This window comes from Dermacentor andersoni, chromosome 7, assembly GCF_023375885.2.
Source record: "Dermacentor andersoni chromosome 7, qqDerAnde1_hic_scaffold, whole genome shotgun sequence".
Lineage (NCBI taxonomy): Eukaryota > Metazoa > Arthropoda > Arachnida > Ixodida > Ixodidae > Dermacentor > Dermacentor andersoni.
In genome coordinates this window covers 121,004,625-121,148,803 of record NC_092820.1, presented here as the reverse complement: position 1 = coordinate 121,148,803, position 144,179 = coordinate 121,004,625, and the positions used below count along the sequence as shown (strand labels likewise).

Sequence of the window (144,179 nt, the reverse complement as noted above, 5' to 3'; positions counted from 1 at the left end):
AATTAACCATTTGTGTCGCAATTGGAGATAAAAAGTTTATGTAGGCGAAATAAGCCTTGCATCCTGTCCCCAGACTTAAAGCGCATGCAACGGGCCTATTTCCAACGAACCCGGTTTATCCGATGTTCGCTAATTAACTGACACACATGTTGTTTACATAGAACTGAAACCGGTCACTGCACGTCCATTAACTATATGAAACCCCGAGACATGCGCACAGCATCGAAGATGCACATGCCTGAAATCCTGCCGCGAAATGCATTGGTGCGCCTCGATTTCCTTTATCATTCTACTACCAACGCCCCTCTCAGGACAGCTTTAAACCGACTGGACTCGAGACCGTTCTCCGAGTCAAAGGTACTCGGACCGCGGCCACATCCATCACTGGCACCAAAAGCGATTCGTGCACTGGTGCAGTACTTCAAGCACACTGGTTTGAGAGACTGCTTATAGTCCTCCTGCGCATCCAACCACGCGCACTCAATGCTCACTCTCCTCCTCTTTCTGTTCCCAATTTCCCTTGCTCAAGTGTAGGGTAGCAAAGCGCATGCTCGTCTGGTTGACCTCCCTGCCTTTCCTCTCGTTGCTTTCTCTCTCTCTCTTTCTCCCAGTGGGGAAGAAAAGGCTCTTTGGGAAACTGATCCATAGATCGCCAAGGCATTTGGCCGCGAGCTTGCCGAATCCTATATCGAAGGCGGTGATGTATTGCATATCGGCATTCGTACTATTTGGATACGCGGCTGTACTTATTTGTTCTTTTGTCATTGCCCGAATAAACAGCCAATGAAACGAACTTCGGTCCTGCGATTACAACACGTCCGTTACACCATAACTAAATAGTTATCAAGTGAAGCCGTGTCAATTATAAGGAGCTTATTGTTGAGAATATACCTGCCGGCACGATTCCAGACGCCTCTACTGCTGGGGGCAACGCTGTAATTGCCAGATGTTGTGTTCGTGCATATATGCTTTGTGCTCGCGTGCATTTCTCTCTGCGCGTAGCATCGCCGCCTGTATATGAACGGCAGAGTCACTCAGCGACTTCTATGGTTCAATGTGCAAGACTCAACCGTATACGATTCGTCATCATCATCACATTCTATGTCCACTGCAAGACGAAGGCTCCTCCCTGCGACCTCCAATTACCCCTGTCCTGCGCCAACCGATTCCAACTAGCACCCGCAAATTTCCTAATTTCGTCGCACCACCTATAGTCTTCTCCGTCCTCTACTGCGCATCCCTTCTCTTGGTACCCATTCTCTCACCCTAATGATCCAACGGTTATCTAACCTGCGCATTACATGACTTGCCCAGCGCCATTTTTTTCTCTTAATCTCTATTCGAATATCGTCTATACCCGTTCGCTCTCTGATCCAAACTGCTCTCTTTCGGTCTCTAAAAGTTATGCCTAACATTCTTCGTTCAATCGCTCTTTGCGCGGTCCTTATCTTGTTCTCAAGCTTCTTTGTCAGTCCCCAAGTCTCTGCCCCATATGTCAGCACTGGCAAAATACAATTCAGCAATACACAAACGGCCGCGTACGTGTTGGAAAGGGAAGCCGATCGTGATAGACGAGGTTTTTTTTTAAAAAAAAAAAAAATAAAGGGACTGAAGGACTCGTAATTCGTCTCGTGTGCCCGGTGATAGCGTTTTCTTTTTTTTTCTTTTTCCTTTCCGCGAAGCCGCGCTGGTTTTGGAACGCGTCCCGGGTCACATTTACGGAATACGCGCCTGTGGCGGAAAGGCTCGCCGCACGGGGGGCTCAACTCGCGAGGCGCGCCTTGCCAAGAAACGCCGTTTCCACCCACAGGAAGCGCCTAATTGCGATCCGAGTACGCTGGCAGGCGGCGGAGGACGCGATATCCGCCGCCTCTGTGTGTACAGCCGGCCGTGGAGATCCCTTTCGTTTTCTATATACGCAGCCCTGTGTGGGCATCCGGATTCAACGAGGCTGAACGCGAAAAACAGTCTGTCAAACGCGGCCGCGAGCGACCAGGCTTACGCCCCAAAGTTTCCCAGAAAAGTCACCAGAAGGCGCTCTGGCGCTGCGACTGTTCAGCGCTGTATACCGTGGGAATGACGAGTAGAGTATGCACACGGATTCGTTTGACATTCTTGCCTGTTCCTCCAAACGTTCTTCGACGTTCTTTCTAACTTTCCAAGAAATCGCTTTTTCTTTTACTTGTGCGTGGAGACAATAAGTTCCTGCGCCTCATGCATAAATATTGCGAATCGTTGCGTTTATAAGGCTATATTTTTTCAATACTATATCAACTTGAAAAGTCGCGGGGCCGTTGGAAGGACAGAAGGTCGAAGACTGGGCCAGGTTCACGCGCTGTCCACCATTACCACGGTGGCCGAGCATGCAGCTCACGTAGGCACTAGCTGTAGAACCAGCGGGCCTGCAAGTTGAGCTCGTTGGATAGGACTCGTTGCTGCAAGCGAAACACAGCGCAAAGTCGAGGGACCGATAGTGACGTGCACGACACGAGAACTGTCTCACAACTGAAATTTTATTGCGATCTACCCGGAATACACGCACATACAGAAGCAAAATGTAAACGAAAGAGTAAGCAAAATACAACCGCAGATGGCAACAAAAAACAAACCCACAACGCAGCAAAAAGGCAAGTACAATCATCACTATATAGATTCCAATAAAGTTTCACTTGTGAGACAGCGCTCGCCTCCTAGGCTTCTTTCTTCGTCCCCTGTCTTACCGTTGAGTTCTGTTTTCAACCCCGAATTGTATGACCAGGACTCCCTCAAGGATTTCCGTTATATAATTTTTTCTAGGAAGCGCTGTGGTTTACCCACCGCCGTGGTTTTTAGCAGCTCTGGCTGACTGCCGCTCAGCGTGAGGTGGCGGGTTCGATTAACGCCTTGCAGATAGCAGAAGGCCTGTGCGCTCTATACATGTGACGTCATCTAAGGACTAAGGCTTTAAGTACTCGTTGAGAGCCACGCTTTGGACAATGCTAAGCCGAGGCTCGTGCACGTTGAAACCCACACTTCTGATCATGCTAAGCATGACTTCCGCGACCACGCTGGAGACCGTGGTTTCGAGTTTCCGCATCCCAACCATCCGACCTAAAACGATGTCATAGTTCACTCTAAACCGAAACTCCCACCTAAAACAGTGCTTTTGAGCATGCAGAAGGCAATGTTTTCATTGAAAAGCCAAAGCTATAGCCGGAGCCTCGATTTAAAACTGGGCTTCGGACACTGCAAAGCGAGGTGTTATTGAGAAGAGCTATGCGTTTGATGACACTGAAGCACAAGCTCCGACTAAAAATATTTCATCCTGGGTAGCCGAAGCTCCCGTTTAGCACTAAGCATGCCGAAGCCAAACATTTCACTTAAAACCAGAATTTTTATCATTCTAAGCCAGAGCTGATAATGCAAACCATGCTTCGGACTATTCAAAGCCTAAGATCCCCATAGCGGTCAGACCGTGTTTTTGATCATACTTAAGCCGAACTTCCTAGTGAGAAATTTGACCATACTAAACCGCACACCCACCTAAGAACGCGCTTTTGAGCATGCTAGAATGAAAACTATCACTGAAAACCATAATTTTGATCACGATAAACTACCCGCCGCGGTTGCTCAGTGGCTATGGTGTTAGGCTGCTGAGCACGAGGTCGCGGGATCGAATCCCGGCCACTGCGGCCGCATTTCGATGGGGGCGAAATGCGAAAACACCCGTGTACTTAGATTTAGGTGCACGTTAAAGAACCCCAGGTGGTCGAAATTTCCGGAGTCCTCCACTACGGCGTGCCTCATAATCAGAAAGTGGTTTTGGCACGTAAAACCCCATAATTTTTTTTTATCACGATAAACTGGAGCTCCCACCGGAAACAATGCTACGGACCATGCAACGCCGACGCTCCATTGAAAACAACACTTTTGAACATATTTAGGCCAAAGCTCCCACTGCAATATTTGACCATGCTAAGCCGAAGCTCCCTCTGGGACAATCTTGAAGGGCAGAAAAAACTGCAAAGTCAAAGACAAAATGTGCACTCAAGTGCAAAAGAAGATTGATGAAAATTCACATGAGCGTGTACAGTCAAAGATTATGTATACACATCAATACACGATCGCCATTCACAGACACTGCATATGGTAAAGAATGACACGAAGCTTATTCTCGAACGCCCAATGGTTTTGGCCACGGCTGCGCGCGGCCACTCACCGTCTCTTCTATTTCAGACACTTGATGAGCAAGAAAGAGAGAAAACTTTATAATGATACGACAGGCTGAGAAGTCGGCCCGAGACAAACCAAGACATATTCATAGACTGCGAGACATTCTTTTGGTTCAACATTTGTTCATGCATAAGCGACGAAGTGATGACTTTACAAGCAGCAGAGATGTCTAATGTTTCACATTCGAGGTGGCTCTTTCTTTAAAAGCAATTTCCCAGAATTAAAATTTTTCTAGCATAAAAATTTGCTCTTCGCAGGAAGTGACCCTATCACAGAAGTAACTCTTTGCTCACATCTTTAGAGATAACAAGAGAGCATATTCTTTCTCCCTTTGCCCCCTAGAAGTAGAAAGAAAGGAAGTTTGCACAACCTTTTGTTTCGCTAACGGTGCCTTGGACGTCGAAATGCAGAACTGTGCAAACATTTCAATTCGAAACTATGGAGGTGAGCCACGTGACACATGTTTTCAATGTGCGGCGGGGCGCGAGACTTTCGGGGCCTGGATGGAGTTACTGTAACCCCGTTGCACAAATTGCGTCTGTTCAGTCACTGAAGTGTGAACGCGTGCAATCTTTCAGACCCGTAGCTATATCAACAACGTAGTACACTGTAAACGGAAATCACTCCGAGGTGGGAGTATACTGCTTGTCCTCTAGCGACCCCCCGGTTCGGAGTTTATTATGCTCCCTATGATCGGAGTAGAAGTTTTACTCCCTACGAGCGGAATTTTTGCGTGGAATTATGGGAGTATTTTTTCTGTCTTTTCTTTATTTATTGCTTTGCAATTGACGGAGTTTTTTCGAGGTGCAACGGCAGTATAAAAAGAGGCATATATACCGTGAGTTTGCGCGAAGGTCTTTACATAAAGAGACTGCTGGTCAAATTTGGAAATATGCACACGAGACCGTGTCGAATTCGACGAAACAAGTCAATGAAAGCACATATATCATGACATACATAAACATTTCAGAAACGCCCAATGCAGAAATTTGAAAGACATCCCACGTACTTTTTTTTTCTTTATTTCCAGCTTGGCTACAAGCCTCAAAAGTGTTTGTGATCATAGATCACACTCGTTTTATATGTGTCAAAGTATCGAGCATTGACACCACAGCTTCATCACAGTCATTCATCTTGTACACGTCACGTACCTTCACAACCATTTCCACAAAATATTCATAGACATTTCCGCCTTTAACATCACAATGTCTATATGCCAACAGACTACGCCATACTGCGTGCAGTCCTAGTAAAAATATAACATCCATCTGTTCAAAATCGCGTTCAGGGGGTAAAAAACGAATGCCATGTGGATTGAGGGGTAGGTCTATCTTTAACGTTCTTTGTAATATATCCCAAAAGAATATGGCATTATTACAATCAATGAAAACATGTTCAATCGTTTCAGCTTTGTTGCACAGAAAGCATCTGCTTCCCCATGGCACATCAATCCCTCTTTCCTCCAGCCACGTTTTAACAGGCAAGGTTCCCGTGTGAAGCTTGAAGAAGAATGTTTTAACGTTCGCCGGTATACACATATTTTTAACCCTTTTAAGTACGTCTTGCCCAGGCCCTTCTTGAAAAATTAACCGATACATTGGAACAGGGAACACACTTTCAATGAGATCCTTCATAAGACGCTTTCTTTTTACATTGGAGAGGTACTCAAGGGAAAATCTCGCCCTAAGGAAACGATAGGACGTTACAACTTCCCGCAAGAACCTTGAAATTGTGTAGTGAGGGCCAATGGCTGAAGAAACAAAAAAATCTGGCATAGAAACTGTTAACATGGTTTAAAAAAAAACATAGAAACGGGTCTCTTTCGTCCCTTATCAATATGAAACGTGATACAACCTGCTGAAGAAACAAGTGGCACACCGACATACCACCTTTCTTTACTCGACGAAACAAATTTACTCGACGAAACAAATTTGTCCTTGATGTTCGCTCCCACGTAGAACACCAGATAAACGTGGCAAAGATTCGGTGAAATTTTTGAATGTGCTTACGTGTACAATACAGTGCCTGCAGAAGATACATAATTTTCGCAACGAGAAAAACATCCCAAGTACACGTTTTTTTTTTCTTTATTTACATCCCAAGTACACGTGATACTCAAGAAGCAACGGTGCCAGTATATATAGCCACGATACTGTGTGCCTCGAAACCGCCTAGGGAGCAGGAGTGCTGTTTTCAGAATTACGACTCACATGCTCGTTCATACGAGATCTGCCTCTCTGAAATTAACAGAATACCTTAATCAACACAAAACTGTTAATTCAGAATAGTGAGAGAAAAAAGTTAATGGCGTAATTTTTCAAAATTATCATGCCAATCTGTGAGTGCTGAAGCGACTTCGCACACTGCCGGCGTTCGCGACCAAAAAGTAGTGCGTTAGTTACAGTAAGCAAGAAAGATGTAAGTGCGTGTGCTTCATAGCAAAATTAAATTTTTGCAATATAGTGGCAGCGAGCAAAAATTATTACGTGTGAGCATGACCCGCAGCAGCCGACGTAACACCGAAAAATGCGCAGTTATACATTTTATACACCGCACTACTTTCTCTGCGTCCAAGCAATCTGTCTCGGTTGCGAAAAGGAGCTACATCGCTGATCTGTCGAGCGAATCCCTAAACTCGGAGCCAGCAGGCATGCGTCTAAATCAGTGTCTCGGATAGAGCGTAACGTTAATGCAATATCGGAAGCAACGACGTGACCAAAACCTATAGGCGCGATAACAATTCGATTCACATCGCTGAATAAGAAGCTTTATTTTCAGTACGCATACTTATGTCCTACCGTTTTTCTTCGGGCGAGGATATCCGTTCACAGACACATAAAAACAGTTGCTTGCACTCCGGTCTTTCTCACTGGCAACACAGCAACGCAACGAACTTGGGTTACGCCATTCATGCGCGACTAGCACGGATGTCGTCGCTCGAACAGTGGCTGCTGTTGCCATTGCTACGCGGTTCTTTCAAACACTACACTGGACGTTGTCAGCATGTACTCAAAAGGACATAGAAGTCGCATTTCACGTATTGAAGAACACAAGACAGGGTGACGCAGCACGAAAACACAGCCAGAACGTGAGCCGACATCACGAGCCAGTGAGCAGCTTCGAGCTATACCTAAGCCTTTTTCCGCACTTGAAAACGTGGCTCTTGCAATCATCGTTGTCAGCAAAGTGATCACAGCTAATGTACTTGAAGCTGAGATACAGTGAGCTTCAGGCATGCCTATAACACTTTCTTGAAGGAAATACGGGAAACAAATTGACGAAACGCTGTCACGGAACGACACTTCACACACGTAAACAAACCGTCATCCATGAGCACTGCCCGCTCCGCCGAACGCGCCCGGTCGCTGGCGAGGCGCACAGCCTCATGGGAAGCGCCACGTGACCAACCTGTATCGGCGGAGGGGAGTTTTTTAAGACTCCTTGTCGGAGTTTCACGGGAGAACAAGATTTTTAAGCGGAGTAAAATCGTGTCATGTCGCCTTAATACTCCCGCAGCTAGCCAGCGGAGTGAAACGAGGGAATGGCGCTGTTTTGCTCCCATACATCGGAGTAAATATTTGAGGAGGGGAGGCTTTAGGGCACATCACCTCTTAAAAACTCCCAGATGGGTTTATTTTCGTTTACAGTGTACTTTCCTCTCAGTTCAACTTACTAGCTTAGCTACACGAGTGCGTTGAAATTCGAAATGTAGAATGTCGACATGCGTATAGAGGGGCAGAGGAACGTTGTAGCTCTGGGGTTCGGAAGGAAGTTGCCATAGTTACAGAACGGTAGAGATAATCGTTTGCAACTGCATAAACAGCGTTGCTACTATTTTCAATTGAGAGTGAAAGTGTCTGCACGGGTACAATAGTTTAGCGCTGTGTCATCATCCTCGAAAAGAAGGAAGTTACCCTAACGCCCTCTTTCGCCAACGTTTCCCCCTCTTTCAAACACAGAACTAATAACGTGTACTACAATGTAACCTGCGAGTCGTTAGGCAGAGGTCACGTGTGTACAGTTCAGTACACGTTGAAAAAAAAATGGCTTGCGACTCACTGGGCTGAAAAGAACATACCACGACGCTCTTTTAAGCAAACGGTGTCTCTGAATTGAAATGCGGAACTGGCGTGCGTACAAGCATTGAACCTCAAACTGCGGAGATTGTGGCTTTCATAGATAATGAAAAAGGTATTTGACTCAGTAGAGATTCCAGCAGTCATGGAGGCATTGCGTAATCAAGGAGTACAGGAGGGGTGCGGGAGTACCTTGGGAAATATCTACAGAGATTCCACAACTACCTCGGTTCTCCACAAGAAAAATGGAAACCTATAAAGAAAGATGATGTAGCGACGGAGAAGAGATCGACACTCGCGTTGCCCTGATCGAACACTTCTTCCTTTTCTTTTTCCTTTATTTTTTATTCCGTGTTCACGAGCAGCACCACTCGCCTCCCGCTTCGACCTAGTTTTCCCTAGTTGTCTTGTGCGACGTATGGCGTTTCCCGCCACAGCTTTCCCGCGGTAGACTCAACATCCTCCCGGGGCAGCGGCGCGGTCGTTTGCCTCCAAAGGGCACAACGGTTGAGCGGTGGGCCTGATTTGCTGGCTGTTTGGGAAGGCGATATTGAAATATATCTCGATGCCGTCCGCGCCTGGAAACGCCTGGACCGCTCTGCCGAGATTCCACTGCAGCGCCAGCACGTTGTCGTCCATGGCAATCACTAAGTCGCCAACTCTCAGTCCGGACGATGGCTGGCAGAAACGAACGGAGCAGAGGAGAGGCACATTCCTTCTTCCAGCGTTTCCATAATCGATGGAGAGAGAGAGAACTTTATTTGACCAAGGGGTTCGGGCACGTAGGTCCCAGGGTCGAAGCTCATATCTGGACTCCACCCGCCTTCGGAAGCCGTGCGCGGCGGAGCTATAGGCAATCAGCCAGTGGTTCTTGGTGGCAGTCCCGCTATGTGCTTGCCGGTTAAGAAGCGCGACGGCATTAGCGCATTTGCACCATCGGTGTCCTCGCAGAGCTGCGTTAGAGGGCCGCAGTTGACAATCGCTTCTATCGCTGCCAGTGCTGTGAGCAGTTCTTCGGAACTGGGACTGCTTCGTCCAAGGTAGCGCTTCAGCGCATCCTTAATTGTCCGGACGAGGCACTCACCGAAACCGCCCCCCCACCACACGCGGAGATCATTCGGCGATGAACTTCCACATTATACGGTGGGCACTTGGGTGGTCGCGGAAGGTCTCGCCGAGCAGCAACTGCAGTCGTTTGGAACAGCTACGCGAATGTCGTGGCGTTGTCGGAATGAACTGTAGATGGAATGCCACGCCTTGATGTAGAACGACGAAAGGCAAGGATGAGTGCTCGCGCTGTCATGCCCGAGGTTATTTGTAGAGGCGCGCTTATGATTAATGTACCCTCGTTTTCTTCCTGTTTAAATTTCAAAGTATTACGGCAACATTAGGAGAAACAAAGGTGCAAACAATATTACATTCAGAAAGACTACAGGACATATGCTATGTCTGAATAGTTCACAAAGCTTGAACTGCGTAGATAATTTACAACCTTTGGAGAAAATTACTTGTACATGCCTTCTAGAGCTTGACAAGCGTATTTTACGAATCGTGTATAGGGAGTTCGCCCAATGCCTCACTTGAAAGAAAACGTGCCACAGAGTTGACATTGTGAGGGAATAGGGAGCATCTTATGTGTGGTATACGTCGGCAAATTTCAAGAGCGTCAGTTAAATGCGGCATTTGCAATACGTTCACTTAACAAATGCTCGAAAGCGCCACCAAGCGGTTATCCGCAGTGTTTTCCAACGCCCCGGAAAGACTTCAGGGGACACCGAGCTCACATTAAGTAGAAAAGGGGGTCGCGTTAGGGCGCGATTGGTGTTGGAAAGTTCGACGTTCCTTGCTTTCTCATAAGCTTTTGTAAATAATGGCTGAACCCTTCTTTTCTTAGAACGACAGACAGCTGAGCTAGTTGGTAAGGATTTATCATGCATTCTTTTCATTCTTTTCTCTCTTTGTCCATCCGTTATATGCGAGGTTGATATAGTAGCAGTCGCACAATTTGGTATACACGTATACTGCCTCAAAGGCAATATGACCAAAATGCCCTGGCGAATGTACCATACAAATTTTGTTCATGTCCGCATACATAAAAAAGAAACTCGCACTTACTTTTGCTTCTCAGCAACCGTGATGCGACAGCATCATTGCGTGTTCAATCGCTCTGACATATTTATTTAGGCATACTGTCCACTCTCTGCTGAGGTTTTAGCAGTATGACTATAATGGCATTATATGTTGTACAGTTATTTCTTTAAAGTTTGAAAAAGTTTTCTTTACCACCGTGATGCCATATATAGTGGCTTTGGTGTTGCACTGCTAAGCAAGAGGTAGTGGTCTTACCCCCGTGACCCCGTCCCATCATTCTTCTTTTTTTTTTGTGCTGGCCATTCCCAATAGCATAAAGGGCTGTGAACCTGTCAAGCTTCTTAAGCGGCTTCTTTCTTTATTCCACAGACTCCTCTGTCTATATTTCTGTACGGACAGAAAACACAGGTTGGTTTATTGATTGACGAAGATCGATTATCATGATCGGCCCAACCACGCCTCCTCCTGCGTTAAATAAAAATCGTCGGTGTTGCTCTCTAACAACTTTGTGACCTGTCACATACCGCGTGCCTCACAAAATGGAGAAAGCGTGTTCCTTTCGCCCGTTCAGAAGGACAAAACAGCCCACAATGGCTACATAGCGCCTTGCCATTTCCAACTCCAAGTAAAGCATAAATACAGTTGCTGTCTGGCTTTCTTCTTAGCAGGTCCAGTGCGTCGAAGCCATCCGGTCGCCTTTTTTTAAAACTCAAACAGAAAACGGTAGAAAGAAAGAAAGACGTGGCCTGGTCGCCTCGCAGTACATTTCCGCGAGGCCAGTGACCTCCTTGCTGCATGCTTAGATGGGGAATCCCCAGCGCACACCTTCCCACGAGTTAACAGCCGGCGCAGAACGCGGCAAAAGCGTATAAGAAGTGGTTATGGTGCATGCCGCTGCACATATGGCGTGCTTGCCCCTGATCCTCCGAACGGTGCGGCTTTCATTACGGTCTGATCATGGCCTGATTGCGGCTGCCTCGAGAGCTTCCAGGGGCTGGTCACGCGTGCAGTTCTATGGTACGCGACCACTCCCTTATGCGTGGTTTACGGCTGGTTCCAGAGCGCATCGAGGCAGTCAGCTAAAAGCCGACATACGTCTCGAAGCAGACGACAAACAAGCAGTGCTGCGTGAGCGCGTCTTGATGGAGGGAAGATTGTGCGTCCATTTTGTCGGGATCGGCAATGGAACGGCATCGTTCCGCGGACTGCACGCGCAGACGGCTCCCAGCACGTGACCGCGTGACGCAGCTAGGACAATCGCCGGTCCCTCACGCAAGAGTCGGCGCACCACTGCGCATGCGCAACGATGCCTTCATGTTGCAGACTAACGGAAGCAGTAACGGGTGAGATTGTGGTGGGCCGACGCAACAAGTGCGCGAGGAATGTGCCACGCCAAGGGGTAGGATAGCTGCCTCTGGGCTTGAACGATTGCTCTGAACCGTTCGCCTAGTGTACGGTATTTTGAAGTTAACCGAATAAATATTGTTCGCTTGTTTCAAGGCCCTTGTTACCGGCGCTTGCGGTTGGCGAAGCACTGTTCCGGCACCCTAAGCTGAAACAAGGACGCTTCAATTTATACTGACGTTGGACTATATACGGTCGGGCTTGGGCACGTTGCTCAATGTTAGAGTTTAGAGATAACGTTAGAGAGTTCAGGCGCTTTAAAAAATTACAGAGCTTTAGAAATTGCGGACGAGAGCTAGTTAGCGTATACTCATTAAGTAGTATCAGCAACACTGCGCTTGCACAAAACCCAAATTCGGCTCGGGTTCGTTCATACGTTGGGCGTAAAGCAAAGATATATCATTGTGGCCACTATTTTTTGAGCACCAATCGCGGTAGCTCGATTGCTATGAAGTTCTGCTGCTGAGCACGAGGTCGTGGGTTCGATGCCACGTCGTGGCGGGCACATTCTGATGGCGGTCTATGAAGAAACAATCACGGGCCGAACAGTGGGTGCACGTTTTTAAAGTCCACGTAATCTTAATTATCCTGAATTCACTTTGGCAACTCTGCATAGTTCGAGTGTTGCTTTGTAAGAGTGGACTGACTCCTATCTATCTATCTATCTATCTATCTATCTATCTATCTATCTATCTATCTATCTATCTATCTATCTATCTATCTATCTATCTATCTATCTATCTATCTATCTATCTATCTATCTATCTATCTATCTATCTATCTATCTATCTATCTATCTATCTATCTATCTATCTATCTATCTATCTATCTATCTATCTATCTATCTATCTATCTATCTATCTATCTATCTATCTATCTATCTATCTATCTATCTATCTATCTATCTATCTATCTATCAACTAATGCCATTTAATGTGCCCCAAACCAACCACTGACTACGAAAGGCGCTAAAAAGATTTGTCAAGCTCCCGATATATGCAGTGAAAAATTGTGCAAAACTGGTGTCTACGATTCATTGGCTTGACGTATTGCTTGGAAAAACGCCCGTTGACTATAACGAGCGATTTCAAACGCGAACCGCGATATAGCACGATCGAGGTGGGCAGCCTTTTCCATTAGTGTGCCTTAAGTGAGCTGACTACAAGGAGAAGAAAAGTCTGGGTGGTTAGGAGTGTCTGGGCAAGAAGGCCTCATTAACCTCAGTCATATCACATACGACGCCACTGCAGCAGTAAGGAAAAAAAAGTAATCGTTGCCCTATTCGCGGGCGATTTCATAAAAAGAAAATTGAAGGAGTAAGTTCGAATATCTTCTCAGTTGAGTCCTACTCTTGTTGTAAATGTACCAGACGCGGAGGCTTGGCAAGCTCTAAAAGGCATAAGAAATAAAGGAAAGAAAATGACGGGTGGCGACACCACGCTGAACACGTGACGTCACAAAGCACTCAACTGCCTTGCTTAAACCATATTAGAAACAAGGAAAAAAAAGTTTCAGATTAGTTTGTTTCATTTCAGGGCCACTTTAACGGCCGTGTGCCCTTCGGTTTTCTTCTCAAGCATACTACGCAATGAGCGGATACTTAAACAGTGATTTTTTCACCCCTAATGGCGCAAAGGTACACTATTAAAATTTCAGACCTGCAAAGGTGTCATTTTGTCACCCAACAATTAATCGTATTGTTCGTCTTGGTGTCTCATTTCTGTGCAAGCTTAGGAATTGACAACTTTTGGGGTGTGAGTCTGTAGCACAATGATAATCGCGCCACCGAATTTCTCTGCATTATCCTGATTTAACGTCATGCTCCCGGCATACCGTCCTGTCAGTGTCCCCATGTTCTTCTCGGCGTCTCATAGTACATTACTCATAACAATGTAGAAGAGTGCAAAAAAAGGAAAGTGACTGTGCACATCACTGAGGACGCTCCTTGATGTGCGTAACAATAAAAAGCTTTGCCATAAAGGAGGTCGTGGAATTTGTGTCTATGTGTGTGTTACTCTGATTGTCGGGTGCTCTCTTGTCAGGAACGCTATGTACGCGCCTAGATGGAGTTAAGGGATGTACACCCTTTGGGGCGTATATTTGCCACACAACAATAATCGTCATCTGCCTTGCTTGCGTTTCGTTTCTTGAAAATGCTGCCCTCGCTACTTTCCTGTGGAGAATTCTGTCATGCTGATAACGCGCATGCCGTTCGTGACTTGGATATAATGGGCTCGCAGCGTTAAAGAAAGGAAATGCGCACAAGACAGATGACGATTTTTGTGCGGCAAGATACGACCCAAAGGGTGTAATTTTGTTCAAGAGTGTACTTCCATTCACAAGTACCATTTTAAAGGTGTAATCTTGAGGAGTGTAAAGCTGGAGTTACACCCTCCAAAGTTGCATCTTTAACGATGCGTGCTTGGTACTCTCCTGCCAGGAACGCAGTGTGCATCTTATAAAAGCTTTTTATATCGTTCCTGCAGCAGGAAAGTATTCGGCGAAACGCGTTCAAGTATATGAAGGTATCAGAAATGCTATAGAAGAAAGGGTCTGCCGGAGATTAAAGCAATACTGCTTCACAAATTTGCACTAAAAAAGAATGATACGCATTTAGGGCTTATCTTTGTCCCGCAGCAATAATTGTCATTAATCTTCTGTGCACAATATTTTGCACTCTGCTCTCGCGACATTACCGTCGGGAACGCTACGGCACACTGAACCGGGCATGTGTGTCGTTCCCGATCAAAAACTAGCGAGCGCGCAATTTTCTACAAAGGCGATGATTGTAATGGAGGACGGATGAAGAAACGGCACGATGACGTAATACCACTCCGCATGTGGAAAAGCTCTAGCGAATTCACTTCTACGCTTCATATTACAGCGCCCACCACTGTTATCCTCCCACGTGCCCTTTTTCTTCGAGCAGCTATGCACGTAGCTCCGAAATGTCGTTTCTTTAGTTCAAGGCGTTGTCGCCGACGACTGCAGTTTCAGTCCTTCATCAACGACCTCACCAAGTGACGCAGTGATCAAAGCGATATGCCTGCATGCCGCCTCGGGTCACGGCATGCACAGTGTCACAAGCGATCGCGCTCACAGTGCGGCGACCCTGCATTTGTCGAGCACTGCTCGCGACCAACGCGCATATAACCGCGCGAAAAGGGCACGCGCAGCCTATTGCAGTGAAGCTGATGCAACTCCCCAGCATCCTTCCGTCGAAACTTTTGAGTCAGCCTATGTACGGAGAAAAAAAGAGAAAGAATGATGGGGATTCGAACAACGGGTATCCTTCAACACTTCCGTCTCGGGCAGCAGGCAGCAGCACCCTGACTTCGAATTAAAGCAGAAACGCATTACGAGAAACGGAGCTGGCAGAAAAGGGAGGAATGGCGATAGCGATGCCGCCCCCCCCCCTCCATCCATACGCCTTGTATCGCCAGAGTGCAGGAGTCCCAATTAGCAGCGCTCCCAGAAGGCGACGGCAGTGGCGGCTAGGCCTAGCGCTCCGCGATTCGACCCACTTCGATAAGGGCGAAACATCCGCCACACATGCGTCGGCGGTAAATCGGTTGCGGTCCACGCGAGCCACAGAGGGTGCGCGCATGCGCATTGGTGGCACGGTACGTTACACGCGTCCTGCATTACTATCCGCGACACGGCAATCCAAACGCTCTCGAACTATACTCTAACGCTGTGAATCCAAGACAGTTGGTATACTGGCAGCCCCTTTGAAGAAAACAGGGCAAAGACGGGAGAAGCGAGGGCCGCGTGTGTGTTTGTGTGTGTGTGTGTGTGTTTGGGCTTGGCCGCTCGCGTGCCCCGTCCTTTGCGCTGTTTCCTTCGAGGATCTGGCAACGGGTCCAGACGTGGACAAACTATCGATTGCTTTCGACTTTCGTAGGTCCAGCGCGTGCACTATGTACGTGTACGTTCTCCCTTAGTGATGTTGCACCCTCACAGCTTCGCATCCTTCTATATAGCGTGTAGTACTTGTGCAGCACGTCACTTCTCTAAGTGTGTCGGCTATTTTCCAGTCGAGAACGCTATGCGCCTCTAACGAATATAGCCCCCGACACACAGCGTTGGGGAAATGATGCGTCAACGAAATAAATTACGTGCGCTGGTAAATTTACCCACGTTAGGGTGTAATTTCGACACGCAAGGATTATATATATATATATATATATATACATATATATATATATATATATATATATATATATATATATATATATATATATATATATATATATATATATATACGCCAATGCCTTTCTCCGCAAAGTTCGGGAACTTGTATATCGAAACTGATGTCATCTTGAAAATTCGTTCCACGTGGATCCGCCTTGCAAACTCCACGGCTAGAACCTGAAAATTCCAATATGGGCCATAATGTAATTAGATAAAAATTTGATTAGTGAATTTTTAATGAACAGTTGATTTTGAATCTCAATTTTTTGTGCAATTATTGTCCGCCGCTTCGAGTAGACCAGCTCACGAACTAGAGTTGTGACATCGGCCACAGGCAACTGTTATATATTTTTGAAAATGGTCGCTGAAACACCTCGTGTGTATATATATATATATATATATATATATATATATATATATATATATATGAGCGCACTCGCTGAACGAGTGCGCTCATCCGACCCCTGTAATGGCAGATGCAGCGGACCTCACGTCACGTTACTCCAGCCTTGGAGGTGCAGATTGTCCTCCGCTGATAACACGTTTAACGATACTCTTGACTGTTACGCGAACGACGGAAATGACGCGAGCCCCCTTCCGCTGTGCCCGGGAGCCCGTGAGAGTTTATTGAACTGCCCTGTACAACTGAACTGCCTGTCGTACTCTGCTTGGCCGGCTGAACGCAGATCCGGCTCTAGAAACGTCCTGCAGTACTCGCCACATCGATAGGACGCCGTATTCAGTTTCGAAATTGCACCATCGCCCGGTTGCGTTAGCAATCCGACAACGGTTGTCGCCCCTTTTGGTGTTCGCCCTAATCACATTGATAACAACGGCCACCGACATGTCCGTTTCCTGGCCAAAAAGAGAAGAAAAGGAACGCGAAATATTGGTTCAGTCTTGTGAAGAAATGGGACGTTTCCTCGCAGTTGGATAGGAAATGGCGACATTCTTCCACTCATAGGAGGTCAAGGAACGTTGTGGCGAATCTTCTTTTTAGAAAGGAGTCATTGCTTGCTATACACGCATTTGACTCCATGTCGAGATTTTTCATTCACTCCACGACGAGGTATACGCTCAATTGGTGGCTCAGCGGTGTTGCCGTTCTGATGCTCAGCGCGAGGTCGCGGGTGCGATCCCCGGCAGGCAGCGACCAGATCTCGCTGGCGAGGTAGGATTCAAAAAAATAAATTAATAAACGCTTGCGTACTTACTTTTTATGTGCACATTACAAAGCGCCCCGAGTGCTTCGAAATTAATCCGGAGTCCTCCGGTATAGCGTCTATCGTAGCCCCAGTATTGCTTTGGGAGATACCAAAGCCCACGAGTGAGTCAATTCAATTACAATTTTAATAATTTCAACAATTTTCGACTGATTCCGGAGCACCAGTGTTTAGGCGAAGGTCTAATGCAAAGGAAGGCACAGCTTTTGCAGATTTTGGACTGTGCTACACACTCTTAAACAAAATTACACCTTTTGGGTCGTATCTTGCCACACAAAGAAAATCGTCATCCGTCTTGTCCGCATTTCCTTTCTTTAACGCTGCGAGCCCGGTACTTCCAAGTCACGAACGACATGCGCGATAACAGCGTGACAGAGCATTCTCGACAGGAAAGTAGCGAGCGCAGCATTTTAAAGAAATGAAACGCAAGCAAGGCAGATGACGAATATTGTTGTGTGGCAAATATACACCCCAAAGGGTATACATTTGTTTAAGAGCGCACAAGCCAGCAGAATTCTTTACCATGGTTTTAAGCTCCGTCTGGAATACTTCCCGATGGGTGCGTTTACCAGTGCTTTGAGCGAACCTACTTCGTCGAGGGAGATGACGTGTGCGATGAGCGCACTATAACTCTCGAAAAGGAGTCAAAATATGCAGCAAGCAGCTATACTCCCACGAAAAAGGAATTTTTAAGACTCCCTTTGGATTGTTAGAGCCGCAGCGCAACACCGCGAGACTCCTCAAACAGGCGTGGAAAGAATTCACCATATCCAGACGATGTATCATTCGTGGAAACTTCTGGCGAGCGTTCTGGTCGTGCTCATTGAGGTTTGTGAAGAAAACAGTGTTGTACGCTCTAGAAGCAAGAGGACTGCTAGGACACCCTTTGCTTTAAGACTCCTTAACCTATCCTAAGCAGTAAAGTGATGCAGTACACGCTGAGATAAACAATACAATGCTCTGGAAACGCGTTATATTTAGGACCCTTTGTTTCCGGCTTTTTTTTGTTACTTCGGTGGGGGGGGGGGTAAAAATTGGGAGTTGTTTTAAAGAGCAATACCGGTGAGATAGTACCGGGAATTTTGTTCTCTATAAGGAAGACCGGGGAGAAATCGGAGGTTTTGTTGTCTGGCAGTTTAGACTCCGTGATTTTTGCGGTAACAGCTTCGGTGGGAAGGGTCGGCTCACAGCAGACCTTATTACAAGACTAAGCTCATATTACGGATGGGCGCTAAAAACGCAGAAGGGAGACGTGGACGCCACGTACAAGGCAGTGATGGCGACCTACTACCACATCACCTCCACTGACTCTGAATCAAACGACACGTTTTGCCCAACAGGCTCCAACTCGTGGTGCCGTCAAAATGCCGCAGAGGCTAGGGGCGAGCCATCACCAAAGCATCCTCGCAACCTGCCCCCTCATGTTTGCCAGGCCTTGCTGCCCATTTACGAGCGTTTGAGCGACAAGAAGTTGCTTGAGAGGTGCCAGAGGGGAAAGACCCGAAACAGCACCGAGAGCCTCCACCAGGTTATCTGGTCTCTTGCACCAAAAGGCCACCAATAGTTGGGCAGCGTTCATTACTTTTGTTACAGCTGCGTTTATTATTATCCTTGGCGAGACGACAAACGTCACAGAGAAATCGGATTTAGCCTGATCCTTATTCATTTTTTCGGGGTGCAAACTACGAATTATCAGGTTTTCCCCGAAAAAAGGAGGACCAGCCCACACTTCCACGAAAGGGATCGCAAGGATGCGCTTTACCTTAGGCTCCTTAACCTTAGCCTAACGGGATTAGGAAATCAGAACAATACACTCTCAAAAAACAGTAAGGTGTCCTAGAAGCTCCTTTAAGCGAGGGTTAACAACGTATGCCACTCTTAATTTGCGATAGGTCTCAATGTCCCCGATAGTGGGAATTTGCTCTGCACACCGACAGAGTAATCCTACTCCCTCGAGGAGTGATACGAGAACGTTGGCAGTGCACTTTGATGCGTGGAAAAGGAGTTACTAAGGAGTTAGTGCTTCGGAGCAAGAGACAAAGCTGATTTTGAATGGAGTGTGGTGTTTCCAGGCTTTCTCGAATCATACGCAGTGTCAACGAAATCTCCCACTCGGCAGTTACAACAGCTGAATGAAAACGGAGCTGCGAGTGAGTGGCGGAACGAAGGAAGGAAGGAAATGGAAGAAGAAAAAGAAAGCGGGTGGCAGTTGATTACGCATCAAGAGCCACTATGCTGAGAAGGAAAGAATGGGACTCTATGGGTGACGTCACGCGATCACGTGGCACAGGATGTCGTAGACAGATACATTGTTTCTCGAACGACCGCGAGCGGCGTGTAAGAAAGAGAGGGAAGGGGGGAGGGGTTCTTACGACAGCGGCAGGAGGAGAAGGAGATGGGAAGTGGAGGGAGGGGGTGGTTCCCCCGATCCCTTTGAAAACCGATCTTTTCGTCGGCGATTTCGGCGCAGTTCGGACGCGACGATACAGGCGCAAGTTCTTCGCCCGACATCTGTACTGTACATTCGTTCACCTCCTTACCAACGTCTGTCGTATTTATTATTTTTCCTTCGCCCGTTCTGTCAACGAGTATGCCTCGAGTTTTTTCACGCACGTCTCGTCTCCGGACCTAAAGCGACGCATACATCGACGCACCTTCTTCGTTATTTGCTCTCCGACCGACGCAAGCCGACTGGAATTGTGTCAGAATCACACGGTCGTCTTCACCGCACCGCACGGGAGCAGTGCATGGCAGCTTCCAGGGCATATTCGTGAGTTGACACGGCGCTCTTTGTGTGCCTTGAATCTACCCGTTCTATTGCGTATTTGTGTTTATCGAGCATGACTTTCCCACAATGAACCGTCACATGGATTCTCTTTAAACGTCGCCGCCAAATATAAGCGACCATAATGTAGTGCCGTACGTTTATCTGGATCCATTTTTGGCAGCTTTATTATGCTGTTCGTATAGCAACTACTTGAGCGTGAGAGACGCCACATTAGAGAGGTCGCGGGATCGAATGGCGGCCGCATTTCGACGGAAGCGAAATGCAGAAAATAAAACACACACCCGTGTACTTAGATTTAGGTGCACGCTAAGAAATCCCCGGTGGTCAAAATTAATCTGGAGTCCCCCACTACGATATGCTTCATAATGGGATCGTGGTTTTGGAACGTAAAACCCCATAATTTGAATTGGAGAGCTCCGCATTAAAGTTGACCACGCGGTGTTCTTTAACGTGTACCTGAATCTAAGCACAGAAACGTTTATCTCTCTCTTTCTTTTTTGCACTCACAAACTCAGCCGTTATTAAAACTGGAATATTAATCAAGGTAAACTTGATGCGCAACCACTGCAGCTTGTTGACAATAATCAGAAAAGGTGAGGAAGGCCACGCTACATACGTAAACTGAAACCAGGACGTCGACCTCTGGTGTCCCGTTCTACTATGCCTCAACGTCTACACGTAGATATAGCATTAAAAAAAGTTCACTGTGGACAGTCTTGAATGGTTTTGATACGGGGCAATGTGTCATCATTTAACGCTCTAGATGCGCTAGTTAACGCTCGTATTGACGAGTTTACTTCAGTTCGACTTCTCAACCGTGGGTTGGAAGGTATATGTACCTTTATCGACTCATCGCGAAACTCGCGGCCAGATACTTTTCTTTTAGACTATTTGGTCTTATCGCTTCAAAGCAACACACGGGCAAAGAAACTATGCCCCTGTGCAGGGTCCCCGAGTTAACTTTTAATTGCCTGAGCTTCTATACATGCGCATGAATCTGAGTACACGAGCATTCTTACGTTCCGTGCGTCATGGATTCGAACCTGTGACTTCGTTATCAACAACACAGCGCGAAATACCATAAAGCCACCGATGCTAGTTCGAAAACTGCATTTTAGGCGCCCAATGTAAGCTACGGTGCGTCTTTCATTTAGGTTCGCAGCGGCTAAATGCAAAAAACAAAAACAAAGACACACACACAGCAATAATGTGTGCGTTTCTTAGCTTTCTCTCATCGACGCGAGGCGGCGTCAAGTATAGCTAGCAGAAGTCGTCTTCCAAGCGCGTACCATTATTTGAGCTCGAAGCTGTCTTCTTAAAGTCTCAAATTAGTAGGCGGTTTTCAATTCTAACCAGAGTTGGAACGCGTACCCCATGTCGTGATGGCAGAGTTCGGCTGCCACAGCGACTCTAGAGCGTTTATGAACGCAGTTTTTGGCAAAAAAAAAATTGCTCAAAGGGAATTCCTGTACCATAGCGTATACGGGAGCATATAGCATCTATGGCTGCTCAGCCAGCGGTGCTATTATGGACATCATCGAATTCAGCCACAATGCCGAATTCTGTAACGGCGGCATGTGGAGCCAATCGCTGAGGCCGTATAGCAGCCCTCTGGGCTAATCAGAGCTGACAATATGGTGGAATTTGACAACGTCCGAAACTGCGGTCCAGGCTATCGGCCCAGTGAGGGAATGACAGGCAGTGCGTGGATTTGCCTAAATTTCGTCCTTCTGGCTTCGAACGACTTCGTGTCCTTTGCAAATCGATAATTTTCAACAGGATATTGCTCTATAAATACAATGATTACGCAGGCGCGCAGATACTAATTGATCGGTTGTATTTAGAAAACTACGAGTGCTAGGGCACTTAGAAATGTAGAGCCGAATGAATAACCCCACGAGAACGTTTGAAGCCACAAGTACGAATATATGACAAATCCATGTACTGCCAGTAATTTTCATGGTAGCCGAACGATAGTAGCTCCAGAGTTCTCTCGTGTAATATTTTGTAGAAAACTATGGTAAACAGTGCTGTGGTAGACACTCCGTGGGTCTCATGACGTTGCTTTGCGTTGGGACGTCGTCGTTTTCGTCCACGTCATCGTCGACGGCTGACAGTGTCAGTCAGTCATCGACAGTGTCGTCACCCTGCCAAGTATCGCTGTTCCCGGTGGTACTCAAAGCCTTCTTTCGGATGGTCCTCTACACAATGCTTGGGTGACCCCGTGAAAGCCATCCGCAGGAAGTCGTCAACGCGCAGTTTTGGCGAGTTCGTAATGCAAGCTTTTGCAAACCACAGCACGAACTACACGCAGACGGTGATTAAAGTTACGAAACTTGCAAACTGTAACAATTATGCGTAAAACACCTAACATGCAAAGCAAAAGAAATTTAACCGACTTGTAACAACAAACTTATTGCAAAACTGTGCAAGCTTACGCATGCGAATTCTCTCGTGCATAGTGGCTATTAGAAAAGCCTTTCATGTGGGTCTTTTTATTGTGCTGAAGGAGTGGTGAGTTGTCTCTCGCTGTCAGCTAACAGTAGTTCAATCGAACAAGCCAACCGTAGCATAAAGGACAGTTTAGGAGAAAATTGATACAGCGGGGAAAATAAAGAGAAAAGAAACTTCGCCCTACACCGATAAGACGCCTGCTTGTCAACCTTGATAGTTGCAGAAATGTACAAAGCAATAACCGCCCTACGCGAGAGGTTATTGAGGCTGAAGCCTCAGAAGAACTGGGTGAAACGAGTGTGAGCTTTGCATTCATTGCGCTCACGAAGACCGAATTGGCTTTTCTCGAGACGCCAACTCCGCATGTTTGTTGATGTAGAAGAGCATGTCGATTTTTGCTTTGTTTTCATGTGGTTTCACTCTGTGCTGTTATCTCTGGCGGGACCGATGTCTTTTTTCGCATAATAAGTTGTCTCATAGTCACAAATGAAGCACTCGGAGAACATCGCGGTTTGCCTGTCTTTGTCAAAAGTTTACTGGCTATACTCTGCGACTTTGCGTGGCGCTGGGCTGTGTGGTTCATTTCCCGTGGCACCCCCTGGGGCTCCATACCTCTTAATGTTTAATACGAGGGTTCTTTTCGTTGCCCAGGGCGTTGGAACCCTATGCAAAACACAGCAGAAAAAAATGAACCTTGAACAGCCTGTAGTCAATCTGACGGTCGCAGAAAACGAACGAACGAACGAACGAACGAACGAACGACCAACCATGAAGACGAGCGAAAGAGGCAAAAGAAAGCTATTTGCTGTAAAGGTCGGCCCAGCACGTGACCCTGCACTCAGCGGGCTCGGCCCAGTGGGCTTGGTTAAGGTATGCTTTAATCGACGAGCACCCCGTACCGGTGCTCGTCACTGTGCTCATTTTCTCCCTATGTGCTTGCGCAACTTCGGTCGTTTATTGCAATGCGTGCATTTATCGCCCTAGTTACAAAGTGTGAGTGTGGTACCCGCAGGTTGCTGCCGCGCACATTCTCCTTTCAGAAGAGCGTGCGCTCAGCGCGGCGGCTGTAGACACTAAAACCTACGGCGACAAAATCGCTTGCTGGGCAGCACTTTCTTCCTTGCCTTCAATTTCGCTACGTAACGCTCCTTCCCAGTTCTTCCTTTCCTCCGTGGTTGTATGTTTCTCAACCGCTCCAAAAGACGACGTTTGTTTCAGTGTCTTGCTTCAGCGTCTTCAGAGTCTCTCGCGCGCACCGAAAGTAAAATATTCTTTTCTCGAATGCGAAACTGCGTTTCTCTCTGACGGTAATAATCTATGTCGTTATTAATCTCGCTGAAAGCAGGAGAGGGGGGAGGGTACGTTTCTTCTTTGTTTGTTTCAATATCGATGCTTAGTCGGGCGTAAAACTTCAGCCTGTCGAAGTTCAAGGCCGTGCGCGCGTCCAGGACCGTGCTTGTCCAGCGCGGCTTGCGGGCCGAGCCGCAGGCGACTGACAGAATGAGGACATCCGTCACCTCGGACCGGGCGGAATCCAAGCCGCGAGGATTTGGCATGTTGCGGCTTGGCCTCCGCACTTAACATGCTCTCTCGCGAGTTAATCGCCTTCTCGAGCCCTCCGCGACCCCCACCCATCGCGTGTGTCCGCAGAGGACAGGCGCGAAACTGAAGTACGCGTCTGCTCGACCGCGCCGTGAAAGAAAGCCGTACCGGGGATTAGGTCTTTCCTATCTTGTTTAGTTGTTGTTCCTCCGCGTTGTTGCTCGCGTGATGCAATCCGTGAATGCGTATTCACGAAGGCGTTCCTTGTACGTCGTTTCTGTTGGTTGGCGTGCCTCTGTATATATGTGCTTGGAGCGCGCCTCGCTTTGTTGCTTATCGGTTCGGAGCTTTCTCTCGCGCCGTGTTGGTCTAATTCATCGCAACGTATTTGTTTCTGTTCCCACTCGTACCTGGAGCCTGGAGCGTAGGCCCGACAGCAAACAAAGTAACATTGCTCGGCTTGTTCTTCTTGACGCTCCTTGTAGTAGGTTTATTTTCTTGTTCACTTGCATTCTCTTTTGCTGTTTACACCTTGTATGATTTTCTTGATATGTTGTTCTGTGTTTTTGTTCATTTGCTGTTCCCCCCCGCCCCGCAATTTGGGTTGTTTTTAAACTTCTTTCATTGTTCATTTGCAGGAGTTGGGGAGCTGTGCTCCTAGCGGCGTTCCTCTTGCTGCTAGACTCGCCGGCAGATGGCAGGAGACACGTAAGTTGCCGAAGGGCAGCCTCTTGATCTATCTATCTATCTATCTATCTATCTACAACAGATATACGCCTTCAAGCGCATAATTTTTTTAATAAAACAAATAATCCTTGCCCTTCCTTCACGGGGTTCGGCGGGTCGGCTTGGTCGGTTCTTCGGCAAGTAAAATGGTCTGATCCTGGAGACAACTGGGCCGCTGTTTTATAGCGGAGCCTTTCCCGATGCTGATGTCTTATCGGGCTTGGTCATTGGCCAGAGCGTCGCTCCGCCCGCGTTATCAACGGGATCGGCCGGCCATGAGCGGTGCATAATAAGACTGGCATAGAATCGAGCGGTAGGCATCGCAACAAGATAACGGCCCGGGGCTGATACCAGAGAGAGTGGGCCGCTTGGATTTGTCGTCCAGGTCTGCCGGAGACGCTATATATATATATATATATATATATATATATATATATATATATATATATATATATATATATACGCAACTCTGTGGATGAAAGCACTGCCTCGGGCACGGGCAATGTTGGGACTGACAGGCACGGATAGCCGAAGAGGCCTAGTGTAATGCGCAGTCGCGTGAGTCACGTGGTAGGGCCAGTGCGTATAACCAACCGCTTAATAAAGGGAGAATGAGACATACACTCAAACGTAGCTAAGTGCTACAAAGGAAACTCATGCGGGTTCCTCGAAAGAAATTAAAAGCTTCGCCGTCGAAGAAAAGTTCGTCCTGGTCTGGGACTCGAACCCGGGACCACCGCCTTTCCGGGGCAGCCGCTCTACCATCTGAGCTAACCAGGCGGCTAGCAGATGGCAGGCGAAGTCGCACTTATCGACAACTCAGAAGCAAACGCAATAATTTTGACGTAATAGTTCTACGGAAACCCGAAAGGTGGAGAGAAGTAATTAAGAGAAGTAAACAACCATTCTTTTCCAGGCCGTGTGGCTCGCTTGTTCTTGCTACGCCATTTGGGTGGTTTACAGGGTGGGACATAAGTGTTCGCTTTCAAATAAAAAAAACAAACATAATATATGGCTTTGATGTATTGTAGCAAAATGATGTTTATATTGATGTAATGCGTCGTGCTTTACTTACGCAAATCCCCAACTCTACTTTGCCAAACGTCCACATTTTGCGGCAGTGCAAGCCTTGAGTCACTTCGGAAATGCATGGATGACGGCACGGATGTAGTGTTAGTCTCATTCACTCCTTGCTTTCTTTTTTCTAATGTCCGACGACGATCAGCCAAATTGCGGTGAGGAGTAGAGCAGAATGTGCTTTTCTAACAGAAACCACACTGAATAGCCAAGCGGATTTAGATCCGTGCTGTTTAACAACCATTCTGAAGCGGAAATGAAATCAGGGAAGGTTTCTTGTGCACCATTGTTGCATCACTGTTGCACCACCTTTGCCTTGTGAACCGGAGCGGAATCCTGCTGATACGTCCACTGACAGTTCCCAAAGTGTGATTCGGCCCATGACGGGACATCCTTCTTCAGCACACCTAACAGATAACTTGCACTGTTCACGCTGCCTGCCTGTTCTAAGAAAACCAGTGGCGTCTTTCCATCAGAAGTGATTTCCATCAGAAGTGAAGTCTTTCCATCAGAAGTCCTTGCGCTCTGGCGGCGTCCATGGCCCGCTTGACGGCCCAGGGTTGGTCTTCAGGGGCACAGAGAAAGACAAAAAATAAAGAAACAGCGCTGGCTACCGGACTACATAACGGTAGTGCTTCTATACATAACACACACGCCGACAATCAACCAGTTGTGCGCAGGGACTATTGGCGTAGAGCACATGCATAACACATACGGAACATCATGTCTTATGGCAAGCGCAGAGTTTCCTACAGAAATTAGTAGAGCTAACTGTGGCACTATAGTGCCCATACGGGAGCTGCAAACGTAGCGGTTCAGCCAACATGAGGTGCCATTCAGCACATTTTCAAATTCTGCAACGGCAGCTTTTTTAACCAATCATAGAAGCCATGGCAGCCCTGTGGACCAATCAAAACTTGCAAAATGGCGATTTCGACAATATGGCGGAATTTATCAGTGACCAGAACAGCATCTGTGGGTAGCCACACTATAACGTGGAGATGATGGGCAGGGCATGGATTAGCCTCAACTTCGTTCTTCTCGCTTCGAACCGCTTTGTGGCTTTTGAGTTCAATTGACCATTTTCAACACGATATAGCGTTAAATATGCAACGATTGGTAATGATTACGCTGGTAGGCAGAGACTTTAATTGCCTTTTTGTGATTAGAAAACGTATGAGTGCTCGGAAATTTGGAAGGACAAAGCGTGGTAAATAATGCCACAACTATGCTTCAAACCGAGAACACCAAGATCAAACAAATCTATGCGCCAACCATCATTCACATGGTGCCTGAACGATCGCATCGTTACAGTTCCCTTTAGTAATTATTGTATGAAACTGTATGATGGTAGGCCATCACTGAAATAAAAAAAAAGCGGGAATGCCCATTCTTCTCTCTCTTTGTGCAGCTCATTCGCCACGGTCGTCAGCGGCGGCAGCACCAACACCTACACCACTTCCAGCAAAACGTGACGCTGGGTTTAAAGCCGGGGTCGTACCAAGAATCAGGTCCCTGGGGTCCCTGGACTGCTAGCAGTTCCTGCTCGAGGACCTGCGGTGGAGGCGTCGCCTACCAAACGCGAGTCTGTGAGGACTTCAGGTCTGTTGACAGGCTGGGATTTCACGGGAATGATTTTGGAGAGTTTTAGGCAGCCGTTCTTGGCACACTATGATACGTGGAACACCAAAGAGTCAGATCAGCCACCCGGCTGACATTAATATATCAAGACTGCGAGTAAATCGACGGGATGTGCTTGCGTGAGAACTAACTTCGAGAGTTTTAGGCAACATTTTTTCTTAATTCGCATGCTATAAAATTTTGACACATCCTGTGAATGTGGCGCGTAACCTTATGGACCTTATGGAGTGTGAGGAGACTTAAATCTGTCGACAGGGTATGCTTGCACGGGAACAATTTTGGGTAGATTTAGGCAGCCGTTCTTGGCACACACTGATACCTGGAATGCCAAAGAGTAAGATTAGCCACCCGACCGACATTGAAATATGAGGACTGCTAGTACATCGACGGGGATGTGCTTGCATGAGAACTAATTTTGAGAGTTTTAGACAGCATTTTTTTCTTAATTCGCATGCTATAAAATTTTGGCACTTCCTTTGAGTGCGGTGCGTAACCCTATGGACGTGAGTGTGCGGAGACTTAAGTCTGTCGACAAGGTATGCTTGCACGAGAACAATTTTGGGGAGTTTTAGACAACCTTTCCTTGCACGCTATTGAAAGTTGGACCTCCTATATGAGTGGAGTGCGTCGCTTGGTGAGCCTGAGACTGCAAGGAGTTTAACTCTATACTGATTTACTTTATTTCATGTGAAGAGTTTTGGGAGATCGTGAGACAACTGTCCTTGCGCACTATTAAATTTCGCCCTTCTATTGAGCAGGAGTCGTCGCCCTAAAGATGCCAGTCTCAAGTCGCTCAGTTCGCTCTTAGATACAGACTTCACGGGTGCGCTCGAAGCTTACTGGCATTATATTTGAATATCACTGTTCAATTTGCTTTTTTTACTGCATAAAATTTATACAATATTTTTATCAAATCACATATTTTTCGTGGAAGCGTTGTGGAGGTTATATGCAAAGCATTGAGCTGTTCCTCTAGTTACTATTATTTTCACGGATTGAACTGTTAAGCTAACTTGCTCTTGAATGTTCTTTAGGTTTTTCTAATACTTGTAGAATTTAATTACTTCACGTTGTGTTCTTTCCTAGTTGGTATCGTGTTTAGTTTATTCTCGGTGTGTTTTTTGCTCCTATTACATTTGTAAACCGATGTAACCCTCTTACTCAGTGTTCTATATTGGGCGCGTAAACAATAATAATGAAAATAGATATAAAGGTAATACCAGAGCAATAGAAATTATTTAAATTAATTAGATTCTGAGGTCGTGGTGCAAAAATTAAGACCTGATCGTAAGGCACGCCGTATTGGTAGACTGCGGATTAATTTTGACCACCTGCTGTTTTTATAACCTACACCTGTCTTAAAAGCACACTCGTGAGTTCTTGCATTTCGTCCCCACCGAAATGCATGGGGCATCTGAGACCGGGCATCTGAAACAACCTATCGCTCAGCACCGCAACACCATACCTTGTAAGCTACAGTGACGGGTCCCGAACAGAGATCACAGAAGGCGACAATTACTTTCCTCGCATTGACGTAGCTGTCGTTACGTCGTATCATGTGACGATCGAGACGAGTTATACGGGTCGTAGGTATAGAAGGTGATCGCACAGTAGCGTGGGTAAGCACCTCCTACACACTCTCGAGACCGATTTGAGTTTTGAAAAGCCCTTTCTTTTGCGGAGTTGTACGTCTGCATTGCCTATACATAACTGAGCTTTTTATACTCCCCAATGGAGTTCAATGGAGCCACAAGTGGAGTCACATATAGGGCAGGCAGGTGCATCTGCGCCAGTAAAACGGAGTATTGTAAAACGGAGTATAGTTTATAAAGCGTTACACAGTTTGAGCGGGACTGCGTGAAATGTGGCGTTGCCGATTGTTGGAGCCTGCCTTGATGTTGTAGCTGATGCTTTGCCCGCTGTCTCGCCTTCTTTCCCGCCGCACACGCGGAGTTCATGAGACGGAGTGCTATGACTCTAACTTTTTTTTCTTCTTTTCGGAGGAGGCGAGATGCAGAAGCGTCCACGCACTTAAAGAGAGAGAGAGAGAGAGAGAGAGATAATTTATGTGATAGACCGAGGGGTCGGCTTGAGCTAGCATGATTTGACCTGCTACTCTGCATAGGGGAAAAAAGGAAAGGGGGAAAGAAAATGAGTGGTGAAAGATAATGATGAGGACAGGAAGAAGGGATGCATACATACACTAGCGCAGTGCTTTTCTTAAAGCCTTGCCTCTAGTCCAGTGATGTTCAAGTAGTCGAGAGCAGCCCTTGTAGCGATTGTTGCTACCGCACCGTCAGACATTGCGGACAAAAAAAATGGCAGTGGCTTAGCTCGGTTATGCCAGAATATACGTAGCGAAAGCTAAGGTATAGCATGGTTAGCCTTGGTTAATCTTGATTGCAAGTCCAGGTTAGTCTGGTTGTCTAGCTATGTTGCGGCGTTTAGCCACTCGTTCGGCGCGCTGTTCGTCTGTTTCCTGGGCAATTCGTTTCCTCTTCATCTCGTTCCGATGTCGATTCCAGGCCTCCTCCTGCTTATCAGAATTGTCGCCGTCCACACTGCCGCCTCAACTGTGGTTGCGGCACACGCGAGCTCTCCTTTTCAATTCTCCGACATGTTATCAGGCATGCGACGCAGCTGACGAAACTAGCGGAGGCGAGCGCAACGACGAGGAACGAGGTGTGACCTCATACCAAACGGCGGCGGCGGAAAGATGCGGCGTGGCGCAGCGGCGGAACACCTGCGGCTCGGTGCTACTAGTGGCGCATGCGCAGTAGTGACTAGGGAGCGAAAGAGAGAGAAATATCCGCGTTCTGACGTCATGTGCCCCCTCGGAGCACCGCCACGGCGAAATCGCAAGTTCGCGACCAGTAAAGATTTCGCTTTAAAAAAAAAAAAGCTCTTCCAGACAATGTTTGCGTGAGAATGCATGCTAGCGTCGAAGCGCCCTCTCTCCGCTATGATGCGCACAGATGGCAGTCGCAAAACAGTTGGAGAGTCTCAGACGCTTGGCAGCGTTCACAGTTCGGGCTGTCCGCACGGCAGGTAATCAAAATTAATTCGGAATTCGGACGGAGTCCCTCACCTACAGAGTGCCTCATAATCATATCCTGGTTTTGACGCGCAAAAACATTAGAATTTCTTTTTTTAGTTCGTTTCTTTCTGCTTCTTTGTTATCACTTTGTTTTTCGTTGTTTCTTTATTTCCGCTTTCCCATGTGCCTCCACTCGACCTGTTCGTCGCCTTTCTATCACCGTTTCATCGTCCTTATTCAGCATCTTCGGTTTCGTTCACTTTCTTTTAACGCGATACCGTGATTGTCTTGCCCGTACTCGCTTTTGCTTCCTTCTCCTGACTTACGTCCGCATTCTTTCACGTTTAGCTATCTCTACTGGCTCTTTCTCTTGCCTGCGGTACTGAAAGTACGGTTACTATAGCATACGGCGATCTCTCATGTCTTTCTGCTACCTCACTACTGAACTGTTGTCCGCCCCCTCCCCCACTTCCTTCTCTCTCTTTTTCTCTCTTTCTCTCCCTTTTTTATTCATCTCCCTCGCAGCCTTCGTCTACAGTGTTCGTCCAACACCGCGGCTGAAGCGACCATTTATCCGGTGTGACCAGTCACCGCGGTTTTCTTTTCCCATTCCACTTAAGCCTCCCCCACCTCCTCCTTCCAGCGGTATTACCGTACGCAGCATTCGCTTTCCCCCGCCGTCATCTCTCTCGCAGAGTGCGGCCCGTTTCCAGCAGTCGTGACTTCACTGCCACCATTTGCGCTTTCGGCGAGCAACACCGCAAAGGGAAGACGCTCTGCGGTCTCTGTTCAGGCGCAGTCACCGCTGTCGTTTCGTTTCTAAATTATTGTCCTTTTTTTTTACTTCTTGTGCGTGTGTGTGTGTGTGTGTGTTTGTGTGTGCGTGCGTGCGTGCGTGCGTGCGTGCGCGCGCTGGGGGTGGGGAGTAGTACTGCGGGACGCTTCCCTTATCTTATATTCCTGGGCGTTCCCTCGGCACAAGCGTTTGTTGCGGATCCTGCGCATTTGTCCCCCTGTCGTGGCGCCGCTGGCGACCGCATCACTTTCGGTGGGGCACCGCAAAAGCCTGCGAGCAACAGCTCGAACAAGGAATTAAAATCGAAAAAGAAGACACCTTGCGGGAGAAGAGGCGTGCACTTCTGAGTTTTATACGACCGGTGTGTTTCTTTCCCTTTTCTTTTTGTTCTTTCGTTTCATTTTCACTGCTGTCATTCTCCCTGCATTCTTTCGATGGAACCCTAGATGCCTTTGTGTGCCTTTTTTTTTTTTACTATTCTCTTCTGCGGGGCTATGTTCAATACTCTTTCGTACTGTGCTATACTGACTACCTCTGCTCCGTTACGTACTGTAATTGTCTGCTCTAATTGCTTGCTCTGACGAGGTTGACGGGTGCCTCGCCCACTACATTTTCTACGTTTCTACGAGTTGTGCCGGTCATGATAAGTAAAAAAAGTAGAACAAACGTAAACATGAAGCGCAACAATTGGCGCAACCGAGAGCGCCCCCCACCCCCTACTGCCGGAACCTTTGGAAAACACCAAACAATGGAACAGTCTCCTCTGCAGTCATTCGACGCACAAAAAAAAAGTTGATAACAAGCCGATAAACCATAATTCGTAACGCCTCCTTTTGACCTTTGCACCCGTAAATCTCGCCGCTTTGTTGACGTCCTTGTGTGAGGCCATCAATTTGACTGTGCCGTACTGCGCGTTGATATTTTGGAAGCCTTCTAGCGTGGAAAAAAAAGTTTGCCGAATTGTACCGGTATTACTTTGTGATCATATCCGAATGTTTGGAGACCGCCATCTCCTTTTAGCATTCGCCTAACCTCGACTACGGGTCGCTATAATTTATGACCTCAGAACCCTCTGGCGCGAACATCTCTGCCGCCACCTCTCTGCGCGTTTACATATTTTCTCGACATTTATCGAGCGCTCGCGCAACCTACGCAATTAAGAGTGACCTGCTCCTGCTAATAGAAGCGTGCGAACATTGCGTATCTCTCCAACTCTGTAGTTCCTTTAGCGTTCCTTTAACCATCTAAACGTTCAGGCTGAGCGGTCAGTTATCTCGTTTGCGAATTAGCGTTCCTTAATCTACCAGCAGCTAATTAGGCTTAATCACTGTCACTGGTAAAGTGCGCGTGTAAAGGAGAAATATGTTATTCTTGGGTGACCTCTGGAGCTATATTTGAATTCTTTGTTGCATTCAACATGAGCCAAATTATAATGGCTACAGGAAGCAGAGCTCTTATTTACGTCATCTATATGTACGATGACGATGATGAATAAACTTTATTGTTCTGGGCAAGCGAAGTCTTCGGCCAAGGAGGGCGGCTTCCTCACTCCAAGAAGCCACGAGCTCTGGCCGCATATGCATATATTTCTTTTCAGAAAAATTGCATAAACTCATACTGTTTAAGAGAAAAAAATGAAAGGCGCAGTTTGGGACAGCTCTCTGATCTCTGAAAAAAGTAACATGTACGCTGATGGTACCCAAATAACTAAGTTATTTCACGCTTGCGTTCACTTCCATGCACGGGGGATTTATTATGTATAATGAAAGGCTTGTCGTTGTTTTCTTTTCCAGACATGACGGATCGCACGGCTGCACCGGTCCATCCAGGAAGTACTTCTCTTGCAACGTCGAAGTAAGTGGCTGTTACTCGAGCACATACGGGCTGGGATAGCGTTAACGACTCGCTAGTGTCCAAATCCAGCGCCCAGCAACAACTTCCGTGGAGTAATCCAGACTCGAATCTCGAAAGCGATGCCATTGCTTATTTGATGCGCCGGAAGCAATCCCAAAGCCGGAAACTCGTCACAGCTGTCATGTCTTACACATCATCCGTAGGTGGTACGTGTTCAAAACGTGACGTTATGACGTGTTTCCGATTCTGCAATCGCTTTCGCAGATGCATTCAGCAAAAGCATGGCCTTCGAGATTGGCTTCTGCAGTACAGAGAGCCGTTGCTGCATGGCGGCAATTTGGACACCCCCTATTCCGATGTTGTTCCTTTTCACGTTTCGTCAGTGAATTGAGCAGTCCCGCCTATACGTTATAACCGGATCTCGTATTATCAGAAAGCTCTTGCGAAAGAATTGTTCGAAAGAATTGTTCGTAAGAGAAAATTCCATCCAACCCTGATGATGGATACACCAATGGCTAAGAATACTTAATTCGGCTCCAGGATCGCGCGGTATAGTGAGCGTGTCTGAATAGAAAGGAATATAATCCAGCTAAATGAATACTTACATTTACGACGCGAAACTATATTTTACGCCGCGTCTAGGAGCTAGAGACATTCCGAATTTCTCTTGCAAGCAGTCTCCCTGCGAGGTCAGCAGATTGTCTGGTGACAACCTGTGGGCATGTCGTCTGACAGTTGTAGGTTATTGACCATAGATACTCCGCAAACTACCCGTTAGGATGTTTGGATGTTAGGAAGTTGGATGTTGAGCAGTAGTAGACGAGAAACATACACGTTATAACTACTTCTGTCGGTAGACAAGTTTATGAATTTTCTACAGACTAAGCGCAAGTTTTAGGAAGGCAGATAATAGTGTATGAGATCTCTGTGAGAACCTTCAGATTGTGTACATCCATTCTTCATAAGGGTGGAGCAGCATTATACACTTATGAGCAGTTGCCAGCCTGCTGCTTGCATTGATTTCCTTTATTTCAAGCGTATAAATGTTTTCAAACGAAGTAATATTCATAATAAGAATAGCTCGCAACATAATCAGTGTTCCGATGTTGAGTACCCCAGTGTCCGTGCCTATTGTCATCGAGTTTAGTGTATTCGGACAGTTCGAAATTGTTTGGTTTCGAATGAATTTCATTTATTTAAATCGGGCCGTGAACCCTAAATATGTGGAAAGTTCACGTCATCCAATAAAAGAGACTAGTTATAACTGCATTCCGCATGTCTGCTAAATCAATAAGCAGACGACATGTCATGTATGCGCAGATTCTGTCGTTGCTGCAGAACAATACCATATCATGACCGTAATTGACCTATAACACTTTGCGAGCGCTCTTATGCCTGTTTTAACCTATAAGCAACGATGAAACTCCCGTAACTACCGCTGCAACAGTGCAATCGTGTTGCCTATAAGGTCCCGCACTCATACAGCCACGCCTGCCTCGACTTCATGAACTACGTACGAACGCCGCTGTACCATCGGCATACGTGTTGACTTGATCTGCGACTTCCGGGCAGCCTCGCCAATTCAAGTTTTGCAATTGCAATGTACAACGCCAAAGCGTGAACGTAGGCAGCAGGAGCAGAATGGAGCGTGTTATGGAATATGTAAGACGAGGGTGTGACCACCTAGCAGCTTGCCTCGCGTACGTACAACCAGACGGTGTTCGCCTGCCGAGCATCGCGAAACAAACAAATAAACAAACGAGAAAAAGGAGTCGCTCGTCTGCAATGGAAAACAGACGCGCGCGAACGGGAACACGTCTGCATGCGTCAGCCGTGATTGGCAGACGACACGGCACCCACCGCTCACGCGGTGGAAGCCAGTGTGGCTGTTGACGCCGTGGGGCGTCGTCTGCTTCGGTTATTTTTTCCCGCGGGTTCATTGCCACCTGGAAATGCACTCGTAAAGTGCGCTAGAAGTAACACAAGTTTACGGAAGCTGCCACCCTGTCTTTATTGTTCTTATCTTTTATATAATCTTTTTTCGCAGTAACGTCCCTATGAACAAAATAATGTTACGTTGTCTCAGGTGTATCACATCTTATCTTTTGGTATACTTTTGCGTTCCTGAATACGCTGCAGCCGGCATTTTCGCTGTTTACTGAATGCTTTCTGAGAGGTCACTTGTTGGCGCTGCTTGCATTTTGTCGCACTGAAACGAACGCAAAACAGATACCCACGGGAAGCTTGGAGACTTGAAGGGATCAGCCATGGTCGAACAAGGGGTGGCTCAGGCGTTTGTTCAGAGTTGCTGCACCAACGTTTCGGCAAGGGGCCGAAGACAAGTCCCTTTGTCGAGACGTTGGCTACAGCCTTAAGCACTTCTTGTTCAAGTTGTTTTCTTTCTTTCTTTCTTTATTATTATTATTATTATTATTATTATTATTATTATTATTATCTTGTTTCAAGTGGTCCTCTGGGCCACCCATTAGTACTGACTTGTTAGCTTCACAGAAGCAAAACTTTCTCTAAAGCAAGAAAGCCCTTTTATCAAGGTATGTTGTTTATGCTGTTTAGCACACTGGCTTTTCCGGTAATCTTTTGAATCGCAGACGCTGTCTTGTCTAAGGCATCTTAAGCGCTCTTATTCTTCTCGATATATACGCAAGGCCGCCACGACCAGATTTTAAAATGCGAGTTTATATCAAAGGAAAAGAACCGGCGCATATAACTACAAGGACACGAACTCAATCTGTAAGTACTTCCACCAACTACAGAAAAATGTTTATTCACTGAAAATATTCGCTTTCAGGTGTAGCCTACCATCACACTATCAAACGATCATAAATGCAAAATTATATTTGGGGACACCAGCTAAAGGGCACACTATAGCAAGTACGCCACTGTCCAACTCGTATCTAGAGTTTGTATGCATGCGCCAACCAATGACGTTCGATTATTTCAGTGACGTCACGGCGGGGTTCTCAGGAACTATGTTTCGGAGTGCAGAGGCACAGAGAGAAGACGTAATGCGGTTTTGTGAGATTGTACTGAATTCTTAGGTTGTCATTGACTATCGGAACTCGGTATAAGATAAATAGGATACCAATTGTTGTTTATATGACTGTTTGAATGTACGTTCATTTCATCATTCCTATAGTGCCATGTGGTAGTGAACAGATGTGCAGTTCTTTTCTGTTTTATGGGTGATTTATGGGTTTTATGGGTGATTTATGGGTTTTTTCTTTCTGTACGTTATTTAATAACTTCGTGTGCTCAATTTAGCACTTAAAAGGAAGCCTTAATTTAGGAGCTCCTATCTAAATACAAAGAAACGGAGCATTTATTTTGTTCAGAATATTCTGCACCGAATTTGACTAGATTTGTTGTATATTAAAGAAAGGTATCTGAAGAAACGTCCACTGACCGTAGGGAAGAATTTTATTTATGCTATGAATTTCTTTTTGCAAAAGTTGTCCAAAGTTGCAAAATTTAAGAAAACTGAAACATCAATCTCATTATTGTTTAACTCGAGACTAAAAAATAAAGAAGCAAAGCAATAAAGGAAAAGAATCACAATTTTATCAATTGCACCTACCCAGATATCTAAAAAAAATTATCCATATAATCCAATCTGAAATATGTTACTAATAGTGAGTTGGACTTTTTCTGTAAACATTGTAAAAATTTCACGAATTTGCAAAGTCGTACGTCCTATCTTCCCGGTTCAAATACTTTAACAGATGCAGTTAACAAAGCGGCGTTATCTGTTTTCGGTACAGAGCTTAAAAGTTAAATTCTCCACAACCACAATCTGATCATGAAGCACGCCGTAATGGGGCACTCCGGATTAACTTCGACCGCCTGGGTCTTTTTAACGTGCCCCCACTGCACCGTACACGGGAATCGGTACAGAGTTGTGATCCTATAAACATTGTACTTCAGTATTTTTTCTTCTTTTTAATTCTTACCCACCTTGGCAACTTCTCGCAATAAAGAAAGGAGGAAAAGGAAGTAAAGAAATGCCCAAAGTCTAAATTTTGCCTTCTGTTAATTTTGGTATAATTAAGCACCAGATTTCACTCAAATCGCTTCAGCGGTTGTTTAATTAGAGCATTTCTGCATTTCGTGTGCATTTCGATTTACCGTACGACTCCCCCAAATGTCCACCTTGATATGACGAGACAAATATAGCTTAATGAGCTTGTATGCGACGAATCGAGCAAGAAAACAGAATACAGGATTCGTGCCAGCGTTTCCAAGCCGTGTCGCGCACAGCAGCGCAGCGGTGTAAATCCGTTTTGTATAGCGCGCCGTTTTTTTATTGAGCTGGATGAATGGTGCGAGTCTGATCATTGAAACAAGTCAGACAAGTCCAACAAGTCTGTGGTAAAACCAAGTAGCGCCACCTTTTAACGAGTCACAACGCGGCCAAAAATATTGCCAACGTGTTGCTAGCGCCATCTCTGAAGTGGTGAAGCAAGTCCTTTGAAGAGAGTACGTGTTAAGCCTAGTCTATTTGCGGGCTCTCGCTAGTCGCGCATTCTCCATGCGCTCTCTGTTTCCGTCTTCGGCGTGTTTTTCGACAGCGTGTTCGAAACGTGGAACGTTCTCCGCGCCATGTATTCACCCTGCAATGCGTTTAGAACTGTGAGCGACCTTTGCGAACCAACATGAAGCTTGGAGAGCGTTGCACTTGCTTTCAGATCGCGTGGTAACCGCATCGAAGCTCTTTGAAGTTCCCCGTCATCTCACGTGGCCATGGAAGTCACCGGTGATCTCGTGCTCAACCTGAGCACCGAGTTCCAGCCTCGGAAGAAACGTTCGGCACCTCCGACCACTGCTGCGGCAAGCTTTCGCGGAGGCGCCGGGAAACCACCCTCGACTCCTGCGGTCGCCAAGAAGCAGCGGGCGCCAACCCAGGCGTCATCGAAGCCCGCGAAAGTCAAGTTCAAGTTTGGTGCGCACTCTGGTAAGCGAAGTCGCGACGACGAGTCGGGAGCTAACACCGATGGCGATGCAGAGAGGCCCAAAGGTGAGCTGCCGTTTCCGCGGAAAAAGAAGAACTTCACTCACTCGCTGTTTGGCGGACGAGGCTCTCTCGAAGAGCCCGAGCCGACGAGCCAACAGCAGCAGACAGCAGCCGTCGACCCCAAGAACGAGCGCGTCTTTTCGTCATCGCAGTTCGCCGAGTTCAACGTGCACCCGCACCTGGTCGCCTGCCTCCGCGACCGCTTCCAGATCACGACCGCCACCGAAGTGCAGAAGTTGGCCATTCCATCCCTCCTCGACCACCGCGACACCCTGATCAAGTCGGCCACGGGCTCCGGTAAGACGTTGGCCTACGCGCTGCCCATTCTCCAATGTCTGCAAGAGATCCGACCCAAGCTGACTCGCGCCGACGGCGTCCGTGCCGTCGTCGTCGTGCCGACCAGGGAGCTGGCGTTGCAGACGTATGAGAGCTTTGAGAAACTTAGCAAGGCCTGCACGTGGGTAGTGCCGGGGGTCTTGATGGGAGGCGAGAAAAAGAAATCTGAGAAGGCGCGGCTCCGTAAGGGGCTCTCCGTCGTCATCGGCACTCCGGGGAGACTCACGGACCACCTGGAGCACACGGAATCGTTTTCTCTGAGCAAGACATCCTGGCTGGTCATCGACGAGGCCGACAGGATGCTCGAGCTCGGCTTCGAGGAGTCGATATCGAAGATCGTTACACTTTGGAAGGAGCAGAGGCAAGTGGAAGGGACCTCCGTGCTCCTGTCGGCAACGTTGACCAAAGGTGTAGAGCGGCTGGCAGGCCTCACGCTGGAGGATCCGGCAACTGTGGACGTAGCGGTTGAAGCGGGAGCTAACGAACTCGAAGAATTTGTCCTGCCCCCTGGCCTGAGCCAATACTACCTCCAGGCTCCCGTCAAGCTGTCGCAGATGGCCCTGTGCTGCCTGCTCCTCGAAGCGTGCGTCGAGTCAGAGCGTGGCAAAGTCATTGTGTTCTTGGCTACTCAGGACTCTGTCGACTTTGAACATGCCCTCTTCTCTTCGGTCTTGGGCATCATGCTCGAAGACACGGAGAAGCGAATAGACTTTGTTAAGCTCCACGGTGAAATGACCCAGCATGACCGTGCTGAAGTTTTTAACCGATTTCGAGAAGCAGCATCTGGTGTTCTCTTCACGACCGACGTGGCATCGAGAGGTATAGACGTTCCTCAGGTTGACCTCATTGTACAGTGTTGCGTGCCGCTGCGACCTGAAGAGTATGTCCATCGTGCCGGGAGGACCGCGCGGATCGGTGCCAAAGGAAAGGTTGTTCTCCTGCTGTTTCCCTCGGAGGTTGGCTTCCTAGATGTCCTTGCGCAAAGAAACATTCATCTGGACCAAATGGAACTCAAGGGTGTCCTGTCTAAGGTTTTCACCATCAAGTCTCACATCCTTGAGGCCAAGACTGATCCAGGACAGAAGCTGAAAACGATGGAGGACTTTGTGACAGCACTCCAGCTCATCTTCGAAAGTGAGGTCTACAAGGAGACTGCTCTGCAGGAAATGGCAAAGAAAGGGTTCCTGAGTCACATTCGTTCATATGCGTCTTATCCTCGTGCCATGAGACACGTGGTGTCATTCAAGGCCTTGCATCTGGGGCACCTCGCCAAGGCATACTGCCTGCGAGAAACTCCAAGCAGCCTTGGAGCACAGTGGGCCTCACAGCCACAGGACACTTCAGGGCGTCGTTTCGGGCACAAGAATGCCCGTTTCAGATCGACTGACAAGCACGGAAAATATCCGAAGCCACCTGTCAAAAGGATGAAAATTTCAGAGTATGACAGCGGCCTTGTGGAATCAAAGAAAAAGAGAAGAAAACATGTTCACAATAACTGAACACATCTGTGAGGACAGTGTTGTTTTTTAGTATGTGTGGTGCTCTGGCAACATTTGCTTGCACTGTAAACATGTTGGTGGTGACTTATCATTCAGTGAAATCTTGACCCTATGCAGAAATTTTGGTGCCACAGACATTTCAGTACATGCCTTGATTGCTTTTTTGGGCAGTGACAAAGCAGTTTGTGTGTTTGAAGAAAACCCTGCTCATTGCTCACAGCCGTTTTCTGGCACCCTGAAATTGTCACGGTTGCCAAATTTCTGATTCATGTGCTGCTGTCACAAATTTCCTGTCATTAATTATGTCATGTGCTATGTACAAGAACACAGCTACAGGGATCATATGGGGATAACAATTGTTCGGTCCATGCGTCTTCAATAGTACGCTTTTAGTGCTTCCCATAATGTCATGGCATGGCAGATGCACTGATCACGTGGGAGGATATGTACCCGGACCCACTCTCTACTGTTGTATTTCAAGTGTGCATTACCAGATTCTAAGTCATCAAATAAATGCTCACAGACATGCTATCTGGCTTGTTGAGTTTGTCTGTTACTCTACCCTTTGTCATTGCCAACCCAGGGCCAATTTATGGGCTGTATTTAGGACCTTGGTTAACAGACACTTTAAAGGATTTATTTATATAGTATGCTGTGTTGATATGGAGTACTGGTAATGTTAAAGGGACTGGCAACCAATTTTCATGGTACCTATATTTTTTAATGCAATGGAAAGCTTACAGGTCAGAGTGTCCAATCATGAAGTGGCAATGCAGAAAACGCCGTGGTGCATATTTATCAGAATTTTTTTATTTGCAGTGAGGATGTAGTTAATCACTGGAATCATGCTCAAAATGGTGATAGGTGAGCGCAATAGTGACTGTACGCAGGCATTAGTGGGAGGCAGACGACAAGTGTGGCCGTAACTGTGAGAAAGTATTATTTTGTTTGTCAAATCGATGTTTCTGCAATTCATGTTTTCCAAAGTGTTAAAATATTTCTGCGATAATGGCTACGTGTTTTCGTGGTTTCCTGTCCAACTGCGTTGGTATTTACCCAGTCAAAATGAAACCGTGCTTTCACACGTAATACGCAGTTCAGCGTGTTGCCGTAACCGTGTATGCATGTTTGATTTCTGAAGCATACAATAAAGCGCAAGTGTCTAATAATATAGCAACTGAAATTTTAAGCAATTAAGCCGACTTGCATAGAGTAATCTGATAGACCACATACGAAGTACCAAGATTTCACCGCCAGGCCTCTCCACTTACTGGATTTTGAGACTTACCAATTTTAAATTATGATTCCTACTTATATTGCGAACAGCGTGCTGGATTCTATCTCTATAAATCATGGTCATTTAATTTCCATCAACGTCTCACAACACATTCTCGCGAGTTGTCAGTCCCTTTAAATGCAAAGCCATAAAAAAGTGTTGTGGATAATTGTAGAATATGGGAATACAGGATACAAGAGTAGGTGGCATGAGTATATGTGCTTTGCAGTGCTGTGTCACCTGCTCTTGCTTGTTGCCTCGCTGTACAATTAATTCTGCCATGTCAACAAGCTCAACTGTGTACCCAATAGGCACAAATTTTCATGGTTCTCTCTTAGTTCACAGTAGCACAGTATTATACGCTCCATAGGTGTTTCTCAGCTGTTCGAATGAGGCTGCTGAACTCGTCTTTTATTGCCGTAAAATTACGAGGGAGACGGCTAGTAACATTTCTGGTTTTCGTGCTAAAAGTTGAGGCCGAGTTATACATTTCCCCTGGGATTAACTGTTGTCATTTTTGATCACAAGATCATGAGAAAAATTCGCTTCGTTTGTGTGTGGTGCAAATAGCACTTGCCATATGTTTTGCACCATAATTCTCTGGCGTAGGTGTGAGAATGCTTGAAGAGGCTTCCTTGGTAGTGCCACATTAATGTCTGCTGACACATCAGAGTGCATGTGTTGAAACGGTTCAATAATGTGACTTGGGTAAACAAGATGGTGCATATCTGGGAGCAAAACAGCACTGAGTAGGGTACACAGAATCGGGAGACATGGTTTGACACTGTCCTGACACTGAGAAATTATTTTCTGTGTGAACGGTTAATAGGTCGACAGCTGGCAAAGGTCTGCATGCCTTTGTCGTATGAAGTGTCTTGTGAAGCATGTGTGTGCGTGTATATTGTGGGAACTGTACCGCGCGGGACAAACCCATTTTAAAGAAGAGGCTTCGGCACTGCACCTTTAATGCTTTTACTGCCCAGTTAAAATCATAACACTGTGTTTGTTTCGTTTGTCTGTTCTTTAATGCTGACAGCTGTTGTTGTCAGACTACCTCCTGATCCTGAACTTCAGTTTCACGATGGGGGGGGGGGGGGGAGAAGAAAAGAGAAAAGAAGGTAAACTTTGATGCCAAATGAATTCAAAATCTTGTCCCTTTGGCGATGTGCGGTTAAAAGCTGGATATGCTAACCACTGCACCATCGCATAACACTGGCGCTTCATAATTTGTGCAGGGTATTGCGCTATGCACAGACTGTGCAATGGTGTCTGTGAATGTTTTTTGGAGGCCACTACAAACAATGCTGTAGTGGGCAAGGACGTGTGCATTTCAAGGAAGTTGTTATTGAGGAGGTGGCACTGTCTGCTGTGAGCTCCTGCTGCTGTTGCAGTAAATGATTTCAAGAGCCAGAGGAATTAAGACTTTCAGTCTGCTGATTTTTTGGTTTATTCATTCTGGTTGTAACATTTCTGTTGACACCTGATTATAGTAGCAGCCTTCTAGTACCAAGCACGGATCTTGAGATCTGAGTAAGGCAGTGGGAGAGCCAGTCCTTGTATCATCCTTGAAAAGATGACGCATGTGCTGACATGTGTGACCACTGTACTGCACCCTTGATTGGCTAGAATGCATCAGTTCATGCCGACCACCCGTCACTTCATTAGAAAGCCCACTGACACATTTTGCACTGTTGACACTGAAAGTATGCAGACCACAGAGTCTCAGAAAAAAGCTGACTGTTTATGTAGCCTTGTACTAATGCATGCAAACAACATAGCCTTTTGTGTTTGTTCTTGCTCTGGATACAAACTGGTCAGAAATTCAAAATTTTTGAGGAACCTGGGCTCCATAAACTTTCAGCCCCAACTAGATACTTTTCTCTTTGTCTTTAGTTTTCACTTTTCCTTGCTTCACACTAGCCATGTGGTGTGACCAGTATTGGATCAAACTCTCGGCCTTTTTGCTGTAAGTGGACAATCTCCGTACAATGTATCAAAGCACCACACTCTGCATCCATAACCAGGAATGTCCTGACCACACAAAGGACTTCAGGGAAGAGCAGTGCGCCCGGTTCAACAGCATACCCTTTGAAGGGCGCTACTACAGCTGGGTGCCTTATTACAAAGGTGAGTAGGATAGCAGCTTACAGCTATCTTTGATGGAATACACATTTCTAACGCATTCAGAACCTCATCCCATACCAGTTTCATTCAGGCTAAGAGCAACACTTAGCTGGTTGCTTGCTCAAACTGGTACTCCTTCAAACGCTTTCAATGACCACTAAAAACCATTTAGTACTTTTAAAATCTATAAGCTCGTGCAGTGCAGCCACCAAAGCTTGTGGGGTTTGAGAGTTCAGTAATTTCAACTGTCGTTGAAAGTTCTGTAGGGTGCAGGTGTCACTGAATCACATTGATTTGCACTACAGGAGCAGTTGTACAAAAGAATGTGACAGAGTACACAGGTGTCTCTACACTTGCTTTATCATCTAAGTAAATCTGTTTTCATTGTGGGCTGGCTGCAAACAACATAATTTTTTCATCGTGCTGGCTGATTGTTTCGTGGTTTCTTGGCACCGGATGGGTAATACACCTCTGAGCTTTATTTAGGTGTCGTTCACCAGGCCAGTTCTACAGCTTCATTAGCTGATGTGAAAGTGTACAGGCTCCCCTGACTTTCCTGGACGTCTCTGCTCTCTTCACCTTATTAATCATTGTGCTGGACTTTATGCAGATCATTCGAAATCATGCAGTTATGTCACTGTCTGTAAAAACTCTTTTGGCAAACGCAAACTCGCTAATGTAGTATTTGGGAAGTACCATGCTGAGGCCTTGCCCAAGGTGCTAGCTCAGTAGCTGTACAAGTTCTACTACTAAGGCCAAGGTTGAAGGTTCAATGCAGATGATGACAGAATAAAAATGTCTGTATGGTATTTTAAATTTTGCTGATGCTAAAGAACCCTAGTTTGTGAATACTAATGCAGAACGCTCGTCTATAAGTTCTCCCATACTCCACTCGTTGCTTTGGGATGGTAAACTCCATCAGCCAAACATTTAATCACACTGAAGTCTCTTTGAGACAAGACTGATATTGATTATAGGTAGAATAAGCATGAACCTATAATGTTCTGATGGTTTTATAGATTCAAGTTAAGTATTTCTTTTTTAATGCTTCCACTGCACCCATTTGAACAACGAACCTGCAGTTAATTGTTTCCCATGAGTTTCTTTGAAATCCTTTTATATGTATTCTCTTGCAGCTGCCAACCCCTGTGAGCTAAACTGCAAACCAAAAGGCGAGCGATTCTACTATCGACATTCAGCCAAGACCATCGACGGTACGCGGTGTCATGATGATGGCAGCCTAGACGTTTGTGTCGATGGAGCTTGCATGGTAAGTACTAAGCAATATTAGTGCTTGATGTGCCTTTGTCATGGTGAAGTGGTCGTTTGGCTGGGATTATTTGTAACTTGCCTGTTCTCATACCATTTGCACTAATTATAATTTCAGTGTGTTCAAATTTCAGTGGCACTGTGTTTACAGATGCAGTTTATCAAAGAATAGGGTCAGAGACTTGCACCGTTACGACAAGTTGGTAATTACTAGTTAAAATGGTGTGAAGTCTCTTATTGTGTGGTTACCCATAGCTGGGACAGGTATACACTGGCATATGTCGAGCCCACGTAAACTGGTCACTGGGAGTAGCAGTGCATGACCATCCAATTGTGCCAGGTCTTCAGTAATAATTTTATGATAAAACTGTTTGCTATAAAGTCAACCAGTGTCCATACTTTGCACATAAATGTCATCTTGCAGCCCAGTTTGTCCAATGCTGAATTTGTTAGAGCGCATGATCATCAAAACTGTATAACTTCAGGCTTTTTAGTCTACAGCATTTGACAGTCGCCATAAAGGCAGTGTCTGGAGAAATAAGCATACTGCCATAGACAAATACAATGCAAAAAAGTTTGAGCTAGCTAAAATGCATCCATTCATCTCTGCTTTCACTTCTTAATGTGACAGCAGTGTGATTTTGGCTTGCACACTTAGGTTGGGACCCTACACCATTCTTGGCAACTGCACTCTTAAAAACTGTACCCTCAATTGATTACATGGGAGAGGTGTTCTAATTTGTGCCTTGCAATTGTTTGTAGAATACCATAACAGTCAATGTCAGGCGGTTACCGCAGAAGTATGGGGTTTAGCTTGCAAAAGTAGGCTTAGGATGTGGAACTCTGTTTCGGTGTATGGCTTCTTCAATAACTTCACAGCATGAAATATTTTCTGCATCTGCCTATGTTCTATGCATGGTCAGCAATGTGCGGTGTTTTTTCTTTCTGTGATGCCTAGTTGTTGCACCATATTTGGTCAAACAAGAACTTTCTTTGCAACTCATAGTCCGTCCTTTTTGCTCCAGCCTGTCGGGTGCGACAAGATGCTGGGCTCGGACGCCGTGGAGGACAAGTGCCGGGTGTGTCGGGGTGACGGTACCAGCTGCAGCACAGTCGAGGGCGTCTTCGACTTGGATAACTTACAAGTCGGTGAGCAGTACTATCTATATATGCTGCCTGATCTTGCCCACTTAGCTAACCCTCTCACTACTACGAGAAGCGACAAAACTCGCTATTTCACTCAAGCCATTGTTTTCCTTGCCCAGTGAAAACTGATAAGATGGCATGTGATCTCTTAACCAGACACAGTGCCTGCCAACATGCTGCACAAATTACAAACCAGAACCAAACTCACAAGTCTCACTCGTCAGAAACCTGGTGTTTCTATGAAACTGTTAATTGTGCATATCTGCCTTTGCTAACGCAGGTTACAACGACATCCTGCTGATTCCATCAGGAGCTACGAACATCAGGATTGAAGAGAAGTTCCCCACAAACAACTATCTTGGTGAGTTCTTCTTGGGGTGCTGCCTCAGCGAGTGGCAGTGCACGTCGTGATTTATGCGTGATGTGCATCCATGCACATCTTATAGTAGTACTTCTCTTTTTTTCACTCCATCAAGCGAGCACTTGAAGCGATTACTGATTGATGCGACTGATGCCTGGCTGGTGTGTCATTTCTCACCAGTACTGCTTCTTTCTTGTTGCAGCCGTTCGCAACCAGACTGGCTACTACTACCTCAATGGCAACTGGCGCATCGAGTTCCCCCGGAGCATCCGCTTTGCTGGCACTGTGTTTCATTACGAGCGGCGCAACCACGGTGCCAATGCTCCCGAGAGCTTGGTTGCCCTTGGGCCAACGATCGAGACCATCCTCATTGTGGTCTGTATTCTTTTTTTATTTCTTTGGCTGTTTTTCAGTCCTTAGCCTTAGAAGGCAAAAGTATGATTCAGCTGTATTTCCACTGCCCAAAGTATGATTTGCGAACCATACTTGGCGGCAGCTATCTGTGGCACAGCAGCCATAGCTACGGAGCCAATTGCACATGTAAGAGAGCTACTAGATATAGTGCCAACCCTTAAGGTTGCTTTTTAAAGCTTTCTTTATCTCCTCCCCTTACTTTGCTGTCCTGCTTAGTAGACAACTTGGGCCACGGGTTATGTGCCACTGGGGATGTGTAGTTGGGTGCATATTTCAGTTGGTATGCACTCATCACTATCCAATACTGCAGAATGGATAAGTGCCACTTCACTCAAATACCTTACAGAGCCCTTGATAGGGGTATTATGTAAGGGGTAGGCATGCATCTCTACAGCCGTCAGCATGCTTAACACGAATGCTCCGCAGCGTGGCCTGCACCAGCTTGGACTGACGCCAGCGCCACGAAGTGTTGTGCTCTGTTATCTCGGCATGTTTGCAGCGGCTTATGATAGCTGGAGCGCAGCTCAATTTGACTGCTTGTCTTGTCTTTCGTTTGTGCCTGGCCAGTCGGGACAGTGCGCTCACTTGAAATTTCCGTTCCACCACGGTTCGCTCTTAGCTGCAGTCTCACGCGCATCCAGAAAACACGTTGCGGTTTGCTTATATCAGCAAAGCAAAATGGCGGGCGACAGCTTGCGCGCCTTTCGGGTTTGACCTCAAAGCTGGTGTTAAGGAAATGATAAATAGGGAAAGGAGAGCAAGTGCAGGTTTGTGGCGTTTGTAAAGGTTGGACAATAAATTAATCTGCAAATCCGGTGGCATAGTTCATGTTCTTCATTTCTTATATTCTCTGACAGGGCGCATTGGAGTGCTCTCACAAGTTAATGTCTGGCTTCCTGTTCAGTCTACGATGCACTGAAGATCCATGGTCGGGGTGTAAGAGCTGCGTGTGTCCCGAGCAAGAAAGACGCGTGGATGCTTTCACTGTGTAGTTATTGGCGAAAAGTGCCATGTGGCATCTTGTCGGATAAGAAACTGGCTTTTTAGGTAACTAGAAAGACTCTGGCCATAGATGCAATGTATCAAAAGGTAGTAACTTATAGCTTGTAAGTGCACATAAGGTAACTCGACGTCCCCGTTGCATCTTGGTGACCTAAACAGCGGGTTCCTGATCTTATTCACAGTGTCATGCTTGACATTTTGCAATGCGCGTTTCCTATGTTTTTTTTTGCTAGTTTTCAACACGGCAAACTGCAGTTAATATATTAAATGGCTGTGTGTTCCTATGGAAAAAGACTGCTTACATATGGGAATGCGAAAACGTCATTTAGGGAAGACATAGAGGTTTGGTCGCGGTTTGCGAATTGAGTTTATTAAATACGATGCATTTCTCGGCGAACATCTGCCACTTTGACAGTATCTATATATCTATCTAGCCGCCTACGTCTTGGTGCTCTCATGGTCATTTCGTTAACTTGGTAGGCTCCCCGCGCACTGCTTTGTGTAACGTCGATTCCTGCAGGGCATGGGATCTGCCTGCTTTTGCAGGCAGTCAGTCTTTACTTTTTCGAATTTTAAGCACTACACACACACACACAGACACGCGTGTATGACATCACCCGGAATGCTGTGCGACAAACGGTTGTGTCACAATTTTGGTGCGAATGGCACCTGCGAGAGCACTCCGATGCGCGCTGTCCAAGAATATAAGAAATCAAGAATATGAACAACTATGCCACCGGATTTGCAGATTCATTTATTGTCCAACCTTTACAAACGCCACAAACCTGCACTTGCTCTCCTTTCCCTATTTATCATTTCCTTAACGCCAGCTTTGAGGCCAAACCCGAAAGGCGCGCCAGCTGTCGCCCGCCATTTTGCTTTGCCGATATAAGCAAACCGCAACGTGTTTTCTGGATGCGCGTGAGACTGCAGCCATGAGTTAACCGTGGTAGAACGGACATGTCAGTGAGCGCACTGTCCCCACCGGTCAGGCACAAACGAAAGACAAGACAAGCAGTCAAATCGAGCTGCGCTCCAGCTCTCGTAAGTCGCCGCAAACATGCCAAGATAACAGAGCACAACACTTCGCAGCGCTGGTGTCAGTCCAAGCTGGTCTAGGCCACACTGCGGAGCGTTCGTGTTAAGTGTGCTGACGGCTGTATGTAATTTGTATAATGCATAATTGAGCTTATGAACAAAAGAAACAAAAAGCATGAGGTAAATGTGGTAAATACATAAGTACAAATATTACATAGACGCAAATAATACAAACTAAAATACACTAGCAGATAAGTACATTTAAAAAAGAATCCGAGGACACCTAAGCACTTTGTTTGAGTTGTGAATGCGAAAGCATCGATGTCCAATTGAACACCGCTGAGCACTCCTTCAATTTTTGCGCTACGAGCAATCTTTGTTTTAATGCTCGTTCTACCTGCCTTGTATTGGGAAAGTTACCAATGATGGTAGATTTCGCTGACTGCCTCTATGCTCGTTTTGCTGCATTCTTCCGCTTCGTGACTTCATCCGCGGTGTACTGGCGTGGACATTCACATTTCGCTACTGCCAAGGTTGCGGCCACTACCAATGTGGATGCTTCAGACTCCATAGCGGTACGTGCTGCCCGAGCCAGCAAGTGTGCGCAAATGTCACAGGCGCGCGAGGCGTGCTTGTAACGTGGCGTTGCAGCCAATGGGAAGTTTGGTGCCGTTGTTTTTTTTTCGCTGCTACAGATGCCACTGGCTTTTCTGCTCAATGGGCTTTTTGGTGCTTTCGTATCAATAAGCCACAGTCTCATTGTGAATAGTGCACAGTAATAGTAATACTTTCCATAAACATAGAAAGGCAGGTGACGGCTTTGATTTAGCATAAGTCCATCTTACTTGGAAAAATAATCAGCCTTCCTTCCCCTCTGCCTGTGTCGGTGCAATAAAACTTTTTGATGTTGTTTCTACAAGTTTCGTTGTACCTCGCTTAATCAGCCTCCGTATATCATCTCCACAGCCCGAACATCGCATCATACACGCCATGCTTTCCAAGTGGGCTGCTCTTGCGCATGCACTGTGCCTCATTCTTTTGCTGGGACGTTACAGCGTGAATAACCTGCCCCACCAATTTGCCGCTACTCCGACACAAGGGGTACAGAGGCATTAAATCTACCCAGATACGTGTCATACTTGTCATACACTTCTGTGCACATATCTCTTGTCCACATTGTTCCCTCGACAAAGGTTACATACATAGTTACGCAAAGGACGAGTAGTAAGACGAGCAACTATTTACTGGTTATATTTACAACAGCGGTTGCAGCGCTGACCGGATCACAGTGCGAGCCCAGTTCATTCTTCCTGTTCTTTTCGAGCGATGACGCCCATGAGCCTCGTTCAAACGATCAAATACCACATGCATGTAGCAATATCGTCTTCGTCCTTGACATACAGAAAGCTAACAGCTACAGGCCACGACGCTGTGCTTATGTCATCCACTACTGCTGCTACCTCACTAACTCAAACAAGCTTTGCGTCATCTAGATTACAACACTACACTTGATCGGTGTGTGACATTCCTGAAAAATATATATGCTAGTAGTACTTGTGCTTATGTTGTACCCAAAACAGGCACCAATTTCACAAACTATGGAGCCCAGCAGATTGTTAAAATGGTGATTACTGGGCAGCATTGTTGCTTGCTCTTGCATTGTGCTTGCTTTCGTAAGTTTAATATAATGGGAAGGAATGCAAGAAACCAAGGACAATGCACCAGCTGCACATTAATCAGAATTTTAGCAACGTGTTGGCAGTCATGTCTGCGGCAGTGTTCATTGCAGGAAAGCCATCCTGACACTTTTCTAAACAATTCATTCAAAGCTGGGGAATGAGAAGTGCAGTCTGTGCTGGTGTGCACTCTGAAGATGAGGGCAGAGTAAGGCACAAAGGTAAACACACAGGAGCGCTCTAGCAACTGACATTCATTGAAACTTCCCGTTTTCATATATGTATGTATTTACAGTCGCGTGCAATATGACTTGCAACACCCTTGTTTGTGGTCGAAGGGGCTCCGGGGCTACATGGTGGCTCTGACATGTGAAAAAGCAGTTTAATAAATACCGCTAATTGAAGCCGTGTTTAGGTCTGGAACTTACCCTGTGACTGCGCAGCCTTGAAGTCCCTTTGAGCGCGGACACTGGTGTTGCAGGTCATATTACACGTGACTGTACATCATTGTATGATGCCACATGATGCAAACTATCCATCTTACTGACACAGGGTGTCTACCAGCCGGGAATACCAGGAATTCTCAGGGATTTTGAGTAGTCTGGAAAAACTCAGGGAAAACTCAGCGAATTAGTGTCTCTATCAGGGAAAATTAGCTGTAATTTTATTAAAAGGGTCGAAAGTCGCGGTAATGCTGGCTCGAGTAACAGACAGGAATCGTAATGAATCCTCTTTGACGCCCTGTCGTTGGCTGGCGGAGTTGCCAGTGTACAGTCAACGACCGACTTTCCGCATTCCCGATAATTTAGATGGCTTCGCAGCACCACCACGTACCCCATAAAGTCAATGTATATCAGTATGCCTGAAGTTTAGAACCCAAGAACTCTTCACCGTCCGATTTCCCGGACGTTTTGCCGTGACCGAAAGTCCGAAACGGCATTAATCAAAGCCACCACCGCTGCAATTTTGATTACCTCGCCGCCTCGAACCGGCGCTCTCGCACGCAGATCCGCTGGCAGCCGTAGCCACCACTGCGGCAACGCGAGGCCTAGCTGTTTCGACGTTCGCTATGAAGCTTCTTGCCCTTGGGTGCCATGTTTTTTATTGAAAGAATTCGCTGCTTTCAGGAATGGTACGAACTCCGCCTTTGTGGTCCTCGCGATTGGCATAGAAGCTTGGAAAGCACGGTGCGTAGCACAATGCCGGTTCCCGAAAGTCAGCTTTGCCTCTTTGCAGGAATGTTACTTGGTGAAGCGTGCGCAAAAGTATTGCAGTGAAGCATAACAAGCATGGGAAGGGGCCACGGGACACAGTATGTATTCCTTAATTATACACGCGTGCACCCGGTATTTCCTGTCACGGTACGAGCGCCGATATACCTAATACGTGTACCGACAGGCCTTCAGAGCGTTTTCGAATGTGCCTGTGGCGGATTGACCCTGTAAGGGCTGTAAATGACATGCATTTATTTTTTCCAACTGGCCGATTTTTCGGACGTTTTTGCGGCCTCTAGGGAGTTCGAAAAATCGGACGTGGACTGTCCAACTGACCAAGAAGATGTTTCGAGTGGTACGTGGGGCGAACGAGTGGCGGAAGGAGGACAAGAACAGAAAGGACCTACGCATTGAGGAATGAGCGGGAAAGGAAGCGTGCTGCCGTCGTTTCGAAGGAGCTTGAGCTCAAAAAACGAAGTGTTGGCAGATGCTGAGATGCAGGTGTCGCTCATCCAAACCAAAATAAACTTTAAAGCAGTGAAACACAACAGTGAGGCGTCTTGCGCAGGCTGAGAGTATTAGAGAGGTTTAGCTTGTCCGGTATTCCGGTAAAACGCCGGCAGGGCGTTGGGGCGGAGGCGTAAACGTGAGCGGTCTGCATGGTGCAGTCACCTGGTGGCGCAGTGCTCAAACAGACAGAAACAGCTAATATTGCAGTAACCAAGTGTATTTTACTTTGTTGCGGGCGTAAATTTTTGGCAGCAACACGATTACGCCAGTGCCGAAAAATTTACACCAGCTGCGAAGAAGAATACGCTCGGTTAATGCAATATCAGCTGTTTCTGTCTGTTTGAGCACTGCGCCACCAGGTGGCTGCACAATGCAGACTGCTCACATTTACGCCTCCACCCCAGTGCCCCGTCCGCCTGCGTTGAGAGAGAATCTCAATTGTGACAACCCCTCTCTTCTACTCTCTTTTTGAATAACATAAACAGTATTCAATTAATAACCTTAGTATTCAATTTGGGTTAAGTCGTTCTTTCTTAATTTTTTTCATATGCTTACTATAGAGTGACAGCATCAGGCGATATGGTTTCAACCCATCTTGACATAAAACATAGTTCTACATCACTCAGGGAATTTCGCAAATGCACGTGCTGAGGGAAAGCCTGGAAAACTCAGGGAATTTGGAAATGTCAACTTGGTAGAAACCCTGTGACAAGTTAAAAAGTAAATTCCTTTTTGCAAAAACAAAACTGATGGTGTACTGATACACTTGGCCCCTTTGCTGATTAAGGCTTTCACCTCTATAACTTCAGGCGCACATTTATCCTTGTGGTAAATGATTATGCGCCATTTTGAAAACATCAGTGAGCATTTCCAGTCCTGCAATGAATTATATCTTTATCTGTGTGTCTTACTCTGGTCCTTGTCTTCAACGCACATCCCATCACAGTATGCATTTCCAACTCGGCCAAGAAGCAGCACTCTTCAAAAAGTGCAGGAATCACTTGGACAAGGTTTTCTTAAAGCACAATGTTTTCTTCTTGGAGACTTGGGTGTCTTTCCTTTGTAGTTTTGTAGTACTCTTGTGTGGACACAACTTTCGTTTTTGTTCCTATGATGATTGGTGAGAATGGCTTTTTCGTGCAGCTTCTGTACCAGGAAAAAAACCTGGGCATCACGTATGAATACTCAGTGCCTCACGGCGTCGGTCGGCAGCAGCCAGACATGTACAACTGGAACTCGGGAGACTTCGGAGAATGCTCACAGACCTGTGGGGGAGGTGCGTGAATTATTTTTTATCAATTGCACAGCTGCTCCTACTCGCAATGTTCATGTTCAGTGTATGCACGTAACTTACATGCTAACATAATCTCTCAATGGTAGTTCACCTATCTTGATAAGTTTAGGGGTGGGCAAATGTCTGAAACTTTTGAATAACAATCCGTTATCCCTTTATTCAATTAGGTTTTTAATCAAATAGTAACTGTTCATAAGTACGAATAATATTGTAATAGTATTCAAATATTTTAAATTGTTGCGTGTGCACAATAAACATGATATTGGAACAAAAGCGTGGCAAATTTCGTCCCAGTATGGTCACAGCTGACATAAAACATGAGGAGCTGCTTAGTGGTGCATGCTATGTTGCTCAGGAAGCCACACTCTTACAGCTAAAGCGCAATTGTTCGTTCTGAACTAACAGTCCTGAGTGCGTGAATGCTGTCTTCTTCCAAAACATGCAATAGCTAGCTCACCTAGTAACATCATTATGGGCTGGCATCTTTTAATTTCCCTTTGCGGTCTGCTTTGTCAGGTGCTCAGACCCGCCTCGTCTACTGTACGAGCGCAACCACATTTGAAAAGGTGTCTGACGACCTCTGCAACCCGACAGTCAAGCCCCAAGCCACCAGGGTCTGCAACCCAGAACCGTGCCCTGCAACGTGAGTTTAATACAGCCATTATTACAGCAGTTAAAAGCTTGAAATTGAGTTTGCTGCATGATTCCATTCATTGAATAATGGTTTACATTACGCCACTGTTATCATGCGACTGCCATCGTCTTCCTGTCAGTGTCGGGCCACTTCCTCATTTCCAGCTTCACCTGTGCCATCACCCCTTAAGTCACGAATTTGGGACGAGGTATTCCTAAGGCCACCAAATTTCCATGTCTAGTTAAATTATATGTCTATCTAGCTGCAAGTTTTGTAAAAACACTGCACAACCTTTGCAGAAAGAAAGAAAAGTTTTGACCTGTAGCATGAATAAAAGGTGACATCAAGCCAATCGTCATAATTAAAGAAAGAACCGTTAATTGTGAATACTAAGCTCTCATAGATGATGCATTACATGAAAAGACAATTTGACATGAAAGGCATGAACAGACAAAGACTATTTGTTACAACTAGGTACATTGGTTATTATTGAGTTTGGGGCCTTCTGATGCAAGAAATAACACTAATTAACAGCAGCCATACAAAGCAACACTTCAGACTTGTCATCAAACCTTGTAATGCACAACCTCATAAAGTGCCATTTTTTTGCATTACACTCTATATTAAGCTTAGAAGCGTGGAACCTTAGGCGTGTATGACTTCGTGGTGTAGCTGCAGAGATAAAAAAACAAAAAGACATGGAAACAGGTGAAGAAAAGAAAAGATGAGCGCTGACTTTAAGCTGAAATTTATTGCACACAGGAAAGGAAAGTTAAAACAAGAATGAACAGCATGCATCCGCTATTTGTTATTACATTCATTATTATTGTAACAACATTCATAACGACATCAGCATGTAATAACATTCGGTTTTAGATGCACCGACAATAGGGTTCAGTGGGTACACCAGATTGTTCCTTCAGATTAGCTTCACTGTTGGGCAAGGTCAGCAACATTAATTGGCTAACACATGTGTCATAATTTCTCTGAATCAGGAAAGTTCCCACTATCTCTCTCGTTAGTTTATCAGCATGCTTATAGACAAATAATGCATCTGATAAAACTGGGTCACACCCACATTCACAGCAGTGCAACACAAGGGCAGAACAGGCTGTCCCCTTGAGCGAGCTGTGGGGCTCTCTGAGCCTAATGTTTATGCACCGACCCATTTGCCCAGTAAGGTGTCTCCAGCAGACGAAAGGAATGTCACGTATACCACACCACATCTGCAGGGAACAAAACGAATTCCATGTTTAGTGGAACACTGACATCTATGACACACTACTATGTGACTTCCCGTTTGTTTACTGAAGGCGTTACATTGGGCAAATGGGCCGGTGCATAAACATTCGGCTTGGAGAGCTGCACAGCTCGCTCAAGGGGACAACCTGTTCTGCCCTTGCGTTGCACTGCTGTGAATGTGGGCGTGACTCAGTTTTATCAGATGCCTTATTTGTGTGTAAGCACACTGACAAACCAATGAGAGAGATAGTAGTGGAAGCTTTTCTTATTCAGTGAAATGGTGACACATGCATGATTATCATCATAATTTAATATGCTACAAAAAGTTCACACGCCACTGCATGCATTTAGGGCCAGTGGCTGCAGTTTCATTATATAATTGTTATTAAATGTGTACACCTTGTGGTTTGTTAACCGCCTTAGAGCACCAAGACGTGTAGAATATGTTGCAACACAATTATTGTTACGGTGCAAAAGGGCATGCATATGGAAGGGAGAAGACAACAGGCACATGCACAGGTGCTTGTGTGCTTGTGTGTGCATGTACGTCACATGCTTACATCTTCGTATTGTATGTGTTAGCTTTTGTGGCAAAGCAATAATGCTTGGCAGACAGTAACAACTCACCTTACAAGTCCTTCTGCACTTAGGAGGGTGTTCATTTTGGATGAGCTGAAATGACACTTGAAATAAAGTACACCCTGAGTAGAGAAGGTAATCCAAGGTAAATAAGGTAATCCAAGAGATGAGACGCTGCCCTCCAAGTGGTGCTGGTTAACAGTCCCAGGGCTAGGCCTGTACTAATATATGTGTACAAATACAACACCCAATAATGTGAACAGGGGTATAACCCTGGTTGTAGCTCAATTGATAGAGTATTGCACATGCCATGCAAAGGTTGTGGGTTTGGCTCGCACCGGTGGCAATTTGCCTTTTCATTCCCTTTCCTTTTCATTTTCGTTTTTTACGAATGTGAAGCTTATCGCAAATTTAAACCTCATTCATGTTTAATTTCTTTCGTACATTTCAAATAAACAAGGAAAGTTAACTTCCCCTAGACTTCTTCCACCTTCATTGTTTGTTGTCTTCACATAGCTATCCCAACTACTCGGGTAATTTAATACCTTTCCTTAAAACAACTCTTCAATGTTTTTCCTCAACAATGCAGGTGGTATGTTGGGGAGTGGGAAGACTGTTCCAAGTCTTGCGGCAATGGCACGCAGCTGCGATTGGTGTTCTGCCAGCGGCGCACTGAGGCTGGCAGCGTGCTGACCGCTGACTCGGACTGCGAATCCTCAGGGCCCAAGCCAGAACGGCTGCAGGATTGCAGCTCCGATGCCGAGTGTGCCTCCTGGGAAGTTGGCAACTGGACGGAGGCAAGTCTGACCAACCGATACCACTAATGGCACTTCCGACTAGTTATTTGAGAGCATTGTAAGAGTGCTCTAACAGTCATGTAATTCAGCACTGAAGCTTTAATTGCCAAGAAAAAAAAAGACTTTAGTAGTGGTACAGTATGCTTATTTTCACGAAAGAGTTCATTATTTTGTGAAGTGCACTTCACTGGAATGCTCAGCAATGACAAGTTGAATCTGCCATAACTGCACCGAGGTACCCGATTATTTTAATAATGATCATCATCATCCTCAAGGACTTCGTATTTTAAGTTTTAGTCTCTTAAGGCATCTTGACAACCTCAGCTCATCATGAGCAATCATCACTTCTTGGCTTGCGACGAGCCCACTTTGTCGTGGGTGTTTTGCCACCTTCTGAATGGCTTGTTGCATGCAGAGGAAACTGTGTCTTTCTTATTCACAATGTAGATTCTGTTACACTCTATCATCATCGCTGTCATGCGAAATAGTTTCTCCATAGTAAATTGCAGTCATATTTTTGTGTTATAATCATGTTATTGAAGCACATCACATAAACAAAATAAGCCATTACAATACAGTTTTTGCAATTTGAAGTGCAGCAATGATGACAGATGATTTTTGCTGTAGTTGCTGTTATGCATGGTTCCCTCTTGATGTACGGTACGGCCCAGTTTTAAAGGGAATTTGCGGTTAGTTTCCCGGTATTTATTATTGCTGAGATATGGCATGAATGACCACAGAGTTATTTTTTGTAAATGAGCGTCCGTTGGATCATATCAACCACTTTACTTCTATAAAAGCGAAGACATGATTTAGTTGTATCAGCCTTATTACAGTCGACTTTCGTTAATTTGACGCTGACGAGATTGAAGATATTTATCTAGTTATCCGGTAGGTTAACTTATACCGCATGCACAAGGAGCGTCAAGACACACTGATGATTCATTAGGCAGTATTTGCCTGATTCTCACCCGCACCCAAATCAAACGTGCGCCCGCTTTCTGTGTGTCCAAAGTAGAAAACTAATATAGAAACGACATTAACGTTACTAAACAAAGTAGAAATCCAACATGTATCTGATATTTTAGCAAGAAAAATGGGCAATGATCTAATATGTGTTGCAGAATGGCAACCAGTTTTCTAAAGTCAGGCTTCACCACATAGTTTCTTAAGTCAGCTTTGCTGCAGTGCAGCCCTGTCATGCGGAAAAGCATATAAAAGCCGTGAATGCAGTTTTAGTTCTGTACCCAATGGCAACCGCACAGGCATTTGCTCGGCCCAATTTTCCTGCAAAAAGAAAGAAAATATACATACCCCTTAGAACTGCCTAAATACCATAACTGGACATTGTAGGCTACTATTATTGCTTGAAGATCTTCCTAGGGCAGGCTGAAATTAGGCATTTTCGACGAGAAGCGACTTGTGTTCACTGTCTCCTGTGCTCCACCGAGGGATGCTGCCACTAAAGAAGTCGCTATTTGGGTCACCATGGGCGTCAGGCACGTGCATGCTGATTGGTCAGGTAAGTATGAATGAAATAACAAAAGTTTAGGTCCGTGGAAATGCATGAGCAGGGGCCGGGACGTTCGGTTGGGATCAAATTAGCCGAAAAATTGAATTAACCAGAGTTGAATTAACGGAAGTCTACTATACTGGTTAGGGTGTTCCCTTTAATGGTGGACCGTGCTGTACGACTCCTTCTGCTGGAACAGACAATACATTAGCACGTAGGCATCTGCACGTGCACACTTCGATACGTTTATCACTAGTGTTGAGATGCACATACCGAAGCCGAATGCTGGCTTGGAGTAGTCCAAGTTCTGTCACTACGGGTCACCAGCTTCTAGCCCTGTCTATAACAGTTGCAATGCGTTAATTCAATGTATTCAATCAGTGCATAGTACTTCACCATTATTTTAGTACATTTCCCATTGACACAGTTAAGTGCAGAAAGTATGCGCACAATTTTCATATTGCCATAGCACTAGTACAGTGAAACCTCGGTATAACGAATTCTCTATATAATGAAATATTTAGGTTTTCATAATTTCTCCTTCGTAGAACACCATGTATTTAGAACCTCAATATAACGAAGTGTTTGTATGTGATTTCAATATAACGAAATTTCACTGCCGCCGCAGAGGAATGCCGAGACAATAAATGGAAACTTCCGCTGACGCAGATGGTCAAAACATTGAATTGCAAGCGGCTGTTTGGAAACGCACCTCTCAAATCACCCACCATCTGACAAGAGCGACCACCGAAGTGTAGCCGCATCACGTTCCGTATAAAGTCCAAGTGCAATAAGATCCTATTGTGCGCCGCGCTCTGTGTACTTTAGGTGCGAGTGAAAGTGTGCGAGGGTGAGGCAAGAAAGATGGTGACTGCATGGATGAGCAAATGGAAGGAGGGAGAGGGGAGCGAGTTCGCAAACGTGATCAAATGCGCACGAGGGGGCTGAGTAAGGGACAAGTTGGTGCGTGTCTCGGACGTGGCTGCACATGGCTGTAAGCGCGGCTGAGCGCATACGCAGCCGCTTCCGCCTGGGCACAGAGTGGGCGTGCCGAGACGGTGTGGCACCATGTAAGCTGTCTTCCTGCGTGCTTAGTATTGGAGGTTGCGTAATATCAAGTTTTGCTGACCCTTTAGAGTGAGAGGCAGACTAAGTGTTCGCTGCCGGCGCATTTCCTGATAGCGTCGTCCCAGTGTGGGCAACGCTATGAGTTGGGGGGACGGAGTGCATGCAAAAGTGTGGCTGGCTTCGCTTAATTCGTACCGCCGATGTGAAGATCTCGTCGACGTACGTGGTATGAAACCGAATCATTCGTCGCTGACTTCCAAATTTATGAAAATAATTGTTTTCTTATTTGAATAGCTTGTTCTTGTTGCCCGATAATTTGGAAAATTCTGTGGCCTCTTTCTGTGTAAGAAAAATCGATCAGAGTCTGTACTTATTTGCAAAAAAAGGTAGAATTTTATTACTACGAGATTTCTATATAACGAAGCAAATTGCCGGTTTTATCGACTTCGTTATAACACGGCTTAACTGTACTAGAACCGGTTCATGGATCAAACGTGCACAAATGACACGTAGTGACTGAACATACGTCACGATTGCTAAGAAAAAGCCTGAGCAACCAAAACTTATTTTTCTTCTTCCTGTGTATGTTGTCAGCGGTCCTTTGCTATACCACGCACATAGTATGGGCAGTCTCTTCATCTTTTTCACTGTATTTATATCACTGCCATGCTTTTATGCTTACACACTTAAAAGTAGAATGTCAAAATTGGTGATAAAAAATGAACAAACAAATTTTTTATCAAAATGTACAACTTTTCAATCCGCACATCCTCTTTGACTTTGAGTGATGATTATCTGCAGTGTGATCGTCTATGTGGAGAAGGCACTCAGATCCGAGATGTTGTGTGCATCAACCCTCTCGGTGGTGAGACTGTGGAGGTCCTGGATGACTCTGGTTGTGACGAATCGACAAAACCGCCCTCCAACCAAACCTGTGAGCTGCGACCCTGTGATGGCACAGAATGGGTCACTTCACCGTGGTCTGGGGTGAGTATTTGCATTTTCTATTCACTCAGTTGTGATGCGTTCATTGATTAGGTTTTGGTTTGATTTGATTTAATCACCCATGTTAGGAATCTATTGGGTGATAGAATTTGGGAGGCAAACACTGATATGTGACCATTATCTAATAAGAGGATGACGTGGCAGTAAGAGTAAAAAAAATCCTACAGATATACATAAGATGTTAGCAGCAGTTACTAGCAAGATTGTGTGCTGTTAAACGTCAGTGCCAGCCTATGTTCTGTGTTCCAGCCTAGAAGTGCAAATTAATTGTTCACATCAAAATCTCACATTTAGAAGATCATGGCATGCTATGAGCACATGGTGGCATTGATTGCCATCCGATAGGCATCGTACAGTGCATTGGGCATCAGCCAACAGTGCTGCCTGTTCTGAGGAAATTGAATGGAAGGAACTGATCTGGAGAAACGTTGGCATCATGGCTAAAAGAAGAAAACTGGCCTGCTTTTAGGTTCATGGACAGCACATTGTTATTGGTACTGTGCAAGGCTAACTGCCATGCATGCACTTGTGTGTTCCTTTTTTTTAAAGCTCAGAGTAGTGCACAGGTAGCAGATCTCCAGAAAAAAAATGGAGATCTCTGGATTTCTGCATGCCTGCCACATGTTCTGCTCTGCCAGAGGCTATGCCTTACCAAGAAATGTAATCATGTCTTGAGACAGGTCGCTGATATTTCTAAATGAGAGAAAGCAGATCAAATGTGGCATGATGTATAGGTTTTCAGCATAAGCATATAGCTTTGCAGTATGATGTTAATTTCTCATGCAACGAATCCAGGTTTAATTCCCGTCTGAAAGCAAGATTATTTTCTCTGGAGCCTGTGGTTGATGTTGGTATCGAAAGTATAGCCCACATATTGAGCGTAAAACTGTGAGAACTCGCTGGTCACAGCTATATATAAAAAAAATAATAACTGCAGGAGTATTTTGTTCCTTAATGTTGAACAACAGTGCCTTTCAATTGCAGTGTGAACTTCCATGTTCGTCACGCATCGAGACCCGGCAGGTGCTCTGCACCAACGAGGAGGGGGTAATGTTCCCCGATGAGTACTGCGATGATGAGAAGCGGCCCAACACGACCAAACCATGTGACGAGGATGACAGTGCCCTGGACGAGCAGTGCCAGTACATGTGGTACTACTCCCAGTGGAGCCCCGTGAGTCATGCGGCACACTGCCCGCATTGTGGTTTGGCCAACTGTGTTTGTAGATTTGTGTGTAAGAGTGGTGTCCCCCTGGTGGCGAAACAGGGACGACAAGAACACGGCAGTGCCGACCAGAAGAGTAGCAATAGATATTTGTCGTCTCAGACTCTCACTGGATTTTTACTGCAAATTCGACTCAATTTAATTTATCTTCTGACAAATTGCTGGGGCTTCTCCAGGCGAGAAAGTCTGCCACAAATAGACTGAGGGGTTCCTGAGAGGCACGTACACACAACCGCTTTCATACCAGCCTAACACAACTAGTTTTAAAGCGAAAGCTTTACTGGCCGCGAACTTGCGATTTTGCCATGGCGGTGCTCTGAGGAGGCACGTGACGTCACAACGCGCGCCTCGCCGCGGATATTTATCTCTCTCTCGTTCCCTAGTCACTACTGCACATGCACCACTAGTAGCACCGAGCCACAGGTGTTCCGCCGCTGCGCCACACCGCGTATTTCCTCCACCGCCGTTTGGTATGACGTCACGCCGCATTCCTCGTCGTTGCGTTTGCCTCCGCTCGTTTCGCCAGCTGCGTCGCATGTCTGATAACATGTCGGAGGATTAAAAAGGAGAGCTCGCGTGCGCCGTAACCACAGTTGAGGCGGCAGTATGGGCGGCAACGATTCTGATAAGCAGGAGGAGGCCTGGAATCGGCATCGTAACGAGATGAAGAGGAAATGAATCGCCCAGGAAACAGATGAACAGCGTGCTGAACGACTGGCTCAATGCCGCAACATAGCTAGACAACCAGACTAACCTGGACTTGCAATCAAGATTAACCAAGGCTAACCATGCTGTGCCTTAGCTTTCACTACGTATATCCTGGCATAGCCGAGCTAAGTCACTGCCATTTTTGTGTGTGTGTGTGTGCTGCAGTCACTCATGCGGACTAAAAAAGGAGTAATTGTCACCCACCTGAATGCAGCACAAAGCCGCGAAGGAATCTGTGAAAAAATGCTTGCTGTGCTTTTAAAGGTATGATAAAGGGAAACGTTGGGCTGATCTAAGCAGCTAGATTCCCCTCTAGAAACATTGCGGGTGTTTTTTATTTTGTCCCAGGAGACAACATGCCCTCTTATTCATGAGCAGATAATGACTTGAAGCTCTTCCTTGACTCTCGAGTGGAGTACGATGCCGCGCCTCAACTGATGAAGACGCCGTGCTTCACTGATACTCGTCAGCGTTTTCTACGATGAGCAGTTGCCCAAGAGACACACCTTCACCTAATTAGTGCCCTCAAGCTGACATGTGAAGGCACATTGTCGCAAAATTTTCACTCAAGAATCTCAGCTGAGTGTCATTAAAGTGCAGCTAGCATTCTCAGCAGTCGGGGCATGCTGCCGTGCATTTTCTCTTTTTTAATCAGTCGAATGCCGAGCACAGGAGTGTTGTAGAATTTAAGGGTTAGTTGCAGATAACAAGCAAGTGAAGGTGTCGCACATTTATTTCACACTTAAATTTGCCCAACTTGAATGGCTGTTCTTGCACACTCCCTGGCCTTGTAGAACCTTTCTGTATACAAAGGCAGCAGGATAATTGTGTACTATCTCATCCCTCTATCTCCTTTTTAGTTTGTGAGATGTTGTTGCTTGCCGATTTGTTCCATGATATAGATGCACATGCAGGCAGTGCATTCCTTTGTGTGTTGCTCTTGCTCAACTCAACTCGTTAGACAGTGCTTGTCCTATATCCTTATCCCTGTATTTCCTTCATCTCCCATGCTGGTTTAAGCGTGCATATTATTCCAACTAGCCCAACTGTCTACCTTCCTGGTCTGATACTACTTCCACCGACTGCTGCTTAAGCTTTGCCCAAGTTTGACTAGTTTAGAACACTCCTTTTCCTTTGCAGTGTTCCACGGAGTGCGGGAATGGCATGCAGACCCGCAAGGTGTTCTGTGGCAGCTTCATCGACGGCAACATCGTCAATGTGACGGATGACAATTGCAACCCTGCAGAACAACTTCACTCAACTCGGGAGTGTACGGTGGAGGCTGTCTGTAATGGCACTTGGGTCGCTGCTCCCTGGAATCAGGTATGCATCCTGCAAGGCCCCTCTCGGTCTGTTTGTCGGCGTTTCACAAAAAGCTGGATCGCATTACGGCAATTTCTTTTAGCACAGTAAAAATAAAAATGCCTTTTGTGGTGCTAAAGCCACAGTGCTTGTGCAATGCAGACCCAGATGGAGGGACAGACATGGATGGTACACTACTTACAGCTTAAATCTTATTTTGAAATGTGACGTATCTGTAGCATCAGAATAAATTTAAACCTGAACATGAAGATAGCCTCATCAGAACACCAGTTTCTCGTAGGCACGAGAGAGCACAGTGTATGATCACTCCTTAGTCGAAATTCAGGCATGATTCGGACTCAAATCCACATTTTGTAGCTCGAATTAAGCCACTCCTCTAACAAATGCAGATGAAGCTGGCAATGTAACAGAAAAGTCTGCTCACTTTTGACTTTTTGGACGACATGAGTGATTTCTTCTTTCTTAGTGTTACAGATGGATTGCTTATGCAGCCAGCACCCGCTTCTGCAATCAAACTGACTTTCATGTTTTCTTGTGTGCCTTTACATCTACTATTGTGCAATATAGAGCATTCATTACATTATGTTTGACAACCACAATCATGACAATGCATCGACTGATGTTCATCTCGGTATCGGTTCAATTTTCTCTCAGCCTGATCCTTTGGCCTATCAGCTCTTAGCCCATCATTTAGGCATCTCATGGTACCTAAATGATAGGTGAGTAGCCCGAAATTCAGTTCTACATTTGGGAGAAACCTTGAAATGACACTGAAGGCAGATAATAAGGCATACTAAAGCAGTATAGTCTTCTGTTAAACATTTTCAAGCTATTGTCAACGTACCTCACCGGCCAAGTCACGCACCGAGGCCTGTGTGGAACCTTCATGGCTTGAGAGCTCTGGAGACTCATGAAAAATAGTGCTTCCGGCTCTTTCATGAACTTCAGGACTGGGAGGATGTCACAGACGCCGTGCATCATGAGACCTAGCACACTCTCTGTCACCCACACAAGTGCCGTGAAAAATTTTGACGAAGAGCACACATTGTACTCCTTTGGAATGAATTTGTTTGTAAGAAGAAGAGTGCTCGTTGAATAGAAAAATTAATACTGAATGCCAGTCTTTTTTGAACCTTGTTGATGCAGTCTTGTTGCATATGGTTTCCTGGCGGCAACATTCGCTAGTGAGAACACAAAAAATGACCCAATACAGTTGCGCTTCTTTTTTACTGGTTCATAAGTTTCTGGAAAACACAATGTTTCGGCATCTACCTTCAGTACGTAGCCAGAGTGCGATCATTATGTTTTCCTGCCGCTAGGTATGGCCCATGTAAGCAAGAAAATGCGTAAGATGCGAGCGACAAGAACTGTAATCACTTGCCTCAGCAACTTCCCCGCAGTACTCGCCTGCCTGTCTAATGTGAGAATGCCGGCTCACACTCAGTTTCTTATTCTGGTACCAGCAAATCTGCCAGGTTGTTGTGCGCCGCATTCACAGCTATCGCCACCAACCCTATTACGAAAGCATCTTCACCATTCTGTTTCACAGCATGTGGGGTGAAGTCCTGTTGGAAGCATACTCCACGCTTTTAGTAGGCGATAACCCAAACATGCTGCCGTTCCCTGCTGCATACAACACGAAGTGAGCATCATGCTTCGCTCTGGCAGCATGGTATTACAGTGTTACCAACCAACTTGATTTCGTTTTGTTCCTCACTGCCGCCTTGAAACACTGCGCAATAAGAAGACAACAATGTGCGTCTCTCATCGCTTGGGTCCCGCCAGCTCGATGCGCATCAGTGTCTCGTGCCGCAACAACTCGTGCCGAGTGTGTACGTCAAAACTTCCCGCCAAAATGCCACGCTTGAAGAAGCTGCCGACCCAGGCAGAATTCGAGGAGCACGAACGTGAGCTTGCCAAAGTCCCAAGAACGACAATGTGCATCTATAATGCAGCTCAGGCCTGACCAGCTCAACACGCGTTGGTGTCTCGTGCTGAAATGATTCATGCAACACTTTGCATTACATGGATTCAAACTGCAGTTGAGTCTGTCAGATTCTTTAGTGACTTTGAATTGTACGCTTTCCCAGTCAGTACATTTTCCCTCACATTATTTTTTTCGAATAACGTATGAACGAGGTTCTACTGTATTGCATCTGGATCATGACAGCAGGGATGTCATTATGTGATGTTACAAGTTTAAGCTGTTTTCTCTGATTCAGGCACTTATGCTAGGGAAGTCAAATGAGAAAATCAACTGCAATGAGATAAAATATGCTGATTCGATTTGATGCAAAATTTATTTGGTTTTTGAAAGGCCCTATGCTTACTGCGTAGCTGCAATCCATTCTGAAAGACCGCCGAACAATGTCTTGGGGCTGATTGTGGCGTGTAAGTGAAGCCTGTCTTGCGGCAATTTATTTGTGTCTTGCAGTGTTCAACGCCCTGCGGTGGTGGTCAGCGCACAAGAACTATCATTTGCCACGTCAATGGGAAACCAGCTGCACCTAAGAATTGCGATGTCAGCAAGAAGCCCTTTGACACTGAGTCATGCAACATGAATGCTTGCGACGAAGGTATGACTTGTCTTCAGATGATGTATGGTTCCGCAAAGATGAATAGTTAACATGGGGATTTCTTGGCTTGCAACTAGCGCTTTTTAATTAGAAGCACTATCTGTGAGTCTGAACATATCCAGCATAAAAAAAACGAAAGACAGAAGAACAAGACAAGTATTAATCTGTAATTCTGGAACCTAGCTGTTGCATTAGATGTGTCACGTAATAGTACATGAACTTTGGAGCAGGCGTACTGGCCAATAAGCCCTTGTATTTCAGCAAAACAGAGTATTGGGTGTGTTTGTATATGTTGACCATATTTAACTGTGGAAGTGAATGGGTTTGGGCTGGTTGGCTCATGCTCTCAGCACAAAAAGACAGCTTAACGAACAGGACATAAGGAAGAGACAGACAACGGTGCTATCTGTCCCTTCCTTATGTTCTGTTCACTGCACCAGTTTTTCCTGCTTAAGTCACATTTAACTACAGCACAGAAATATGTAGCGCAAGTAGAGGAAAGAGACACGCATGATTGCTACACCTACAGCTGAAATTTATATGGAGGCTGTGAGCTTAAATAAAACCAGGAGCATGTGCGCACGCCTAGTAAAGCAAAATATGCCACTTGTACAAAAGATAAAAAAGCATGAACCATTTTATTTGCCATCGAGGTATGAAAATGTGCCAGTATGGCAGCAGTTGATCTTGTAAATGTGTGATTATAAAGTGCAGAGGAGGTTATCACCAGGGTGGTGTGCTGACAAATAATTAATTATGCAAGATATTTTGAATAATAACAAATTAAAGTTGAAGGAAATGTTTTTTATACTCCCACAGCCCTGCATCAGTGTAGTAGCAGTTTTATGCTCAAGATCATGCTTCGTAGGACCATTTTCATTACGCCAGAGTCCTTCCATTTTTTTTCTGGTCACGAAACTGCCGCCTCAGTTTCATATAGAGCCAGCGCCCCCCGCTAGAGGCGCAACCGTGCATGAGAGGGCATGCAAACGCCGCTACCGCTGTGGTTGTGTGTGGGGCAGCCTCGGTATTCTAGCTTTCTCAACTTCCTCAACCGTTGCTTTAGTTTCACGTAACTATCTTTTAATATTTACTATGTTTAAATTACTGCCTGAGCGCGTCTTCTGCCATTATATGAGCGCCCGGGACGAAAAAAAAAAAAAAAAGCCGCTCATAACATGGAGCTTGTGGCGGTCTCAGACCAATAAAAATTTTAAAAATCTGGGATTTTAAGAGCCAGAACCGCGATACGATTATGAGGCACGCCGTAGTGGGGGACTCAGGATTAATTTTGACCACCTGGGATCCTTTAAAATGCACCTAAATTTAAATAAACGTAAATAAATGTCTGAATGAGGTTCAGGTAGGATTAATGCAAGACAAACTTCGCTACTAAATGTCTTTAAATGCACCTAAAGGTCTGCAAAGCGATGCCATTTCTGAATGAGATTTAGGTAGGATTAATGCAAGACAAACTTCGCTACTAAATGTCTTTAAATGCACCTAAAGGTCTGCAAAGCGATGCCATTTCTGAATGAGATTTAGGTAGGATTAATGCAAGACAAACTTCGCTACTAAATGTCTTTAAAATGTACCTAAATTTAAATAAAAGGGTCTTTTGCATTTCGCCCCCGTCGAAATGCGTCCGCTGTACACGGCCGGGCGGTCTCGGTCCAGATTTCTTCATCATCGCTGTTCGCCTCAACACTTCGGTGGGCTCCGCTTTTTAATATTTGCCTGAAATTAAACGCCGCGCATTCGCAACAAAGCACCAGTGGTCCCACTTATCACCAGATGCAAACATATGGGCTGTTGCACCCCCGCTTACCCTTAAGTAAGCGCCAACTCTCCGTTGCGCATAGCGCCAGATTGTTCGCCGAGCATGCGCACAGCTGTTCACTAAATTTCTGTTAAACTGTGGCAGAGAAGGACTCTGACTGTGGGCAGTATCTTATAAGGAGATCAAAAGAATGAAATTGTTATTGCAAAGGGCTGCTACCGTAGAATACTTAATGACAAAGAAAAGAAAATTGAGCTGCTCCGTGCGCTCAAGATTTCTCTGCAAAGCTGTGCCATTTCTGAATGAGATTTAGGTAGGATTAATGCAAGACAAACTTCGCTACTAAATGTCTTCGGTGCAGCTTTTAGCAACGGATTAAGGCGAACGTGAAGTGTTAGGAGCTGCACAGTTGAAACTAGCCGTATTTTAATTAGGCAATTGCCTTAACAAGCAGTCGTTTAGAAGCGTCAGTACGTAAGCCAAGCACTTATTCACGCAGCTCGTGGTTTCGATGCAGAAACGATGAGACTAGGTATTTTGGTTCTTAATGCGCAACTATTTACAATATGTTAAAAACTTTATAATTCGATCAAGAAAAGAAATAGAACGTGTTGGTGCAAAAAAAACAAACAAGCACGATCATTTGTTTATCATGTAAAATAAGCGGAGCGAAATACAGACAGCACAGAGGCGTCCGGTCGCGAATGGTCCACCATTCACAATGCAAGAAATTTGTTAAAAGCATGACACTGATATAATAAGCATAAAGAAATAACATCAAACGTGAGAGATATGCATCGGGGGGGGGGGCAGGAAACAAACACCAGCAAACGAATGGCATTAAATACAGAATGCATAATCGATTGTTTCTATAAACAAGAAAGTGTAAAGCATAAGCATTTCATAACACATGGCAAAACACAAGTAGCCAAATCACAAATACAGCAATATTTTTTTAAATGGCTTGTTAGAGATACTTCTTCAGCTGTTACTTGCAACACGTGTTCGGCATCGTTGTCCTACCCCGCCACTTCAACTAAACCGCCGAGTACTCGAAAAATAGCGCAGCACATGCACAGAACACACCCGATCACTCAGCTCGCCTCGCACTGCGCACGCGTTTCGGTACGCGAACGATGGCCTCTGTGGCACAGTGGCGCCGCGTCGCGGCACTTTTGGGCAGCATATGAACCTCTCCCATAGCGTGACGGCGGAGTTTCGTGACCAGAAAAACATGGAAGGACTCTGATTACGCTCAAGACCTTGTGATACTAATGCTCGATGTAACTCATTCCAGATGAAGTGATCCTCCTGGGAGGCTGCAAGGATTCTAAGCATGGCTGCTGTCCTGACGGCATGACGCCTGCTGGTCCCAGCTTCGCGGGATGCCCCAAGGTTACTCCTGTCGAAGGTGGCTGCAAGGCTACCGAGTTTGGTTGCTGCTTGGACGGTGTGACCCCGGCATTTGGGCCATTTAGGTGAGCTTACCTCTTTTGTTCAGGGCTTTTATTACATCTGTCACTTTCGCTGACGCTTCTCACCGTAAAACCCTCTTCATACATTTTTCAAGAGACTGCAGAAAAGTGACATAGCAGCCGGTAAAACTTAACAGTCAGGAAGGCACAAATCTCCACAGCAGTGTCAGAAACGGCTCTGAATGGCTGCCCATACAACTATTATATGTCTCGACTGCTATACTGTGACTGGGGCAGGGCTAGTGCATGTGTGTAAAGTAAGGGACACGTGTGATGTTTCGCTACACTGGCCCATTTCCATTCATGATAAGCTTCACTGCAATATTTTGTGTATGGTTCACTGCATAACATGGCTCTATTGTGGAGAAACTGATTAAAGAGAACTGGTTATTATGCAACTCAATTACAGGCCCCCAAATAAATGTAACCCTGTGCATGGAGGATTTGGCCTAGTGTGCATGGTCTCCAATAGGTTTTAACCGATGCACACTTTTTCGGGTGCTCCGGCAATGGCTGTGTGCACATTTTCTCTCTATTTTTGTGCAGTGCCCGGCTTGTGCAGCTTCGATCGCTGGTTGCAATGATTTGGTCGCTTGTTGCAACATAAGCTTGTTGCAATGTGTGAGAGCAAACTTTCCCCTGCACTAATAAATTTTTGTGACTGCCAGCTTCAACAACATTGTAAAATGTGGGAGAATTGCAGAATGGTGACTCATCAAATGGGATCATAATACATGGGAATCAATGGGATTTAGATTGGAACCGCGAGAATGCAGTGTAGCAGCCAAGAAAACCCAACAGTGAAGAACGTATCTATGGGTTTCCACCATATAACATCTGTTGCACGAGAACCTGTTATAAGCCATGAAATAACGGAACTTATCGTAAATGATCCATGCACTCTGAAATTTAAAGGGGCAGGGTACTCTCACTTATGTTACTATATCGTAGTGATGATACTCTCTGCATGCATTGTAAATTGAAGTGCTGAAGAAAAAAAAAAAAGGAAGTACACCAGAAGGCCTGTTACAAGTGAACGCTTGAGATCTACTGCAGTTTGTCAAAGCAACATAACCATTTTATTAACAAGTTGTTGTGTCCATGCGTGAAAAGGCAGTGCATAAAAAGAGAAGGGAAAGTGATGAGAAGGGAAAAAAGAATGATGACTATGTGATGGCCATTTTGTTGTTTGTGCTTGCTTTCAGGCCTCAATAGCTGTCTCCCACGTTTGAAACAATATGGCCTAGTCCCAACACTTGATGCCTGTGGCCCAGTCAAGCATGCTTGCATGTGAAGAGCAAATTGTAGTTCATTTCATTTTTATGGGTTTATACATTCATGTTAGCAGTGCATTCAATCTTATGATGTACTCCTTAATTACCAACCTATGGTCTGCTTATTTCCACTTCCAGGAAGGGCTGTCAACAGCTGTCACTCTGCAACGGCACGGAGTTCGGCTGCTGCCCCGATGGCGAGACACCAGCTGATGGCCCCAACAACGAGGGCTGCCTCTTGGCCACAACTGACACAGCCCTTTTTGCCAATTGCAGCACGGCTGAGTGGGGCTGCTGTCCAGATGGCATCACGGCCGCTGAAGATTCAAACAAAACCAACTGCATCGAAGTCTTGAAAGCCACGTTCATCCCGTGCGCCGACTCTCAGTTTGGCTGCTGTCCCGACAACATGACTGCAGCAGATGGTCCCAGTGGACTTAACTGCATCGAGGGCTCGGGCACAGAAGAACCCTGCCATGGAACGACGCACGGATGCTGTCCGGACGGCTGGTCTGTGGCCCAGGGACCGAATAATGAGGGCTGCCCGCCCTACTTTCAGGTTACGCCGGTTGCCAATTGCTCTCAGTCAACTCACGGCTGCTGTACAGATGGCATGACTGCGGCCGCAGGTCCGGACGGGCTTGGTTGTGAGGACGAAGTCGAAGGGAGCGGGTCTGAACCAACTGACTGTGAGAACACATTGTTTGGCTGCTGCCCGGATGGCAAGACACCGGCAAGTGGTGCAGGATTCGAAGGGTGCAGCGACTGCAGCAACACCACCTTTGGTTGCTGCCCCGATGGCGTGAGCACTGCGACGGGTGAGGCCTTTGAAGGCTGTGCAGAAGGCTGTGAGACCACCAAGTATGGCTGCTGCCAAGACAAAATCTCGCCAGCTGAGGGACCTGACTTTGAAGGGTGCGAGAACTGCACGGAGTCGCTGTACGGGTGCTGCGAGGACAATGTGACCTTTGCTCTGGGACCCGACGGCGAAGGTTGCTGTGTGGTGACCGAGTTTGGCTGTTGCCGTGACAATGTCACCGCAGCGACAGCTGACGGGTGCATCTGCAACATGACAGTACATGGATGTTGTCCTGACAACGTTACTGTTGCATTGGGTCCCGAGTATGTATGCCACTACTTGTGAGCTCGACAATCTCTTTGCTGTGGCCTGGGCATCATAGTTGTGAATTCTTGGGCTTGCTCCTTTAGCATTATAATAAATCATAGCGCAGAGAAAAACACAACCATAGCGTCTGTGTCGTCTGATGCTCTGATGTCTGGTGTAACACTCCTGGGCTGTCTCTTGTTCTGACATTGTGAGTGTCTCTCTGCGCTATGGTGTACCATAAGGCCCGAGTTTGTTCCTGAGACTAAAGCAGAGGTTAACTTGAGCTTGTTGCTTAGGCAGCAGTTGCTAAAACAACTAATCGTCCAATATGTATGCAATACTTATCTTTTGTTTAGCTATGATCTCTGTTGGTCTGAGGAGGATGTTAGAAGCATTCAGCAGTCTATTTAAGCATCGAATAAAGCTGCAACTATCTCTCAGTTTTTTAATTGAAAGTTGGTTATCAAGACTGATTACTTTTCTTGTTGTTAGTCTTTTCTGCTAATTCGGGCAAATGTACGGTGCTCAGTGACTGAAATGTGATACTTGGACCGTGTAGTGGCCGGTGCTCTATAAGCCACCGGTGAGTGCTGGTTGATGGCTGAGGGGCTGAATGCAGTCACAATGCATCACAAAGGCTTTCAAACTTTCAAGTGACACAAAAATGCATGATCTCAGTGTCCCCAGTGCCTGTCGATGGAACAAAAAGTGCCGACAGCTATGCGCTTCCAGTATTACGTTTCGATCGCTGAGCACTGTACTAGTGCTACGTATGTAGCCACCTTGCATCACCTTTTAGCTTATAGATCTGAAAAGCACCTTGGCGCAATTAACAAATTCAAGTAAGTGTTCTTTACTAGTTGCGTTTTCATGAAGACGAAGGCATGTTTAGATTGCCTTTTAGTATATAGACCTTGCCCTCGCGCAATGGAGAATCCTGCAGATACATTAGTGCATTCTCATTTTAAGTTTACTTAAAGGGACACTAAGGAGAAAAATTATTTCTTCTGCATCAGTAAATTACCTTTCTATGACACCAAGAACACCACTCTTACCACGCTAAGACGAGTGGTAAACAAGAAAAAGCGCAAGAATGAAAGACGGGTGGCGACGCCTCCTTGAAGTTCCCGCACCTGGTCGCGTGACGTCATTGACTTTGATGGCATCTTCTAGCACCTACTTAATTACATAGCGGTACAGATTGACGACATTGTGTTCTAAAGGAACCAAATGGCAAGTTTCGAGAATCTTTACTCAGTCAACGCGGCCCAAATTCGAAAACATACTTTGGAATCCCTGATGTCACACTGATGTACCAGCGTCGCGATTTCAGCGCGAAATTCAAATACTGATACTTCGACCTTCATTTTCTCATCTAATAATCAATCTAATATTTTGAAATGACTGCCTGCAGGGTTCTCAAACAATGCTTTATTAGTCCTAACTGATTTATTGTTTCGCTTTCGCGTCCCTTTAAAGAAAATGTGTCATTGACAGCACATGCTTTTGTAGCCTTATATCACTTCCCTCAACTGTCCAGCAAAAAAACATAGGAATGTGTTGCTATGAGTGCAGATAAATTTGCATGAGCTAAGCATAAGAAAATACGTGTCATTTTAAACTGTTCATACGCAGTCTTGCTTTTCATGGAATGTCTGAAGGCTTCATGCTAGCGGAATTTGATGTCATGCCCTCCATCCAGCTTCGAGGGATGCACCTGTGAGCACCATGCTTTCGGTTGCTGTCCTGACAAGAAGTCGCCGGCTGAAGGCCCTGACTTTGAGGGCTGTGTCATCTGCACCAACACGACCTTTGGATGCTGTCCCGATGACGTCACTGCAGCATTGGGACCAAACTTTGAAGGCTGTGAAGGGTATGAGAGTCCATTTCACTGTTCTCGTGGCTTGCTGTAGCATGTGGTTGTCGTATTGTCACTCAATGTAGGAATGTGGTGAAGACAAAGCAATTAACTAAATAAACGGGAACACTTTATTACGCAATATTGTGCCCACAAAGAAAAGAACAAAATAACCCTGTTGCCAAAATTGTGACAAGCACGGTCAACAAATCTGAACAGCTTTCAGCCAGCTGTTGCTTATACATGATGCAGAAGTTTCTCAGTGACCCTCGTATGGCGCGGTGAATATTCATGAAGAAGCTGTTCATTCCACTGTTCATTGGCACGTAGCAGGGAGGAGGAAAATGAAGGCACATGCACCTCTAAAATGCCTTTGCAGCTGAATTAGTAGTATATGCTGTAGGGTTCTCACCCATGCTCTTGGGACAAAGAAAGGAACGACAACACAGTAGTGCAAACAATCACAAGGGCATTTATTGCACCTTTCATAGACTAATGCCTGCTAGCCGAGTTGCTATCCACAAAACATGCCGCTGGGCGCGCGACAAATCGCGGAAGTCCGACTCACCGCGACCGGATAACGAGCGAATATGTTTGCCCCATGCTGGACACCAACGCCTGGTCGTTCGCGCGTACGGTCACGCGAATGGTGGCGCGTTCAAACGATCGTGTTCGTCCATTATGGAGTAGGCCTCACAAGAGTCTCGCAGAAGCATGGATCGGCGCACGCGCAGAACGTCCGCACCGCTTGCCGATCCCAAGCCAAAGAGCCTTCTCCTTTTCGTGCCCAAGTAACCCCGCTGTTAGGTGGTGTTAGCAGAGCCACAGTCACGCCATCTCTCGCAATGCGCTTCAACCACATCGACTGCCGCGGGCACCAAGCCATGTGGCGAAACCGGATTGCAGGAGACGGGAGCTATTTGGGGAAACAACATATCAGGGGACGCGTGAGAGAGACGCATCCGCACAACGCGGGTTGACACATGCGAATTTCTGTCAGCGAGTGACAGATAGCACCTCATCACGGAACGGATGCTGCAAAACTTCTTTCATCATTTTTTGCTCGCAGGTACGAGACCAACTGCACAAACACCACATTTGGCTGCTGCCCCGACGGAGTGCAAGCCGCGGAGGGTGAGAACTTCGCCGGTTGCACCGTGGCATGCGAGAGCACCCAGTTCGGCTGCTGTCCCGACGGACTGGCTCCAGCTTCTGGCATTGGTTTCGAGGGGTGCGACAACTGCAGCGAGTCACTCTACGGATGCTGCGCAGACAACACGTCCTTTGTCCTCGGCCCAGACGGGGAGGGCTGTTGTTTCCACACCGAGTTTGGCTGCTGTCTTGACAACAAGACGGAAGCCCAGGGACCGGACCGGGCAGGCTGCAGCTGCCACACGACACCACACGGCTGCTGCCCTGATGGGATCGCCACTGCTAGTGGCCCCAGGTGCGATCAAAATGAGTGCTCTAGTCTCAAGAAAATGCTAACTTAACTGTATCGGCTGGTGCACACTGTTAAGTAATAAAAGAAAGCAGCTTTTATTAATGGCACACAAAGCATTATGTCTTAAGGCACAAGACTGTCAGAGTAAAAAATTTAATGGTATGAAAAGCAGGAAGCATGTGTTGTGTTTACTGGTCATACAGCATTTTGGAGGAGAGATGTGGGGTCATATTCTTGGTCGATCACTTTTGGGGATGCTTTCACGTTTGCGTGACATGACATCCAACCTGAAATTACATTATTTAACATTATTTATTGTTATCTTCTTTCTCATTTTCTTTTCTCTTATCGCCTTCTTTTTTATCTTCTTTCCATGCTTTTATTAACTCTTGTTCCTTGACTCATGAAACATATGCACATCATCTTTTTCACTGTAAACGGCATTTAGACAATGGACTTATCTTGTTAATTTCTTTGTTTGTTTGTCATGCTTTGGATTAATTGTGACTCATGAGGGAGACACAAATTAAAGAAGTTAGCGGCACAACAGTGATGCCACTACTCTAACAAAATGACACCAAACACAACAATGAATGCCGTGGCCTGTTGATGATGACTGTGGCATGACAGCGATGATGACATGATGACACATCATTGACTAACATCCTGTGATTCCGAAACCCAGCATTCTCAAGATCACGTAGTAGTCTCTAAATGTTTCAAGAAGTTGGGGGACTTGTAAATGCTGTTCACAGTCATTGAGTAAATGAATGAAAGAGTCACTGAAGTCCGGATTTTTTTTTTGTCCTTTCTGCTGCCAGGTACTATGGATGCACATGTCACAACTATCCATTTGGCTGTTGCCAAGACAAGCACACACCGGCTGGCGGTCCCAACTTTGAAGGGTGCATCTGCTCTCGTCTGCTGTACGGTTGTTGCCCCGACGATGTCACTCCCGCTGAGGGTCCTGACATGGCAGGCTGTCCGTGCCAGATCACAGAGTTTGGTTGCTGCCTTGACAAACGCACTCCTGCCCGCGGACCCAACCTGGCCGGGTGTGGCTGCGACACCATGCCTTACGGCTGCTGCCCTGACCAAGTGAGTGAATGAGGCACTTATCATTTCATGTCCACTGGTGACAGGCTTTATGAACGCATATCTGATTTGGTGGCATGTTAGCAAACGAAGAAGCTGTGGTCCCTGGCCATCGCTTTGTGCTAAGTGGCATTGCATGACCAGCACGTCCGGGCCATGGGTTCCTGATGAATGAATTGGGCATAATGTTTTCTTCAGCCGAACGCACAGAATGCAACGTAATGTGCATCGCCTTTCATATTACGCAGACTACATCATGTGCATCTAGAGTTCACTTCTGACAATGTAGTGGAGGTGTCCGGTCAAAGGATGTGTGTCTTCAGCGGAACGATTTGTGACGTAGACAGACATAGAAACAACAGAACCGCTAAGCTACCAACAACTGGTTTACTTCCAAAAAAAGGCAAGATGCGTGAGAAATACCAATAAAAATGATGCAGACCAATACCTTTGAGCCCAAAACAACTACCCCAACTCGTCACCCTTACTGCTTCAGATAAGACTAGTAGATACAGAATGCCACACACTTTTGGTAAAAAAACAAGGACAGGAATAGTGAGTGACAGACAATGCAGCCATTGTACCATGTTGTCTGTCGGCACTGTGGTGTTGGGGGTGCTCTACCCTTCGCCTTCATTAAGTGTATTGGAGTACCAGAAGTATCACAGCTAGCACAGCCCCTTCCTTGGCAGGGTACAGAACGTTGTTGCATACCTCCTTGTGTAAAAAAAAAAGCCTGCAGGCTGACCAGGATGACTTTTGGTTAGCCTGGAATGTGAACACAAATGCAACAGCGTGCTTCTGGAAAATTTGAAGACTAGTTGCGGCCAACTAGCCTTGAACACAAATGTAACAGCGTGCTTCTGGAAAATTTGAAGACTAGTTGCGGCCAACTAGCCTTGAACACAAATGTAACAGCGTGCTTCTGGAAAATTTGAACACTAGTTGCGGCCAACTAGCCTTGAACACAAATGCAACAGCGTGCTTCTGGAAAATTTGAAGACTAGTTGCGGCCAACTAGCCTTGAACACAAATGTAACAGCGTGCTTCTGGAAAATTTGAAGACTAGTTGCGGCCAACTAGCCTTGAACACAAATGTAACAGCGTGCTTCTGGAAAATTTGAACACTAGTTGCGGCCAACTAGCCTGTGGTTGCTGCTGTTATAAGACAGATATATGGTGAAACTGCTGTAGTTCAGAGTGGAGGTATTGTAACACATTCTGCAAATGAGAATAATCTTTTGCGCTACATATAAATATTATATGAAGGTACAAAGTGAAAGCTTCATCTCAGTAAAGGAGAGATTGAAGTGATCATGTGCGACACCTCGACGCACTGTTGTGGAGAAATAAAACAAGATTGTGAAAATATATAATGCCTGTTATGAACAATAAATTGAGAGTGATAGTTGCCCAAGATAGTCTGGATCTGAAGGTAAGCATAGCAATAAAATGATGCTTATGTCAAACTAAGTGGCAAAAGATCAGAAAAAGAACACCAATAATGCATTCTAGTTAGCTCTAACTAATATTATCATTTGTCCACTGTAGTGCATGCAGTAAAATGCTCACACTAGCCTGCAGTAATTCAGGCTGAGCTTATGCTTTGCTTTTGCAGTGCCCTTCTTCTTATATTGATTAAGTATTGCATTGGGACCTAACAAACATTTTAGTGCTTTGCTCTGCCCCCCCCCCCCCCCCCCCCCTTGTTTTGCTGTGATTCAGAATGTTGTGTTAATAAAGAAGTTATAATTAAGGCTGGCATAAGTCTTTCCTTTGGTTTACCATACACTTAAGCAAACACCAGAGCTTTGTTCATGGTCATGCTATATTTTTTAGTGTATTTTCTTATTGTGCCCAAATATTCAGGGTGTGTTCATGGTCTTGCCCTCTGCTATTAGCGAACACCGGCCCGTGGACCTGGCTTTGGTGGCTGCCCATGCACGGCGATGCCATATGGCTGCTGCCCCGACCAACACACTGCTGCCCAAGGACCAGATGGCAGAGGCTGCGAGTGCGAGAAGCTGCTCTATGGGTGCGTCTTGTCTCTCTTGTCAGGAAGGCAGAAGCGCTAGCTCAGTTCACGTCTCTCAGGGTCAAACAATGGTTGCAGAAAGAAAAAAGGCACATGCTGGTGCTGACCTGCAACTGAACCCGTATTTTACACGAAGCAGTACAGTGATGAAATGGGACGGATGCTGACAAAGATCAAAAATTAGCATTTGAAAAAAAAAAAAGAAAACTGAGCTGCGTTAGTGACATGAAAGTCTTGTTCACAATAGCGATTAATTGTTAATAAGGCTCTTGCGTGGGATCCAAAATGTCAAGATTTTAATAATTTTTTCCCGCCTTGTTCTTACGTTGGACACACATGAGTGCTCATGTGTGTCATCTGCTGTGTATCGTGTTCTAAAGCTCAGTTTTTTTTTTCTTCGTCCAATACACTGGTTTCATCAGGTTCACAGTGCATGCGCAATCGTACTGAAAGTGCCAGAATGACTGTAGCTCCTCACCACTTTTGCTGTATTTGGTTTTGAGGCAACCTTGAGGGAAATGCTGAGGACAATGACATTGCGAGTTTTTCCAGTGAATTTGTAAGGGGAATTTGGGGTGTGTGTGACTCCTCGAACTCACTCCTATTGTAGAATTCCTTTATTCTCACCTTCCTGCCTTTTGGTCTTGGGTGCTAAGCGGGCTTCATAGTTGCCTTTCAGCCCACTAAGGATATAGTACTACTACTAATTTGAACCTCGCAATAACGAAATCGACGGGAAGGCGAAAAAATTCGCTTTCGCAAGAATTTCGTTGCTGCGAAAAGAGACTGCACAGATAGGTAAAGCATCGCAGAACAAAACTTTACTGTCCAAATTCCGTTAGCCTACTTTCCAAGCTTTGCTCGAGGCTATAGAACCGCATTGTCGACATGCAGTACGAAGTGTGCCACATGCATCGACCAGCAGTGGCAGTACCGCCGTAGCACAGTATTCTCGGTCAACTGCTTTCGGAGATGCGATCACGTTGCGAGATTTTGCGTAACTCAGCACCGGACGCAGTGCAACAGCGCATGCAGCAGCATTTCTCCAGCGAACGCTGTTGCCCGTAGGCGCCAACGCGTCCGGTGCCGATCGCAAAAGTGATCGTATCTCGTGTACGCGAAGGCAAACGATCGAGATAACGGCCCTTTCGCGCAAATCTACGTCCGGCGCCGAATCCGCACACGATGCCTGTCGGGTGGAACTAAAACCAGCGTTCTTGAAGCAAGGGATGCGTATTCCCGGACGATCGCTTAATCATGGCCCGATGCGTGACGCTCCATAAGCCGCGACCGCCATCTCAAGCGCCATAAACAATTCTATGTAGGTGGGACGTGGATTTCTTTGTTTTTGCTGCATTTTTCTCATCGAGGCGCACATTACGCAGTGCACTGCCGCGATCGGGGATTGTTCGAAACGCGCGTCCAGTTTGCGTTCACTTTCACCTCACGCGATTGGCCTAGGCCTCGCCGAGGCGTCAGCCGCGGTGCAAGCAAACTGAACGCGCGTTTCGAACAACGATCTACGATCTCGCCTGGCAAACATGCCGGTAGCAACGCGCGTGCCACTCATGGTGCCGCCTCAAACGGGCGATCAACAAACAAGATGGCGGCCATGACGTGTTTCCAGCGCACTGATCGCTTCCGGCGCTTGGTTGTTTTTGTGAACAAAAATGGCGGCGACCACAGAAGTGTAATGTGGTGGTATTTTACGCAATTTTAGTGCAAAACAATCGCATTTGAGCACATTTTGGAGCCTGCTAGCATTACGTAATATGCGGAGTTACGTTCCGGCAAATTTCGTTGATGCGGGATTGCAGCACAGCGACATTTCGTTGCCGAGAGGTACGAAATGCATTGAATCCTATGGGCGCTCGCCGGGGATACGAAAATGTTTCGTTGTCGCGAGAATTTTTTTGTTGCGGTATTTTGTTATTGCGGGTTCCGACTACTACCAGCACGTTTTTCAGAAGTAGTGGTGTAGTGAAAATCGTCAAATTAGTCTACTAAAGCTGCTCAGTGCTCAAGCCATGTACCCTGTGTATGTATTCTTCGATTTTGAGCACCCTGCTCCCAAAAAGTTTGCCACAAGATGTATTGATGTTCCATGTGGTTTGCAGAGTTTATTTTGATATGTCACCAACCATGAAAGCTTTTGAAACGCGAAGTTTGAGAAAAAGAAAGGAAACGTGATCACTGCCCAGGAAGCTGCCTCTGAATCAAGAGGTGCAGTTGATGCTCCTCTGCAAAATTACTTCATTTCTCATCAAAATTCTGAGCGGAATGGTCAAGTAGCAAGGAAATTGACACACAGTTTTGTGATTTATGCGCTCTAAATGTTGTTGGAGTGGGCTGTGCATTACGTCTCTGTCTCTGTATCACAAGTATTCTTTCTCATTCCATCAGTGGCGTAGCAACAAGGGGGGCCGGAGGGCCGTGGGCCCCGGGTGCAAGGGGCCAGCGGGGGGGTGTCATATACGCCTGAAGACACCCCGCTTTCTGCCGGCTTGCCTGGGCGCAAATGGCAAAGAATGCTCCGGTATCCAGTAGCTCGAGCTCATGTACCCGATGCATTGCACCGCAGAATTGTCGGCTGCAGCTCTATCAACACCCCACGAAATAATTGCACGAATGTGCGGGCTAAAAAATTTACTTCGCAAAATGTTCGATGAATTGCTCGCCTTGGCAGAACGTTTCATGTGGGGTGCGCTCGTGCCGTGCATTCATGCTGGGAGCAGGCGTCGCTAAACATACAGTCAGGCGTTGAGGCTCTTGGGTCTCTCTTCCGTTCCGAACGCGCAGCGAAGACGAACAAAGACAGCAGCGAGAGGGCGTTCAACGAGCGTGCCCGGCGCTCGCGTTTACGGCGAAGCGTTCGTTGAAAGCGACATTGCATAAGTGCGGCCGGGAAAAGTCGTGAATGGGATTCACTGGATCGTCTTCAGACTCGGTGCCTGGAGTTTCTGGAATTTATCGCCAAATGGAACTTCTTACTTACTTACTGTTATCTTTCGCTTTTTCCTCACGACCTGCGTGTCAATTGTATCATGCGAAAGGAACTTTTCCAAAAAAGTTGATCAAGACGTCTCTGCGCTCCACCATGAGTGATGAAATGCTGTCAAACTGGGCGATACTGACCATAGAAAAAGAACACGTAAGAAATATATAAACTTTACTACTGTAATTAATGAGTTTGCAGAAGCGAAGTGTCGGGAAAAGAACTTCTGAAGGAAATGTGTCCTTACCGGTCATTACTTTAGTGCAAAAGGCTCGATGTCCCACCATGGTTTGTGCATCGGCAATATGTATACCTTGTTCTATTTATCAATTTTGAATCGTTGTATTCGTTCTTTATCAGTTTTGCGGTGTTCAATAAAATATATTTCTCCTAGTCCTAGCTAACCGTTTTTTTATCATGTTGTTGTTGTGTGACTTCATGTCACAAGTGCAGTGTCTGTGTCAGCTACACGGAATTTTATAAAAAAAAGATTAATTTTGTAATAATATTTCCCGATATCCTATGACGTTATGTGTCTTTGTGATTACTAGGAACTCGGTAGCGTGAAAAATATGGCAGATACGTTATAACCATATCCTGAATAATTCTTTAATTAGTACTTATAGATGAAGCACTTCAATTCGAGAATCGAGGACTTATAGTCATATTATTAACTCAAGAAAAACTTCTTAAACAAAATCGTTTTGGTTGCTACAGCCTACAGTACTTTGGCACTGCGGGCGGCGCCCAGTATGGCAGCAGCGACAGAAATATTAAATAGTGGACCAGTGACGTTGATCCCTCAATCATCTCCATTGCGAGTGCAGACCAGCAGTAGTGCAAGCTTTCGCTGGCACGGGCTTCATCACAGCCTTTTTTTTAATGTTGACGGCAAGAATCGATGCGAAGCGTGCTCTATTCTGTTCCCAATCTTGTGGTGGTACTGCAGCTCGGAAAATAACGTTTGTCCATATAGCAACAAATAAAAACAAGGCTTTATTGATCAGAATAAAGAGAACTCGCAATTGTCATAGCATTGGCGCCCGCGCTGCAGGGAGGCAGGTGGCATATTCTAATAGGGTGGGGAGATCAGCGTCACTGACACACAATTTAATTTTCGTTTTCGTTCAGGGCTTCCCACAGCCAAAATACTGCTTGCTATAGTACCTGCGACGATTTTTGTGAAGTTGTTGTAGGGCAAGATATGAATGTCGGGCCTCAATTTTGCAAATGCAATATTGCCTCTAAAATTGGTAATTAAAACTTTAAAAATATATTTTTTGTTACCTGTGACGTGAGCCATATTTTCCAGGATGCTGCATTTGTATTGGCTGCCAAGCCTTACAGTCTGACAGAAGATGTGCACATGCGCTTATCATAAGTTATCAGTGCAGCACCCTGTGTTATTTGGCGCAGAAAAAACAGCATGCATACCTGCTGCATTCGCTATCGCTATCTCTGGGAAAGAAAGCGAAGGAGAGGGGGACCAAGGGGACGTGGGAAGTATCCAAGGTGGCTGTAGTGGTGCAGAAACCCGGAAATTCTCAACATCCTCGCCTTCCTCGATTACACCCGGGGGGGGGGGTTACAGAAGACCTATGGGCCCCGGGTGCAAGACCACCTAGCTACGCCACTGCATTCCATATCACACGAGAGCCAGCTGATTTAACTAGCACATCGTGTACTTTGCACAGGCCGTCCAAACACCTTGACCGTGCCATGAGCCTGCACAAATTACAATTCTGCGGCCATTTCTTTTGTTTTTCTTAACCACCCAAGACTGAAATGACCTTCCTAAACTGCAGCAACAAGTGATTCAGCAGGTTTTAGATCTGCTATGCGGTGCTATTATGACTCATCCTTGTTACATAGTTACATCCTTGCTCCACCTATCGTGTAGTGTCCGATGGTGGGACCCTTGATGAATGAATGAATGAATGAATGAATGAATTGTGCTGTGTGTGCATTGCCCAGCTGCTGCCCTGATCGTCTCACACCAGCCACAGGCCCCAGCCTGACTGGCTGTACGTGCCACCATTACCCTCACGGGTGCTGCCCTGACGGACAAACTCCTGCTCGAGGTCCTGAATATGATGGCTGCACCTGTGCCATGACTGCCTACGGCTGCTGCCCCGACGGGGTCACTGCCGCCAGGGGGCGCAATTTTGAAGGCTGCCAAGATACAACGTTCGTGTCTACCCCCAACGTCAGCGCCAGTAAGACCCGTCTTGATAGTACCAGTCGTGCTGATTAAATGACATGCCATACCCGAATGTCAACCTGTATGCATGAAACATATAGACCTTGTGCACTACCATGTCTCTATCATGCCAACTGTCTTACGCCAACTGTCTTACACCAACTAGCCACCGTTGAAGCACTGTACTGCACAGGGTCAGGGCTTGTAAGTCGCATCTCACTCTAATGAAGTTGCACCCATCATGAAAGTGCCTTCGATGTACCAAAAATTTGTTATAAGCATATATTTGTTAAACTCTGATATCTGCAAGAAACATTTTGGATTTATTTCTTTGTACAGTATAACCTTTGGGATATGAATCTCAAGGGGTCGTGTAAAATATTCGTATCACCCGAGATTCGTACCACCAAAAAAACAAATGAAATCAGCATGCTAAAGAGCCAGAAACTCATTTTTAGAAATTTATTCACAATGCAAGAAGTCCCTGATGTCTTTCTGGGTTTTCTTCTTTGCGAGGATAGAATTCTGGTCATGCTCGTGCCAAAGGAATCACTTGTATATATCAAGTTCTCTATTATAAATTTTTTTTGGATGCCTTAGCTAGATAACCTACCAGTACTCGTGCTTTTGCATTGATATTTAAGAGTGGAGGCACTTCTAAATAATCAGTGGTGTTCTTTTTTTTTGTGCATTGCTTCTTTGTGAAGAACAATCCAAGTAAGTATACATGCCTGAATTTTCTGACCTAGCCTTGTCCAATATTTTTTTTAGGTCATAGTACTTTCTGCTATGCTTCACATGCGAGTGAAGGGACAGTTTGTGCATCCACTGAAAAATGAGGCACTCATCATGCCTGCAGCCTCTCCTTTTTTCTTCCCTGTGAAATACAGTAAGCTACTACTGCTACTAGTAGTACTAGTACTGTTGTACTGCTGCTGCTACTAATAGTCATTAGTGTTCCTTTAAATCTTTTCACGGCTTCACTTAATTCTCAATCTGCAATTGAAGGCTGATGTGTGGTGGTCACCCAGGGAGGCCCTGCACTGTATTTGTCATTCCCTGCACCCAGGGGCTGACTGCGAGGAAATGTTATTTTATTTGTGAACTGTCTAAACTGTTGCAGCTGAGGAATACGTGTTTGCCTATTGTACCAATCACAAGTGCTCTGAGATTTTTATCTACACTCGACTCGGATACAGAAAAGGTGCACGATTCTTTCAGGTGTGTGTGGCCTACCCGAAGAGCGTGGCCCCTGTCACAACTATACGGTCTACTGGTTCTTCAGCATCACCGATGGTCGCTGCAACCGCTTCTGGTACGGTGGTTGTGAGGGCAATGGAAACCGGTTCAACTCAGAGGAAGAATGCAAGAACACCTGCGTCAAACCTGAAGGACCTGGTGAGGAAAGGGGTCAAGGCATGCTTGAGGTCAAGTGAAATACAATTATTGTAGTTATTGGTGTAAGACCTGCCCTTATTTAAGGCTTGCATCCTCACTTTGGAATGAAAGAATTTTGACAAAAAACGTTTTGCTAAGCATGACACGCATACCCCTGTGCTGGTAATTTACACAAGCTGCTACTAAATGGCACTAATTACTTTCCTGTTGACAATGGCATCATCTTCATTATCATGATCATCATCACCATCATGTTCCATTGGATCACGCAGCATAGATCCAGTATGCTTTGACAGTATCATCCGTGCTGCAGCTTGTTTAGCGGCACGGTGCTTTCGGGTGCATGAGAGGGCATCGCTACAAGAAGTGTGCCCGTGGATATTGTACGCACGGCCTGTATTTTCATTTGAGACCGTCATCAGGAGCATCAAGGTGATATGAATCTCAAACAGTAGGGATAGCACAAAGGACAACCAGCTTTGAGAAGGCGCCAATGAGGCGAGCTCATCAAATGACAAGGGCAGTGGAAGCCACAAGCAGGATTGATTAAACCTCTTCATTTTCATAACAACAGCGGTTACATTATTCTGCATAGCTATCAGAGCGTAGTTTGAGGCTTCACTAAATAGCCATAACCCTGCCTGCTGTAATGATCACACCTATATAAGATGTGACAAAAAAAAAAGGCACTGGCCTAATAAGATGAGCCATAAGCTCATCTTATAGGCAGCCATAAGCTTTAGGTATGGGTATGCAAAATTTCATAAACAGGCTTCTCCACATGTTTGTGTTGTCTCACAGAATATGACCGATCTCACACTCATGGCACTGTTCAAACTGTGGGTCATGGGCAAAGAGCAGGGAAAGAGTGAGTAAGTAAGACCGGCAGAGTGTTGTAGTAAAGACATATGGCAGAATAGGACCCCCCTCTTCGAGTAATAATTGTTATCTGGAAAGGATAAAACAGGTAGGATTACGGGGGCATGGAAACTAAAACTGCATCACCAGGCTCGTTCCCATGAGAAACTTGAGAAGCGAGTCCAGCTTAGCTTGCTGTGCTGAGAGGTCTACAGCTTGGGTGCACCCATTCGTGGGACATCATCAGGCGGCCATTTTGTGTTAGTCACACGATATGTATGGGGAAGCGGACTTGCAGAACTTTGCACATGTAATTTATGTTGGCGTAGTTTCGTCGCATCATGGCTAATGGCAGCGACACCACTTTGATTTAGTCATGCTATGATGAAATATTCATTCCGAGTTTTATTTTGAAGTGTGGCATGTATTGTACCATGCTTTTCACTAGGAGACCAGGATGATGCCAGTGCAGGCATCCACGTTTCTTTTCGTGTAACACTTGCAACTGCATTCTTGACCTATCACTGACTAGTATATGTAGTACAGTGTAACATGGACTTTGAGTCATTGCGGGTGGATCTCTGAATCTTATCGCAGATGCCTGCCTGCTTCCAAAGGTGATTGGTACATGCGATGGCCAGTACCAGCATTGGTACTTCGACGCGACCACTCGCTCCTGCGAGTCGTTCATGTACGGAGGTTGCCTCGGAAACAACAACCGCTTTGCCAGCAAAGACCTATGCGAGCAGACCTGCCTGCACCAGGAGAAGCTTGGCAAGTATTTTTGATTCAGAGATATTCAACTTCCTCTCCTGCTTCCTCTCTAATTGTGTAACAGGATGTGCGTCGACCACTGCTGGTTGACGGGTGAATCAGCGAGGGCCTCGGGAAAACTTGTGTGCACCTTTGCCCAAGCTGCAAGGTGTTTTACTGCAATAGCTAGGAAAACTCTAATTATTAAACAATTGATTTGTATGTACTGCACGAACCTCAGGTAGAGGCTGTGGCAGGAGCTGAGTCGGTATAACGGTCTACATTGCCTATCTATATTGTAGATAATCATCATCAGCCTATTTTTATATCCACTGCAGGACGAAGGACTCTCCCAGTTATCTCCAATCACCCTCGCCTCGCGCTGGCTAATTCCAACTTCCACCTGCAAATTTCCTCATTTCATCACCCCACCTAATTTTCTGCCATCCTCTGCTGCGCTTCCCTTTCCCTTGGCACCCCTACTGTAACTCTAATGGTCCACTGGTTACCTGTCCTACTCATTACATGGCCTGCCCAGCTCCGATTTTTCTACTAATGTCAATTAGAATATCAGCTATGCCCATTTGCTCTCAGATCCACATTCTATTCCTGTCTCTTAACGTTACAACTAACATTTTTCATTTTATTGCTCTTTGTACAGTCCTTAACTTGTTCTCAAGCTTCTTTGTTAACCTCCAAGTTTCAGCCACATATGTTAGCACCGGTAGAATGCAATGATTGTATACTTTTCTTTTCAACGACTGTGGTAATATAGATAGTTCATGGTTAATGGAAATCACACAGACTAGAAAAGAAGAAAAAAGATGGGACAGGGAGGACAATGGAATGAAAAATTTAGTCTATAGTGACATCACAAACATGTTGTTAACGGCAAAAACCTGTACTGCTCCCAGGCACTGCAGAAGCGGCAACTATCTTTCAATAAACACGATCTTTCATTAATGCAAGAAACTGGAGTACCTACTTATTCGTAATGTTGCAATTATATTAACAGACTTGTAAACATACATGCATAATAACAAAAGAAAAAGGACAATCCAAGTGAATACTCATGAAAATCAGAAGATTTAACATGACTAGACATGTTGCAGGGAAACATTTTAAAAGAGGGGAAGTGGAGGGGCTATCCACAGTCTTGCAGGGAAGCGGGTTTCACCTTATGATCACCAGCTAAATTAAAGGCTGCATTGCTTAGGACCTATGAAGTTGACCTTTGATTGGTGCCAGTTTTGAACAAGTGTCATTAAAGAAAGTACCGACACCTTTTTATCACATGCTGGAGCAGTTGAGGCTTCATGCTGCTGTGGTTACTCGGTCAACAGCTACCTGTAGAGGAAAGCAAAAGTCTTTGTGTTAGCACTCCGTTAGAGAGTTAACGACTTGTAATCTTTTCCTTTTTTTCAGACCCGTGTGAGCAGTCGGCAGCACCTGGACCATGCAGGGGCTCGTACAAGCGGTTCTACTACGACCGGCAGGACAACCAGTGCAAGCGGTTCACGTATGGTGGTTGCCAGGGAAACGCAAACAACTTTGCCACAGAAGAGGAGTGCTCAGAAAAATGCGTCAGGCTTAGTGCACAGGGTGAGTCTATGTGCAGTCAGGATTCTTCACTTCACTTTATTTCCTTAAAGACCCCACAAGGGGGTGTTACATAAGTGGTGGGTTGTACAGAGATGTTACTAATGCCACAGGTTTTTAACAAGACAGGTATATGGATACACTTTGAATAAAACGTGATGGACAGGTGTTTGAAACAATGTCGTGGGGAAGGCCATTCCATTGTGAAGCTGCGCGGCAAAAAAATGATGCAGAAAAAGTTGTGGTGCCAGAACGGGGTCGGGCGACTTGAAGTGGACGACCTGTGCGGGGTGAAGTGCGCGCGGCGGGAGCGATGTAAGGTGTATGGCTGAAAGAACTGTGATAAAACTTGTGGTAAAGTGATAGCGTGGCGATCCTGCAGCGAGACGAAAGAGTGGGCAGACCAGATTCATTTTTAAGGGATGACACGCTGATATCGTATGAATGAGAAGAATGAATGAAGCGAGCAGCATGATTTTGCACTGCTCCGATATCGTTAATTTGGTGAGGGCTCCAGATTGGTGATGTGTACTCAAGTTTGGGCTGAATTAGCAATTGGTAAGCCAAAGTCTTACGTGGTAGGGTGAGTGACGCAGATGACGTTTTAGAAATCCTAATGATCGGTTAGCCGATGAAATGATATTCGTGACATGGGTGCGCTAGGAAAGATAACGGGTTAGTGTTACACCAAGGTATTTATAGGATTCACTTGTTTCAACTGGTATATTAGCGATTTCATAGGGATATTGGAGCGGGTTTTTGCGGCGGTGGAAGGAAACTAATTTACATTTGTTAGGATTAAGGGTCATTAGCCAGCGGTTACACCAACCAAACACTTTATTAAGATCATTCTGTAGGACTATTTGGTCAGATATGTTAGTTATTTTGTGGTAGATACATTAACACAGTCGTCAGCGAACATGCGGATGTTGCACGATAAATTGTTAGGCAAGTCGTTGATATTGTCACGTGGTGGTGACGTTGAAGAACACAGTAGCAATACTGTGAAAGACAAAACTAACTTTTATTGGGCAAACCTGTGCCCACACAAACAGGCTACACTTATAGCACAACGATAGCGGCGAACGTTGAAAATCTGATCAGTGGGTCAAGCGCGTCTGCTTTTATAGATCAGTCGTCGAATGTTCCAGAGCAATCGCTGGGACCCGCATGCCTTCCACAAAGTTCTACGCCATTCGCGTCGCGCATACATGCAATCAGATTACACAAGGTTCGGCGACAACAGACAGCGGATAGAAGCATCGATAACATTTTAGAAACTTGTAAACGCGTCCTGTGCTTACATTTTCTGGGCGGTAAAAGCGCTCACCCGTAAAAGATAAACGAGTTCATGTGTCAATATATATTAGATATAAAAGTGGGCCGAGGACAGATCCCTGCGGCACGCCGGACGTAACAGGGAGCGAGTTAGACTTGACATTGTTAAGGGAAAGAAACTGAGAGCTGTTAGTCAGAAATTGGGCGATCCAGCTTTAGTACATCGGGTGGCAGATTTAGTTGAGAGAGCTTCATTAGTAGACGCTGGTGTGGTACTTTATCAAAATCCTTGGTGAAGTCAAGAAAAATAGCATCTGTTTGTAGGTTAGTGTTGAGGTTAGCATGCAGGTCGTCAGGAAAAAGGGCTAGTTGGGATTCGCATGAGAGGCCTTTTCGAAGTCCGTGTTGAGAGGGATCAAAAAAGCTGTTAGAATCAAGGAACTGCATGATCTGAGAGCATACGATATGTTCCACGAGTTTGCAACACACACTGGTTAGAGATATGGGGCGGTAATTTAACGGACAGTCTCTGTTGCCTGCTTTGTGAACTGGGATGACCTTCCCACACTTCCAGTCGTAAGGGAGAATTCCTGAGGAGAGTGACTGGGAAAACAGCAACAGTAAAAATTTAGCAGATATATGCTTAGTGTTTTTTAAGAGCTTGGAATTTATTTCGTCCATACCAGTAGAAGAGGACAACTTCATTTTTTTAATTAAGGACAGGATACCAGAGAAACTAATGCTTATGGGTGGCATTTCAGGTAAACTAACAGAAAACAGTTCTGTTTCTGTAGGGTTGGGTTCATTCGTAAAATTCGATTCAGATTGAACAAAATGTTACGAACACCCTGATCTACCAAGCTGGTACAGTGAGTCCCACCAACTTCCCCACACCCCCGCAGGTTTAGCTAAATATTAAACTTCACACAACTTGCTGCACCTGTCAAACTTCAAGACAGTGCCTGACTTACTGTTTTCATTTTACTAGATAAGGTCAGTTCAGCTGAATTCAATTTTATCTATTCACTTTTTCAAGACAATGCAGTCAACATCAGCACACAGAAGCTTCAACGCCTTGATGTGCCACTGGGAAACCTGTTATTCAAACTGTAAATGAAAATGACAAAGAGAATTACATTAGAAAATGCACGCAACTTGCACATTTGAATTTCAAAAACATTGTGACATGGCTGCAAAATTCCATTAATAGATTCTCACATTTTGCTGCTGAGCAGAATGCCGCAGGTTTGATCCCCAGCCATGGCATTTTGATGGAGATGAAATGAAAAAAATGCTCGTGCACAGGCACGTACCCAGGGAAGGGCCTGTCCTCCCCCCCCCCCCCTCCCCTGATATTAAGTGGCATACTTCCCCTCCCCACCGTCCACACCACCACTCCTCACACACATTCCTAAAGCACCACCAAATCAAGCTTGATACTTGACAGCTATTTGGTGGTTAACATTTTCCGGCCTCTTTCACTCCTTTGGGATGGTGGTAGTTATCGGCATCTCCTGGGGTGTGAAGGCCAGTTTTCTAATCAATTGCTACCCGCGCGATTAGCTCGAGATGCATTCAGTTGTCACCATCTATTGCAACGGTCACGCGCCTCACTGTTCCTTCGTTAGTTCAACGTTCTTTGTTTTGACTCATCCAGAGACCAGGAAAGAGATTCAGTTCGTGGTAAGCTGGTCTGTATGCTCTTGGAACGAGTTATGGCAGGAGAAAATGCCAGCTGCATTTAAAATTTCCTTTTGCCTCATTCTTCTTCGAGTGACAGCCCGCCGTGATGCTGGCAGATCCCCAGAACCATATACCCGCGCTATGGGTTAGAAAGGTGGAAAATAAGGTCAAGCCAAACAGCATCCGTCGTCAAACCCTGCAATAATTGTTAAACCCATAAGCAATATGAATGTCACCCGTTACCTCGTTTGGTTTTTCTCTAGTTGTACAGCGCTTTTTGCACAAATTGACAACTGGAAACAGGAGTCGCAAGGAATTCAGAAATTACGCGATCTACAAAGGGAGAGAGCGGAGGCAATAGCCAAACAGGAAGGAAAAGCAAAAATTAACGAATTTAACCATTGTTTGCGAAAATAGTTATGAATCAACTTCTTTTTATTTAAAAAGGAAGTAGAGAAAACGCCGCCGGAAGTGGGGAATGATTCTGTGTGTTTTGAATGACGCTTCTACAGTTAGTATCAATCGAGCCATCTGAAGTAGCCACTTTTCTGCTTTGCTTATGTGGCTTTTTTTTTAAGCGCCGTACGTCTAGAACCGTGGCGTATGGCGCTCTACGTGGTTGTGTGGGACCGGCGGCCATGCATCTTTAGACACCTACCCGAAATAACAATAAGAGTGGGTTTTGGCACTCGGTACAGCAGTAAATGAGGGATTCAAAAGAAGTGTGATTGTGCCGGAATCATATATTTCTCTGTAATGCTCCCTGACTTAATTCAAACAACGCTACTAGAAACGTTTATTTTAGACTCGCTTGTTTAGTAGTTCTTGGCAGTGTTCTTCCTGTGCTTCTTTCCTGCGTGAGTCCATTTGATGTGGTTCCTTGTTTGTCAAGTAATGTAGAGGTGCATCTCACAGGCTTACCTATGACATACACCTTATTTCATTTCCTTTTTTGTGCGTTTACGCGTCTTTATGACAAACAGTAGGCATTATTCATGTTTGTACTAGTAAAGGTGTGCCCCCTCTCCATCTCATTTTCATAGAAAAGATACCTTGGGTTCCCCCCCCCCCCCCTCGAGAAAACATCCTGGGCGTGCACTTAGGTTTAGGTGTGCATTAGAGAACCCAAGGAAGTCAAAGCTTCCACCACGGCCTGAGTCATAGCCCCCATGTTGCTTTGGGAGACTAAATCCCAGAAGTCAGCCAGTCAGTCGGTCGGTTGTCCTAGAGGCATCAAAGACCTGTCTTTGGTGCCCCTCACGAAAGTTGGGAAACTGATCTTGGCAGAAGGCAGCCTAAGCACCATGCGAAGTGCCATGCATTTCCATGACATGTTTGCTGAACTGTTTCTTGGACTTGTGGTACAAGTAACATATGGATTTGTGGTGGTACTGGTAACTTGTGGTAACTTATGACAGTGTGCTTGGCTGGATTACAACGTTGTGGCACTGTGCTCTTCTTTCTTTTAAAAATTTGAGCAGAAATCTGCATCCTCGCCAAGGAAGAAGGCCGCTGCCTCTCGGAGGACCGCAAGTGGTACTACGACTATGTAGAAGGACGCTGCAAGGAGTTTGTCTACACGGGTTGCCAGGGCAACCGCAACCGCTTTAACACGCGCGACCAGTGCGAGCGCATGTGCAACTCTACAAGAGTCGCTGGTGAGTCCTAAGTGGCCTGATTCCTTGGCAGCTTGTTGTCAAGGTTGTGCGCTGTAACACTCGTGTATTTTGAAAAAAAAAATTCAGAAAATTTTATGCTTGAAGGATTTATGCAGATAGAATTCAGCAGCAGAGTAAAAGACAATAAGTACACAGACTATTTAAAGATTTGCAGGTAGAATTCATGCATGATTGTTTTTAATGACTGGTTACATACTAACTGCGTGTTCCTGCAACGACTGTTTTGGATAAAAAAAGAATGTGGGATTTGAATTCAAATCATTTCTGCTAAGCAAGCTTCAAAGCAGGGGGGACAGATATTAGAAGTTGTGTGGTGATTGCCAACGAGATTATTAGTTCACAAAAGGTCACTAACTTTTTCATTAAAGGGACACTAAAGGCAAATACAAAGGTGAGCTAATGTGATAGATTAGTGCTCGAGAATCCTAAGGGGTCAATATCATAAGCGAACAGAGCTTTGATAATCAAGAAATCCAGGTAAATGCAGGACATGGTTAGAGACTCCCCCGGGATGTTCAAGCACTTGCCTGATGATGAAAGCACTCCTCAGTTAAATTCTGTCACTAGTACTCAACTACTCGTTGCAAAAAACATCCTCGTATTGTATTATAAGATGAAACAAAATGCCACTTGTCCAGTTCTATTTCATGCTCAGAAAAAAAGAACTCATTGAAATTACTGTCGACAACGACGCAGGCGGTCGAAAGGTTTTGTTTTCACTCGACTCTGCGCCGCCTACGCTTTCGCATTTCTGTACTTTCCTGATCACGTAGTGCTGTGCTGGTTTTGCTTGCTCACAAAACTTGCACAAACTGCAAGTTGCAAACAATTCAGCTTCGATGTGCTGTCGCGGGAGGCCCGAACGGTCTACACCACTCGACCAAAAAGCAGCTGCAGCGGCGCATCCGCCGCTCTGTCTTGGCTCGGTGCCGCCATCTGTCGGGTGCCGTTTTACTCATCAACGGCAGCAAAGGGTGGTGATGACGTATGCAATGTCACCACTCCCCTGGTTGGGTGGCGCGAGATTTGAATTTCGAAAAAGGTATTCGGACCGATTAGATACAATTTGTTCATAAACTTAAGTATCTTCTTGGCACTAAACAAGTGTTTCGAGGCTTTTGGAATGGTACCTAAACAGTCCACGTCGACTTGGTATTTGCCTTTAGTGTCCCTTTAAGCCCTTAACTACCATGACGAATTGTGAAAAAAAAAAATATAGAAGTGAGAATTTTTCTAGACCTGCATATTTTGCTCCAATTTTTTCCAGAAGATATGATGCCAGGAATGCCTATTAAAATTTTACTGGTGTTGTTGAAATTATTTATTTGTCAAAAAAAAAAGAACAAGAATCTGCTCATGTACGCATGTGCAAGAAGTGTGGAATGTTTATGATGAGTTAACTGGTCATCGGCACCAGAGGGCACTTATTGCAATGACGATGTAATCATTAAGAGGTTAATGACTTGTGGGGTATAGTGTGATTGCAGAATTGAAGTCAGTCAGTAATGAAAGCATGACGCTTTTTTTATGTACCTTTTGCCTAGCGCCACTTTAGAAAAGTACAGGCTCAGTATGTGCCACCCAACCCATTGCATTTCAGTTAACAGTGTGTCACACTGCACTTTTCTGCACTGCAGAAACACTTTTATACCATTTTTGGGAAGTGCACATAAAAATGAAACACGAGAAAGAATACAGGAAGAGTGCTGGTCTAACAACTGAAAGGTTTCATTGGAAGAAAAAGATTATGTAGACTGAGTATGAAAGTCTTGTGGATGACGTGTGAAAAGTCATCACATATTCACCTGAAACAAATGAATGCAATGCTCCGTTTGATAGGGAAACTGACTGCTGACTTATACACATGTTCTTGATCTTGACTATGTTGTACGCCTTAGAAGTTTCATGTGTGTGCTGATCATGGTGTTTCATGACGACTGAGGTATCCTCAAAAGAAGGCATCCAGCCGCAATCACGACAATGTCTAGCAAGATGCGACGACACCATTCCCCTTAAGTAATTGGCATGTTTGTGTAGCCTGATATTTACACACCGGCCAGTTTGTCCAATGTAGACGCTAGCACACTCTTGTGTTTCATTTTTATGTCTGCTGCCCAAGAAGGAATAGGTTCCAACTTACCCACTTTTCAATCCTTCTGCAACACTTTACTAACTGGAGCAGCAATGCACTTCAAAATTGGTGCCAGTACCAGTACGACATTAGTACCAATACTGAACTGGTGTGGACTCATTGAGCAGGGCGAGCTGCGCTGTTAGCATCAAGACTTTGTCACCGTAGCATGCACGAACTCCGTCGACCAGGCCCTGGACTGAAATCTTTGACACCACCTCAAATTAACTTTTCATTAAAGCATCTTCTCTCCCTCTTCACAAATGTAGTAAAGATTTAGCTTACAGAACAACACAAAGTAAACACATCGATTCCTTGCCGTTTCATCTGTTTTATTATCCCTTTCGGACACAAATGATTTCTGTGAGCTGAAAAAGCGCTATCCACTTTTTTCCCATTCTTAGCACTGTTGAAGATAGCCAGCACCAAAACAGGCAGCAAATCTTTATGATTTTGGTGCATTATATTCCTTTACAAATGTGAGCTCCACACCTGAACTCCTAACATCATTTTAGCTCTGCAAGTAAAATAGACTATTTCATTTCAGGCGCACAGTATAGTACTTGGAAACACTGAGCCACTTCAGAGGTTCACCTGATATAAATAATTACTGTTAGGAAAAAAAGAAAGATATTACTATATGGCCACATGCTGATGCTGCCAGGAGAAATCCAGACGTCTTTCGTAAATCTTTTTATAAAACAACAGCAAACAATAACCAGTGTTCAAGAACAGGTCTAATAAGCAGTAGTCTAAGTATATAAAAGATAAATAGAACCTTATTAATAATGAAGTCGCATCCTACACAAAAGTACCTTCACTATGTCCAATATTTCTTATAAGTAGTTTTATGTGCTGATATCGCTGAGAAACATGTTAAGACATACTAGCTGTTTTGCTAAGTCTATTATCGAGCTTTGATCTAATTTAAATGTGATTATCGTTGGTTGGTTTTTCTGGTTATTGAGTGTTATCATGTCAAACTGTGAAACATCGAATGAATTTTTATCGAAGACCTGCTGCAAATGGCATGACCTCCCGAATAACGTCATAAGCATCACAGACTAATCAGGGTTTATGGACGCTACTACAAATATTTTTAGTTTTGAGTAACTAGATTCTTATTCATAGTTTCCCCTGGTTTCCATTTGTACACTTCTTTTGCACGTTTGTTTATTCTGCGTGTTTCTTATCTGAGAACTTTGTGCCTTATTTGTATTAACTGATCTGCATTTATGCAACTCACCTACCCCCCCCCCCCTCCTCTGTGTTGCCATAAGGCTTCGAGGGTAAAATAATCAAAAATCAAAATGAATTATAGATGCAGCGTCGCAGAGTGTTACAAAGTGTCATGCTCCCTGCTCTCCTCTCGCCTGTCCTCAGTGTCCCGTGACATCTGCGCCCTGCCGAAGGAAGAGGGTCCATGTCGGGCAGCCATCCTGCACTGGCACTACAACATGGCGGCTGGGCGCTGCGAGCAGTTCTACTATGGTGGCTGTGAGGGCAATGCCAACCGGTTTGAGTCGCGGCGTGACTGTGAGCGTGCCTGCCTCTCCGTTGGAAGTGAGCACACTGCAGATTCACATCTTCTCTATGCTAGCAAACATGAGAGGCCATGTATTCACCTATGTTGCACAGTCCACACTGTGTGTGCACCGCTTGTACCCCGCACTGTACGTGCCTTCTTTGCTTATGCTATGTTCCGAGTTAAGTATTCATGTGCTGGGTTGGTTGCTCATTTCATTTTCTTGCATTCCTTGTTCTCCTACTATTGAGTGGCAGTTGTGGGGATGCCAGCTTGTCTTATCTGCTCGACAGCAAAGGTGCAGCGGGAACGGGGTTGTCATAGCTAAGGCAGCTACAACAAGAGACAATGCTAGTGCTCTGCTGCCAGCGCCACCTCACTAGAAGGTAGTGGTAGGCGTGCGAGGAACTTCGTTGCTCCTGCAGGGCTTCAGGACATTAATGTGAGCACACATTGGTTAGCGTTATAAGCCATCCTGGATAAGGTTTGTAATTTGGCTGGAAAGCAGTGTACTTATTGGCATAGGCGAATGCCTGTCCTGTGTGCTCCAGTTCATAGTGCTGCACACTGGCCATTCGCCAATTGCGGCTGAAACACTATCATGGGCAAATTTTTGCCCTATTTCTCTTGACAGTGAATTCAGACATTTTAATTCCTTGGTTCAAGTTCTAGTCCGGCCTGACAAACAAGGTATTGGTTGTCATTCAGAGAATACATACCAGCACAATGCACAATGCCATTTGGTTCTCTTCACAAATCACCCACTTGTAATTTTTGTTTTCTCAACTGGGTGTTGATACGGATGCTCCTGCACACATTTGTCTTTCCATGTGCTAAAACCTTAGTGTGAAAAACTTCACAACATCCAGAGGAGGGTGTGTACGCATTGCATGCAGCACTACAGCAGGTGTCCTTTATACATTGTTGTTCTTTCACAGAAGAGCATGATGGCTTTCTTTGTGACTACAGGCAAATTTTGAACTGCAGGTCGAAACATCTGCTTGCTGCCGCAAGAGGCCGGAAACTGCGTGGAGTTCCGCGAGCGGTGGTTCTACAATGCGGAGGAAGGTCGCTGCCACCGTTTCTACTACGGAGGCTGCGACGGAAATGAGAACAACTTTGCCTCACACCTGGAGTGTGAACAGACGTGCAGACAGCCTGCTCCAACTGAGGAACCTGAGGAAGAGTTCCGACACGGTAAGGGTGTCGTGTGTGGGAGCATTCAGACTATGCAAATAAGAGGTCGAAATATAGAAAAGTATTAGGGGTTTGTAGCCAGCTTAGGCAAAGATAGTTTAATGATTCAATTTCTGCAATATTAGAGAGTTTTAGCTTGTCAATATACGTAATTATCGTTCATGGAATGGCAGGTTACTGTAGACATAGATGTGAACAGCTGGATTAGTGGCGCCATCTTGTGGCGCAGAGTTTAACCAGAGGCTCTTTTCTCCGTTGCCGAGGGTTGCGAGCTGGATACAGGCGACCGTGGAAGTTGCTGTGCCGAACTGGCCACAGCATCACCATTGCCCGGGGTGGCTCAATCGTAGTCCGGGGCAGCAGCGCAGACAATGTGCAGGTGACAGCAAGCCAGGAGTGACTCCACTCATGCTGCGTACACTCAACGCACTCGGCAAACACTAAAGTAGTGCAAGGGAGAGGAATTATGCATGTGCATTGCCCACATGGTACGATGTTCAACTCGGCTAGCAAAAGATTGGGCAGGTACTCAGATGCTAAGTTCACGTGAACGAAGCTCGCTTCCTTGAGGTGAACGAGTAATTTCAATTCGTGTGAGGCTAACTAGAATGAGGGAAGCAAAGTGCAACACCTCAACGCCATGGTCCACCAGGTTGTGTCCTTCCACGTGCGACAGGCAGCTTTGTAAAGCCTTAGGCCTAAGGTGTCGCTACCCTGACAACTGGCATCCAAAGAACAACACCCAAAATGGGCACAAGACATAAAGCCCCTTAAACTTCGTAAAGTAGTGACACTCTCCTCCTCCGTCTCCGTTGTTTCTCCTCTCTTTCACGCTCCCTCTTCGACCGTGGCGCCGCCTGCGATGCTCGAGCACAGCAGATGACCTTTCACAGAGTGAATGCACGCATAGCTAGGCAGTGCTCTTTAGGCGTTCACGTTGGCTTTCCAGCTCCGCGTAACTTCATGTACAGCATAGAATTCCTAGTCGGATGGTTATACAAATTCAGTAACGGCAGCTTTTATTTCATTTTTTGATAACTATTTCTTAAAAGGTATCTGAAGGAGTGTTAACGCTGTGCGTTGACGACTGCGAATGTATCGCTTGCCCTACAATTAGGTACGCAACATTTCTCAAGAGCGTGTCGCAAGATCTTGTTGCGAATGGTTGTAAATAACACGTTTACGATTGAATGACAACATCTTGACTTCCAGCAAGCCCTCGGCTTAAAGAATTCGCGGCACGTATCAGCTATGACGTACAAAGGCTGACGAAGATCACTGCTCTGAAGGTTCGAAAGTGTATTACAAGCTACAGTGGAGCCAACTTGCGTGCTTGCCAATCTAAGCACGCGCAAAGGCTCAGAAGTGGGCGCTGGTGCTATTATGTTTTTCATGTCTCAACGTCAACAGGAATACTGCGGCCGATCATCGAGTCGGGACTCTGCGTACACAAGAAAATAAAATGTTTTTAGCATTCGTGCGCGAAACAGGAGCGCGATAACAATGCTTGACTCAATCTCAAACAAGACCACTGTGGGCTTCAGTAATTTTTTTCTGGTTAATGACTTATCATGAATAACACTTCATCGTGTGTTGGTTCGTCCGTTTACCAAGTGACGTACTTGTCGCGAACCGAGTTGCACTGAGGTGCATGCATTGAGGACGCTGGCACTCCCTCCGAAGTAACATTTGCGAGACATTACTTCATTAGTGAAGTCATGATCGCGCAAAGAATCCCCCCACCATGACGCGGCCAAAATTGCGGCAAGTGAAATGTTTTATCTATATGTCAAAATGATATGCAACGGCATTCTAGTTGCAAGTTAAAAGTTTATTTCAGCATATATGCATTACAGATTTGCCTTTGCAGTCGCAAGTCCGTGTGCACCATTTATTGTCTCATTGCGTAAATAAACGCACCAGCCTAAGAGTCCTACAGCAAGTGTGTCTCAATTAGGCATAGTGACTGTAGAAACTAATAGTGGAATGAACAAGCAAGCGAACGACTATACGAGCGCGCGAAGTAAACGAACGAGCAAACGACTAAGCACGAACGACGACTAAACCAGCCAGGGAATGGGCGGGCGACCGCACATTTTCTTTGCGAGTGCTCCACCGCTGCATCTGAAGCTTCGCATGCTTTAAATTTAAAGCTCACGCAAATCAGCACATACGTCTCAATTACCTATGCTGCTGTCGCTTGGCGACAAACGTACCGCGTAACACGGTTTCGGGAGAGCACGCACGCTTTTCATCGGTGCCTCCGTATCGCAAATCCACCGGGCGACCGCCAACGAGGAACCCGAACAAATGAGGCAAACAAAGCTATTTTATCTAAAGAAGGCTAGTAAGTAACCACAAAAGGCAGAGAGTTGCTCTCCTGAGGCGCTTTCATGATCTAGACTGAAATTTTGTCAAAAGGACTGCGCTGAATCTTAAAAATTTCGTAACCATGTTATCGCACACAACCTCGCGTGCCCACGAACTCAAGCCGGTTGGTGTACAAAACGATTAAGCGCACCAAATACGACTAACACGACCACGTAGTGCGTATATAAACAAAGCAGACGTTGCGTAAAAATCGTGTTAAAGCGTGCGTACAAATGACAACATGCACAGTGAACTGTGCAATATCTACTACGTTATTGCCCGCAGCACAATACGCAAGCCTGGCACATAATATACTCTGAGAGACTCACAACTTACCTCGCATAGTCGCGCGGAGGAAGTTCTCCCTCCCGGTTCGGTGAAGCCATATGTCTTCTTAACCCGTCGCGCTTACCGGAAGGTATCGCGAACAGATTGTTGCCTTTGCTAAAGCTATATTGGCATCCGAACGCGCAGCAGGTCATGGTCACAGCAAATGGCGTGAATCGACGTCGCACTTGCCACAAAAGATCCTTCAAGGCGTTCACAAAATCAAAACAACACAGAATAGAATTGGAGAGAATGGCGCCAACAAACGCCGCTTCTCGAGCAAAAATGGCACTGAAGCGCGACTGTAAACAAACGAAGCCGGCTCAAGGGGCCACGTGATGCCATTAGGCCAATAGCGACGCGGCGTCGGCTTCGGCCAGAGCGCTCGTGGAGGAGGCGGCATTCTTCAAAGTGTGACACTACTTTACGAAGTTTAAGTGGCTTTAGCAAAACAGGCAGCCGCAAGGAAACGTCAGCTCTGTTAGGTGGTCCTACCCTGCTCGGTGCACACAGCATCCAAGTTGACGGCACCCACCGTCCCAGACGGTGTCGGAGCGCCCGGTGCCAGGCCGCAATACCAGTCAGCCCGTAGCGGCACCCGTGGCCCGCGGCCACCCGGCCCCCAGAGCCGCGATTTCATCAGCGTCAAAGAGATAGAAGAAGCTATTTACATAAGAAATTCGGACCACCTACGGGGCTTCTGTACTCACTCGCTTCAGGCTTGCCAATGCTCCGTGGGCGCTAAGCCTCTCTCTCCCAAGATGTAGACCACGTGGCTCTTGTACCGACGAATGTCATTAAAGAAAAATAATTTGCGAAAAGGCTTAGCATGTCGACGAGGTCGGACACACTACGGCCACCATCGCCTCGCTCAAGAAAGCATGCCGCATACTCTAGCGATCAAAATCCACGCGAGCCCTACGCTTCGGTTCAAACAAAGGTCTCGAACGAAGCATAACTGTTAAAACTATCGTTAGGTTAGGCACGCATCATGCAACCGCACTGAAAAACAAGGGACAAGGAAGGAACACACAAGACAGGCGCGGAATCCGCGCCTGTCTTGTGTGTTCCTTCCTTGTCCCTTGTTTTTCAGTGCGGTTGCATGATGCATTCCATTAACGACCACCAACTAGCCCGCTTATCCCTGTTAAATAGGTTAGGCACCACATCTGGCGCCCACGTTAGGCGCCAGATGTGGAATTCTCACCCGTGCTCTTGGGACAAACGAACGACAACGCAGTAGTGCAATCACAAGGGCATTTATTGCACCTTTCATTGATCAATTGATGCCTGCTAGCCGAGTTGCTAGCCACAAAACATGCCGATGGGCGCGTGACAAATCGCGGAAGTCCGACTCACCGCAACCGGATAAAGAGCGAATATGCTCGCCCCAAGCTGGACACCAACGCCTGGTCGTTCGCGCGTACGGTCACGCGAACGGTTGCCCGTTAGAACGAGGCCTCGCGAGACGGTCTCGCTGAAGCATGAACGTCCGCGCCGCTTGCCGAATCCGAGCCAAAGAGGAAATGCCTTCTCCTTTCCGCGCCCAAGTAACCCCGCTCTTAGGTGGCGTTAGCAGAGCCACACTCGCGCCATCTCTCGCAAGGTGCTTCAACAACACCGACTGCCGCGGGCACCATGCCACGCGGCGAAACCGGATTACAGGAGACGGGAGCTATGTGGGAAAACAACATATCAGAGGACGCATTAGAGTCGCGCATCGCCACACCAGAGAGGACACAGATATATTATTGCAGTTATTAACTAATATTCTGCTTACGTGCCAGTGTAAATCGTCAGCAGTGATGCAGTTGACAACATGCAGCCCCTTTTGTTTTATACTGCACTTCATTGAGAGCATGTACGCAAAATTGTGTAAGTGTTATCATTGAATAAGCAGTGGTAGAACAAAGAATGTTGCTGAAGCCAATGTTACGACAGGGGGGGCTTGTTTTCGTCAGGGCAGCAACTGCTTTTCTTAGCAGCGTTTATGTACGCATAGCTCACCCTTTCCCACCTGATATTTCTTGTTCTACCATTGTTAATCACTTTAAGCCTCCATCTTCCTGTGAATCTCTCTTGTTGGATAAAGTGTCACAAGGTGTCGCTACCAGCATTGTTACTGCCATCCATGTGCACTGTAACCCATTATTTATGTAAAGAGTAATAACTGTACATACAAACTAAGACTCTCTATTGTCAAGCTGTCTCAGTTGTCTGAGTCATGCTCGGCCTACATTATCACTGTGATTGGTCAGTCATGGATGGAGGACGATAAAATGGGAACATAACTCAACAGCAGGAACCCTTACATTACTCCAGTCCCTGAGGTTACTTTCATATATTATGTCTAGCTAGAGTGATGTATTGTGGTCCTGAAATCCTCACCATAATTTTTCTGTGCAAAGAGAGTGCTTAGTTGCCGAAATAATCGCAGTTGAAGCCTGTATGGTTCTTAAGGACAACAGGTCACCAAAGAGAATCCGTGGAGGTATGTCATTCATATATTGGCATAGCACAGTAGTTCTCCTCTGTGCCGGTGATCTTGGGAGGTCATATCCTGCCACCTGGTGAGTGACAGAGGGCTACACATATAAAGAACAACACTCCCACGAATGTACAAATCAGTGTGAAGAGGCAGCATGAGTGAGTTCTTCTGTGATCTGTTTCAAATTGGCTCAAGTGAATTTTTGTGTCTTGTTCAAATGCAGTGTAATTATCTTTTTATTATTAGTGGTAGACTATTGTTTCCCGATTGTGAAGATGAAATAAGACATTGTCAGGAGCTGGTTCTGTATGCACACGACACTGGCAAAAATCGTGTCTTGTATTTACTTCATTTTCTTGTGCTGTTTTCGATAAATGTGATGTCTCGGACATCTTAGCACACTTATTTGTCACTTTACCTTGACCTGACCTTTTCCTTTGGGCCTCCTCTCAAAGGAGCCCTGACGTAAAATTGGACCTGAGGGGTCACGAAGACAATTCAAATCCATGACTTTTACTGACTTCTTTCTTTTTTAATTTTGAGCAGCCTACCTTGCGTCATGCGTGGGTGTTTAGATGAAAGCACAGAGGCCCTCCTGACGTAACAATTGAGGTAGTGGTTTGTTATGTCTTATTTTCCATAAGCCAACACATTTCACTGTCGCTTAAATGCCTTAACTGTCAGTGTGACCACTTCACATCTTGGAAGATTGAAAAATAATGTTTACGCATGATGTGGTTCAGCACCAAGGACCGAATTACCGAATATAACGAGATAACCAAGGCTTTCTGCCTGGCTCGCAGAACTCTCCTACCCTATTGCGCTGGGCTTAGTTGAGAGCAAGCCATTTTACTCAGACAGCTGCAGACGGGCTGCTCACTCCCCAGCCTGTCACTGATGCACAGAATGTATCCTGAGATGCACCCGACAGACAAGTGCAGAGTCTGCCAAAGAGAGATGGCCGGCTTTGCACACATGCTGTGGAATTGCACGAAGTACCAGGAAGAAGCCAAGTCTGGGAGGATCCCACCATGACTCGAAGCAGCCTCAGGAGGCGACAATCAAAATGAACAACTCTGGGTCGTCCAGCAGGTCATCGAGGTGCTGGCCCAGCAGGGACTCAGCGAGCCGGCAATGGCGAGCGGGGACCCAGGCCGCGCGACCGGCGCCCAGAAGACGACATAGGCCCCATCCGGAGCGTGCACACAAGCATGCATTTTACTAAAGGCTCATATAAATGTTTTACCAATCCAGTCCAATTACACATGAGTTATTGCCTAGAGTACACTGAGTTAGGCCTTGAAGACATTGCAGTCTTAAATGTATTTCAGAATGTTTTAAACTTTTTACAAGTGTCAGCCCAATTACAGACTTAGTTTGCTAAAAAGTCTTGTATAGAAATTTAAAATGTTATTAATAGCTTGTGCAACTTCAAAAAGTTTGCATCATTGGGATTCGACTGTATGCACTTGTCTCACCTCAAAGACTGGCCTGCCTACATTTTTTGAAATGTATAGCTTAAAGCAGTAGCTTACATTACTGTACAGCACATTTTGAAACTCCTGCGCAGAGTTCTGCTTCATGCCGAGTGAGGCAGGCCCCTGCACCAACATGGAGGTGCGCTGGTTCTATGACAAGCAGGATGGCGTGTGCCGTGAGTTCTACTATGGTGGCTGCCTTGGCAATCGGAACCGCTTCCGGTCCCGTAGGGACTGTGAGGACCGCTGCTTCAGTTCTCAAGGTAGGTCGGCAGTGACAAGCTCCTTGACACAAGTGGAAATGTCTAGAAAATCTGAATGCTCGTGGAAGTGCTGTTGCATTCCTTGGCAAGTCATTCATTTGGAATTCCTGCATCCTGCTTTTTCACATGTACAACCTGCTTAATAGCTTACAAAAACAACAGGTCCAAGGTGTGGACCTGAGTTGTATGCAGTAATGCAAGGTATATACTGGCTTTCTTGGCAGATCTTCTCCGACTGATTCACCGATAAGTAATCAAATCTGCTGACTTTTCGTCCCATAGTAGAGAAGTGCTTATTTACTTACCAAGGTTATATAATAGTGCAATAAATGTCCAAAAAGCTTCCAATGTGCGTTGTTTAAAAGAATGAACTGCGAAGTTTCATTTCATCAGCACTCACATATTTATCCAAAGGGACACTTGTTTTTGACATGTAGAGTGTACGTAAAATTACGCCATTCGCCGTCAGCGATGGTTCTCCGGTAGTCAAGAAAAATACTCTTGGGAACCTTCATGTATCAATTGCTTTTTGACAGGCGCCTGTCCCGATGACACCAGACACACATCTAAGCAAATGAAAAGCCTGTAAACAGAAAAAGTTCCAAGTAGTAAAAATAAAGGTACTGCTCAGTATAGTGTGAACTTGTATGAAATTATGTAGTTGTTAGGAACGTTTACAGAGGACATAGCAGTTGCTTTGCCGGCACGAACTAAATGGCACAACAGCCTAGGTTTAGTAAGCCAGCCTCTGACTCAAGACCTGTGTTCCATTGACAATGCATCCATTCCGTCTTCCTTTTGTTATTGTTGAATTCTGAGCATTTCTGAGTGTTTATTGCGTGCATGCTTAATGGATATAAGCACTGGTGTTTTGACATTTGTGTTCTTCCAATCCTGGGCATTTTCTTGTGGGTGTTTCTTTAGGGGCAACACAGTGAGCCCCAACAGTACCGCCCATACCCCATACATACACCAGTTATGTACTGCCCAGCCATGTGCACAAGCACTTGTGCTTACGTGGGCTGGTTATGTTGTATTTGTAGTGTTGGGAAATAAATAATAATATTTTTGCTGCAGAGCATCCACATTTGAAGGCGTATGTTTAGCTGCATACCGATTGATTTCTGGTGCTCTTCTCCCTCGCTTGCCGTCCTACTACTACACGCAGACCTGTGCTTGTTGCCGAGAGTGCAAGGCCCGTGCAGTGGCACGTTCACCCAGTGGTTCTACGATCCCGAGACGGACCGGTGCCATGAGTTCACGTACGGTGGTTGCCAGGGCAATGCCAACCGCTTCAACGACCGTGAAGCCTGCGAGAATCAGTGCCGTAAGGGGGTGCCAGTGCCTACAGAGCCACCCATTGAGCGCCCCACGCCCCTTGGTGAGTAGCACGAGTTATGGTTGTGAGGTGTCTGAAGAGGCCAGCTGTTTTATCAGTGGCATTCCAAGGGTGCAAAGTGAAAACGAAAAAGAAGGGAGATCCTATTAAACCTTTAAACGTGAATGAAAGTGTGGAAACCTGTAAAAAAAAAAGATACGCAGTTTCTTTTATTTGTGCGAATTATTCATATGAGCTTGCAAAGCCCATGTCATTGAGCTTCGTTTGTTTTATAAGGAGCAACATCAATTATAAATTCATTTAACCTTCTTATTTAATCACAATAAAGCGAAGAACTACCTGAAGCCAACAGACAATGACAACAAGTAAAGCACAGAGAGAATTGCTTGTTTAATTGGAATGGAGAAATTATAACTAAATGAAGAATTAATGTGGATGAAAAAGACAACTGGCTGCTGGTGGGATATGATCCCATGTTTTTGCATTACCTGTGTGAGAGTCTTACCGGTTGAGCTACTGTGACGCCGTTTTCCTGTCCACTTTCTTGGGTATTTATGTATGCATACTAGAGTTAGCCCTTGGAGGGTTAGTTAGTGCCACCACTCACGGCCATGACTGGTTGTGCTTACTCATTTGCCATTTTCCTAGCCCGAAAATAATTCCCTCAGATGCGACACCCATGCTGTTATCCCCTCATGTGCCTGCTCCCTCCTTCAAAATCTCACAAGGGTGGAGGAAGTTCTTTTGAGGAGGATATTGGCTGGGGTAGCCCTCACCCCTGCTGTCACCTTTGAAGAGAAACGGCTTCTTCATGGACGACACCACCTGCCCGAACTATACGACCCTGGCACAAGACACCTATGTGTACCACCTGTTGTGGACTTGCCCTGGCACACAACGTATCTGAGAGCCCTTGCTCAGATGGTATGGCCTCCACATTGACCCACACGCTGACTTCGGTGTGTGGAGCCAAGGTGGCTGTAATTACAGAGCCTTGCTGGACTTCCTACACGATGCAGGGTTACATACACATTTATAAGTATTTTTAAAGCTATGCCTTAAGGCATCCTGCCTCTAACTAAAAGGAAAAAAAAAAGGTATTGTGTTGAGATATCAAATCAATCAATGAGTCAACCAAAATCAATTTATGTTCACAATGCTTCTCTCCTCTGTTTTGTAGACGTGTGCACACTCCCGAAACAGCCTGGACCGTGCTATGGCTTGCTGATGATGTGGTACTTTGACACTGCAACCCGTGAGTGCCGCAGCTTTACCTACGGAGGCTGCGAGGGCAACGACAATCGCTTTGAGTCTCGGGAGCTCTGTGAACAACGCTGTGGCCACCATGGTGCAGGGCCAGGTGAGACATCTTTTGCTGCCTTTTCACGGACTCTTTCAGAAGCACTGTCTTACCCCCATATTCAGAATTGCCTCTTAACTTGAAGGCCATACTTGACTTCATCTAAATCACAGCTGTCATGAACACACTGAAAGAAATGCAATGAGTGTCTTGGGCACGTTCACGCCAGTTGTCCTTTAGATCAAGTCAAGCATTGGCTTCAAGAAGCATTTCTGAATATGGAGGTTGGAGCAGGGCTGCTGAAGTGTCACAAGCACACAAGCATGACAAGTGCATAAGCGTCACCACGATGCGTCACGGCAACATCAAGAATATTATGGGCAGCCCTTATGGCATTGTTCGTGCGCACTTTTTTGGAAATTGAGTGAAAGAAAAAGCAAATTTTGTTGACGAATATCGCTACGATAGTTGATATTATTCAAACATTGTCAAGCGCTCTAACCTCCTGCCGTTGCAACATACAAATAACAACAAATACTGCCATTGCAACATGGGCATAAAAGCAGCAGGAAAGCACCCTCACATTGGTTAAACCCTACATTGAAGAAAAACTTGTTTCCATTAAAGTAAATTACCTGGTATACATATGATAGTGTCTTTATTTTTAATCAATGTTAGGAGAAGCTTGAAATATCTTGCTCGCAGCCTCTAGCACGGTTCTACTTCGTGAGCTGGATTATCTAAAAGGCCGACATAATTTGCAAAAGAAATCTAAATGCATAATTATCAAATTAACTTTTTTTTCAAATTAACTTAATCTAATCATACTTTACGCCGCATATTGCAATTTATTAATTGCAGCAAATGAGTTCATAAGTGATATCTATGTGGAACAAATTCTTAAGATGATGTCAACTTGAAGATATGCATTCTCAAACTTGTGATGAAATGCATATGGCGTGCTTCAATGCATAAAAGGCATTTCAATAAAAAAGTAAATGGAACAACAGGGGCATTGATGCCACAAGTTTGATAGTGCTTATCTAAACTGGTTCAAAATTCGTTCTGAGTGGATGTGTCTTGTGAAACCACTGGCTTCAATTTGTAAGTGCAATATGTGTGCTAATGTAATCATTAAAAAGCTTATTAGTGAGATTTTAATTATTTGCATATTTTCTTTCTTCTTACAAGTAATGTCTGCCTCTTTGAGTAATCCAGCTCAGTGAGTAGATATGATTGATATTGCCACATCCCATATCGCCAGGCCATGAAGGCCATGAATGCAACTCTGAAGTAGCACAAGGGTAGAGAAACAAAGACTAAGAGGACGTTGCCGTGACTCTTCTGATAAGGTGCGTTTATTCATGCTGCATGCCAGCTTTCTTGTCCCTCCTATGTTGTAACAATATGCCATAGGCAATTTTTACAAATTCTGTTAACTTTAGAAGAAGTGCTTTACAGATGTACGCCAGTCTGACAACTGATACATCAAAGACAGTGAAACTTCTAGTTCTACAAGTCCTTCCGAAGTACTAGAGGTCTGTTTGCTGGCTCGTGGCCTCACTAGAACACAGCCGCAGTGACGGCTCCCATGGAGGCTCCATTACAGCACCACGACATCAGCTTTCACTGCTGCAGCTGTACAAACTTCTAGCTGGCCTACAGTGTGGAGCCAGTATAAGGCGACAAAAGAACCAAAAATTACGGATTTCTGTTTAAAAAAACTGCATATAGTACCGTATTTACTCACGTAATGGTCGCACTGGTGTAATGATCGCACCCTTGAATTTTGTTGTCAAAATTCACTTTTTTTTATTTCCCGTGTAATGATCGCACCCCGAACTTGCCGTAGCGATATGTCGCGTGCCAAGTCTAGCTAATAATGATCGCGCTATCCGTCGAATGCTACGCGAACGACTCTTCAAGACAAACCAAGCGGTCTGCACGCATCAGCCATTCTCAAGCAGATGCCCCATTTCATTCGTTTCATCACTTTCCGCACTTCCACGACAAAAAAAAAGAAAGGCTACAACCAAACTGGCCTTTATTATGTGTAGGCTTTATAATGGCTATGAACAACAACAACAAAAAAGGCGTCTTTCGGTTCTTCTTGTATGCACTCGTGGGCACGCAACAAATCGTGAGCGGCAACGATAGCAGCCACATTTACACTGATACGTTAGAAGTGTACCCTATTCATACGCCGACGCTTGTAACACGGCTAAGATATTCGCCCACTCTAAGCGGAAACGTGCTGTATTAGGAACATATTAAAGCAAACTTGTGGCTTCTGCAGATGTTGTGTTGTGTTTACATTTCATATCAACCATGCAGTTGCACGCTGATTTTTGTCCCGCAAAAACCATTGTGGAACTCCCTTAACAGTTTTGCTATAAAACACCTGGTGTGCGTGCGTGTGTGTAGTTACTTAGCATGCAAAGCAAGTTTAATGACACTTACGCCACTTGCTCTGACTGATCAGTCAAGCCCGTAACTGTCCTTTGTGTCTGTAGCATAGTGCCATTGCCTGATTGTAAGGTTTGACAGTCAAAGCACACTTGTCGACACTGGGTGAGAGTTACCATTGAAAGCGGCAATCGACTGCAGTACAAATTTATTGTAGTCACAGCTACACTTGGCTCCTTGTGATGTTTGTGTGTGCAATTTTTGTTGAAGAGCTCACAACCTTTTGTCGAACCCTTTGCTCATGTTTGTCTTGGTCTTTCTAGCCGTAGAACCACCCACCCGGCATCCCACTAAGCCTAGGCATGTTAGAAAAGGTAACACCCTCCCGTACTAATATGCACTTGCATGCCTTCTCACTTGCACTGCTTGTTCCTTTACTTAGTAATAACAGATGTATTAAAAGTAATAAATGTAGTGCATACTAATACCTGCAATAGTGATTAGTAATATTTGGTGTACTTAATATTTGACCAACGTACATTGTAATGGTAATAATGCTAACTGGGTGAACATTGTTTCTACGCTGTCTTGTAGTGACAGCCCATTGGTCACTGCAATATTTTGCATTCCTACATGAGCATTCCTTTTCTAAAAACCTGGAGAGATTTCATTCGGTAGCCTGAGGTATGCCTTAGATGAGACTAGCTGTTTAAGTTAAACTATAGGGATAGCTTGGTATACAAGAGCTTTACTCCTTAAAGCCTGGAAAGAAAAAGGGAGAGAGAAACTTTTGGCTAGCCCTACAATTCCTACCTCCGCAGTATAAAGATACTTAGCATATAGAGAAGATTATCATGCACTAGTTAAGATATATGATGGGTAATTCTGCTCTGTCAATGCTACCAGACAAAGGAGGGTTTGGTTAAGCGGCCATGGAGGATAACCACACTAATGCTACTCATATCAGCGTTCTTATAATTTTCAGTTCACTTTCGAGTAGACATTCTCCCTTATGTGTATGCCACTTTTCTGGCTTTCCTTTTCTTTTACTGGCTGCGCTAGATGCTGTGGTCAGATGTATTCTTTCTAAAGAGACTGGTACTCAGTATAATGGCAATAATGTTTAAAAAGTTGAAGAACACTAAAGCACGTAGTAGTGTAGTGCAGACAGTGCTAAACAAGGCGGCAGCAAAAGCCTGCAGAAGCTGTGACTGAACTGTGCAGGCATATGCAAGAAAACGGTTGACCCCGGCGACTGCAACGACGCGCATGAACGGTGGTTCTACGACGCACAGACCGGCGTCTGCCTGCAATTCGTGTACACTGGCTGTGGAGGCAATAAGAACCGGTTCAAGTCGGCCGAAATCTGCATGAAGTTCTGCTCTGGGGTTACAAGTAGGTGGAGGCGGGCCCATCAAATGTTTCTTGCATGTAGATGTGAATGCGCTGCTCTGTTGCATGCTCGTACATGCGCTAATGCGAGCCGACTGCTGTTGCAATAACTGCGATGAGCAGGAAGTCGCACATTCTGCATGGAGCTAATTGAAGAGGTGTGCGAGGTTTCAGAATGTTAGGGATGGTAATCTTAGAGTCTTAAGAGATACTGCATTCAGGAATGCACCAGCTCGTGGTACAGTGTGCCTCGTAATTGCATCGGTACCACTGATGTAGTCACACCTGCTGTACCTGCCTTGTGCAGTAGTTTGACGGAGAGAGTTTGTGGCATCTGCGACAGATGCCAGTGTTATGTTTTCTTGACAGGAAAAGCTGCCGTAAAGAAAGGAACTGCCTCCAGATAGTATTCAATCTTGGGTTCATCTCATGTGAGCCATGGTGCTGTCTTGGAGTTGTCATCGCTGTTCTGCCGCTGTCCTCGTTATCAGCAACACATTGTCCTCAAATCATAGTCATAGTTGCCGTGCTGTTGATCTCATTGCTGTCATTGTTGTCTTTATTTTGTTGTCATTGTCGTCACCTTTGGCTGTCATTGTCATGCCATCATTTCATCAGTTGTTGTGCGTTGGTGTTACCTTCGTTGTCATCTCCTTTGCTGTCATGTCATTGTCATCGTATTTATCATTATCAAGGCAGCTTTGGCTGTTTTCAGTGGCATTCAAAACTATCTTATGAGCAGCTGTGTACAAATTTTGTGGTTAGCAGACATGGTGAGAGAGGCTTGCGCATGAGTATGCTTCCCATTGGTGCTGCTTTTTACACATTATGAAATGCACTGATAGGATGGGCAATAAAAACATGCTTTGATAGGTAGTACCCTCACCCCTATGAGCCAGTTTTGTTGAGTTACTCGAAAACAATTCATTACCAAAGTATATCATTACACTTGAGACTAGAAAGCTGGTGCTAGTTGAAAATTCAAATTTTCTTTAGACGAGTTTATGTTATGGAAGTAGTCAGGCATTTAAATGGAAACAGAGAGTCTTTCCTTTATTTTGCCTGCGTGTGGACATATATTAGAGTGCAAGAAAGCCTGTCAGTATGCTACGGAACACTGGAAAGCTCTTATGAGAAAACTGGAATAATCAGCTAAAAGGTTTCTTACAATGTAAGCACTAACGGGAAGATAAACCTTTGTAACCTTTTTGAAACCTTTGTAACCTTTTGAAACCTTTACGTCCTATCCAGTAAAAACAGGATAGGACATATATAGGCGGCTGAATATTGTCACGTGGTAGCGACGGTGAAGAAAGCAGCCAAACTGGGAAAGACTAAACTAGCGTTTTATTGAGCGAACTTGTGCCCTCAAAAAGAGGCTACACTCAAAGAATGGCGACAGCGGCGAACACAGTCGGCGATCTGTGATAATCTGATCAGCGGGTCAAGCGCGTCGGCTTTTATACAGCAGTGTTCGAATGTTCCAGACTAATCCTTGGGACCTGCGTGTCTTCCACAAAGTTCTACACCATTCGCGTCACGTGATGAAATCATATAACACAAGGTTCGGTGACAACAGACAGCGGATAGAAGCGTCGATAACGTTCCAGAAACTTCGGATACATGCAGGCACTTCCCGCACTTTGCGATAACATTTGTTAGGCGGCGAAACGTGGTCGCCTGATAAAGATAGGCAAGTGCACGTGTCAATATCAATTTAAAGCAGCTATATTATTCAAATGTTCTATAACCGTAAGTGACATGGAGATGCAGCTATAAAAAAAAAAGATGATTCTAGATGTTCTTTGTAAGCTTGAATGCCTTGAATAAGGGAATACAGATTTAACTGTGGGCAGAGTTCAAAGCTGTCAACAAAACTGGGCCCACATGTCGTTTTGTAACAGTTGTAAGAACTCTGTGCACTTCTGTTGGCCGTCAGCTCTCACTAATCATGGCTGGCACTCACTCGCTAGAGTTTGCAAACCAGCACACGAAGCTCGCAACTCTCAACCAAATTCTGGCTCACGCAGTGTTTCTTAAACAACGCTGACCTCCTTGCCCAGCAGAACCGCACCTTCAGGCAGTGCTTTGATCTCTGTGCTTGCAGAGGACACCCCCGAAAACGAAATCAGTGAACCCGACTTGGACGGCGGTAAACAGATGCCACCATCTTCTCGGAAGCCCGAGGGATCGGACGAGGAGTTGGACCCACGTGTTAAGCCACCGATGGCGGTCACGCCGTTTCCGGCACTGTTTCCGTTGACACCAGCAGCTCCACCACAGACACCAGCACCGGAGTGCCTCCCGTCAAACTGCGAGGACCTGCACTGTCCCCTTGGGAAGAACCAGACGGTGGACCACCGTGGTTGTGTCCAATGCCGCTGCAGCAACCCTTGCGAAGTAAGCATGACCCGTTGTCGGTGTCATTGTCAGCAAATATGGCCTGCAGCTTCTGGGGAGAATGGGCTGAGAATGGGGCTGCAGAGGCGAGCAGAAAGAGAGAGAGAGCAAAAAAGAAAAAGGGGGACCCAGGGTGGCAGTGCTAGGAAAATAGCAAAAGAAAAATGAATAAGCCATTTGGTTGCAACTTTATTATGACTGACAATTGTTAAGGGGCTACTAAAGGGAGATCTGAAGTGTAGCTAATTTAGCTAATCATACTTCTGGGCAATATCAGAAAGATAAGCCTTGGCACAAGCAGGAGTTTGGAAAGCCGGTAGAGGTGCAGAAGCGAAAGACAAACGCCCGCCAAGAAATGCAAGATCAAGAAGCCCAAAAATGAACAGTGAAAGTGAAATCTATGGCAAAAGTCACCAAGATGCGAGTAATTCAGTATCATGCATTTCTAAATTACCTTACAATCGAATGCTTTTATAATGACGCACTTGGGACCTCGTAAATCCTTCGTTATACAGGTCACTTAATTGTGAAGGTCGCGCACCATATCGTACTCAATCGAGCAGGCTCAGCACATTTAATAAAGGAAGACCTTTACTTAGCATAAATTCAAGAGACACTTTGTAAAAAAATACAGTCAGCAATTATTTTCTGCACATTTCGTGCAAAGAAATTTGTAACCGAAGACAATTTTATGGCATTGAGCTTCGCAACATGCTGTGTGCTGAAACCTGGGAGTGTTGGAAGGTACAGCTGCAGGCCATTGAAAGCTGCTTATTACCAGTGTTGGTTTCCGTGGATACAGTTTCTACAGCTCGCTGTTGCAGAGGGTGAGCGCGAGGACTTGCTTTTATTTCTTTTAGTTATTAATTCCCCCCCCCCCCCCCTATACAGTCCGCAGAATTATCGTCTAGGAGATCTGTTTTAGTTACTACGAGGAAATCGGTCACTGGACGCTGGATTTGGACACTGCCTGTAATGTTTTCCTTCTTTTCTTCATGGGGAAAGGGTGAAGGAGCGTAAGCACTAAAGCTACTGCAGGGACCAAACCTTCTTGCGCTGTGTTTGTTTTGGTGTCAACCGGCGCTTACCACGCACACTGCAGCTTGGCGGCGGCAGTGGAGGGTAGTGGTGGCACCACTATGCGCATTTGTTGCAAAGCAGCAAATCAGACTTCTCAATTCCTTTGTTGTACTGGCATGTTCCTTGTACTGGTCCTTGCTGAAGTGCATTCACAATACAGATGAAAGACGGGATCGTCAGGACAAACAGAATCCTTTGCATGCGCTCGCACCTTTCTCTCCTGGGGGATTGCCCAAGAATGGGCACATACTGTGATCATTTATGCATTGCTAAAGTTATCTGTTCAGGCACATACCCAGGGGAACACGCCCAGTCACCCAAGTAGTCTACAAGGCCAGAAAGCATCGAGCAGCAAGCATGCTACTCGGTGACATGTCTGCTTGGCAAGACATTGCATGCCTATAGTGGTCCAAGTTTACTCTCCTGCAGGTTTTTATTGTGTGACATCGGCCAAAGTCCATCCAAAGTGGGTGAAGTAGCTAAAGAAAGCTGTCACTATCAAACAGCAAAAAAGGCAAACAGGTATGAGCAAAAGTTAAAACTTTTGTTCAGTTTTTTGAGTACGTACATAAGGCACATAGAGTATGTACATAAGGCACATTAGTTTGGAAGAGTAAACTCTTTTTTCACAGGCAAAGCCACTGGTAGTTTGGCTCTGTCACTGAGTTTTCCAACGCTGAATGCTTTTGAAATTTCTGCTGTGGTGGTACTCTAAGGTGGCCATGGCTTCGAAGCATGGTTTGCACCTGTATCCATTTACAGTGCGTAACTAGACTCGAACTTCTTCTATTGATTAGATCATTCCTGTATGCTTGCCAAAATCACTACCTTGTTTGAATGCCTCAGTAAAGGGCAGTGGGTGATTCTTTGAGAAAGTGTCTGTTATGAATGGATTGTCTGTAGAACCAGCTGCACTGAAGGTCCTGTCTTAAATTAAACCCTCAGCTGTGCTATGCGTTGTCAGACTGTGTTGTAAGGAACTTTTCAGAAGATGAACAGGTTTCCGAGTTCCCTTTAAGTCTGCTTTAAAAATAGTCTACATTGAAGCATCATGTGACAATTATCAAAGAGCCAGGCTTTGTGTATGAGTCAAGAATGACGACCGTAACTTTAGGTGTTCGCATTTTTTTTTCAGACCTTTTCGTGCCACGAAGAAGAGCTTTGCAGGATTGAGGCATATCGAAGTGCCGACGGCAGCGCCAACTATCGTCCTGTGTGTCGCCTTGGTGAGCGTTTGCCAAGCCTTTCATTGTGGTTTTGCTTTGCATGTCTGGCACTTTGTATGTGTACTTTGAACTGCCCCATGGAAGTCCTCTGAACCAATGGGTTGCGTAGCTTGGTTTTCAATTGTTTCACCTTGAGGAAGCAGGAGTCGTGGAACATGGCAAAATTAAAAGCAAATCACCTGACTTAGGCACTCTAGGTGGCAGTGTCACTTGCCGCAGAAGCGTTGTGCCATAATACTGTCGTAAAGCAATCCGTAGAGGTAATGGGAAATGCTCCAGTAGCAGTGGTTCTCTGCTTCAAAAGCTGCGCTTCCTCTGAAGTTTGTCCATTCAAATTTTGAGTCATAAATGCTCTCTTATATTTTAGGAAGTATGTAACAGTGAGCTATGTTTTTTTCCACAAGAGTGTAAAGGAGTTAACTCGGCATCAGTACAACCATAATTCACTAAACCTCAATTTCATTGCAAAATACCGGACGATACTATGTACAGTTTGCCAACTGCACACGGTATTCCTGTGAAGGTACCACTGTGTGTTGACTATGCCCTTCACGACAAGGTGTGTGCATTGCCATATAATAATAAAATATACATGTTATGTGTTACTATTTTCATAAATTACAGCTGAATGAGACCAGCAAGGCAAGTTGGAAATTCAGTTGTTTAAGCGCTATGACATTGGTTGGTAAAAGTGTTCTGCTGATCCACTTTTGTGTACGGTACATTGCTGTTACATTGAACAGTAAACAAGTTAATGCCTGGTGTCCTCTGTTTCGTCACAATTTCATGCTGCGAATGTGACATGTTATTTTCTGCTTGTCATTTGTTTTTGCTTTTTACATTCAATGCAGCTCAAGTTCTATTAACTCTAAAAAAACATTACTGGCAAGTGTAAGAGTCCCCTGGTTACTTGTTAAACAATTCTGGCTTCAATGCTCAGGAGGTGGATGCCTCATGATGTCATGATACACTGGCTCGCTCTCCCTGCAATTGCTGCAGCTGCTACACACGAGCGTAACCATAAAATATCCATGCAGCAATCTTGCTTATATTTTTATGAGTGATGTTATCACAACTCTTCTTACTGCTACATGAAATAAGCAAATTGGGCTGTCCCACGACATTGTGATAATGCAGATGATGCAATTTTGAGACCAACTCTAGCGTAAAACTAAAATATGCAATATTTATAAACCTTACTACTTGCTAAGTGTCATCATTTTACGTGTGAGAAGCATGCGGTAGGATTTCTACAACTTCAAAAACAAGCAGTATGATATTTTAAGCTAATGAATCACATAAAAACAATTGTAAAGCTGCACTTTCTGCACACCAAACTAAAATTCCAAAGACCATCACAAGAGCATTTCAGCAAGAATGCGGAAAGGAGCAGAATTCTGCAAAGGTGTAAAAGAACACTGGCACAAAATTGTTGTGGTATAATTGACATATTTCTGCTTTAGCTTGAGGCCACACTTTTGACATGTGTAAGTTCACTGTAACAAGAGTTTTTCTTATTGAACAGTGAACAAGCCTGGCCACTGCCCCGTAGCCGAAGTCGAGGCACAACCTGCAGCCGTGGTCCGAGCCGACTGCCGAGATGTTTGCCGAGTGGACGCCGACTGTCCCGACGTCCGCAAGTGCTGCTACAATGGCTGCGCTCACGTCTGTGTTCAGGCTGTTGTTACTGGTGAGGCTTAGTAATCTTTGTTTCCTTGCTTTAAGAATTTGGAATTTCATCGCATTGGTTGTGTAGTAGGAGCACACAAATAGTTGAAATTTCGAGTGGAAATTGAATAGTCCCTGCTAGTCAACTCATACTTGATTTGAAAATTCACTATTCGAAGTTGTCCAATATTTTTTCTTCTAATATGCAAAGGAGAAAAGCACTTGTCGATATCTCGAAGATACTAGAACAACATTTGTGAGGACTGTTCTGAATGATTCCGGGACAGAATAGCTGAAGTTGTTGCATAGGGGCACCAGTTTCTGAGCGACCGCACAGCACAGATAACTTCTGGTGAATAATTTATAGTCACTCAATAAGAATATGGCCTGCATTTAGGCAGCCTGTATGCGAATTTGTCCCAGCTTATTAGTACAGTCGAACCTCAATATTAAAGAACACGGATATAACGAATTATTGGATATAACGAAATGACTTTAAAAACTTTATCACCAGTATCAGTGGTAGCAGATGGGTGCCTATAACGAATGTCGGATATAACGAAGGTATTTTTGTGTCAGGTATGACGGTTATAACGAGGTTCAACTGTATTTGGTCAGTCTCACCATGTTTTCATCCCTTTAAAACAATACACAGTGATGTAGTATGTAACTACTCTCCTTCGGCGAAACCCGCCGTGGTTGCTCAGTGGCTATGGTGTTGGACTGCTGAGCACGAGGTCGCGGGATCGAATCCCGGCCACGGCGGCTGCATTTCGATGGGGGCGAAATGCGAAAACACCTGTGTACTTAGATTTAGGTGCACGTTAAAGAACCCCAGGTGGTAAAAATTTCCGGAGTCCTCTGCTACGGCCTGCCTCATAATCAGAAAGTCGTTTTGGCACGTAAAACCCCATAATAAAAAGATAATAATCCTTCGGCGAACACAACACTCTCAATGCATCTAGCAACATGCTGTTCCCTTGTTTCATTACTGTCATTGTCACGGTATTCCGTACAGTAATTGTAACCAGTTGTTTCTCATTTAAAATTTCCTCAGTTGTCCGGATGTGTAATAGTGAAGGATATTACATGCATGTGTGTGTGCATTTAAGGCCGATTCCTTTTTTTTGCCAAACAGACTCCGCGCAAACTTCCTATGTCATGTGGCTTTGGAAATGAAAAGGTATTTCTATTTGATCTGATTTAGAAATTTCACTATTTGAACACTCCCATTGTATACTGCACATTGTGTAATGAGGGAGCCTAACATAAGTAGAATGTCTGGCTAAGCTGCTGCCTGGTTTTTAGGTTATGATTTTGTACAGAGGAGGCGTAGTGCTGAGCATCATCTTGACAACCTCTTGAAGCGACTGGTATGGGGGAGGGGTTCCTGAGCATCCCTTCATGAGCTAGAAGAGGCAGTGCAGGGAACAAAATAACGTTTGATAAACTTAAAGGTAACTCTGTAGCATAAGAGCCCACAGTTAAATGTGAACCGTGCACAAGAAAGCACATTAAAAAAACATGACATAACGACGACACATGCTCACAAGCAGCCCCTGGCCCTAGTGGGTTGCGAGGGGGCATGCACACTTCCAGCAGGGATCTGCAGCAGTTTTCCCGCTGAACAGTTTCCCTGCTTTCATATGAAGCCTTGATTGTCGCGCCTTCTTTAGTGTGTACGTACTGTCACATGGGGGGTCCTTTTCCAACAATGCAACTGCTGCATTACACATGCTCGTAGGCACAGCATCGTCATGCAGTGGCATTTATAATGTGATCGTTTCAATCAGCAGCTGACTCATCCACGGTGATCCAGAATTGATGAAGTAATTGCCGCAGCGAAGGTGCCGTCTGTCACTGGTTTGCTGTGACAATGACAGGCGACAATCTAGGATCACCTAAGGTGACATGTATCTCCAGCTTTTCATTTTAATTCCAGGTAGGGGCAAAAAAAAAAGAACATGTTCTTTCAAAAGAGTAACCTTGTTCGTGGGGGGGGGGGGGAGATAATTTAAAGTCTAAACTTAGCCCTTTAACCCCCAAGTCCAAGATTATATTGGCACAGTTTGTACTAATATTGTCAAGGATGAGTCCTGCCGATCACATGATGAGTTGTACTGATCGTGATGAACAGGCATTCCTGAAACTTGTCAACTTGTATCAGGTAGTGCATTTGAGCATGGTTTGACCACTGAAGCTTTTAGTTTCGTGGTTTACATTTCTTTTATCATCATGTGTCCGGGCAACTATGCAGACTACTTCCATTAAATTAAAATCAGCTATTCCGAACCACCCTTTGATTCAGCTGTCTTCAAAAGTTTCGAAAGGCGGATATGTTGGGCTCATTTTTTTCATTTCATATGTTAAATAATTTCAATCGGTCTTGCATGTTTTATAGAATGGAATAATATAGAGCGGAAGCGAAATGCATTTAGTAGTAATTATGTTTCTCCCCATAGAAAAGCCTCTCTTTCAAAGTATAGGAAGTTAAAAGTCATCATAATAAGCAAGCACTTTCTTTTGCAGAAAGTACCACCTCACATGTGTCCACAACGACGCAGACTCCAATTCTAACTCCTGAGCCAACAAATGAAGGTAAAACACTTATTGATTTTTAGTACCTCTGCCTACTCCCACCAAAAAAGAAACAGCTTTGCCTTTGTAAATAAAAAAAAAAAAAATGAAAAGAGATGAAGACTGCAAAAATGGGTCTAGGATTAGTGAGCATAACATTTTTAACAATAGGGTTCATTGTGGCATGACCTTAGATACTGATGTAGGGTATTACGCCGAAAACAGATTCATGAGTCGGTTAATCCAATCCAGAATAATCAAACTTCGGTTTCTTGCAGACCTGTCACCGCCCGTGCACCGTCCGGCAGAAATGGCAGCACACGCAAAGCCCGAGGTGACAGCCAACGCCGGCTCTGACGTGACACTGTCGTGCCTCGACCGGCCGTTCCTGATAGTGTCTGTCACGTGGACCTTCCGTGATGAGTCGGTTGAGAGCAATGAGGGGCGCTTCAAGATCTTGGTCGATGGCTCGTTGCACATCTCCCAGCTCACGGGCGACGACGCAGGCCCCTACCGGTGCACTGCCGATGACGGGCGCCAGAAGGTGTCACATGTCACCAACCTTGTTGTGTTCGGTGAGTTAAGGAGAAGGTATCCATAATGCATTCTCCCTTTCTTTTCCTCGCCAGCAAACTTCAGCACACTTAACCTTGAGGCAGCAGGGCTTGTCATTAAGCTACGTCGACGCACTCCTGACATTGCAAATCTGTTTGACTGCAAATTGATGCAGACTCTTGCATGCAGACTTATGCAATGTGGGCCCCATCAGTTTACACACAGTCTACAACAAATAAAGACATGGTAACCTAAGGGCACGGCTTTTGGGAACTTAGAGTGTTTTGTGATCATGCCAATGAACTTATCTATGAATGATAGCTTACGTGAAAACATGTCAAACTTTGTGTGCTGCTCTCATATTTCTGATAGTACTCGAAAGCATGTACGCTTCATGACAGTGAAGAGTGTACTGAAGCCAGTGTGCTTCTCACGCTGTCACGTTTAATTTGATGCTGTCAGTGTGGCCTTCTGTGTATCCGAGCTATTTGAGGCCTCACTGCTAGTGCCATCATTAGTTCTTGTGGTGTAAGTCTCACGGCACTATCACGACACTTACTTTTCATAGGGTAAACAACAAGATTTGTCTTCCTAGTTGGAAACTCTGAGAACGCAATGGTTGTCTTGAGTCTCGCAAGGTGAAGTCCGCATAGTTAGGCGTAGCTGAAAGAAAATTTCGAAAAAAAAAGGAAATGCTGAGTGGCAAAGCCAGTTCTGCATGAGGATTAATTTGATTCATCTACTGCATTGCCTCTGTAGTGGTACTACATAGCGTTTGGATGCTGAGCACGTTTAAGTCATAGTTTTGATTTCAAGCTCTGGTATGCTGCACTACAACGAAGGAGGGGCATGGGCGAATGCAGAAACGCTTGGGATTTTTGTCCCAAATCCACGCTCTGTACTGTATGGTAAAAAGGACCCCAGATAGTACATCGCTTAATCTAGAGACCCCCCCACCCTCTTACTGTGTCATGTCTCCCATAGCCAGAGTGTGAATTTAGGACAAAACTTCATTGGTCAGTCAGGCGTCTGTATTTGGGCATGGTCATTTGGGACGCCAGCTACTACAAATACTACATCGAAGGAAAGTATAGTACTTTATATGATTTGGTGCACATTATGTTACATTGCCTTCGTTTAAAGTTCACCCGACTGCATGCCCAGGTATTAACACTGAGTGCATGCAAATCTGTGCATTTTGGTTGCGCATGGTTCTGTGTTTGTGATTATCAGTGTTAAAGCACTACCATCTTTTTTTAGAGTACAGGATGTTGCTATTTGTAGCTTCAAATTTAGTCGACGTTTGTAGTTTAATAACACTGTTTAAAGGGGCAAGAATGTTTGGTGTACGATAACTGTCAGCATGAGGAGGTCTTAAAGTAAGGCTATCACAAGGACCTCCTATCGGTACTGCTTTAGTTTAGTACATAACAAGACAGGTGAATAACTTAGCAGCAGGCGTGCAAGGGATTAGAAAGGCATAATAACTGAAAATAAGCTGTATATAAACAAAACTAGTACAATGACACAGTTTCAAACATTGTACTGTACATGATATACACAAATTGAGAGCGAAGGAAAGAAACAAAGAAAGAAAGAGCTCAGTGTATATATATATATATATATATATATATACATATATATGAATACGGTACAAGAAAGCAGCAGGCAGCGTGTCTCAACCAGAGCAGCTCAGGCAATCTCGAGCTCGCGCCTCCCGGAAGACTGGCAATGTGTCTGCAGCGCCGGGCATTCATTCCTCTTCACTACAATCGCCCCCAATAGGAAAAGGAGCCATACTGGCGACTCATGGTGAACACAGAATCATGGGGTCGAATACGGCTTCAGGCGTTGTACGAGGATGGTTTCACGACCACGACGGCGTTGGTTCGTAGGTGGCGTGACAGGCTCGACAATATAGTTCACAGGTGATGTCTGCGCGACAAAACGGTAGGGTCCTTGATATTTGGACACAAACTTGGATGAGAGTCCAGCAGGAATGGCGGGAACCCAAAGCCACACAAGGGAGTCCAGAAGAAAGTGACAATGCGGGGGATCATCGTCACGCCGAGACTTTTATTGCCATTGGTCGACGGCTGTAAAGAAATGGGCGAGCTGACGGCATTCCTCTGCGTGGCGGGCAGCTTCAGAGATGGGTGTACATTCGGATGAGCTGGGTCTGTACGGAAGAATGGTGTCGAGGGTAGTCGAAGGTTCGCGGCCATACAAGAGGAAGAATGGGGAGAAGGTTGTGGTCGCCTGTGGTGCAGTGTTGTAGGCGAACGTGATGAATGGCAAAATGAGGTCCCAATCAGTGTGATCAGAGGCGACGTATTTGGAGAGCATGTCGCCAAGGGTGCGGTTAAATCTTTCCATCAGACCATTAGTTTGAGGATGGTAGGTGGTGGTGGTGCGATGAATGATGCGACATTCAGCAAGGAGCGGTTTACGATTTCGGAGAGGAAGACACATCCTCTATCACTCAAAAGTTTGCGAGGTGCACCGTGACATAGAATAAAGTTTTTCAGGTGGAAGGATGCAATATCACGAGCGGTGGCAGCAGGCAGAGCGACTGTTTCTGCGTATCGCGTCAAATGGTCGATGGCGACGTCTATGGAGCAGTTTCCGGAAGCCGAGCTCGGAAGGGGTCCACGAAGGTCAATGCCAATGCGATCGAAGTGCCTGGCAGGACATGGGATTGGCTGGAGTGGACCGGAGACGTTGTGAGCAGGAACCTTGCAGCGTTGGCACTGAGGGCATGATAGAATGTTCTTGCACACAAAGGTGTACGTGCCACGCCAATAATACCTGGAGCAAAGCCGGGTGTATGTCTTAAAGACACCCGCATGTGCACACTGTGGGTCAGTATGGAAGGTAGAACATACTTCACCACGAAGATGTCGAGGTATGATCAGCAACCACTTGTGGACGTCAGAGACATAATTCCGGCGATAGAGAAGTCCATTCCGAATTTCGAAGTGAGATGCTTGGTGGCGCAAAGCTCAAGATGGTGAAGGAACAGTCGATGGGTTTGAAAGGAAGCGGATAAGAGCTCTAATCTAGGCATCCTTGCGTTGCTCCGAAGCCATGTCGCAGCCTGCAGGGAACGAAAGTATACTTGGTTAACGGCAGAGAGGCAGGCATTGCTTTCAGTTGACACAGGCGAACAGGAAAGCACGTCGGCATCGGTGTGGCGGCCGCCAGAGCTGTAGACAATGCACACGTTGAAATCTTGCAACCGCAAAGCCCAGCGAGCTAATCGACCTGAGAGGTCCTTCAACGTGAACAGCCAACAAAGTGCATGGTGGTCTGTAATCACGTCGAAGGGGTGGCCATAGATGTAGGGTCGAAATTTACCAAGTGCCCAGATTATGGCCGAACATTCCTTCTCCGTAACGGAATAATTCTTCTCGGCTTTGGTGAGGGTGCGGCTTGTGTATGAAACGACGTACTCGTATCCAGATTTGCGCTGCGCGAGCACAGCGCCGAGTCCAACACCGCTGGCGTCAGTGTGCACTTCGTTCGGAGCTGTCGGGTCGAAGTGACGCAATATAGGCGGCGAGGTCAGTAGGCGGCGCAATTCTTGGAAGGCATTGTCACAAGCGGAGGACGAAGCGTAGTCGTTCAAGTTGCTCCGTAGAAGCTGATTCAAGGGAGCAGTGATGGATGCAAAATTCCGAATGAAGCGGCAAAAGTAAGAACACAGGCCAAGGAAGCTGCGAAGTTCTCTTACGGAGGAAGATTTGGGAAAATAAGCAACTGCACGGAGCTTGGCAGCGTCAGGAAGAATACCGTGTTTATACATGGCCAAGGATGGTGAGCTGACATACGCCAAAGTGGCATTTCTTCAGGTTGAGCTGAAGGCCGGCGGCAGTTAGGCACTGTAACATTTCCTCCATCCTACAGAGATGGGTGGGATAATCGGGCGAAAAAATAGCCACATCGTCTAAGTAGCACAGGCACGTTTTCCACTTGGGACCATGCAAAAAGTTGTCCATCATACGCTCAAATGTTGCGGGGGCATTGCGAAGCCCGAAAGGCATGACACGAAATTCATATAGGCCATCTGGTGTTACAAAGGCCGTTTTAGGTTGGTCTTTGGGTGCCATGAGGACGTGCCAATAGGCGCTGCGTAGGTCGATAGAAGAGAAGAACTCCGCGCCTTGGAGACAGCCAAGGGCGTCGTCACTTCTCGGAAGAGGGTAAACATCTTTACGGGTTATTTTGTTAATTAAGACGATGGTAATCGACACAGAATCGAATTGATTCATCCTTCTTAACAAGAACAACGGGAGATGCCCAGGGGCTATCCGAAGGCTGAATGACGCCGCGCTTGAGCATGTCAGCTACTTGGTCGTCGATAACACGGCGCTCTGTCGCGGATACACGATATGGTCTTTGTCGCAGTGGTGCACTGGTACCCGTGTCGATGCGATGACAAACAGTAGACGTGTGGCCCAAGGGAACATGCTGACAGTCGAAAGACGAACCGAACTTGTCGAGAAGGCGTAGAAGCTGGGCGCGTTGAGAAGCAGTCAACGTGTCGGTGATTGAGCTATGTAAAACATCGGGCGAAGTCGGCTCCTGCGCGGGGTTACAGGTCACTCCGGCGACCTCATGAGTGACGATGGGACCAGTTGGCATGTCAATGACGGCAGCAGGGTCGACACACTGGGCACGGCCAACGCACTCCCCACGAAGCAACGTGAGAGGACAGGGCAATCTGTTGGCGACGAGCACTCTGCTGACGCTGGCATGAACATCCAAAAGAGCGAAAGGCAGCGGGGAACGTCTGCGACGAGCGAAAATTGTAGATGGCGTAAATGTATGCTGGCATTAGCAACAATGTTGCATGACACTGTGGCAAGGGCAGATGAGTGTGTTGGAATTGTAACGTCTTCGGCAACAAATACTTTATCTACAGGTTCACGAGCATCAAGGAGTGGGGCATGACACAGCGTTTGAAATTCCACTTCAGCACGAGAACAGTCGATGACGGCCTTATTAGCGGAAAGGAAGTCCCAGCTCAAGATAATATAGTGGGAACAAGAACACAGCACCAAAAATTCGACGTTGTAGAGGAGGCTGTTGGTCACAACGCAAGCAGTACACGCAGCTGCAGGCGTGATGCGGTCTGCGCTGGCAGTTTGAAGTGACACGTTAAACAGTGGCGTCATAACTTTTCTGAGCAAACGGCAAAGTTTGGCACGAGTAACTGAAACTGCGGCACCAGTGTCAACGAGGGCGAGTGGGACGCTGTCCACAAATACGTCAATAACATTAGTTGGAGAAGGGAGAGGCCTTGGTCTGTTCGTGGGTGACGCAGTTCTTGCCTCTGGAACTGCGACGATTAGTTTTCCCGTTCCGGCGAAGAAGGACGACGACGCATTGGCGAAATTGAGTGGCGTCGAGGCGATAGCGAACGGCGGTGGTCCGAGTAGGAAGACATGTGGCCAGGGTTCTGAGACGCGGAGGATAACAGGTATGGGGAAACGTATGTTGCGGCGTCAAAGCTACGGCGGTAGGACGTTGCGCGGCGACGATAAAATTGTGCAACATGACCAAGTAGACCACAGGCAAAACATATTGTCCGGTTGTCAGGAGTGCGCCATTGTCCACTGCTGTGTGGGTACCGCAGCTGAACGAAGTGGGGAGCTGGATGCAGTGGCACGACTGATGGGGATGGCACAAAAGTCGGAGGTGGTGGCCACGCGAGAGCCTCGGCATAGCTGAGAGGTGCAGTCACTTCGGGAAAAGCAACGAAAGTCGACACCGGCGGAGTCTCGCGGGCAGAAGGGAGAGCTGCGCACACTTGCTCTTGGATGACCTTGCGAAGGTTGGCCGGCAAAGGCGAAGGTGGTGGCGTGGCTGAGGACACCAGCGAAAGCTGATAAGCGACCTCAGCACGGACGAACTCTTTTATTTGGCAAAGCAGGGAGTCCATCTCAGGAGTCACGGTCATGCTCGCGAGGGTTTCGTCGGAAGCAGGGGGGCGCCACGTGAGAAGGCGCTGTCTGCAGAGCTCGTCGAAACTCTGGCAAAGCTCAATGACCTGAGAGACAGTGCACGGGTTTTTGGAGAGGAGCATATGAAAGGCATCATCGGAAATGCCCTTCATGATGTGACGTACCTTGTCCGCATCAGCCATCGTCGGGTTGACACGCCGGCAGAGGTCCACGATGTCCTCTATGTAGCTGGTGAACGTTTCACCAGTGTGCTGGGATCGACTTAGTAGGCGTTGTTCAGTGCGAAGTTTGCGCACTGTTGCGTACTCCAGGGTAGCGTATCGTACTGCTGCCGAGTTGTAGCGACGCCTGCCTATCGAAGCTCCACCGACGTTACTATTGGGTAGCGTGGCGTTGTCGGTAGGCTGCAAGCATCCGGTAGACCATGGCGACCGGGCAAGGACGAGGCGATTTCTAGTGCGAAACTAGCACGGTTTATTCAAAGGTTGGTGAAAGATGAAGAGAAGAGAATGAAGTGATCTAAAGTACATTTCGGAGCCCCTTAAATAGGCTCTCTACAATTGTGGGAGGGATCTTGCTTCCGTCGACGTTACGTGACTGGCACAGAGTCGGATTGGCGGAAAGCGGGCCCCGCCTCCGGTCATACCACGCCTCTGGTTGTACCGAGCCTCCAGGAATTGTAGACGCTTGTCCGTCTGTTTTACGCGTTGCTGGTTCGTGGAAGTTCTCCTGTAGAGTTTGACCGTTCGAGGAATGGGTCCCTCTAAAGTCGCACACACACACACACACAAAGGGGCCTGTAAACACTGCGGGGCTTTCGCCAGACCGGCAGACACTTGAAAATGGTCGTAGTGAATTAGGAAGTCACGCTTCATTTCGATGAGGCATGGTGGGTGAAGGTCGGGTGAAATTCCTTTCTGCACGTGGTGTCAGATGCCAACCGTAGCTGGAGAAGTCACGCCTCATTTCGACGAGACATGGTGAGAGAAGGTCGGGTGTAATTCCTTTCTGCACGTGGTGCCAGACGCCAACCGTAACAGCACGCCAGGGCGGCCAAAAATTTCTGTGATGCCGGTTTTGAAGCTAGCCCACGTGCGGAGATCGGCTTCGTGGTTTTTGAACCACAGCTTGGCCACGCCCGATGAATAGAAGATAGCGTTGCCGAGCTTGAGGGGATCATCCCATTTGTTGGTGTTGCTGGCGCGTTCATACGATTCCACCCAATCTTAACGTCTTTCTCATCAGTGCCGCTGAAGATGTAAGGATCCTGCTGACGCTGGGCACCGGCACATGCGATGGCCGGAGTAACCGGTGGTGATGTCGGGCTGGGGTCGTCAGGCATGACGGATGGCTGAGTTCGGGTGCATAATTCCAGGTTGGGGGAAAACTGCAGCACCTCCACCAGAATCTAAGAATACAGTACAAGAGAGCAGCAGGCACCAGAGCAGCTCAGGCAATCTCGAGCTCGTGCCTCCCGGACGACTGGCGATGTACCTGCAGCGCTGGACATTCCTCTTCACTACAATATATATATATATATATATATATATATATATATATATATATATATATATATATATATATATATATATATATATATATACGAGCATTAAAAAAAGACTCATTAATGATATAAAATGCTTGGGTCATTGTAGTTGTTTATTCTTGACTGGGGGTAAAAAGTAGAGCTACAACTTTCCTAATGTGTGAAAATAAGGGCTAAGACGGGCTTGAATTTTTTTTTAGTCACAGCTCACAAAGTTGTCAATGTAGAGAAAGCTTGACTTCGTGTGGTTGCAACTAATTTTCCTAAAGTAATAGCAAAAGTTCAGACATGAAGCGGCACTTATCTTATCACTGAGAGAGAGAGAGAGAGCAAATGATAAATGAAAGGTAGGGAGGTTAACCAAGACTGACACCAGTTGGCTACCCTACACTGGGGAAAGGGAAAAGCGGATGGAAAGATTAAATAACACTATGCTTATGAGTTAGACATGCAACACATGATTATAGAGTCAGTGCGATAATTTGAGGACTATGTAAAGGCGCCCTGAGTCCTTTAGTTACTTCAAACCAATCTTCCGGCCGCGCAACGGTCCTGTACATACCATGAACTACAATTTTTTTCGCCAACCTTTTATGCTGGCTGATCTGTAAACCTCCTTGACCTGCCAGAGGAAGGTGCTACAATACCCTGGACTTGGATGTACTTTGGTAGGCTACAAAGTTGTAGCCAGCTTGTCTTCTGTTGTTGCAAGCAGACCTTGTTCTTTCTCATAGCAACAACGTAATGCTTAATAGGAGGCTTTCATCAGTCTTAATTTATGTGGAAAGCAGCTCTGCCAGTACAATATTTTCAGCATTGCTGCAGGATGAGAGTTCAAGTGGCTGAAAAGAAATTAGTGGACATCGAGGTATTCTTGTCTGGAGCTACCTGTAACTCTGATGCCAGGAGACAGCATCTTGAGGTGGCCTGATTGCTGCGTGCATTCTAACGCTAATATTGCAAATGAAAGGGCATAGAAAAGCGTAGATGCACAACTTGGAGCTAATCTGCGAATGAAGGTTGTTCTGCGCTATGCACTAAATACACAAAATTTGCAAGCTGTATGCAGTACACAAAAGGGTTGTGGCTTGCATTTTTGGCCAGTCAGTTAGGTTAAGTGATTGAATATTTAGACAGGCAATTCTACTGAAAGCATGAGAGGCCAACCACACTTGTTATTTTATTGGTTCTGATCACTTTCTTTACCCCACAACCCCCTTGCCTCATACCTTTCTATTTCGGCCTCTGTTTTAAGTTGGAGTGGAACTTCAGTTATAGGTCAGTAATCAAACCTCTAAATAATGAAATATTAGATAAAACGAAATATTGGATATAACAATGCTTGAAATGTTTCTCGTCAATATTGGCATTAAGTGAATATTGGATATAAGAAAGGTATTTTTGCATTGAACGCGACTTCGTTATAATAACGAGGTTCAACTGCATAGTGCATTGACTCTTCTTTGTACTGTCTCGTGCATGTTGGAATGCTGCAAAGCATCTTGAATGAATGAGTTGCCTGCTTTGATATGGTGTGCTTTATTGTAACTAAAACAGCACACCACTGTTAAACACTAGACTAACCCTGCATGCACCTCCTCTCTCCTTTTTCTTCTTGCAACCCATTTCCCATCCCCCTCAATGCATGGTTCCCGCCGCCACAAACTCGTCGTCACTAACCCCCACCAGTGCCTGCTACAATCAAGCCCTCGAGCGCGACGGTGACCGTGACTGTGTCAAGCACGGCACGACTGTTATGCTTGGCCGTTGGCCACCCGACTCCCATCGTACAGTGGTACCGGCACGGCAAGCAGCTGCCACAGCGGAGCGCGCGCTACGCCATCCTAGCAGACTTCACGCTCGCCATCCAAAACGTCACGCTCGAAGACGAGGACATTTACATGTGCCGCGCGTACAACTACTACGGCCAGCCAGCTGTCTGGAAGGTGTCCCTCTCCGTGCTGCCATTGAGTCGGGAGCCGCCAGTGCCGGGACGCCGCCGGCGCCGCGGTCATGGCTCACGGGGTTCATCATTTCGGCGTACAGGCAGGAAAATATATCTGACCGGCAACGGTGCGTAGCAACGCACAGTGGCGCGAGAAGATGGGAGCGGTCACTCTGTACTCGGTGTGGCTGGTGCCCTGTCTTATTGCGTTGGTCATGCTTTGAGTTAGTTGTATGTGTGGACTTCAGGAAACTCTGTGGCTAGTGCCTCACTTCGGACTGTCTCTTTGTCCTTGGGCCGTTGTCACGGCAAGAATGGTTTATGTGCATTCGAGCACAGATTAAGCACATTATATCTTCCAGAGTAGCATGGTCTACCTTTGCAGAGTTTACAGTGTGCTCTTGAATCACTACAGATTGAAGATATTACAGGCAACTATAGCTCCTTAAATAGCTTGTTAAAGTAACGTAAAGAGTGAGGCTCTTACAGAACTACATTTCAGGAAGCCATCTGGAATCTTGGAGCTCAAGGAATATTACAGTTTGAGTAAGAAAGGCTAAGGCTTAAGAAGTAATTTATTGCAATCATAAATTTAAGTGACACAGTTCAAGCCTCTGGCACGAGGTGCATCACAGGAGAATTCTAGTTGGCCTGACATGAGCTTTATGTATCACAATGTCTGTACATATGTATTCACATGTTTTTCATAACATAAAAACATAGCCATACAGGATTTGTTTTCCTTCTCATTTTTTTGCCCAGTTTTTGTGGCCAGTCAAAGGCTTGATGCATTAGCTGCCTCTACAACCTTAGAAGCTAGAAACTGCCACATTCACAATAAACATCCACCTTGATTAAATTAATTTTCTTCACTTCGAAGACGGCACAGACGGCAGCCACCTTTCTGGTCGGTAGCCAAAAGGATCATAAAAGCAGGACCACATTGAAATCAGTTATTTGGCTCATTCTGCATTCTGAAAAGGCAGCGTCAGTATTTTGCTGCAAGATAATTTGTGGTACAATGCCGGCAAGAAGATACATTGTGCATTTTAGGTCTTTCCACAATAGCATTCATGCATGAATGGATTGTCAAGACGTAGGTAGGCTGGGCACGGATCACCCCAAACTACTGAGGTTTAGCTCGTCGCCGCAAGTGCATCAGCTGCAGTTTGTTGCAGTTTACAGCGCACCTTCCCAGCAGAACCAAAATGCACAAAACAGAATAAAAGACTTGTGAAAGCCAAGTGTACATATGTCACTTCCAATAGGCTAGTGATTTACGTTTTGAAGAGCGTCTGTCACTTGGTGCTTGTACGTCTGGGAAGGTACGTGTTTGGCTTAACTTGGCTTAACTGCTTGAAAAGAGACTGGAATATAAACAGCAATATGAACAGTAGTAAAATCACTCTGCAGTAGTCTTGCTTAAGCTTGCTTCTGAGGCATGTCAGACGCTTATACAGGATGCCAGCCTGATGCTTTTTACAAGTGAACACACATCATAGTGAAAGGTGGGTGCTTTACACAGATCTGTGCTACATATTTAAGTGCGAAAAGCTGAAATGTACTGCTTTTGCGACAATATTATACACAACGAAGTGGTGGGAATAGATTAGTGTGGAGACGTTAGAGCTTGTCAATTAGTATACATTATGTTCTGAATATGGAACAGATTGCATCGCCAAAAGCAGGCACACTTTTATGCCACGAAAGAGAATGGCTCTGTAGAATGTGATTTTATCACAGTACTAGACAGACAATGTTGCAGTTTTGCAAGCCTTTCTATCTGTTTATGTCAGTTAAGTTTCTTCTCGCAGGACATCCAGGCAGACTATTCTTCAAAGTGTCTTTGTTGCCGTCCGACGACACTTTTCACTCGGGGAGGTGAACTTAGGAATACATGGGTGTATCAAAAAAAGTAGGATACATCGACTCGCGGTGGCCAATGATCAGCTCGCTAGCTTCACCCTTCTCATGTCTACACACTCTTTTAAATATCATTGCGAATTGTAATGGTACTCTTATTTTACCCCTCCTCACTAAAATTCTACCAATCAGTTCCTGTACATGACGTCTTTTCCAAGTAAGTGGGGCCACCAACAATCCACATTGTGACCGCCTTTTTCTCTAGCCCAGTTTCTGGAACACACAGTCCAACACTTAAATAAATGACACATGGCCGTCTTGCTCAAAGTTCACACGCCTCGGTGAGCTGGCCCGGTGTAATGGCATGCCCCACGAACACATGAATAGCCCTGGAAACACATAAATTGCCCCGCAAACATCTTTATCGCTCCGCAAAGATATAAATCGCCCCGTAAACACGTAAATCACCCCGTGAGCTACTAAACCTGGATATTCTGCAGAATCTCAGGTGCGATGTTGCCGACAGGCCTCCCATTGCATAAATATGCTCGACAGCATAAACTGTGTGTCTCCCACACTACAATGGGAATGCCGCCACTTGTGGCAGTGCCTGTGTTTCTGTTAGTCCACAAGAACACCCCTATGTGCTGCTGAGTGACATGCGCGCGGTGAAGCGGCTGCTTGGTCTCCCTGAGTGCAAAGAGTTGCCGGACAATGATGAAAACACTTGGAAAAATCGTCGGCCTGGAAGTCCTGGGAGAAAAAACTTAACTATGTGTTTCATAATATATAATGGGAAGCACTGTTAGCTAGCACTGATTTGTTGTCCAATAGCTACATAGCGGTTCATGACTGCCGATTAAAAAAAAGGAGGGGGGCGGGAATTGGAATTCTGCCTCATTCGGTTTCTGCATGCAGTCAACCCCTGATAGCTTGACCTTAATGGGACAGCAATATTGGTTTGCATTATCTGAAGGTACAAATTAAAGGAAGTCTCAAATAAGCTTCTATAGAAGTATGGCTACCTCGTCGGATGTTGTTGCCACGTCCAAATTAAGCAGTTGGAAAAAAAAACATTAAACCTGTTTACATGGACTTCACCGAGCGCACGGACCATGAGTGAGAGGATGGCACACATACTTATATAGTTAGTTGCTTATGTGTGACAACTGCACGTAGCACTATAGGCCGTCTAACCTCGTTATAACAACATTGCATTTAGCATGAAAGTAGCCTCATTATATTCTATATATATTATAATCATATATTAATTACATGTTGATATTGGTGAGAGACGTTTCTTCTTGACTCCATTATATCCAATAATATGTCATATCTGGGTTCGTTATGTCGAGGCTCAACTGTCTAAATGCGTCAAACCTGCACAAGCCTCCCAGTGCCCATAGATGTTCAGTGTGTGCAGAAATGTATGGTACACATAGAGACAATGAATGAGAACATGAGACACATCCTTTGTCTGTCATCTGTGTTCACTGTATAGCACATGCAAACATGTCAAACCAACTAGGCTAGCCTTGTGACACATCCTCCAGATTAGCTCGCATTGACACAGTGAAGGTCGACTACATTTAGATGACACTGTGCTTGAGAGGGGTGCCTTTTGTTACTGTGGAAAAGGAAAGCAGCTGCTCTTAAAACACTTGCTACTGGCACTCCTTTTTGTATGACTGCACTTGGCCTTCATGCATGCTCGTATGACTTAAATATTGAACCTTCTTTATTTCGTGTATAGAGGCTCACCTGCGAAGTAAAATGTGAGGAAGTCTGGTGCTTAAAGGGACACTAAAGGAAAATGTCAAGTCGAGCTGCATCGATAGATTGTTCGTCTAGAGGTCTGTTGTCGTTTTCCGTGTGCCAGCATATCACTTTTGTCGCATAGAAAATTACCGCCGAAGGTCCCACTGCTGCTCCTAAATTTGAACTGCCTGTGCCGAAATAGATGAGTTGGCATAATCTCCATGCGACCTCCCTCTATGCTCCTCTCTATGAATCAGCCGGTGCCCATGTCGCAGGGGAGGTGCCACAGCCCACAACAGATGACACCACTCCGATCTTCCATTTTCGTCATTTTCTTACTTACAAAAGCTTTGTTCTCAATACGAACAATACATTCATTATTACAGAAGCTTAATCTTTCAATCTAGTCCGACTTAACATTTTCCTTTAATGTCCCTTTATGTGTTGAGAAATAGACAGAAAGACAGGGAAGTTAGTTATGTGTTGAGAAAGACAAGAATAACCTAGGTGGCACAAGTACTAAACTCTGACTGGGAGTGCTCCCAAAGCACAATGTTTATAAATTATTAAAATAAGTAAAAGAAATTAGTTAATTATAGATAATATTGCGCAATTTTGTGAGTTTTTTTTTACTGTTCCTGTTTCCACTGACTCATGGTGAAAAGGTTACAGACTTGCTATTAAGGCAGCAAGGGCAAGACTAAAGGCATTTTTTGTGTGTCACCTCAGCAGCCCGTTCTCCAGTCTGTGATTTGAGCGAGAGGATTTCTCTGTTGGTGAGGCTCGATGCAAGTTGAGCCATGACTGGCTAAAACATTAATTTCTTGCAAGCAGCTTCCATTGTGGGACGTAAGTAAGGTGCATGACCTTGGAAAGAAATAACACTGGGTGTATGTGCATGCGTGCATGCGTGTGGGGCAAGCATTTTCTGTTCATAATAAAAGTCTCCATTGGGACGTACTTAGTGATCTCTTCAGTAAATGCGTAAGTGTTCCTGATTTAAGTGCAGTATGACAGCGGTTGAGCGCAAGCACTCAATAAACTCTCTGCATCTCATTGCAGAGGTCGTGACAGTCGACGTGGTGATAGCTACCAGCGAGAACCGTGTGGGGGCACCTCTGCAGCTTGATTGCTACGTGACTGGTGCTCCCGAGCCACGTGTCTCCTGGCTGCATGACGGCAAGCAAGTCGAAACAGACAGCCATCACGTTGTCATGGAGAACCACACGCTGTTGATTCCATCAGCGGCGATGTCAGACGAGGGTGAATACTCCTGTCAAGCGGACAATGGCCACAGCAATGAATCTGTCTCGGTTCACATCATCATGGACGGTAAGTGCCATCCATTGACCTTTGTGGGGTGTTGGTAATTTTGTGCCACATCCGAGTGGATGCTGACTTTCTACCTTTCTGTAACATTCCTCCACCCTATGGGATTTCATAGGATTTGTCTCTGAGCAGTACTGTTCTAAAGAACAAGATTGAGCAGTTGGTGCACGTTCATAATTGTGTGCAGTACAGAACAATGTATAATACTATTAAAGCAACTATTTCCTTTAACTGTATTATTTTTTTTTGCCTATGTTTGCTTGCTCGTGTTAATTGGTTTGATTATTTGCTTTTGTTCACCTTGTCTTCTGCTAATTTATTGTTCTCTGCTCTTTCCCACTCTTGATATAGCATTATAATAGGGCTGTAGTATGTATAAATGAATGAAAAGGACTGAGGGTTCAAAGAGGAACAACACAAATCAACACTTGTTTTGCTTCAACGTTTGTTCCTATTGCATTTCTCCGTGCAGAGCAATAGAGCAGCTTTGAGACAAGTGAGCAAAGGAGATGAAAAAGCACTTGCTTTGGCATTATATTATGCCATGGCTCTTAGTAAATCCTATTTATCATAAGTGCACTTCTTGAGATTTTGCAGTTAGGTAATTAAAAGCGATGCATTTTTTATATGTTGTCTAGAGAGTGCGAACAGTTCACTTGAGTAAATGAAGTGTAAAGCATGCCTCATAAAGCCTTCCTGCATGGAGCATCTCTGCACAATTTTTTTTAAAGAAGAAAGGAGGCATTCATAAAACTTTAATCATAGCTTTCAGTGTCTAAAAATACTTTGTTACATTTACGGGCCTTTGCCACAACTTGCAAGCATGAGAACATCATGAGCTGAAAAACTTGTCATAGGGTTACATTCTGACAGTTGCTTTTGGTGCAAAATTATCAGCAGAAGTAAGTGCCCAGTGCCTTCAATGAATGTCATCTTTTTTGCAGATATCTATGTTCCGGAGTCGTGCACTGACAACCCCCGCTTTGCGAACTGCAACCTCATTGTGCGTGCTCGTTACTGCACAAACAAGCACTACTCAAGGTTCTGTTGCCGTTCATGCATGCTTGCTGGCCAAATTCATGCTGATGGCAATGGGTATACCAACGGCAATGGTAATGGCAATGGATACGGCAATGGATACGGCAGTGCTTATGGAAACGGCTTCAGCAATGGTAATGGCTTCGGCAATGGCTACATCAACGGATACAGCAACGGAAATGGTCATACCAATGGGTACAGGAATTTCACTGGAAACGGGAATGGAAATGGCAAGGCTAATGAACTTGCCTAAGCAAATGTTGTCGATTCTGCAACTCAGGGTTGTTATATTGCTTTCCCAGTCTTTTCGTATTCGATTTTCAGTGGTCTAAACTGTCTTCAGAGTTTGCAATGACTCTTTTTTTCTTTACACATATTCTGGTGATTGTGGCACTTAGTTCATGTGCCTTATCATAGAAGTGGGTGTTTATACAATCACATCATCTTGTTGTTAACAAGATATTTCGTTCTGGCCTCAATAGAGAGTGTAGTGTCAACACATTTGCCAGGACTGAATGCAAACATCTTTGGTTGAGACTTGTCAAAGTGCCATCTGAAAGAAATGCAAAATTCTCAGCCTTAGGAACAGCACCAGGTTGATAATCAAAACTGATTGCGCAAGATGCAACATCCTCAGCCTCAGGAACAAGATCACATCGATCTAATGAACACTTATTTCTTAAAATCACTTGCAATCTTTACACTGATGTCTTAAGAATTTATATTTCATTGTCTCGTGTAATTAATTATTCCCTAGGTGTGACATAGTTCCACAGGCTGTTGTGTTCATTTGTACTACTTTGAGAAATGCATTGGCCTGGCGATAAGCTGATGTCAGCTTAGTACGATGGCATTTGCATAGTGCGATCATTTTCCCAATTACATGGTTTCTGACCTTGTTTTCACCATTTTCTTACATGTATTGCTTTAACACAGCATTACCTTGCAGAAGTCATATGGCTTTGTGTGCAATACGTCAAGCCTTAGAAACAAAAAACTAAAAACAAAAGGCATTGCCATGCAATAATAAGTTAAATCAAAGAGTGGCATATCATTACTTGCGGCATGTGCACTTTCAAGAAAAGAGTTGCTGCTGAAGCATCAATGAAGAACTGAGGGCATGCAAGAAATGAATGCTACTTATTTTTTTCTCCTTTGTTTATCATATACATACATAAATTGTGCTTAATATGCAAATTCCTTTAGTGACAAGAGCTGTTACTTAATTCGAGCTTGTGGCCTACTTGTCATTATAAACGTGCCTATACAGCCATTTGTGCCATTTCTAAAGGGTACTTGTTACTTGTGACAGAGTTCCTACCGAAAGCGTTGTGCTTTGATGTTGCCAAACAACTTTCATTATGTAATGGGCAGGAATGGGGCTTTATGAAGGCTGTTTACAAAAGTCTGCTGATAAGACTTGCGTTTTAAGCATAGCAATCATTTCTTGACTCGTGCAGCAAGAACTTCAGCAGATACCGATGGCCACCTTATTTGTGGTCAGTGCTGTATTACGCCTACAAGTTACGCTCCCCACATGGTGTGTTCAACTTGCTGTGCTCGTTTCGCAAAACACTGGTTTTTAAGCCCAGTGGCCACGGACAACATGCATGTGCCGGTAATGTTACTCGCATACTGCCAAACCTTGATTGCGTGTCTCGTTTTTTGCCCATGGTTTTGTCAGGGTGAGTTCCGCTGGGCGATCTGGAAGAGTTGCGTGAATCCGTAAAGTGAGTGTGCGGGCATGCATCTTGACATGCCAGACACTCAACATGGCAGAAATGCTCCACACCAGATCAAAGCGTAGGTCATTGGTTACATTGAAACAACTTACGGTGATGGAACCCCTGTGACCGTGCTTTGTTATAATTTGACTATACCGCTGTCACCTGCTTTATTGAAAAGCTCGTTGAATAATCGTCGACATAGCTTGAGCCTCGAAAGCAGCAAGTGCAGCTGCAGTGTGAAAAAGCAGTACATATCTTGCACAACTGCTTACATATAGTAGTAAAATGAAGCAAACTGATCCTCTCAGCTGGTGGAAGTAACACGGCATTCCTTTGACGTTTCGGCCAAGTCTGTGCCTCAATGATAAAGGAAAGAAGCGATCGGCTGTGGAAGAGTAATTCAATTAGAGAATAACAGTAGTGAACATGAACTCATTCTGAGTACAGTCATGAAAAAAGCAAATCTTGTGCCACAGAATGCAAGGAATCTGCCCCTTCTGGATTGACCTGTGGAATGCGCCATCACTTTTGCAATACTATATACCCAACACTGCCAGTGTGTCATATTACAAGATGCTCTAGTCTGTCACCACCACCTCTCCAATGCATTCCACGAGAGATGAGCATGGAACAGCATTTGTGTGTGTGTTTTTTTTTGTATGTGTCTGTGTTGTCCTTCCAGTAGTGTCCCTTGCGCAGTGACATTGTTTTGCATTTTGTTCACTCTCTGGGAGCAATTTTTCAAGTAGCCTGCAAAACAGGACTTTGTGCTTTTTATACTGGTTTACTTCATTTTAAAAACGTTAATCTCACTTTCAGTTTTTTGCTTCACCCTTTGCTCATCCTAATGCTGCCCAAACTTGTGTGTAGGTGCGATCGTAAGATGCATGCAATGTTGCCCCATGATCATGAGCTCAAAGTTCGAATTTGCCAATCCTCTTTCTCATCATTTAGAGGGACTGTACTCCGGTCAGAGATAAGTGCTCGTGTTATATGGTCTTGTAGTACTTATGTAAGTGTTGTAGTGATGTGCACATGAAAAACTTTGCAATAAATCACTAAAATGTGCATAGAGAAGACCATGAGCTTGCTTGCATGCAAAGATTGCTTAACACATTCTTCCTAAGAACAGCCGGGTCACTGTCATACAGTTTTATTGTCTGTTGCCAAATTGTGAGCAATCTAGTGCAGAAGGTAATGTCCACTTGTAAGGCTTGTATGCTGTTATTCGATGCTGCGCCTAATTTCACGACAGCGGCTTTAATCTACCACAAGACCACGAAACTCAGTTGGGGTGTTGCAGTAGTGTTTTAGCGAAGGACATTTGTGCAACAATGTGCACAAAATGGAGCATGCACTTTTGTATCCAGCACACAGTGTCTGTGCACGGCTTCTGTTCCAACTATTATCAGCATTTGCTATTTTAAGTTAACTTTCCTTTTTAACTATTTCTCTTAAAACAAGGGAGAGATTCACAGCCTATTTGTCTACATTAAAAGATACTTTTGAAAATTGCACTTTCTCACTGGAGAAATATTTTTATTAGCAGAGGAAATGATGGCCAGTATTTTTTTTTATCGAATATTGCACTCAAACCATGGTGGCAATGAGATTCTTTTGATGCCAATTGCTTCATGGTATTTTTGCATGTTTAGTGGTTATTTTTTACCACAATATGACCTGAAAGTTCTGAGGCTGCCTTTTATTTTTTTCCCGGGTGTCTTCATATACACTGGTTTATTTGCCTTGGCTTTGACCAAACAATGCCAGAACGTATGATATCGCAGGAAGCTTGTGAGGGAACATCAAAGTAGCATTACTGTGTTCCTCACTTTCACGTAATTTCTGGTTGCCAAACCTGCCCTCACTGTAAGACTGGCCTAGTATGTACTTGCAGTTCCAGAAGTGGAATGTATGAGTCAAGTTTGTGTTTCTTTTTTCAGAAGCCACTGTACTGTTTGTTGAAGCCTGATGTAAGCAAATCTCATTGCAGGTGTCTGCACAGGCACAAACATTACAATGCAGTGATGTAACGCAACAGTGAAAGAAATTCAGATTGTAAGATCTGAATGATTTCAAGCAAAGCTATGCGCCATTTCATCTCTGGCACACAGCTTGCTTCAGGCCACATGGAAAGACACAGTATCATTGTTTTATACGTTCTGCCTTACTGTACAGTATTATTTCTTTCTTGGCAGTCTTTTGGCCAAACAAGCTGCAGTGTTGCACTCTGTTGCGTCATTGCAAGTCTTGCTCTGTTTTGACAGTATTGTTTCCATAAATCATATTTAAATGTACTTGGGCATTGGCGCTTTTATGCACAAGTGTCTTTCTCTTTTTGTGTGGGACAAGTGCTTTCGCATGTTTGTGTAACCGTCTCGTCTTGTACATATAAAAAATGAATTGGCAGTATATTCTGGCCTGCTGTGTTCTTTGTGCGAAAGGTGTCTGGCGCAGTTTAGCCAGGAGCTTTATTTCCTGACACACTTGTGCGCTTTGCTGCCTGTCACTTCAGCTCATCGCTTCACAAGTCCTTAGATATATATTGTTTCAAGGGGTCAGCTGATTGTGAGATCGAATCCCGGCAACGGTGGCCGCACTTCGATGGGGGTGAAATGCGAGAACACCTGTGGGCTTAGATTTAGGTACAAGTTAAAAAACCCCAGGTGGTCCGAATTTCCGGAGTCCTCCACTATGGCATGCCTCATAATCAGATCTGGGTTTTGGCAAGTAAAACCCGATAATTTAACTGTGAGATTGAAGCAATTGTACAGGGTGCCCCAACTATCGTCCACCAAGATTTAAAGATATGCAAATGCCATGTAGCTGGACAGAACCATCCAGCCAGTTTACCAGCCAGAACCATCCAGTTGTTTACTTTCGCTTGGAGATACTGAGATTATTTCTTGCATTCTGTCTAATTACATAATTTGTCTTAATTAATCAGCTCAAAAATTATAAGATGAAAAGTGTCAATGAGAAATTTGTAGAACAGCATGAACAACTGCTGATACAATTTTATGTTGCTCAATACGTGCTACATAAAAGAGTTTTTCCAAGCATGAAAGCAGCCCGTGAATACACGCAAAGTGCCTCGAGCAGCCAGTCGCGCAGTCATTTCGTGTGTATTCGCGGGCTTCTTTCACACTCCGACATATAGCCTCCGAGATTTAGCAGCTGCCTCCAAGACTGCCGCCGCTGGTCTGTGGGGCGTCTCCATTTATTTTAGCTAGCAGTTGGCGCGATATATGGGAATAGCCAAGAATAGCCAGAGCCAGTACAAGCTAGTACTGTAGTGCAATAAAGGCAAGTGTTACGGAAGGTATTTGCACACGCACAAAAAAAGTTTCTTTTTCTCTGTGTAATGACCACACCCTCGATTTTCACCCCAAATCTCGGAAAAAACCTGTGGCCATTACATACGAGTATATACGCATACTGAAAAGATTTTGCGCCAAAAAACAACACACACAAGAAAGACGACGACACCACGGGCGCTACTTCAACTGTTTAATGAGGGTGAAAGCATTCGACATAAGCCCCGAGAACGAACTACAGGGGCGCTGCGAGCGCCGCTCGCGTGACGTCAGGGCAAGGACTCGCGCCTGTCGTCTGCTACAGTTCGGGCGTTGTCCGGGCGCTTTCTGCGGTGTTTTCGTTTGTTCGCCCTCGTTCTCTCGGCTTGTATACTTATGGTGGGCGTCTCAAATATATTTTTACGGCGTCTTACTTTGCGAACATTTATTCAAAGAGCTAATTCCTTAAACAACAATGCAGCTCTCAAAGGCAACGCTACAGTGCCAGCCGAAGGAGCGCAGACTAGCCCATTGCGGGTTTTTTATGCGCGGATGGACAATCGCAAAAACATAGCATATAAGAATCCAGCTATGATACCATACCTGCCGCGGTACAACAAGTATCACAAACGCTGGCTATATATGACTTCTACAACAGTTACGTTGATTTTAATCCACTAAAACAGGTTTGCTCACGACGAGTACTTCATGATATAATATCGAATTTTTGCATTTCTTCACAGAAACGCTCGGCAGTAACACGGGGACTTAACTAATACTGCAGTTTAGATTCTAAAAGCACCACTTGCTTCTTTAACTGCTTGTCAGCATTAGGCGGTTCTTCACGTGTTTATTTTAAGCGGCGGAAATTTGAAGTAAAGTTAATGAAGGCTTATAGCTATTTACAGACTGCAAATAGGAATGTACCAATATATATTCCATCAACTCACTTGAGAAATTTACTGGTGCTTGTTGCTTGAGGAATATACATGAGGAATATTTTTGGCGAACTGACACAGGCTGTTCGGTCCAAATTTTTAGTGAAATATGCCTGTTGGACCGCATGGCTGCAGCTAGAGAGAAGTCGAAGCGTCAATCATTAGTAGTATGGGACATATTGAAGATATCAAAATTCCCCGGTGGAGGATCAGAAATCAAGTGAAAGTATATGAAAGGCTTGTAGTGCTTTCTCTATGAATGTTGAGATTGGATTGGAGAAAACTTTATTTAGCCTGCTGTTGGGCAAGGTTCTCTTTTATGTACCGACGAAGCGAATAGTTATCCGTTTGTATAATTAAACGCTGGATCGAGACATGGTGAGACAGAAGGTGCTTGAATTTTTCTTTTCTAGGCAATCTAAACTGCACTGTAGTAGCTCGAGAATACTTTAGCCATATTAGTTGGTGCTGTAAAAAAAATGCTTTATGGTTTGAATTCGAAGTTGTCGTGAACTGATGGGTTTCCCGAACATAGCGTACCTCGCCAGACCGACATTCGGTTGCTACCGTTACGTGATCAGGGATGTGCCATATTTTCGATAAAGGCTACTGAGGGCCACTATGAAACCTTTCATCACTTGCAATTGATTGGCTCTCGATCTTAACAACGAAACTTTTCTCTCAGGTGATTGCTACTATGGTGTTTGTGAATTAACTATGTAAATAGTCTACATGACGCGCCGTCGTGTTAGTAGCCATGAGCAATTCGTTTTTTGGAGGCCTGTTTCATAGGGGGATGAATGTAGCAGCAACCTTTCTCATAAGAAATGCGCGCCTAACTATCTTTTACGCATTAATGAATGGCCATATTTGAATAGAACAACACACCAAAGTAATAGGAATCATGATGATAGCTTCGCTGGGCAGTGTCTTTCTAGCACGGATAACATGCTGACGCCAATTACCAAGATTTTTCTTCCATGTAAAATGCAATGTCTCTCATAGCTAAATACTAAGGGAACGTTAAGTGTTTAGCGAGGCATCATACACAACTTCGCGTGTTGAATTTGCAGACATTCTTTTTACGCAAAGCTTATGGGCAGGCACGGCTCATATATCCATTGCAATGCCAGTAGACTCCTTCAACGCTACGTAGCTTGCGATATCTAGGCCGCAAATTTTACTGACTCATGCGCTTTAGGAGAAGGGACTGTGGTTCAGTCATGGCAGCTGAAAGAAGCCGACATATCGTTCAATAAGCACGGCTCGAGCCACTCGTACCCCAAGCATACACGAAGGGAACGAGCGCGCGCGGCAGCCGAGCGAGGCGAGCGAGCGGCGTCCTGGCCGTGACGTCACTCGCGAGAGGGCGCCACTCCTAATTCTCGCCGCTAATAGCCCTCCAAAACACCGCGCATGCGTACAAGGCAACATGGAGTACAAGGTTTTATCAGAGTAGGCGCGATAGAAACTTCAGCTCAGCCTCGTAAAGAAAAACCGATGTATCACTAACACAGTTCGGACCCGCTTTCTTGATGTAGAAGGCTTCCAATGTTTCACGCGATGTCTGATGCCTGCCTCTACCCAAAATCCTCGCATCGCGGAACCGTGGAAAACAATCGGTGCAAGCCCTGCAGTGATCCACAAGTCGCTCACTTTCATTATATTCTTTATACCTTTTGCATGTTCCCTAAGTCGGTCGTTGACACAACGCCCCGTCTGTCCAATGTAGGATTTCCCGCAGGACAGAGGAATTTCATATACGATGTTTGTAGCACACTTTACGAAACGCTGGCCATGCTTCTTCTGACAGCCAGGCAAATTTGCTTGCCCAGCTAAGCCGTCGCATAACTTGCGAAAGCCAAATGCCTGGCTGTCAGAAGAAGCATGGCTAGCGTTTCGTAAAGTGTGCTACAAACGTCGCATATGAAATTCCTCTGTCCTGCGGGAAATCCTACATTGGACAGACGGGGCGTTGTGTCAACGACCGACTTAGGGAGTATGCAAAAGATATAAAGAATAATGAAGGTGAGCGACTTGTGGATCTCTGCAGGGCTTGCACCGATTGTTTTCCACGGTTCCGCGATGCGAGGATTTTGGGTAGAGGCAGGCATCAGACATCGCGTGAAACATTGGAAGCCTTCTACATCAAGAAAGCGGGTCCGAACTGTGTTAGTGATACACCGGTTTTTCTTTACGAGGCTGAGCTGAAGTTTCTATCGCGCCTACTCTGATAAAATCTTGTACTCCATGTTGCCTTGTACGCATGCGCGATGTTTTGGAGGGCTATATATGTCGAGTGCTTTCACCCTCATTAAAGAGTTGAAGTAGCGCCCGTGGTGTCGCCGTCTTTCTTGTGTGCGTTGTTTTTTGGCGCAAGTTCTTTTGAGTATGCAAGATCACCAATTAGCCCAGCAGTTAACTCTTCTAGAGTATATACGCGCTAGCAAAGTGTGCTGATTGTACAGATTAAAAAGAAAACACGGAAGTATAACGTTTTCAACTCTGCCACTCGTCTATAAAAGACAATTCTGTAGACTGTGCTATAATAACATGCACTTAAAGTG

At 45.5% G+C, this 144,179-nt stretch overlaps 2 protein-coding genes across 2 annotated transcripts; both read left to right on the top strand.

The window, feature by feature from the left end:
* The first annotated feature begins 37,606 nt into the window (after window positions 1–37,606).
* LOC126533929 (ATP-dependent DNA helicase DDX31-like) lies at window positions 37,607–40,515 on the top strand. Its single transcript, XM_050181152.3, has one exon. The coding sequence runs from the start codon at window positions 37,874–37,876 to the stop codon at window positions 39,977–39,979; it is 2,106 nt and encodes a 701-aa protein (XP_050037109.2). The 5' UTR covers window positions 37,607–37,873; the 3' UTR covers window positions 39,980–40,515.
* Window positions 40,516–42,373: 1,858 nt separating this feature from the next.
* On the top strand, window positions 42,374–139,792 carry Ppn (proteoglycan-like sulfated glycoprotein papilin). The gene is made up of 38 exons (XM_072289515.1): window positions 42,374–43,382; window positions 44,516–44,649; window positions 45,674–45,797; window positions 46,075–46,155; window positions 46,358–46,530; window positions 53,153–53,285; window positions 53,820–53,946; window positions 56,348–56,555; window positions 59,938–60,123; window positions 61,126–61,314; window positions 63,214–63,396; window positions 65,831–65,972; window positions 69,050–69,230; window positions 70,640–71,623; window positions 73,312–73,482; window positions 74,537–74,914; window positions 75,733–76,009; window positions 77,908–78,041; window positions 83,011–83,252; window positions 84,458–84,634; window positions 86,090–86,266; window positions 87,671–87,847; window positions 92,287–92,463; window positions 95,999–96,178; window positions 97,128–97,337; window positions 104,093–104,263; window positions 105,432–105,644; window positions 106,783–106,962; window positions 109,632–109,682; window positions 110,533–110,703; window positions 112,808–113,100; window positions 115,316–115,406; window positions 116,932–117,096; window positions 119,604–119,672; window positions 119,753–120,226; window positions 129,408–129,791; window positions 134,347–134,616; window positions 135,558–139,792. The coding sequence occupies exons 1-38, from the start codon at window positions 43,244–43,246 to the stop codon at window positions 135,902–135,904; spliced, it is 8,163 nt and encodes a 2,720-aa protein (XP_072145616.1). The 5' UTR covers window positions 42,374–43,243; the 3' UTR covers window positions 135,905–139,792.
* Window positions 139,793–144,179: the final 4,387 nt, after the last annotated feature.

Excerpts from the sequence above, each read along its gene's own strand:
- LOC126533929 (XM_050181152.3), top strand. The coding sequence starts at position 37,874 with ATGGAAGTCACCGGTGATCTCGTGCTCAACCTGAGCACCGAGTTCCAG.
- Ppn (XM_072289515.1), top strand. The coding sequence starts at position 43,244 with ATGTATCAAAGCACCACACTCTGCATCCATAACCAGGAATGTCCTGAC. Across the intron at positions 44,650-45,673 it reads GTGTCGATGGAGCTTGCATG|CCTGTCGGGTGCGACAAGAT; the intron begins GTAAGTACTAAG and ends TTTTTGCTCCAG. Across the intron at positions 96,179-97,127 it reads TGCCTGCCTCTCCGTTGGAA|GTCGAAACATCTGCTTGCTG; the intron begins GTGAGCACACTG and ends TTTGAACTGCAG.